We start from the raw sequence: 129,877 nt of genomic DNA on the forward strand, positions 1-129,877 counted from the left end.
AGGGAGGCGGAGGGAGGCGGAGGGAGCGGCCTGGAGGCCTCGCTGCGGGGGCCGGGGCCGGGGCAGCCCTCGTGGGCCGGTGGGCGGGCGGCTCGGCGCAGCGAGGACGGCCTGCAGCACTGTCGCCCGGTGGTGGCGGCGCCGCGAGCTGCGCAGAGCAGGGCGCTGGGAGCCCCGCTCGCCTGCCCCGGGCCTGGGCTGGACGCGGCCGCGGCGCGCGGGGGCACCGCGCATCCTGACCCGGCAGGGCGCCCGCAGCGCGCGGGGAGGACGCCGCGGAGAAGCACGGAGACCCGACCAGCCGGGGCTTAGGGGGTCTGGCCCAGCCGTCGGGCGCCTGTTTCACCATTAGTAAGTCACTTCCAGGCTCCTGCGTCTCCGTGGCCTTGGATACGGGATATAGATCGCAATAGTTGTCCTATGGGGGAGGCTTTGCTGAACAGACTTCTTAAGATCTTCGTTCCCTAAGCAAACTGGACATTTAAAAATACGGATTGAAAATATAACCCCAAAAGAAGGTAGCCTAAGCGATGACTGTGGACCTCACCAGTGGAACGTCTATTTTGCAGAACAGTTCGTTCTAGTGATTTTTACAAATCCTTACCCTAGCGGAGCGTTTTATTAAAAAAAAAAAAAATTGTGTTCATTCACAGTTAAATAGTACATCTGTTGCTTGTGCCATGATCGCAGGAATTCAACATTAAATTGAGCCGTAGGTCCTGCAGTCATTCTTTGTAAAATCTTAATAGAGCGACGCCTCTCTGGAAATTTAGTTCTCACAGATGAGAACCAGGGAAGATAAAAAGGGGCCTCTCGGCTGAAAATCCAGCTCCTGATTCCCAAGGCCTCTCCTAGTAAATCCTCCGGGAATTAGGCCCCTCAATCCGGGGTTTAAAATAATGCCTGGCATGATGTAGGCACTTACAAGTAACTATTTGTTGAGGAGACTTTCACAAACGCCAATCCCTGGCAAGCCTGTGAACGAGAGGTCCTGAGTGTGTACAGAGTGACCTAGTCTAGTTGGGGAGCAAAGAGTCCCCAGAAAGTGACATCGAAGGATATGTTCACTACAAATGGGGATTAACCAAATACAGGAGGGTGAATAGGAGGAGACCACATCCAGAGAATGGAACATTGGAAGGAGGAAGGGAGAAGAGGATGAGGTGGAGCTAAAGAGATAGATTATGGGGCCAGACAAGGAGTCGGCTTTTTCTAAGAGCAGAACGTTTTAGGAAGGGGAGTTAGACGATCATATATGTGTCCAAGCTTTACTTTCTAATATCTCTGCACAGGCCAGATTAGAAATTTCAACCCTGGGGTGGTGGTGATGCCAGTGCTGAATGAGGATGGAATTGGGAATGGTTTGCAAAAATAGCAACGACAGGAGATACAGACACAAGACAAAACGGGGGGAGCTGTAGGCTATTTAGTGGAGGGACAAACTGCTCCTCTGTACCTCAGTATTTCCTGAGGCTATAATTACAACATAATACCATAATTGCTGTCTCTAATCATTCTGTTATCAGTAATAAATTGTGCTCAGTTCACTTGTAGGAAAGCAGGGGACATGATAATAATAACTAGCACCCTTGGCCACATGGGGAGAACAGACATGGATCTGACACCTAATAAGGAAAGAAACTCCAGCAGCATTCGGGTCATGGGATTTGGATAATTTTCATTTTCTGTGTTAATATCTTGGTATTTCGCAATGTTTTCCTGTCCTTTGTTTTACGTCTATGAGAAAAATCTAGAAATAATTACACAGTTTTTCAAATTTCCAAAAACAGCGGTTCAAGTGAGAGTGTTTTCAGACCACTGGTTTTTATTGACAATCAATATAAACTGTGTCCTTACGTTGATGATCTTCACTTTTTCTTTTTGTAGAAATGCAACCAAAGAGATCATTATTGTTCAGTGAGCATTGTTTAAAAGCAGACAACCCCCCCCCAATAAAAAAGCAGACAAACCCAAACACAAGCAAACAAAACCAGACTGATAAACATTTTGTTAATCAAGTGCTATGTTCTTTAACTTCCAGAAAGCTTGGCCCTACTTTTTGTGCTCAAAAGGCACTAATTTCCTTTTGCCTATGTTTTGTTAAGTGTCTTCCGTAGCTGGGATCATGGAAGCTGGGCACAATTCCATTAAATCTGAGGAAGGAAGCTCTGGCAAAGTAGAAGCTAAGCTTGAGATGAAGAGATAAGGGTAGTGCCTGCAACATTTCTATCTCCCTCCTCTCCCCACCCCGCCCCTACCCCCAGACTGACTCCAACACCCTTGGGTCACCACCCCTTACTTACCAGGACCCTCTGCTCTCTTTCCTGCCCATCCTACAACCCACCCTTACAATCCCAAGGCCACAAATAATACCTACCACTGCCCACCACGCTGGCTTTTAGAGAAAGGCATGAGGGTAGCAGATCAGTAGGAAATGCTCTGTGAGGTCATCTGGTAAGAACCAAAGAAACAGACTCCTCAGAAAAGCCCAGTTTGGTCTATGCAACTGACCTTCTCTTTGCATCTTCCTGTAACATCACCATGATACCAGAAGATGAGGAAGAAGCAAAAGGCATAAAAGCTTCCTGTCTAGAGATCTGTTATAAGCGTCCCTAGGATTTCATGAAAAAAGTTTCCAAAATGATACCATTAGAGGTTCTATCTTAGGTAGTGAAGTTCCAGCCAAACCAACCTTCCTGCAAGGAACTATACTTTCTGCACCAATTACTAAAAAAAAAAAAAAAAAAAAAAAAAAAATTCGCTACCTGAAGGTTTGAATAGTGGGAAAGCATTCCTGAAAAATAAAGAAAATGGAATCTTTTCTAGATTATGTGGAGTCCTCCTTTTAGTGAGCTCTGTTGCTTTAAATTCCACGAAGGACAGGAATCATCTTTACTATTTTCTCTCCATAGACTTAGAGTGGCCATGGCTCTTGTGGCAATCATTCTTCTGTTATTTCTTATGGCCTTAGAGGTTTTTGGCATTCAGTATTTCTATGATAGGTTTTATGTAATCATTTTTTTGTAACTTATGAGAATTATTCTCATTTCCAATATTTTTAAATAAGTGAATAGGCAGAGATATTAACTAGTAAACATCAAACTGGTCACCTGGCGGTGGGTTGCATATCTTGAGTGATTACCGCTGTGGGCATACTCAGCCTGGCACCTGCATCGAATACCTCCTCTACCACCTGTGGTCTAACTCATCAAGAGCTTGCTTTTGTATAAATCTTCAGATTCCTCAAATGCCCTTGGTTGCAATTTGAACTGTTCTCTGTTTTCTTCCCCAAAGGAATTGGTGTAGATTTGAAAAATTGGTTTTTCCTGACTGATTAGAAGTTAGTGACCACGGGATCCCTGGGTGGCGCAGCGGTTTGGTGCCTGCCTTTGGCCCAGGGCGCGATCCTGGAGACCGGGATCGAATCCCACGTCGGGCTCCTGGTGCATGGAGCCTGCTTCTTCCTCTGCCTGTGTCTCTGCCTCTCTCTCTCTCTCTCTCTGTGACTATCATAAATAAATAAATAAATAAAAAGAAGTTAGTGACCACTAATTATAATTGATTGTGGTGAGGAATGCACAGCTTTATTGAGATGAAATTCACACACTATACAATTCACCTGTTTAAAAGGTTCAATTCAGTAGCTTGTCGCATATTCACAAAATTGTGAGTTCATCAGCTGAGTCATTTATAGAATATTATTATTACACTGAAAAGAAACGCCATCATCCCCAGCCTCCTCCTCCCTCCCAGCCCAAGGTAACCCACTAATCTAACTTCTGTCACTAGAGACTTGCCTATTTTACGTTTCATATAAGTGGAATCATGTGATTATGCTCTTTCATGACTGGCTTCATTCATTTAGCATAATGCTTTCAAGGCTTATCCATGTTGTAGTATGGGTCAGTGCTTCATTTATTTTTATTGCCCCAAAATATTCCTTTGCATGGATATTACTACATTTTATTTATCCATTCAGCAGTTGAGGGGCATTTGGGTTGTTTCTCCTTTTTGGCTATTGTCAGTAATGCTCCTATGAACATTTGTGTGGACGTATGTCTTTATTGCTCTTAGATGTATACCTAGGAGTGAAATTTCTTGATCATATGGTAACTATAAATGTTTGAGGAACTATTTCCCAAAGTGACTGGACCATTTTGCATTGCTATCAGAATGGTATGAGGGTTCCATTTTCTCCACATCCTCAACAATCCTTATTATTATCTATCTTTTTGATTAGAGCCTGCTTGGTATGACATATTTTCTTGTGGTTTTTTATTTGCCTTTCCATGATGACTAATGATGCTGAGCATCTTTTCATGTGTTTATTGACCATTTCTACACTGTCTTTGGAGAAGTGACTCTTCAGATATTTTGCCCGTTTTTTAATTGAATTCCTTTTTTGTTCTTCTAAAGCATTATTGTAAAATAAATTTCTAATAAGACACATGGCCAGTGATTGTGGCTGTAGGTGTATAGTAGTTATAAAATAAATATTTGTTGAATGAAGCCATGTGAAAACACCTGATACATTTTTTAGTGCTTTCATTGTATCTAGTGGATTGTTGATGTTTCTTTCTCCTCCCTCTTTTCTTAGGAGCCCATCTTGCAGCTCTCAAGTTTCTGTAGAACGCTGTAAACAATTTTCACAGCTGGTTTTCAAGTAATAGAAAGAATTGCACCTTCTTCTTCATAATAGAACTTTGATAGTTGCGTTCAATGCCTAACGTTGCAGAAGCAGAAAGGGCAAATGATTCTGGAAATGGTGAGCACAGATCTGAGAGAAAGTCTCCTGAAGAGAATCTACAAGGTGCTGTCCAGTCTTTCTGTACTCGTGCCTCGGGGACACCTTTGGGTCCCAAAGGAGATGGTCATTATCCGTGGAGCTGTCCAGTGACCCATACTCGGGAGAAAATTTATGCCATCTGTTCAGACTATGCCTTCCTCAACCAGGCAACCTCAATCTATAAAACTCCAAATTCAACCCGCTCTTCTTGCCTCCCTGATAGTACCTCTTTATCTGCTGGAAATAATCCATCAAGATACATTGGTATCCCAACAAGTACATCGGAAATCATCTACAATGAAGAAAATAGCTTGGAAAACTTATCCAATAGCTTGGGCAAGCTACCTCTCGCATGGGAAATTGATAAATCTGAATTTGATGGAGTGACCACAAATTTGAAACACAAATCAGGTGAGGAAGGAGGCTTGAATTTTACATGTGAAAATAATAAAAAAACAATATATCTTGTTTAAGCTTGCCATTAAACATGGTTTCCTTTTATAAGGCTGAACAAGGAACATTGCTATCGTGTTGTCCATCATTTTTTAGTTAAAAAATAACTTTGGGCAGAGGACATTTAGTTCATTAATGGGTTACCACTGGAAACTTTACACATAACCTGAGCATTTTGAGAGCTTTGAAAAACCTAAGAAGGCTGTAAAATACGGGTATTGCAGATAAGTGTACAGAAGCTCAGAAATGGTTAATGGGGTGGCTAGAATAACATAGTACTATTTTGTAGTTTTGCAGAGACACGAATTCATCTTTCCCAATTAAATGCTTACTTTTCTTTTCTACGATATAACATTGTGGCTTTTTCATGTTAAAATTTTTTGAGCACCCAAAAAGGTCTCCGGGTACCACTGAGTAGGTTGTGTACTGCACAATTTAAGAGGGTGCTATTCACCTAGGGTGCAGTACACAGCCTTTGCAATTGTGGTGTGGTGGCCTTCTGGTAGAAACTACTGCTTTTCACTTCTTTCTTTTGAACTCACAGTAATATAGGATTTTTATGTGGTAGGTACTCTTATCCTCATTTTGTAGATAAACTGAGGCTCAGAGGAGGTAAGTTGCTTGTGGAAAGTTGATAGCTAATAAGAGGTAGAACTGGGATTTATATTTTACTTCTAGGCTTCTTTGACCATTTTGTAAAACCTCCACACTTCTTGTTCATTTGCCAAATCAACTTGTTTCACAGAATATTATGTTAATTTGTAATTCTTGGTGTCTTGTGGGTTTCACTTTGTGTCTATTTTTATGGGCGATTGGTCTATAAATTTTTTGTAATATCTTTTTTCAAATGTTGGCATTAGGGCCATGCAGGTCTCCTAAGACAAGTTTAGAAGTGATCTTTCCTGTTTTCTGAGGGGTTTTCAGAGGGGTATTAAAAATCTTGAATAGTGATTATTAACTTGTCTTGTTTCCCATTAATTCTGTTGAATTTTAGCCTGTCCATTTCATCTAAGTTGTCAATTTTATTGGTGTAAAGTTATCTCTGATAGTCCTTTTTTATCCATCTAATACCTACAGGGTCTTTAGTAATAACTCCTCTTTCATTCCTGATACTGATCATGTTATGTTCTCTTTTTTTTTTTCTGGTTAGGGCTTTATCAGTTTTGTTCATTTTCAAATAAAGCTTTTAGCTTTGTTAATTTTCTCAATTGTTTGTTTTTCTATTGATTTCTGTTTTTTTTTATTATTTTTCTTCCTTCTACTCATGTTTAGTTTACTTTGTTTTTCATTTTCCAGCTTTTTGATTCAAGACTTTTCAACTATGAGCATTAGTAGAAGTGCTTTAAATTGTACTATGAGTACTGTTTTAGCCACAGCCCACAACTATTGATACACTTTATTTGTATGATCATTTAAAGTGAAGTATTTTCTAATTTCCCTTGTGATTTTTTTTTTGATATAGGTATTACTATTTAGAACTGTGCTGCTTAATTTTGAAATATTTTGGGGCTTTTGCTAAAAGTTGATTTCTAATTTAATTGCATTGTGTACAAAGGACATATGATCTCGGTCTTTCAGAAGGGGCTGAGACTTTTACGTTTTATGTATGTTTTATGACTCAACATACAGTCCATGTTGGTGAATGTACCATATACATTTGAAAAGAATGCTCATTCTGTAGTTGTTGGGTGTAGTGTTCTATGAATACTTACTGGGTCAATGTGCTTGAGAGTGTTGTTCACATCTTCTGTGTTGCTACTTAATTTTTGTCTTGTTCTATCAGTTGCTGAAAATGGGGTGTTAAGAATTAACTATGATTTTCATCTTTTCTGCATTTAATTCTGTTGATTTTTGCTTGTACGTAATTTGAAACTCTATTATTAGGTGCACACACAATTATGTTTTTTTATTTCTTTTTGTTGCATTGACCTTTTTATCATTTTATCATGAAATGTCCCTCATTATTCTTGGTAATATCTCTTGTTCTGAAAGCAACTTTGATATGATCTAGCTACTCCAGCTTTCTTTTGTTTTTTTTTTGTGTTTTTTTAGATTTATTTATTTATTTATTTATTTATTTATTTATTCATTCATTCATGAGAGACACAGAGAGAAGGCAGAGACATAGGCAGAGGGAGAAGCAGGCTCTGCACAGGGAGCCTGATGTGGGACTCAATCCCAGAACCCCGGGATCACACCCCCGGATCATACCCGGAGCCAAAGGCAGAGGCCCAACTGCTGAGCCACCCGGGTGTCCCTCCAGCTTTCTTTTGAACAGTGTTTGTGTGGTATATCCTTTTTCATCCATTTATTTTCAACTTGTATCTTTTTATATTTAAAGTCTCTCTCTCTCTTCTACTCAGCCATAAAAAAGGATGGGATTTTGGCATTTGGCACAACATGGATGGACCTATCATACTAAGTGAAATAAGACTGGGAAAGACAAATACCATATGATTTCACTTAAACATGGAATCGAAAACACAAAACTAATGAATAAACCAACAAAACGCAGATTCAGACCTTTAAATACAGGGAACAAACTGATGGTTGCCAAAGGTTAGGGGGGTTGGAGGATGGGCAAAGTGGGTGAAGGGGAGTGAGAGATACAGGCTTCCAGTTATGGAATGAATACCTATGGGAATACAAGGTACAGCACAGGGAATATAGCTAGTGATTCTGTAATAGTGTGACAGATGATAGCCACTTCTGAGATGAGCATAACTTCTAAAATCATTGAATCACTATGTTGTACATCTGAAACTAATGTACCATTGTGTGTCAACTCCACTCAAAAAAGAAAAGACTTAAAAGAAAAAGAAAAGACATGATTCGTCTTCCTCTTGATAAAAATCTTATAACTGAAAAAAAGTAAAGCACATCTCTTAAAGATAGCTTTTAAGAGTATTCAGTGAATTATTTGTTTCAGGTATTGTTTCTTTGCGTTCTGGAATTTACATTTTTAAAATAGTTTTTGTTTCCTATCTTGGATTTGGTATCTTTTCATTTGTGACTGGAATATTGTATCTATCTCATAAAGCATAGTTATAATATCCACTTTAAAATTCTTATCTGCTAATTTAAAAATCTGGGCCATCTCAGAGTTGGTCTTATCTTTTTTCATGAAAAGGTGTCACATTTTTCAGTTTCCTAACATATTCAATAATTTTGGATCATATCTAAGGTATTGGAAATGTGGTGATTTTGGATTCTGGTATATTCCTCCAAAGAGTGTTTTAAGTTCATTCATTTGTGTGTCTTTAATTTTCGCAGTAGTGAATTTGGTTTGACTGAAACTGTAAATTTTGTGTCTTGAGGACATTTCAAATCTCCATCCAATTTTTTAAGCCTTAGTTGTGCTGTTTGGGGTCTGCTCGGTGCATGCATGGTTTGGGGATCAGCCTAAGATTTGGTCCAAATTTGTACACAAAATTTGAGTCTCCTCTTTTCTGGTTCTTTTATTTCTGGGGTCCCCACCCAGTTCACTTTCAAGTGACAATAATTGTCCAAAACTCTGTCCCTCAAGTAAAAAAGACAGCAGATATTTGCTATCCTCAGATCTTTCTCTAACAGCCAGTGTGGTGAATAGAGGTAGGAGTGTACATATGTTTCTTTGGTGTTGGGGCTATATGGGTATGTTATGGGTAGGGTGAGGAATGGATGAAGGAATATGACAATGACAAGGGAAGGTAGACAAAGGTTCCTGGAGTTGATGGGATGGAGAGACAAGAGTGTTTAGGTGTTGGTATGTTATGTTCCCCTCTCAGACTTACCTTCCACTTTGCCAGAGCTTCCCTTTCTGGAATTTTTTTTAAATGTTTGTTTGTTTGTTTATTTATTTATTTAATATTTTATTTATTTATTCATGAGAACACACACACAGAGAGAGAGAGAGAGAGAGAGAGAGAGAGAGAGAGAGAGGTAGAGACACAGGCAGAGGGAGAAGCAGGCTCCATGCAGGGAGCCCGACGTGGGATTCCATCCTGGGTCTCCAGGATCATGCCCTGGGCTGAAGGCGGCGGTAAACCACCTGGTTTGCCCCCCTCTCTGGAATTGAATGGAATTTTGTCTGTGAGACCAGCTGTCTTTGTGGCAATGTAGGGATTTCATGAAGGCTGCTTATTTAGAGCACATGCTTATTTAGCCCAGGGAGAACATGGGAGTAAAGCAGAAGGGGACAGAGGACAAGCTCAGGGAAGCCTTAGAGGAAAAGAATGTGGATATTTCATGATAAAATGATAAAAAGTATCCAGACCACTCTGGGGGCTGTTGGGGTCACAGATTACCACACTTCATTAACCTATTAGGATTTTAAGTGGCTAGGAAAGCTACATAGGACATTAAGGTATTATTGGGTGGTGAAGACATGGGAAGAAATGTTGGAAAGTAGTTTTTCCATCTTTTTACTCTCTAAGATTTATTTTATTGGTGAAAGAAACTTATCAGAATAAGATTTAACTCACGTTTGCCAGTGGTTTTTCAGCTCTGTAGAAATTTTGTGTTCTCTGTGAAGACTTAGAATAGCTAGAGGGATTGGGGAAATCTTGTTTCTGGATATTACAGTTTTTGTCATTATGACATCTTATAAAAATCAGAGAAATCCCCTGTGTCACAAGAGTGCTGAGTTCCAGCTGGCTTTGGTTTTATTGTAGAGCATCTGAATGAATGAAACAAGCCCCTTTGCATGTCTGTTTTCTAGGCATACAGCTACACAATCTATGTTTTATAATTCTGAATAGCTCATAAGAATAAAATATTAGCTTTTGTTTCTATAACAGATTTGATTATTTCATTAAAAATGTAGTATGTGTGAACATGATTAAGTATTTGAGCATAACTCTCTGAAATGTTAATGGTATTTTAGTGATATGAAACTGGGATGTTATTTATTAATACATATTTTAAAGTTTTTATTTAGGGCAGCCCAGGTGGCTCAGTGTTTTGACGCCACCCTCAGCTCAGGGTGTGATCCTGGAGATGTGGGATCGAGTCCCACGTTGGGCTCCCTGCATGGAGCCTGCTTCTTCCTCTGCCCGTGTCTCTGCCTCTCTCTCTCTGTGTCTCTCATGAATAAATAAATATTTTTAAAAAAGTTTTTATTTAGATTCCAGTTAATTAACATACAATGTGATATTAGTTTCAGGTGTACAATATAGTAATTTAGTACTTCCATATATTATCCAGTGCTTATCACAAGTGCACTCCTGAATCCTCATCACCTATTTCACCCATCCCCCCCACCTACCTCCCCTCTGGTGATCATTAGTTTGTTCTCTAGAGTTAAGATTTTAATTAAATAACTTTTGCCTGAGTAATCCATTAGCAGCATTCAGAAATAAAAAAGTGTTAAAATTAGACAATGCAAAATCTGATTATTTTTATCGAGCTCCCAATTCCTCTCCCCCTTAGGTAATTACTATTATTTGCCTTATGTGTCTTTCAGAGAGATTGATGTATGTGTGTATGCGTGAATGCACGTTTGTGTGCATTCACCTATAAGCGCAGACTCACCCACAGAAAGGAGACTTTGTTTTCTATTCTAGTTCCTGGTGCTAAAGTTGCATTTTAATAATGTGCATGTGAGAATCATTCTTAATCCATTTTGTGGTCTCTGTAAGGCTTGGAGATATTTTTAAAGATCACATCATTGCATTATTGGATCTAGTGCTTTTACTTTCTTAACAGAGTTAGGTTAATGTGATTTTATTGTTTTATAGAAAGGATTCATTTTCTGGAAAGTGGTCTAGTTAAATATTTTCCTGTTGGTAATTTGATTTTCTACACCAAAGATTCTGTGATTGAGTCTTTTACTATCTAAGCAACTTGATTGGGAATTGGAATATAAGAATCTGATAGGAACTAACACTCGTGGTTGCCTAAAGTTGTTTTTATTCTCTCTCTTCAAGCCAGGGGAGTACTTTTGGAAAAAAAATTTCTTTAATATATTTGCAAGTATTTTGAGAGCTAGTGGTATTGCCTTTTTTGTTTTTAAAAAGACTTTATTTATTTATTCACAAGAGACACAGAGAGGCAGAGACCTAGGCAGAGGGAGAAGCAGGCTCCCCAAGGGGAGCCCAATACCCTCGGATCCTGGATCCCAGGATCAAGACCTGAGCCGAAGGCAGGCACTCTTAACCTTTGAGCCACCCAGGTGTCCCTAGTGGCATGGCTTTTTAATTTTGTTTCATAATTAGTTGTTTTGCCGTGGCAGTTTATTTCATCTTGAGCATTTTGCTTATTTTATATTCTTATATTCTAGGCAATGTAAAGAAACAAATTTCCAAGAAAAAAACTTCAGATAAAAAAGGAAGACATCAGAGGGAGTGGCCTCAGTATTCTCCTCTTGAAGATATTAAGCAGCGGAAAGTATTAGATCTCAGAAGATGGTAATCTCTAAAAGTTGGCTTTTTTCCTTAACCACACAATACCATTGTCATACTTAATAAAATTAGCTATTTCCATAGTATCTGATTCCCAGGCTAAATTTAGATTTCCCGGATTTTTCTGAAGTATCTTCATGCCTGATTGTTCATAGTGGGACCCAACCGTTAACTACACCTTGTGTTTGCTTGTTGTGGCCTATACATCTCTCTTAATCTAGAATGGTCTCTACCTCACTCTCCTCACTGTTTTTGTTTTTAATTCTAGGAGATTGACTTCTTAAAGAGACTTGGCCAGATGTCTTGTAGGATGTTCTACCTTCTGGATTTGTCTAATTTTTTTCCCTTGATAGTTGTCTAAATTATTTTATAACCTCAGCATTTCCTGAAAGCTGGAAATTAGACGTAAAGAATTGGTTTAGATTCTGGTTGAACATTTTAGGCAAGAATACTGCTTGAGTGTTCCTGTGTCCTTCATATTGGATCACATCAGGAGGTACATAGTATCTGGTCATCCAGTTTTAGATTCTAAGAGTGATTACTAGATTTAGATGCTGAAAGCATAGCCCACCTTGTCAAGGTTTTTTTGTTCCATTCTACAGCCATCATGTAATCAGTGGGATGACAGTGGCATCAGGCTAATGTCCTGTCCCCATCAACTTTTCACCTAGTGATCTTAGTCAGACCCATTGACAATTGTCCGAATTTTTATTGCAAAATGGTGATATTTCAAATTTCTATCATTTCTTCTCCTCTAATTAGCTGATATTCTTCTGATAAGAGCTTTCACTCATCAGCTGGGGCTATTTGGTTACCTTAGAATATATTTCCTATTCTAAACAAAAAAATGTTTAATTAATGATTGCTTTTAAATATTACTAGTCTATGATTTGAGGTTTTAAAAATTATTTGTATGAGGTTTAAAAATGTTAGATTTTATCATTTATTTAATAAATATTGACCCTTTACTATGGGCTGAGAATATGAAGATATATAAAACATGGTCCTTTTTTCTCAAGGTTTAAAATCTAGGTGAGAAATGGGAACAAAGCAGAAAAATACAAAATACCTCAGGCAATTTGTCTGATGTCTTAAGAGTCTTAAGAGAGGATTAAGAGAGGATTCATTGAGGAGCTAAGTCTTAAGAGAAGAAATCCGAAGAGATGGATGCTACAAAGGTCTTTGAATGGGTGGTAGGAAAGTATCTTGCTTGTTGGTGATGAAGATTAGCTAAACTTATCTGAGGGAAGCTCAGAGAAGCTAAGAAACTTGTCCAACATCACATGGTGATGTACTGAAACTGAAGAAAGCCAGACTCCCAAGTTCATATTCTTTCTTTGTAACACCTGTCATGATCTATATTAGACACCAGGCTAAGCATTTAGCTTTCTTTTTTTTTCTGCTATAGAGAGAAGACATTGATTATTTCTTAATAAGAGATTATTTTTCAAAGATAAACTGGTAGTAATAAGTACGTAGAGTGTGTTGGAGAAAGATACTGGAATCAAAAACAATGTTTTTTTAATGTTTATTAATAATGGGCTTTGCTCATTTTTGCTTTGAATCTCTTAGATTTAAGATATGTTTTTTTTTTTTAAGATATGTTTTAACAACAAATCTGGATAACTGTATTTTAGTAGTTTAACATGTGATGCGATAAAGGCTTGGATGAGGAAGGGTAGACAGGAGAAATAATCTTAGGGGGAAAATTACCAGGATGACAAGCTCATTTCTCACTGAGAATATTTTTCTTTTTTTTTTTTTTTTAATTTTTTATTTATTTATGACAGTCACACAGAGAGAGAGAGAGAGAGAGAGAGAGAGGCAGAGACACAGGCAGAGGGAGAAGCAGGCTGCATGCACCGGGAGCCCGATGCGGGATTCGATCCCGGGTCTCCAGATCGCGCCCTGGGCCAAAGGCAGGCGCCAAACCGCTGCGCCACCCAGGGATCCCCTCACTGAGAATATATTACAAGATTAGGGTTGGGGTGGAAACACCCATAAAAAATAGTAGAAAGTTGGTTAAACTTGTAGGCCTGTCATGAGTAAGACCAGTAAAACAAGTTTGAACTGATGAAAAAATAGGGAAAATCTTAAGGGTACCTAGGATTGATCCTAAGGCTTTGTGAAGAAGTGTTTAAGATAGAAGGTTGAGAGAGTTAAACATGACCAGAAAAAGGTCTTTTTACTGCAGTCCTGCTCTCTGTTGGTAGGTAGACATTCCTTTGTCCTTCAAGGTTCTTCTAGCTGGACTTAGGATCAAATTGATATGAGACTGATTAACAGGAGAAAATCAAATTTAATAATGTATATAGAGGAAATCCACACAGACATGGAAATTCCAATGACAATGAGGTAACATGAAGCTTATGTGAGCTGAGGAGAGGATAGGAGTCAGATTTAAAGGAGAGGAAGGCCATTAGCCAGAAGGTGAAAGGAAATGTTTTGAAAATCAGAGTTTGCCCTGTTAGGCAGATAAATTTCTTAGTAAAGAGGAGTCTCTGTCAATAGCTCTCTTTCTGGTAAAGCAGGCAGTAGAAGGGGAAGTGAAGAGTTTTTTCTAAATCTGCTGGGTTTGCATTGCTTTTAACTCAAAATAATGTTCATGAGAAAGTGGTCCATCTTGGGGCAGCCTGCCCTTGGCCCTATACCTCAAGCCCATGGAAATAATAACAAGAAAATTAAAAAATAAGGAAAAACTCTATCTTCCCTTAAACAAAGAAATAGCAAGATAGGCTATTGAATAGAAACATAGCTTTAATCCAAGGTTATCAAATCCTGTGCACTCTGGACCAACAGAGAGAGGACACCAAGGGCTGCACAGACTACTGTTGGCCTGGAACAGTGCAGGTTTTCCTGATGTTCGTATGGCAGTCCTGAAACCATCTGGTGACCCTTTGGTTAGATTTAGGGGTGTGAGAAGCTGTATGAGTGGAAAAACATCAGAGTTCATGTTGGAGATCCAGTTCAGCACTACAGGAATGCAGGTAGAGGTTGCAAAAGGAGATATCCTGCTGATCTGATTGCCACTCCATTATCTTATCCTGTAATTTCCAGCCCAGGACAGTGCCTCTAGTGAATTGCTGGGAAAGCAGTGATGGCAAGAGTGGAACATAGGCCACACACTTCCTGATTTCAAAACATTACAGAGCTACATAAGCAAAACAGTTGATACTGGCATAAAGACAAATATGTAGACAAATAGGGCAGAATAGAAAGCCCAGAAATAGACACTCATATAAATGGGCAAATGATCTTCAGTAAGGGTGGCAAGACCACAGAATAGAGGAAGGACTGTCTTCAGCAAATGGTGTTGGGAAAAGTGGATACCATCTGCAAAAAGAATGAACTTAACCCTTTCTTTTCATCATACACAAAAATGAACTCAAAATAGATTAAAGACATAAATGCAAAGACCTAATACTATAAAACTCCTAGAAGAAAATAGTATGGAAGTTTCTCAAAAAATTAAAAATGGATTCTATGTTATAGGCTGAATGTTTGTCTCCCCTCAATTCATATATTGAAATCCTAACCCCCAAGGTGATGGTATAAGAAGAGGGGCCTTCAGAGGTGATTGGGTCATGAGGGTGGAGCCCCAGTAAATGAGATTAGTGCCTTATAAGAAGAGACAGGAAGAGGGAGCTTGCTTCCTCCTCTCTCTGTTCCATGATGTGAGGACACAATGAGAGGATGGTCATATGCTAAACAGGAGGCAGTTTCTCACAAGATATTAGATTTGCTGGCACCTTGACCTTGGACTTTTCAGCCTCTAGAACTATGAGAAATAAATGTTTGTTGTTGAAGCTACCAAGTCTGTTGTAATTTGCTATGCAGCCTGAACTGACTAAGACACCATATGATCCAGGAATTCCACTCTGGTTATCCGGATCCAAAAGAATTGAAAGAAGAATTTTGAAGAGATATTTGCATACTATGTTCATTGAAGCATTATTTACAATAGCTGAGAGGGGGAAGCAACCCAAGTGTCCATCATAGATAAAGGAATAAAGAAAATGTGCTATATACATACAAAGGAATGTTTTCAGCCTTAATACAGAAGGAATTCTGACACATGAGGACACTATGCTAGATGAAATAAGCCAGACACAAAGAGACCAATAATATGTGGTTCCACTTATAAGAGGTGATTAATAGTTGTCAGAATCATAGAGACAGAATGTACAATGGTGGTTGCCAGTGACAAAAAGTTAAGTATTGTATGATTCCATTTATATGAAGTATAAAGTAGTGAAACTCATAAAAATGGAAAGTAGAATGGTAGTTGTCAGAGGCTGGGTTGTCCAGTGGGCGTAAAGTTTCAGTCTTGAAAAATGAAAAATTTCAAGAGATCTCTTTCACCACAATGTGAATATAGCTAACATTACTCAACTGTACCCTTAAAAATGGTTAAGATGGTAAACTTTTTTTTTACCAGAATTATAAAAATCTCACCCAAAATTGAAGGCAGATTTGATGATGGAGTGTCAAAGATAGCAAACAGCTCTATTCAAGGATGAGTAAAAGTCATAGAGGAAGCAACTTGATATATGTGTATAAAAGTGGCAAAAAAAAAAAAAAACAGGGACAACTGTAGAAGACATATACATTTTTGGGAGAGTTAGTTGAGGAAGTAAAGTTAAAATTCAGAATAAGTCCTTTATATTAAAAAAGTTATAATTTATGAAATTTTTCAAAATGAAGTCAAAGAAGAGATTATATGAAAACAGAAGGAAATATTTGACAGGCCCTTGGAAAGAAGTGGAGAACAACAACAAAAAGTCATTGCAGAGGTGAAAACCACATTAGAAGCAAGGAGAAAAAAAACCCAACCCAGTGAAAAGCATAATCAAGTCAGTGGTGAGCCAGTGTGAGGAAATCATACAGAACTTACATGGAAAAGAACAGGCATAAAAATGATTAAAGAATAGATAAATGTTGGGGTGCCTGGCTAGCTCATTTGGTGGAGTGTGTGACTCTTGATCTTGGTGTTGTAAGTTTAAGCCCTACATTAGGTGTAAAGATTACTTAAAAATAAAATCTTAAAAAAAAAAGAACAGATAAATATGGATAAGAGACAGAGGCTCCAAATAGCACTAACTGGTATTCCAGAGAAAGAGATCAGAACAAATAGAAAAAAAAAAAAAGAATTTGAAGACACCCCTGGAAGGAATGTTCCCAAAATAAAGAAAGGCTAGAGTCTGCAGATTTGAAAGGGTAAATTGTGTCCCAGGAAAGGAAACACAATACAGATTGATCAGCACCAAGGCATGTTCTAGTGGAGTTACTGAATTACTGAAGTTCAAGCATAAGGGGGTCCTGGGCACCCAGATGCAAAAACAGTTGTACAAAGGGAAATTATCCCTTTGGTCTCAGTCTTCACCATGGCAGCACTAGCTGCTAGGCTACAGTGGAGTCACGTTTCTCAGGTGAGAACAAGTCACCAAATGTCACATTCACATTGTCATTCGAGTGTGGAAGCAACAGACTCCCAATGATGAAAGAATTCAGTGACTATAACACCCATGAGTGCTTAGCCATTTAGCAAAGAATGTAAACCACCCAAGATATTAGGGGGGGAAAGAAAGGAATGGAAAGCAGTAGGAAACAAGTCATGTTGACTGCTTAGTCCATTTGTAGGAAATTTAGTTGCAGGACAGAATGTTGGTAGGAGCTATGAATACTTGACCACTTGAGGAAGTTAGCTTCTGAGTTTGAAGTGAGAGCTCTATAATGCCAACAATTTCTCAAGCTAGGATCATTTCTGTGGGTAGGAGTTCTTTTTAAAATAGCCTTGCAGATAGATATAAACAAAATCATGTAAAATGTGTTCATTGTTTTTTTTCTTTTGTGGATGTAAACCAATTTTTAGTCTTTCCTGGAGAATGATTAGTGTGTGAGTTTCCTAGAGTTACCATAACAAAGTACCATATATGGAGGGATTAAAGCAACAAAAAATGTCTCATAGTCCTGGAGGTTGGAAGTCTGAAATCAAGCTGTTGGCAAGGCCACATTCCCTCTGAAATCCATGGGGTAGAATTTTTTGCTTCATCCCAGCTCTTGGTGCTTTGTTGGCAGTCCTTGGCATTCCTAGGCTTGCTGCTGTAACAATTCTGCCTCCTTGGCCATGGCCATGTGTTCCCTTGGCCTTGTGTCTGAGTCTTCACCTGGCAGGCATTCTCTCTGTGTGTCCTTCTTCCCTTTTTATAAGGACATTGGTCATCTTGGATTAAGTATCCACCTCTCCCATGTGACCTCATCATAATTGGATTCCATCTGCAAAGACCCTGTTTCCAAATATGGTCATAGGTACCTGTGGTTAGAACATATCTTTTTAGGGAGGTACAGTTCAGTCCATAACAATTCGTGTATTATATGGCCCCATAATAACCATATAGGTAAGTGACTGTAATCGTCTTTTGTATCTTAGTCTTAAAGGTCCCAGTTCAGCTGTAGAGACAAGGATTGTTGATTTGCATATGTGCTGTTATGCATATTATATGTACATATACAAACATACATATATCTAATTTTTCTTTTTGTAATTTTAAGTTAAGATTAAAACCGTGTTTAATGATAGTTCTTGTTTCTCCTTTTCATTTTGGCCACTGTTAGCACCTTCATTAGAAGACACTTGGGAGGTTCGGTCAGTAGATGCTGTGACTCTTTATCTCAGGGTTGTGGGTTCGAGCTCCATGTTTGGTTGTAGAGGTTAAAAATAAAATCTAAAAAAAAAAAAAAAAGGAAAAGAAAGTGATTGGGAGAAGGTAATTTGAAAGCCCATATCATTTCTTTTTTATTGATTGAATAGTCTGCTTCTTTTCTCCTTTGTTCACATTAGCTGCAGTCACTTCTCTTGACACATGACTATTTTTTTTTTTTTTTAAGATTTTATTTATTTATTCATGGGAGACACAGAGAGAGAGAGAGAGGCAGAGACACAGGCAGAGGGAGAAGCAGGCTCCATGCAGGATGCCTGACATGGGACTCCATCCTGGGTCCTCAGGATCACACCGTGGGCTGAAGGTGGCGCTAAACCGCTGAGCCACCTGGGCTGCCCAACACACGACTATTTGGAAAATTGTCTGGATTACTCAGTGCAACAAAATTGTGCCATGGGAGGATTTTGTATTAGACTTTAAAGTTCTCTGTGACAATGCAACCACTGCTTCTCACCTAAGGGTTTTAGTTGGACAAAGTGGGTGATAAATGGATGTTTTTCAGTCTGAGTTGAAGAGTCTGAAAAGTTGATGCATGGGGACAATGCTTTTGTTTCTCCAGTATTTTTGCATTTGTAAGTAATCATGTATGCAGCTCAACTAGGAGCTTACACTGAAATTTTAGTGTTGGTGTCTACATATATATTGTTATTTTTTTTCCATTGGTTTAGATAACATTTATTTTACCTAGTGGTTAGTTAACTTAGCTAACTTTATTAAACTGATGGTTTACTGTTGTTATGCATTTACGATATGTTTAATAAATATAAAAATCTTTTAAGTGAGTAGAGATTTTACATTGGCTTGAATGAGTAGCATTTACATTACGTTAACACATTTCATTGGCATGAGTGTTATATTTCTATATGCTTATTTTGTATTCATTTAAGTGAAGAAAATGGTCTTCTGTTTTCTCAGGTACTGCATAAGTCGACCACAATATAAGACTTCTTGTGGTATCTCCTCATTAATTTCATGTTGGAATTTCTTATATAGCACAATGGGAGCTGGAAAGTAAGTATGTTAATTTATTGGTATCTCTAAATTCTAAATCCAGAAGTTATTTGGTGTTGCTTTTTCTGTAATTAAATATTTTTAAGAAGAAGTTTTTCACAAATTGAGAAAAGATTACTACATTTTGTAATAAGCCTTCAGCTGAAAATAATAAGCATGCATTATTTGTGACAAAATAAAAATTAAAAATATAGTTGACTATTGAACAACACAGGGGTTAGGGCAGTCTAAAACCCACGTGAAGGGATGCCTGGGTGGTTCAGTGGGTGAGTGTCTGCCTTTGCCTTAGGTCATGATCACAGGGTCCTGGGATTGAGTTCCACATTGTGCTTCCCGCAGGGAGCCTGCTTTGCCCTCTGCCTGTGACTCTCATGAATAAATAAATAAAATCTTAAAAAAAAAGTAAAATAAAATCCACATAAAAGTTTTGACTGTTCAAAGACTTAACTACTCATGCCTACTGAAGCCTTACCAATAATATAAACAATAGATGAACACATACATTGTATGTTGTATGTATTATATATTGTATTCTTTTTTTTTAAAAAGATTTTATTTATTTATTCATGAGAGAAACGGAGAGAGAGAGAGAGAGAGAGAGAAAGAGAGAGGCAGAGACACAGGCAAAGGGAGAAGCAGGCTCCATGCAGGGAGCCTGACGTGGGACTCAATCCTGGGTCTCCAGGATCACACCCTGGGCTGAAGGCAGAGCTAAACCGCTGAGCTGCCCAGGCTGCCCTATATACTGTATTCTTATAATAAAGTAAGCAAGGGAAAAAAATGCTTTTAAGAATATTGTAAGGAGGGGTCCCTAGGTGGCTCCTTCAGTTAAATATCCAACTCTTGATTTCAGCTCAGGTCATGATCTGAAAGGGTTATGAGATCAAGCCCTGTGTCAGGCTCTGTGCTGGGTGAGGAGCCTGCTTGAGATCCTTTCTCTCTCCCTATGCCCCGACCCCCCAATCTCTGAAAAACAGAAAAGAAAAAGAATATGGTAAGGAAGAGAAAATGCATTTAAAGTACTGCACTAATAAATAAATAAATAAATAAATAAATAAATAAATAAATAAATAAATAAAAAAAATAAAAAATGAAAAAAAAAGTTCTGCACTGTATTTTTATATAAAAAAAATCTGCGTATAAGTGGATCCCTGCATTCAAACTCATGTTGTTCAAGGATCAACTGTATTAGTAAAATTGTTTGCAAATCAGAATGACATATGAGTATTGAGACAGGTTATATTTGCATATGATTGAAATTGTAAAATGAAAAGCAATGTTTCTTTTGTAGTCTTCCACCTATTACTCAAGAAGAAGCTTTACATATTTTGGGCTTTCAACCCCCATTTGAAGATATTAGGTTCGGCCCTTTCACTGGAAATACAACACTTATGAGGTATGAAGTCCTCACTTAGAGGCAATTACCTTATTTCTAGTTCTGCAAAATAACAATGCAGTAAATGTTTGTTGATAGTAAACCATGTTTCCAGTTGTAGAGTCCCAAACTCTCATAGATATGCCAAACTTGGGTGCTGCCTGAATTTATCTGGAATTGGAACTGTGCCATCTGTGCTATGGAACTGTTGCCATGAACAAATGTTCTTGTTGTTTTCAGATGGTTTAGACAAATTAATGACCACTTTCATGTAAAAGGATGTTCGTATGTTCTATATAAGCCACATGGGAAGAATAAAACAGCTGGAGAAACTGGTAAGTAAATATATAGAAGATATTTTTTCTCTAGTAAAAGAATTTATATCCTACCTTTATATAGGGAAAGGGAGGGTTGAGAGAGCTTTTTCTACATTTGCAGCTGCTTAATTGCCTTTAGCTCAAAATAATTTTTATGTCAAACAGGCATATTTTGGGTGACAGGCATATTTTGGTGTCCTTCCTTCTCTATCCTGAGCACCCCAGGGTTATTTTTTGCATACCTCCTGTAGCCATCAAAGTAGAAACTTACATTTTATGGGGTTTAGCAGAAACCCTCAGATCAAATGCCTTCATAGGACTTCTACTTTAATTTCTTTTTTAATCTCTGGAAATTCTTCAGTTATGTATTTTAGCATATCTTTTTAATATTTTATCCAGTACTTTTGTCATGTCATTGGCAGGGTTATTCAGGGTCTATGTATCCCAAGGAAGAAAAAATGATGTGTCAGTTTAAAAACTTTATGTTTTATAGATTTGTGTTTATATTCACATTTATGTTCTGTTGTGTGAAACAGTCCTAACTTAGAATTCCTTAGACAGCTATATACTATGAATATTACCTTACTTCTGTGATTAAATTACTTCTGTGATTAAATTTCTTTATTATGATCAACATATTGAATGTTTATACAATTTTGGGGTTTTAAGGTCTTTGATCAACATCTACTTCTTTAAACCAGATTTATTTGTAGATAGTCATATAGTAACTAATATTTATTGAATGTTTATACAATTTTGGGGTTTTAAGGTCTTTGGTCGTTTTTTTTTTTTTTTTTTTAAATCAGCATTGACAAGTAAGGATCATCTTTGGTAATAAGTCTGGTGATCCCTAATGTACTTTTTACTAATATTTAATAATTCCTGCCTATTAGCCAGAGGACATATATCCTAAGAAGTGTATATTTTTTATTCTAGGAATGAAACATCTTACACCTTATTTCTTTAAATTAAAGGAAAATAATATTATGTTGGTTCTAGATTATTATCCTTGCTGATCTGTACTGTAGTTTATAGTGATGCTAGCTTATAATATCAGTGTAAAACAAGATGCTCATCATTGCCATGATAAAATTATATAATCACATTGACTGCTGTCATCTTGCTCATATATTACCTTTTCAGGGTAATTTTATTTACTTTTTTATTTTGTTAAAGATTATTTATTTATTTGAGAGAGAGAAAGAGGGAGAGTGAGTGCATGGTTGGAGAGGAGCAGAGGGAGAGGGACAGGCTGGTTCTACACTGAGCATGGAGCTGGACATGGTGCTTGATCTCAGGACCCTGAGATCATGACCTGAGCCAAGATCAAGAGTAGGATGCTTAACTGACTGAGCCACTCAGTCACCCTGAGGGTAATTTCATTTAAATGTAAGGGCATTTTGGTACATTTTACTATACATTTCTAGTTCCCAGTTATTTTTTTTAAAGATTTTATTTATTTATTCATGAGACAGAGAGAGAGAGAGAGAGAGAGAGAGAGAGAGAGGCAGAGACATAGGCAGAGAGAGAAGCAGGCTCCGTGCAGGGAGCCGATGTGGGACTTGACCCGGTGTCTCCAGCATCACGCCCTGGGCCGAAGGCAGTGCTAAACCACTGAGTCACCCAGGCTGGCCTAGTTTTTTTTTTTTTTTTTTTTTTTTTTTTTTTTAAAGATTTTGTTTATTTATTCATAGAGACACACCGGGAGAGAGAGAGAGAGAGAGATAGAGAGAGAGCAGCAGAGACACAGGCAGAGGGAAAAGCAGGCTCCATACAGGAAGCCCGATGGGACTAGATCCCGGGTCTCCAGGATCATGCCCCAGGCTGCAGGCGGTGCTAAACCGCTGCGCCACTGGAGCTGCCCATGGCCTAGTTTTTTATTTATTTATTTATTTATTTATATTTATTTATTTATTTATTTATTTATTTATTTATTTATTTATTTTGGCCTAGTTTTTTAAAGATTAATTTTATAGTAGTAAAATCATCATTTAGTGGGAATTTAGTGTGTGCTAAGTACTGTGTTGACGTACTTGCTTTAATTCTGTAGCAATCCTGTACAGATGTATCATTCCCCCTTTACTGATGAGGAAACATATGGTAAATTCAATAAACTCAACAGGGGTTGCACAGCTAGTTGGGTGGTAGATTTAGGGGTCAAACGTGGTCTGCCTGACTTCAGATCTCAAACCTAACCACTTGTTGTTCTGTGGGTTCTGGTGTTGGCTTCTTTTAACCATCCTACTGCATTTTAGAGCTATTAAATAGTTAATTTTTTTTGTAATTAACATATGTTATTTTCAGCAACAAAATTATATATTGATAGAAACATTACTAAACATTTTCCCCCTAAATGTTCTGTCTCTCCTTAGCTCAGGGATTTTGTTTGATTTTTAGATTGCTGCATATTTTTCTTTTTATTTATTTATTTATTTATTTATTTATTTATTTATTTATTTATTTATTTATTTATTTAAAAGATTTTATGTATTTATTCATGAGAGACACAGAGAGAAGGCAGAGACATAGGCAGAGGGAGAAGCAGGCTCCCCACAGGGAGCCTGATGTGTAGGACTCTATCCCGGAACTCTGGGATCACACCTTGAGCCGAAGGCAGATGCTCAACTGCTGAGCCACCCAGATATCCCATATTTTTCTTTTTAAAAAAAATATCTGCCAGGATGACTGTTAATGGTATCAGAATTACTGGAATGGTATCACCATGTCCATGGGTTTGGGATGCTTTTTGTGAAAGAAAATGGATAATTTGGCTCTATGTTTTATGAGACCTTTATTTTAAGATATTCACATTTACTTTCACAAGATAAGTTGAATCTTTTTTCTGGCCCAAAAGATTTAAACATTCTCCAGTTATGACAAAGTATAATAATGATTTTATTCATTAAAGGTCTTCTAAAATTTACACTGGAGACAGAAGTTTGCTGGAGGCAAGTGAATGAGCAAGGGTGTTGCAGCACAGTAATTAGTGATATGAGCCAGCACCTCCACTCTGGGACTCCATCCCTTCTCTGGGGACTGCACATGTGTGACATGTGACCTTTTGTGACATGCATGCTCAATCCATAGAATAAATATTAGTAAAGCTTAATTTGCTTTAGTATGACAATAAACATCAGTAAATGATCTAATATTTTACTTCTGTGCCCCAAGAGGTCTTGTGTAACCACTTGGATGTGTCCACACTGAGGATCATTAACCGAGAGCAGCAATTGGTAGACCTTTTTTATAAATAATGCAATAATCAATGGAAAGGGGATGCCTGGGTAGCTCAGTGGTTGAGCATCTGCCTTTGGCTCGGGGCATGATCCCGGAGTCCTGGGATTGAGTCCTACATTGGACTTCCTGCATGGACTCTGCTTCTCCCTCTGCCTGTGTCTCTGCCTCTCTGTCTCTCTCTGTGTCTCTCATGAATAAATAAATGAAATCTTAAAAAAAAATGAGTGGAGAGGATATCACATGTATGTGTCAGAGACAGTGGAAAAGTACTGTAACACAGTTCTCAGGATACTGTCTCAAGACTGCATTATGAGTAGGGCCCTGAGAGACACCAACTTAAAACTCATGAGTACTTGCTTATCTCATTGCCTACCAGTCAGAAGAGGATTTCATCAGAGAAGTTCATGGGCTTTTGTTGCATTAATATCAGCAGCATCTAGATAGAGGGGAGGACCTATGTGGAGAAGGTCAGTAAAATGAAAGGAAATCAGAGGAATCATGAAGACTCAGAGAAATTGTAATATGAAAGAAAATATGATATCAGAAAGAATATGGTATCAAAGAAAATCAGTTTAATTGAATTCTCAAAGTAAGAAAATGTAGTTACTTATTAATGGAATGTAAGAAAATACTGATAGGGCCCTGGAGACAGTTGATTTAGGAACCACTGTTCTGGAATTTTAAACAAATTTTGTTCAACATCCTGTCCAACTTCAAGATGTTATGCCCTACTTTTTTTAGAAAACTGTCATTTGCAAATCTTTTGAGGGTTTGTATTTTATTTATTTATTTTTCTTAATAGACTAGTACCTCTTGAGTCCTTTATGACTTTTTTAACTTAATGATTTGATGTGTAAATTCACCAGTGCCCCTAATAATCTGTGGTACGGGGCCCTATGCACTTTTTTTGTCCATATGTTCAAACTTCCTCCAATATACACCAGGTATTTTTTTACTGAGGAATGGAATGAACTACCTATTCACCTATTCCCCTGCACCAACCCTCTTTTCTTGGCAGGGGGGAGCAGGGTTCCTGCCATTTCTCCAAATGAATTTTAATAATATATTTTCGTATTTTCTTTCTGTTTTCATTTTCCCTAGTACAATACTTAACTCCTGACCATGTCTTTTTCTGTGTGTATTTCCTGAAGGATAATTGATCTGCTTGCCGCCTTGGAATTTTCATGTCTTCTTCCTCAATAATGTTGTCATGTGCCAACCCTGCTCTATCACTGAAGCTCTCCTTGCCACATTAGGGGCCAGTTCCTCTTTATTCCTACAGGATGGATTATTTGCATCTGTTGTCTGGCATTTGGCTTTACATTTCATCTTTTTTTTTTTTTAAGATTTTATTTATTTATTTGAGAGAGAGCAAGTATGAGCAGGGCAAAAGCTAGAGAGAAAGAGAAAGGGAGAAGCAGACTCTCTCTGGAGCAGGGAACCTGATGCAGGGCTTGATTCCAAGACTCTGGGATCATGACTCTAGCCGAAGGCAGATGCCTAACTGACTGAGCCACCCAGGTGCCCCACATTTCATCTTTTCAATGTTTATGTCCAGCTCCTTGACCATAGGGACAGCCTTCACTAGCCCTTTGAGTCCATATATGGTGCCCCATGACCTCTCACAGGCTGTCCTAGAACTTCTGGCTGTGTTCAGAGGGAAGGGCGGTACATGCGTCAAGTGAAAGACCTTTCTGTTTTCCCTCTTTGTGGAAGAAAGAGTTGAGAAATAGGCTTTTCTCATTTGTTTCTGGGATATTCAGTAGTGAAAACCATTGTCACTTGTTGCTGTTCACTTGAAAAACACTTTGAAATGTCTATTCTCTTTTTGTTTAAATTATTTTTAAAGAAATATTAGGCCTGTTTTCTTGGGTACTAGGCTTCTTTGACTTGGTAACTCCCCAGTGCTTGCTGACAGGACCATTTCCGGTGGTCCCTCAGTAAATGGAAACCAAGCTCACTCATGGAATAAAAACAAAATTACAGGGATTTTGATGAAAATAACAGATTAACTGTTGATGTAAGTAGAAGTATTTTTTCAGAGATGTAATTACTCATAATAAAAGTTTTTCAGTAAGTTGTCAACAACTAGTTCAAACTATTGGTTCATATATTGTTATTATATTACTATTATTATTCAGGTGAGTTAAAAACCTCAGTTAGCTACCAACATTTGTGCCAGGGAAGTCTAGATTATTATTTTTTTATTTTTTTCAAGAGTTTATGTATTTATTTGGGACAGAGAGAGAGTGCACCAGTGATGGGGGTGGGGTAGGGAGGGGCAATGGGAGAGAGACAAGCAGACTTCTCAGGGAGCCAGATGTGGGGCTCAATCCCAGGGCCCTGGAATCATGACCTGAACCAAAGTTGACATTTACCTGACTGAACCACGCAGGTGCCCCTAGTTTAATTTTATTTATTTATTTTTAAAGATTTCATTCATTTACTTGAGATTGAGAGAGAGAGAGAGAGAGAGAAAGGGAGAACATGAGTGAGTAGAGGAGCAGAGGGAGAGGGAGAAGCAGGCTCCCCACTGAGCAGGGAGCCCAACGTGAGGCTCGATCCCAGGACTCTGAGATCATGACTTGAGCCAAAGGCAGAAGCCTAACCAACTGAGCCACCTAGACACCCAATTAATTTTTTTCTAATCAGCTAGCCTAACAATTATACTAATGTTCATGTCTTTCATTTTATTTTATTTTTTTTTTAAGATTTTATTTATTTATTCATGAGAGACATAGAGAGCGAGAAAGGCAGAGACACAGGCAGAGGGAGAAGCAGGCTCCATGCAGGGAGCCTGACGTGGGACTCGATCCTGGGTCTCCAGGATCCTGCCCTGGGCAGAAGGCAGCGCTAAACCACTGAGCCACTGGGGCTGCCCCATGTCTTTCATTTTAATTCTAGTATATATTTTAACTTATTAGTTTTGCTTAACCAAGATTAGCTACCTCTACCCTATCTCTTTGTGACTCATATACACTCTCACTGTGGCTGCTGCTTTGAGCTTACCACAGTGACTTAGCTCGTCTCGTGGACTATGCGTTAATATTCTGTTTTCCTCACCCACTGGTTTCCCCAATTCTTATTTGACACTATGGCACTTTTCAAAGTGCAGTGGTAATAGATCCTTCTGCTTTAGGAGCTCTCTATTGCTTGCGTAAAGTATAAAATCCTTAGCATCATTCAAAGCTGGTGCAGATTGTCCTTTCACTGCTGTCCTACATGTATCCGTTATATTTAAAAGATGTCAAGGGAGGAAGAGCCTTGCAGGATGATGTTACATTTCTGGATTAAAGAATCAGGTTCTTGTCTTCGAAGATGTAAAATACATTTTGATAACTTCTTCTAGAGTTCTCCTATAGATGATCAGGCTCTATAGAACAAACTCACACTAGGCAAGCTCAAAGAATACCAGAATGTTTATATATTAACTTAGGGTGAGAAACATCTAACCAATGGGACCAGAATTCTCTTGTTGGCCACTCAGGAATCATGCTCCTCCTCACCGTATAGCAGGCCAACTGATTCTAGTAGTTCTCTTCTCCCTGTATGCCATGCAGATCAGGCTCTGCAGTTGGAAATGGTTGCTTTGTCATGTAGGTTTCAGATTTTTTAGAAATACTCTGGTTGAGGCTGAACATCGTGCTGAATTTAGTTTCCATCAGTAACACATTTCTGTATCTTCTCCTGACTGGAAGTACTTCCCTGGATGACTACCTTAATGTATTAAATACTGTATTTACTGTCTTTTATTTCAGAGGGTGATCTTTTTCTGACCTTCCTGCAATTCTGGGGGTGCCCTACGGTAGGACTTGCTATGCTATCATACTGTATATTCTAAACTAGAGCACTTGCTGCTCCCTAATTATATCCCTGCCCTGCTATGATTTTGTTTTCTCCTCATGGCCTTTCCTCTGTTTGGATTTTTGCAATCCTAACACTTCATTAAAGTCTGTCTTGAATGCCACCCTTCTTGATTCTTCAAACCTGATGTGTTCTTCCTCCTTTGAATTATATCCCTTTTCTGTGGCACTGTCTTACTCCATGAAAGTCACTTGTTTTATCTTCTCTGTGAGGGCAGGTTAATGTCTTGTGCATTACTTGCTTCTTGTGAGTTAGTAGGTGCTCACGAATTGCTTACTGTTACTGGATTGAGTTGAATGAAATTTTCCTTTAACTCTAGACCAAGTCTCAAAATGTGATGGTTGGACCAATATCAGCACCACCCGCTAACTTGTTAGACATGCAGATTCTTCATCCCCACTCTAGACATACTGAGTCAAACTTCTGGGGTTGGGTACCAGCAATCAGTTGTTTAACAAGCTCCATGTGTCAAGCTTGAGAACTATTGCTGTAGTCTTTCTAAAGAGATGTTATCCAACCTCTTTCTCAAGAGCTGGGTCTTCAGTTCATAGGAAATTCAGTGATTTGCAAATTGCGCTTAATGGATCCATGGGAATTCTATGGCAATGCCTTTGTGCTGAGAGGGGAGAGGACAGGGCATCTAGATTCTCTACCTCCTTTTTGGCCACAGACACTGTGCATTTAGCTCTCTTATGTACTAGCCTGCCATGTCAGCTTTCCTTGCAGAAGGATTATGTCCAAAAAAAGTTTGAAAATTATTGATCTAAATTAGAGGTCATTAAACTACTGTCCTTTTTATAAAGTTTGGTTGGAACACGGCCATAACCGTTTGCTTACACATTGCCTACGGCTACTTCTATGCTACAATGGCAGAGATGACTAGTATGAGGAGCGCTCATGACCCACAAACCTCCAATATTTACTTTCTGGCCCCTTAAGAAAAAATTTGCTAATCCCTAATCCAAATTAATCAGAATCTTGGAAGTAAGGAGCAGAAACATCCATGCCTAGCACTAAGCCCATAATTATTACTCTATAGAAAAACAACAACACCCAAACATCTCATGTCTTCTAAAAAATGAGGACGTGGTCAGAATGTGGCAGACAAAAAAAGATGTAAAGATTGATGAGAGCAAATTTTCTTACTTTATCTCATTTGCTCCAGGACATTAGAGTCATTACTCTTCACACACAAATGAAGTCAGATGTTTTGTATTATATTTGACTTTAAAGAAGGAAATTGTCAAATACTTAGATATTCATTAAAAAGCTATAACAAGGGCAGCCCAGGTGGGTCAGCCGTTTAGCCCCGCCTTCAGCCCAGGGCATGATCCTGGAGACCCAGGATCGAGTCCCACGTTAGGCTCCCTGCATGGAGCCTGCTTCTCCCTCTGCCTGTGTCTCTGCCTCTCTCTCTCCCTCTCTCTCTCTCTCTCTCTCTCTCTGTCTCCCATGAATAAATAAATAAAATCTTTTTTTTAAAAAAAAGCTATAATAAAAATTCCTTTTATTTTATTTATTAAAAATTTTAGTTGGGAAGTTTTAATTATTTGGAAAAACTTCCTATTTGACATTTTCTCAATTTTAAAAAAAGAGTTTAAGAGTTTTTTCTCAACCAATTATATGTATAACCATCTTTTGTAATTTTTGAATTTGTTAGGAGTCCATATGCATACATTGACATTTGCTATGATCCTGGAATCAACTACGGTAGTGACATAATGACCCTCTTCAGAATTTTAATTCTGATGGGCATTCATTTAGAGCTGCCCTTGGATGTTAGTTTTTAAATTGCCAGGGGAAGCAACCAAAAGCTGCAGAAAGATTTATTTATCATTTGTCATTATGCTATAGAAATGTTAGTGGAAAAGATCACCTCATCATGTAGATATGCCCTGCTGGTAGGCCGTGAAGTAAAAATCTATGGGAAAGACCTAGATGAAGCCTTGGAGAAGAAAATGAAGCCTGAAATGTTATTACCCCCAGGCAGCTCACAAACTGTGTGTGGCTGGAGGGGTGGGGTGGCATGTTGCTGCGTTAGCTTTGCTACAGCCCTTGACCTGCTGTTCTGAGTGGTCTTTAGCTATGTCAGTGGCCAAAAAGTCAATCGGGGAAACCATAAATTGCCAGCTTTCATCTGCTTCCCTATTTTTAGGATTTCCAGTTTGAATGGGCTATTTGTTCATGCATAATTTAGTTTCTTCCCGGAGATGCAAGTTAATAAAACCTCAGTTAATGGCTTTAAGTATTGAGTGTTGGTAAAAAAACATTGCGTAGGGTAATACTTTTGAAATTACTTCACAACTAATATAGCTGTGGGAAATGTAAAAGGAAGAATGGTTATAAGAGGATTCTGTGGTATGGTCAGCCTGTCTGAGAGATGTTCTTGTCTCATCACTTGGCTTATGAAAGCTCTCCCTCTAGCCTGGGTAACTTTTGTAGAAAGAGTAAAGTGTGTGTTAGTGGGGAAATGTTTGCTCTTTGGGGGTTTGTATATTATCTGGAGTTTATATTTACCCATCAATATCAGCGCTCTTCAGATTGGGGACGTACATACTGCTGGAGCTATGCGAGATGAGACCACCATGGAATGGGAAGGACATATTGGAAATTACAAATTAAAAATTTCTACCTTTTGTATATCTCTTATAAAGTCGTATTAGTAGCATGTTAGTAGTATACATAGTCTATAAACAAAAATGCTTCTATTGAGCATGCCTATTCAGAAACTTCCAGTGACAGATGTGCACAACCAGAAAAGTTGAGACCATTGTTTGGGTATTAGATTTTATGTGGTAATCAAATTTTGTAGGTAAGTATGTGCTATTAGAAGGTTTTGATAAGCAAGGATATAGTTCAGGTCTTTAGTTTGCTATTCAGTTTATCTGAATTTCAGTTGAAAGGGTAAAACTGAAAGTAAATTTGTTAATATTTTTTGTATCTATATTTCTGATTTTTCCTCAGCAATTTGAGTGTGTGTATAAAGCATCGACAGTGCTTCAGGGTCCCTCAGTTTGTTTGCTTTTGCTTTTGTTTAGCTTCAGGGGCGTTGTCGAAGTTAACTCATGGATTGAAAGATGAATCACTGGCTTATATCTATCATTGCCAAAATCATTATTTTTGTCCGATTGGATTTGAAGCAACCCCTGTTAAAGCTAATAAAGCATTCAGGTAGGTATTTCCATATTTTATGTGGATAATTCACCAAGAAAATGTGTGGTAGAAGGCATTTAAGAAATATTTAGTTGCTCACAGATTGGAACACTTGGTTATTTGCTCTCTCTACTTCTAGTTAGACTATTCTTTTTCTATTTTTAAAGTTCAACTATTCTTTAAATATTTTAGCTTACTCTTTTGCGGAATTGCATTTGGTTAGTTGTGCTTTTACATTATCCACTTGGGTACTTCAGACTCATGAAGAGAAAGATGTTTGAAAAATCACTTTTATGTATATTATAGAATGGTTGCAAAGGACTTCACATATTATGTCATGGTGTTTTCATCCATTGTCCCACACGGAAAATGAATTATGGAATCTTGTAGCAAAAAATTGTCCCAAATGAATACAGTAAGAAGCATCTTTTCTCATGGTGAAAAATGTGGAATTTACCAGTGTTCCCCTTTGCTCAAGGAGGAGGTAGGAGTAGCATTGCTCTCTTTCCATGAAACCTGAGGGCCAGGCAGGGAGAGCACGGCTTGGTCATCTGGGGGGTAGGATGGGTTCTTTGGGGCTGGAGGCTATGTAGCATGAGTCCCTCTCAAGGCACTGTGGGGCTGGGGCATCCTGGGACAGGATCCTGAGACCTGGGAGAACCAGGAAGCTGGACATTGTGTTTTTGTGAATGGGGAGGAAGAGGGAAACGACTTGATTTCTCCAAACCCTGAAATGTTTTTTTCATCTCTCTGGAGGTGAGGCATGTTGTTTCTCCTATGGTTTCCTCCTGCACCTTCACCTTACTCCAGATATCTATCAAATATGAAATGTGAAAAAATAGGTACTCCTACTTTGTACTCTTTAAGGGAGAGTTCTCCCACCTTTGCCTGTACCTAAGAATCACCTGAGATGCCTTTACAACTGGGCAAATCCCTCCCTGTGCTCTACTCCAGACTTACTTGAATTAGTTTCTGGAGGTGAGATGAGGGCATTGGTATACTTTAAGTTTTTTTTTTTATTATGCTTTTTGAAACTTTTTAAATACACAGTGAAAGGAGAGGAGTAGTTGGGAGAATGCTGGTAGTATACTAGGATTTTTTTTTCTTCTTTTAGATGCTGAGAGGTGGTATATTTCTTTTTCTTTTCTTTTTTTTTTTTGTCCTATATTTTATAATAGAGGTCAAGACCTAAGTTTAATTTATGCTTTCTCTTTAATGGCCTTAAGAAATTTCTTCAAGCCTAAACATAATATCTATTCTAGCATTAATGAATGTCATATTTAAATAAACTTTAGTATATATTTTATTAACATAGTTGAAGCAATATTATCAAAGGAGTGAATGGCCTTTATTAAGCTTGCTATATTTTATATTTAGCAGGGGTCCCCTCTTACCACAAGAAGTAGAATATTGGATCTTAATTGGAGAATCAAGTAGAAAACATCCTGCTATTCACTGTAAAAAGTATGTTAATTTCTCTTTTTCTCTTTAATTTAGGTAAGATTTATATATAATGGAATGCACAGATCTTAATTGCATAATTAGGTGGATTTTGGTAAATGAATACACCTGTGTAACCACCACCCAAATCAAGATATGGAAGATTTTCATTTTTCATTGCATTGAAAGTACCCTCATTTTCTTTTCCTGTCAGTCTCCATAGACAACCTCTGTTCTAACACTGTGGAATTGCTTTGCATGTTCTTGAAATTCATGTATATGGAGTCCTACAATATTCTTTCTTGTCTGGCTTCTATCAGTTAAGTGATCCTGTGAAATTTATCCCCAGTATCATGCATGTCATGCTTCTTTTCTTATTGCTGAGTGATATTAAGTATTATAAGTATACCACAATTTGTTATCCATTTTCCTGTTTGATGACCATTTGGATTGTCTGGAGTTTGGTGTACTCTGGGTAAAGCTGTTAGGAACATTAATGTTCATGTCTTTAAAACTTTTTTAAGTAACAACTTCTTTGAAATAAAATTCACATATCATAAAAGTGCACTCTTTAAAAATGTACAATTCAATGGATTTTAGTGTATTCAGAGTTGAGCATTAGTCACCATTACCTAATTCCAGGACATTTTCATCACTCCCAAGAGAAACCCCATATCCGTTAGCAATCACTTCCCAGTCCCCTCCCCCAGCCCCTGGCAATGCCGATCTACTTTCTATCTCTGTGCATTTGCCTAAAATGGACATTTTATAAAAATGGAATCATAAAATTTGTGGCCTTTGTATCTGTCATTTTTCACTTAGAATAATGTTTTCAATGTTCATCTGTGGTGTAACATGGACTAGAACTTCATCTGCTTATATGGCCAAATACTTTTCTGCTGTATGGATATGCCACATTTTCTTGTACAGGTTTTTTGAGGACATGTTTTTATGTTTTGTTTCTCTTGGATAGATATTTAGGAATGGAATTGCTGATTATAGATGTGTATTTAAGAAACTGGGAGAACGTACTCCAGTGGGGTTGTACCATTTTACACTCCCACCAGCAATTTTTTTAAAAAGATTTTATTTATTTATTCATGAGAGACACAGAGAGAAAGGCAGAGACATACGCAGAGGGAGAAACAGGCTCCCTGCAGGCAGCCTGATGCAAGACTCAATCCCAGGACCCTGAGATCATGACCTGAGCCAAAGGCAGATGCTCAACCACTGAGCCACTCAGCTGCTCCCGAACCAGCAATGTATGGAAAGTCCAGTTGTTCTTCATATCTTCACCAATATTTGATGTTGTTCTTTTTTTTTTTTTTACTTAATTTTATTTCCCCAGGCTTATTGAGGTATAATGTACAAATACAACTGTATATATTTGAAGTATGCAATGTGCTGGTTTGATATATATTTTGTGAAATGATTACTACCATCAGTGTTAATTAACATATCCCTTAGCTCACATAGTTACCTTTTCTGTGTGTGTGGTGAGACCACTTAAGATCTACTCTCTTAGCAAATTTCAAGTATATAATACAGTATTATTAACTATAGTCACCATGCTATACAGATTCCTAAGTGTTTTAATGGTATTACAGATTGATTTTTTTTTAAAAAGTATTTTAAAAAAGTATCTATTTTCTAGTTTTATTGAGAAATAACTAGCACATATCACTATATAAGTTGATGGTATACAGCATGATGGTTTGATTTACATATATTGTAAAATGATGACCACAGTAGATTTAGTTAACAAAAAGTCCTCCTTGTGATGGGAACTCTTAGGATCTACTCTCTCACTGACTTCCTTATATATCATATAGTAGTGTTTCCCACAGTCCCCATATTGTACATTATATCCCTACTTATTTGTCTTATAACTGGAAGTATATACTTCCTTTAAAATGTTTTTAAATATTAAAACATTTCCTTTCCTAATTATTTCCTGGTAGTGTACAAAAATACAATTTATCTATATAGGCCTTGAATACTGCATCTTTATCAAACTCACTTATTAATTCCAGTAATAGTTTTATAATACAGAGTAATTTGTAATTACTTTGTATTTTATATATAATCAATCATGTTGTCTGTGAATAAATGGACATTAACTTTTTTTTTAAAGATTTATTTATTCATTTGAGAGAGAGAGAAAGTGTGCATGAGTGGGAGGGAGGGGTAGAGGGAGATGGGAGATGGGAAGCAGATTTCCCACTGAGCTGAATGTGGAGCTGGAACGGGAGGTGGGGCTCCATCTCCCAACCAGGAGATCATGAGCTGAGCTGAAACCAAGAGTCAACATCCAATGGACCGAGACACTCAGGCACCCTCATATAATGTTTAAATGTTTTGAAAACGACTTTACTTAAAAGGGAAATATGGACTGTTTCTATTCTAGCCTGCAAGATTTCATGTAACAGGTTGATATGTATGTATTTCATTGTGAAAGTAAGCATTTTAAAACTGAGAATCTTGGCAATAGCTGGTTAAACTGACTTGTCATAAAAAAAAGAATTAGGGATGCCTGGGTGGCTCAGCGGTTGGGCGCCTTCCTTCGGCTTGGGTCATGATCCTGGGATTCAGTATCGAGTCCCGCATTGGGCTCCCTGCGAGGAGCCAGCTTCTCACTCTGCCTGGGTCTCTGCCACTCTCTCTGGCTGTGTCTCTCATGAATAAATAAATAAATCTTAAAAAAAAAAGAATTAAAGCTTAGTAGGTGGAACAATCTTGATATAAGAAAATTACTTTCATGGTAATATTGTAGCAAGGTGCTCATGTGAACAGTTCCATTACAAGGGTGTCTGGGGGGGCTACAAGGGTGTCTGAGAGTCCAACTCTTGATTTCAGCTTAGATTGTAGTCTTGGGGTCATGAGATCGAGCCTTGCATTGGGCTCTGCACTCAGCACAGTCCCTCTTCTTCTGCTTCTCCGTTCTCTTATGTGCTCTCTCACATAAATAAATAAAATATTAAAAAAATTCCATGACAATGGTATCTTATACTTAAAGAAAAGTGTTCTTTATCCTTCCTTTTCCACTATAGGTGGGCAGATATTGTTACTGATCTCAACACTCAAAACCCAGAGTATCTAGATATCCGACACTTGGAGAGGGGGCTGCAGTATCGAAAAACAAAGAAGGTAAGAACACAATAGGATTTGAAGATATTTCCCAACCAGCCCAAATGCAGTCTTTGACTCAGCACTCTTTAGGTTGTAAATAATAGAAATCCAGTTCAGAGTATCTTAGATAGAGAAGTGAAAATTACTTTCAGGACATAGGGCTATCTTTAGAATGAAAAGGGAAAGACGATAGCCTGGATTTGTAAGGGATAGGTATCACCTCAAAGAATGTTAGCAGGGGCCAAGTTGCTAATCTGTTTGATTCTTTTGGGAGTTGTATGTTGGTCTTGTCTGCCAGATTGTTTCCTGAAGATCAGGAACTTCAACTTATATCTCCCTTTCAGATGAGACTGGCCTGTGTCTGGCCCAGTTTCAGAGCTTTGGCCCAGCTTGGGTCAGGTGTTCATTCCTGAGGCAAATGAACTGTGGCCATAAAGCAGAGCCATGTTTAAAGAAGGCAGCTGGGAGAGGTTCTCAGGGAATGGTAGATTCTGTGGATTGTGTTGACCTCCCACTGATATGATCCTACTAACACTGAGAATGTATAGGAGATAGGAAGAGGAATGATTTTGGTGTTTGATGATTTTATTTATTTGAGAGAGAGTGAACCAAACAAGTGTGAGAGAGTGGGTGAGGGGCAGAGGGGGAGAGACAGAGAGAGAGAGAGAGAATCCCAAGTAAACTGTACTGAGTGCAGAGCTGGATGGTAGGGCTTGATCTCACAGATCAAGAGTTGGCCACTTGATGATTGACCACCCAGTTGCCACAGACCTTGGGAGTTTGGATTAGGCAAATGGGGAGGTTACAGTATGTGTGACTTGTGGGGAGGCGTACAGTGCCGGGGGTGGGGTAGGGGAGTGTTTTGGTTCCTGTGGGCATTGTTATATTTTTGTAAAGGCAGCTAGTCTAGAAAGATGCAGGATAAGGTGATCTGATGATGTCTGTTTTGAGGCAGGTAAAAGGGGAAAAATAAGGGAATTCATAGGAACCCACATAATTAGCATAATTCCTTTTATTTTCTTAACCCAGCTTCTTTTCTTCTCAGGTTGGGGGAAATTTGCATTGCATCATCGCATTCCAGAGACTTAATTGGCAAAGATTTGGCCTTTGGAACTTTCCATTTGGAACCATTAGACGAGAATCACAACCTCCAACACATGCCCAGGGAATTGCTAAATCTGAGAGTGAAGATAATATATCCAAGAAGCAGCATGGGCGTCTGGGCCGGTCTTTTAGTGCTAGTTTCCATCAGGACTCAGCATGGAAAAAGATGTCCAGTATCCATGAGAGAAGGAACAGTGGCTACCAGGGTTACAGTGATTATGATGGGAATGACTGACCACGTTGGGTACCGAACATCTTGTGTTAAACACACAACTGGTTCTACACAAGACTGCATTAAGACAGTAGAAGATTTTATTAAGCCTACACTAAATAGAACAGATCTTGTGGTACAAAACATAACCTTGTAGTTCTCCAGTAAATAAGCTTGTGTATGATTATGATGGGTGATTTCAGAGAAATAAGCAGATGAGCACAGATTACTGTCCTTTTAAAGTTAAGGTATGAAAACATTATGGATAATTTCACAAAATCCAATAAATTGCATATAAACAAATCAAACACAAATTCACTTAATAACATCATGATTTGTAATACTTAAGCATGAAATTATTTCTTATGACTTAATCACCAGGCATTTTTTGCAGATAGTTTTATTGCTAAACTCAAAATGTAAGGCACCATCTACCTTTTTAAACAAAATTAGGGTTGTTGATTTCTAGTTTTCTCTGATGGTTAAAGCTCATTTAAAATTATTTAGGGACTCTAGAATTCTTTTTCTTGTAAGCAGTATCTTGCCTGCCTCATTTGTTTCCTGGCTTTCTCAGGATCCTCAATAAAGAGGCAAAAGAGAAGACTCAAGAAACTCATCTTTTCTATTGGTGCATTGATTCAGGATATTCTTGACTTTTTTGACTTGGTATCTTACTATCCAATATTGGCAAGATCTTCAGGTCTTGAAAGATTTCTGTGTACAATGAACCTTGTTTTGGGATACAATAAAAGAACGAGTGGGATCCAAAGTTTCTACATCCAAGGTAATCTGTGAAATGAAATCTTCTGATATTTGATTGGTCCCTCAGTGTGGAGTCTATATTGTGAACAGCATTAAAGAGGCATTAGGAATGCTATGTCACTCAGAGGGCAAATATCCATATTCCCAACTCTGAGCTGCTTCTTTTTTAAACCTGTGCAATTAGCTGTTTGAAGTGAGTGTTAAATAGTTCAGAAAGTGTGGATTTCATGTATTTGAGCTCCTCTCTAGTTGATGTCAATTTTTATTCTGCTGCCAACCTGTGACTTGTTCTTTCATTTCAGGGGCTGTTCCATGACTCACATCAGTAACTTGATTATTACAAGGTGCTGAATGTGTTGGTAACCATACTGCAATACACCTCAAGGAAGAGGGTTCAGATTTTTATTTTTAGGATATTTTCATTTTCTTCTCTTTTGAATTTTATATCCATTTATCCACTCAGACATGCCTAGCCTACAGACAGGGATATATATTACGAAAGGGTCATTTTTCTGAAGAGAATATTTTGCGTGAAATGCAAAGGAATGAGGAGATTTGTAGGTTGTTGATTTTGTTACTTCACACTGAAACTTTTAAGAAGTTTTCATCAAATAAAGTTTTGTTTTCTACTTTTAACAGTGTGAATGCTTTGAACCTTTGTTTTAGGTGGGGAGTGCCCTTCGAATTCTGTTGGAAGTTTGTGACAATTGTGCCTAAGTAGTGTGTTAGAAGAAACTTTCTTGTATTAGACTTTTATAATCAGTGGAACGATATAAATTATGACTATAGTTTTAGATTCCTGTAAGACGTCAAAATAGGAAATAGAACATTTAGTAATATGGGCTTGACCTAAACGAAGTTGTCACTTTTGTAGGTCAAACATGGTTGAATATCAGCAGTTTGAGTTCAATGACACATTTCAGAGAAGAGATAGATAGTGAATACCAAGAGGAAAGGAGACCAATGCAACATTAAGAATACAGGGACACCTAAGAAAGAGGATGAGTTTATATGAATTACCTATTGGCCATAAACAATTTTTATAAAAGTCTTGATATATAGGATTACTTAATAACTTGATATATAAGTTCAGCAGTTATTAAGAGCACATTGAGGTTTATAGAGACTAATTCCCCAAAAACTATGCGCAAGTCATTGTGCACTTGTCTTTCAAGATGAGTAACATTCCTGTCACATTTGATTTCTTGGTCAGTGCTTTTTAGGAATCTCCATAGAAGCACTGAAGTTTCAAATACTGGCTCCATGCTCACTAGCTTTGCATCACTACGCGCAAGTTAAGATTAATGTTTCTGTGCTTATTTCTGCATTGGTTGGGGATAATAGCATCTATTTTATAAATTGTTCTGAAGAATAAGTGAATGCATGTACAGTGTTTAGAAGAGTGCTTTGCAGACAGTGCTTGCTATTATTACTCCAAAAGTGTGTATTACTGCTCAGAATCTTGAGAACTCCTTAAGTAAGTCAAATACACACCCCTTAGTGACTGTTCCCTCAAAAGAATATTTTGTATTCAAGCAATGTTGCTCTGGTTTTAAAAGCACATGTAATATTCAGATGCCTATGTTGCTATTTGTTTTTACCCAGCTTGTAGACATAAAAAATGTTTTAGATGAAATTCTGAAATTGTTCCTATCCCCAGTGCTACACCCCATCATTAGGCCAGGCTGGTGCAGTAGCCAAAACACGTCCAAACTTGCCTTGTCCCAGACAACTTGCTCTGGGATTCATCACAGTTTGCATATCGGTTTTACTCATAGCATTTTTCTCCCTCGATCATTCACTCAGTGAACTAATTTGATCACTATTACCCACTAGGTGTTTCATATAAAAATCACCGATCTCAGGACCCTAAGAAATAGGTGGCACCACTATTTCCCCCCCAGACCCTCACTGGTGAAGAAACTTGCTTAGGATCATCGGGTGTCTCCGTTTACTAGTGCTGCCATAACATACCACAGACTGCAGTGCTTAACCAGCAGAAATGTATTTTTTGCAGTTCTGGAGGCTGCAAGTTTGAGATCAAGGGTTGACAGGTTTGGTTTTACCTGAGCCTTTCTCCTTGTCTTGTGTCCTCACAGGCTTTGTCCTCAGTGTGCACATCCTTGGTGTCTGTGTGCCCAAATTCCCTCTCATAAGGGCACCAGTCAGAATGGGTTAGGTTCACCCTCACAGCCTCATTTTAACTTAATCACCCTTCAAAGGCCAATCTCCAAGTACAGTCACGTTCTGAGGTGTTGGGGTTTAGGGGATTGCCATATAAATTTTGGAGGTGAACAGAGAGCTGAGCCCACCAACAGGGTTATGATGTGGCTTGGGCAGGATTTGGACCACGGGCTGACTGACTTGTGAGGACATTCTCTTTCAGGAGGATGCAAGATACACCCCACAGCTTTAGAGGCTGAAATAAGTCCTTCAGGCAATATTTATGGAACACCTGCTAAGTGTATGGAGTGTATGTGGGGTCCTAACAGTCAACAAAACAGCTCTTGGCTTCAGTAAGTCTATAGCCTCCTGTGGAGGGGAGGGGGACGACAAACATTGAACAGGCAATTATATTAACCTCTGTAAAATACAACTAGTAACCATTCCTGGGAATGACTCCACAAATGGGAGTAAAGACCAAAAAAAAAAAAAAAAAAAGAAAAAAAAAAAAAACCACAAAACCCCCCCAAAATTGTGCAATGGTTTTCCTAAAAAGTAATTTTTAAAAAAGATTTTATTTATTCGTGAGAGACACAGAGAGGCAGAGACCTAGAGGGAGAAGCAGGCTCCCTGCGGGCAGCCAGCCCTATGCGGGACTCGATCCCAGGATCTCGGGATCATGACCTGAGTCGGAGGCTGACGCCACCCGGGCTGCCCTAAATCAACCTTTCCATTGAGCTTCAACCTCGTTTCTATACAAGTCAGAACCAATATGTATGATGAGCTATCATTTATTGAATGGTAGTGGTAAGCAGTCTTCATACATCACCTGTATTCCTACCTAACACAGTCCGTAAGATGGATCTTCCGCCCCATCTGCAGAGGAAACGCCAAGCCCTCAACAAGGCCGAACACTAGGACGCGGCGTGGTCGGGATCGGACTCTGGGCCTGCAACCGCCTTTCCAGCAACTCCTCTCGCGATCGAGTCCCTTCTTCTGCTCGTCACTTCTGACCTACGGAACATGGAATCCTACATTTAGACACCGGAGAAAAAGCAAACTATATTTCAAGGGCTAAGGCTTTTAAAAGGTGGTTAAGTTAAAAAAAAAACAAAAACGATGCCCTATTATTATCTAGCTACCACAGGGTGTCGGACAAAACACGTGTTCGTTTAAAAACCTCAGCCAAGCATCCCCCTTTCTGTGGTCGCCTCTCCTGTAAAACAACAGTCGGTATTAAGGGTTTGCACACCTGGCGGCGGGCGGGGAGAAAGTGATCCGCAAAAGCCACGTGGAGAGCTGTCACGTCAGCGAGGAGATGCTCCGCATCGCGGTAACGGTTAGCGGCGACCATGCCCGCGTGGAGGCGGTTCGGGAACAGCAGGACACAAACACAGCGACGGAACCCGCCCCGCTTCCGGGGTTGGAGAGGCGCAGCCAATATACGTGAGCCAGGAGGCGGGACTTCCGTCTGGAGCCCTGCATTAGACGGAAGCGGGCGCTCCCGTTTTGCGTCAGTTTACGCACTGACTCCAGAAGACAGGCTGTGTGGGGGAACCCCTCCTGGCGGTTCGTCTCGCCGACGGCGCCCCCGCCGCTCCTCCGTTTAGAGTGCGTAGGTTTGGGGCAAACCTTGGGCGAGAGGAGGACTTGCTCTTGCCGACGCCGGCCCTTCTCTGGCCCCGCCTTTCTCCCGTGAGGCAGTGTCGCCACCCGGAAGTACCGCTGCGGCCGCGTTACCGTCCGTCTTCCCCCGGTGCGAGGCTTGGAATTGAAGGGCGACTGCGCCCCTGCCGCGCCGCCCGTCGCCGCAGCCTCATGGGGGTCCACGGGCTCTGGAAGCTGCTGGAGTGCTCCGGGCGGCAGGTCAGCCCGGAGACCCTGGAAGGGAAGATCCTCGCCGTGGGTATCCTTGACGTGTTCTCGGGTGCGGGATTCTCGCCAGGAGTTCCTCGCTGTGGGCTCCCCACTGGGCGCGGCGCGGCGCGGGGCGGGGCGGGGCGGGCAGGATGCCAGGCGCACTCGGGGGGTGCAGGAGAACCTCCTTGATGACCTTTTCTCTCCCCGAGGGTCTGCCCTTCCCTGCTTTGGGGTCAGGCCACCCAGGATTGGCCGACCTCGGGTTTTGTCCCGTAGGGTGTGTGTGTGTCGTCTGGGAGGTGGCAGTGATGGTGGTATCCACACACAGGGTCGGTGTGAGTCATAAAGGGGTTGCGTAAGGGACAGGAGCTTAGTGAACATTGTAAGGCTTAGAAGGAGGATCCCTGCTGGGAGATCAGCCTGCAGCGGACTTCCCCGCCGGGAGTCGTACTTGCTGTCCCGACTTCTGCTCCACTTAGGCTTGTTAGAAGAAGGGTGGCGGGGACAGGGGTTGGACCTTTTTTTTTTTTTTTTTTCTTTTCTAAAAAGTAACTTTTACTATTTTTTTTTTTAATTATGGGTTTTGGAATAGGAAAGCGATGTTGTACAACACTGGGAAGACTTCAAAAGAGAAACAGGGGTCGGTTGGTTGTTTTGTTTTCTCCTCCTAGTCTCTATGATGGACTTTAAAGGACTGTCGTTTGTGTATCTGTCTGGTTTGGTGTCTTTGGAATTAAACGTTTTAATTTTTTTTTTTTTAAATTGTGATCCTGTATTCCTTTTCTTTTTTTATTATTTTTAAAAAATTAAATTCAGGGATCCCTGGGTGGCGCAGAGGTTTGGCGCCTGCCTTTGGCCCAGGGCACGATCCTGGAGTCCCGGGATCGAGTCCCACATCGGGCTCCTGGTGCATGGAGCCTGCTTCTCCCTCTGCCTGTGTCTCTGCCTCTCTCTCTCTCTCTCTCTGTGACTATCATAAAAAAAAAAAAATTAAATTCAGTTTGCCAACATATAGTATAATGCCCAGTGCTCATCTCATCATGTGCCCTCCCTAATGCCCAGCACCTAGTTACCCCATCTCCCAACGCCTTCCCAAATGTTTGTCTTCTTTATCAAAATATGAATACTCATGAAAGTTTGGTCTTTTTTATTTGTTAAGCGTTCTCCTCCTTTCCGTCCTCCTTTTTTTTTTGAATGGCTGTTCTGTTCTGGAAGCTGGTGGCACCTTACACCAGTTCTTTACATGGGAACTTATGAGCCTAGGAGTTCATAAGGGAGGTGGAGGAGAGAATCATGTAAATAATTCTTGTCGGTGGTAAATGCAGTTTAAGAATGGGTAAGAATTCTGCGAAAGGAGCCACATAGAGGAACCATTATTTAGCCTGGAGACAACTCATAGTGGAACACTGAAAATTTTCAAATTAAAGTTAAGATGATGATTATATTTTCAGCAGTGTGAATAATCTTGAACTATGTCTGTAACAAGTTGTGGCTTGCTGAAAAGTTTTTATGCAGGATACCATGCGTAGGGGAAAGGGAAAGGTGCTGGTGGTTGTTTTTAAGCACATGTGCTATTGTTGCCCTCTAGTGGTTCTTCAAATCACTGCTTCCTAAAGATTTTCATCATAGACCGGTACCTGGAGGAAAGCGCAGTTTTCAGTGACAGGAACCCTTCAAACTTCAGCAAAGACTTAGGCATTTTATGTTGCAGCCCCTATGAAGAATTAACAATTTATAAAATCTTTAAGATGACACATGAAGTTCAGCATTCTAATTTTTTAGGAAGTTGTCCAAAGTAAGGAAGGTAAATCATTTAATTAATTAATTTTTTAAAAATTTTTTATTTATGATAGTCACACAGAGAGAGAGAGAGAGAGGCAGAGACATAGGCAGAGGGAGAAGCAGGCTCCATGCACCTGGAGCCCGATGTGGGATTCGATCCCGGGTCTCCAGGATCGCGCCCTGGGCCAAAGGCAGGCGCCAAACCGCTGCGCCACCCAGGGATCCCAAATCATTTAATTTAGAATTTAGATTATTTTTAGATGACCCAGGAGCTCTTTTGGGACATGAAATGATTTTCATGAGGTTATTAAGTTTTTCTGAAAGAACAAATCATTTAAAGAGGACTGTCAAAGATCTTTCACTTATAATTACAATCTCATTTATATACGTATGTGTATAAAAATATATGTAGGGATCCCTGGGTGGCGCAGCGGTTTGGCGCCTGCCTTTGGCCCAGGGCGCGATCCTGGAGACCCGGGATCGAATCCCACATCAGGCTCCCGGTGCATGGAGCCTGCTTCTCCCTCTGCCTGTGTCTCTGCCTCTCTCTCTCTCTCTCTCTGTGACTATCATAAATAAATAAATAAAAAAAATTAAAAAAAAATATATGTAAAAGAATATTTGATTGCTGTTTTATAATTGATTTTGCTTTGTTTCATTTTCATGGGAATTTGAATTAAGATATCTGACCTATATTCCATTTTTTGGTCTTTTTTGTTAAGAAATTATCTACGACGTACTAGGTTCATAAGTTACTCGTGGATCCTTAAAATACATTTTTTAAAAATTTTTATTTATTTATGATAGTCACACAGAGAGAGAGAGAGAGAGGCAGAGACATAGGCAGAGGGAGAAGCAGGCTCCATGCACCGGGAGCCCGACGTGGGACTCGATCCCGGGACTCCAGGATCACAGCCTGGGCCAAAGGCAGGCACCAAACCGCTGCGCCACCCAGGGATCCCTAAAATACATTTTTTAAAACCATCTATAAGTGAGTGTCTTGTTTATTTATCCAATCTAAATGTGCCCAATAACAATTAACAGTTTAACTTTAGTTTCTTATGAATATTAGCATACAAAATGCATTTGTAAAATGCATTTACGTCTCTTAGCAAAATATTACACTCTCTTTAAGCTATGCACACTAATTGGTATTAAATTGTAAGTCACCTACCAATAGAACTAAAGTAATTTACCTTTCATTTCAGAATGTTATTGGTCCTTTGGGTCTTATCTATAAAATGTTTCTGGCTTTGCTGTGGATTTAATTTTTTTCCAGCTGTTCCTTTTTTTTTTTTTTATAGACTTACTGAAATTAGACAAGTCTTTTTTTTTTTTAAGATTTTATTTATTTATTCATGGGAGACACACACACAGAGAGCGAGAGACAGAGAGAGAGAGAGAGAGAGAGAGAGAGAGACCAAGACACAGGCAGAGGAAGAAACAGGCTCCATGCAGGGAGCCTGACATGGGACTTGATCTGGGGTCTCCAGGATCAGGCCCTGGGCTGAAGTCTTATTCATATATTTTCAGAATGCCTAATTTTACATATATTTTAAAAAATAATTTTAAGATGGAACTTTCAACTTTGAGACTACGTATGATTAATTAAAAAAAGTCTAGATTTTGAATTTTAAGCATATGAATGCTAGTAATCTCTGTCTTAAAAGCTTTATATCGAGTTTGAAAGGGTAGCAGAGTTGAGAGCCACTGATCTGAAAATAGATTTTCTCATTGATTATAGCATTTAAAGTAATGGTTTAAGTGGAAACTTAATCCTGTACAGCAGTGTAGCAAGCAGAAATACTTATCCAGTACAGTACAAAGTCATCACCAAATCCTACTTCCAAGGTAAATCTTTAACCTGCTACTTCTCATTGTCACTTTACTAGGCCTATTATAACTAGTTTTAAAACTAGTTTCCTTCTAGTTTATTGCCCACTTGTCGCTAGGGTGATCTTTAAGTCATGGCCCAGGGGCTGTACACCCTTATCAACTCTCTTGTTCCTGGGGCTATGTTCTTGCCATATTGTCCTTTGATGGAATCATGCTTCTCTTCTAGGACATTAACGTTCGCTGCTCCTGTTCATTCAGCTCTCTGCTAATTCTTCACATAGGCCTTCCCTAATTAGTCATTGACCCCCGCTCATGTCCTTTTACTCTGCTCTATTTACTTTTTTATATTATATAATATATCTATATGTATTATATCTATAATTTTTCTGTTACTTTATTTTTTTCCTTTTTAATTGTTCATCTTCCCCATTAGAGTACAAGCTTGGATTCAGACACCCTATCTGTTACTTTCAGGGCTCTGTTTTTTTTTTTTTTTTTAAGATTTTATTATTGAAGAGAGAAAGAACATGAGGAAGGGGGAAAAGCAGAGGGAGAGGGAGAAGCAGACTCTCCACTGAGCAGGGAGCCTGACATGGGGCTCGATCCAAGGACCCTGGGATCATGACCTGAGCAGACACCTAACTGATTGAGCCACACAGGCACCCTGTTCAGGGCTATTGTTTGCTATTCTATCCCAAGAATTTGGGCCACTATGCTAGCACATAGTAGCACTCAAATATTGGAATGAGTAGAATAATAGCTTGCTTTCCACTAGTTACTTTGTTACACAGTGTTTATTGAGTTAATTGTTGATGGGTCTAATTTGTTTTATGGTTATAAATTGGGTAATGTACATCTATTTAAATACTATTCAGCTCACTTAATATCAAGTATTTGTTGCCTCCTATATGCTCTCGGAAAGGGAGAGCCTTGCACAGAAGTGTGGTCTAGCTAAACAAGACATGGATCTCACTGGTTTTTCCCTCCATTAGATTGTAAACTCCACGAGGGCAAACCCTTTGTTTCATTCAGGGCTGTATCCCCAATGGGATTTCTGTCATGTAATAAGTAATATATTTTTGAATAGGAGCCTATAAGTGGAGGTCTTTATCTGGGCTGAGGAAGTGACCATTAGACTGAGACCTGTGAATCATAGGTAACTAAGCTAAGAGAGGAAGGAGCATGTGAGAAGACCCCGGAGGCAGGAAAAATCTCTCTTCAAGATAGATTAAAAGATGGAATTGATAGAAGCTGGTAGTGTTTGGATGAGGGGAGCGTTGGGGATGACAGCATTCTGGCTCTGGTGAATGGGGGTGACATTCTCTGCAATGGGGGCATAAGCAGCCTGGTGGAAAAGATGTGGAGAAGGAGGCAAACCATAAGAGAGACACTCGTAACTCTAGGAAGCAAACCAAGGGTCCCTGGAGGGGAGGTGGGCAGGGGGGATGGGATAACTGGGCGATGGGCATTAAGGAGGGCATGTGGTGTAATGAGCACTGGGTATTGTATGCAACTGATGAATCACTAAATTCCACCCCTGAAACTGATAATGCAGTATATGGTAATTACCTTGAATTTAAGTAGGTAAATAAATAGGAATAAAAGAAAAAAATAGATGTGGAGTTTAGTTTTGATTATGTCAAGTTGGGAATGTATGCAAGGCACCAGGTAGAGATGTCAACTAGGCCATCTAGTCTAGGAGTCAGGACAGAGTCCTGGGGCAGCCTACTGGATAGAGAGGGTGTGGTGCGGAGGTGCTAAGGTAGCCTGGGGAGCCAGTGCAGCAGGAGGAAGGGCTGGGGGCTCAGGAGAGCTCTGCTGAAGTCATGCCTGAGCAGCAAGTTAGAGGAGTGGGTAGAGAGATGGAGAGCAGGAAAACCAACATCACCCTGTCCATCTGATGGACAAATAGGAAATAATTTAGTAAGAAGCATTTTTTACAAAAGTTAAATCCAGGAAAACATAAATTACTTAAAATTGCAAAAGAGCTAACTATTGTTCATATTTTGGCATCTGAACTTCTAGTTTTTCATATTTAACATACCATGTATATTATAAAACGTAATTATGCATTCCATAGTCCTGTAAGCTGTTTCATGTCCTTTAATATTTAGTCTTTCTTATCACTATACATGCTGCCATAGCTTCCAGTTTTGAGGGCTGTTTGATATTCCAGCAAATCCGTATATCATAGTTCAGTTTAAGTAAAGACCTGTTGGAAAACTTTTCCATTGTTTTTCATATTTTCATCACTGTAAGCATTCTTAGAAGTAACTTTAATTGTGACTATATGATGATTTTCTGAGAATAAAGTGCCTGGAAATAGAAGTAGTAAAATAGAAATGCCAGTTTTTACATTTTTTGCTAATATTGTCAAATTGTTCCCCAGAAGAGTTGTGCTTAATTTACTAAAATTCTGTAGAGATTATTAGTTTTTTTGAAGAAGCAACTGTTTACAATTAGATTTTTTTTAAATCACACATATATTGATGTACGGTTTTACATACAGTCTGTGAATAGTAGTAATGAGAGTTCAAATAAACTGATTTTAGGTAGATTCTATTAGGGCTCAACATTTTTCAATTTCTCATGAACTGATGGGGCTTAGTTTCAGGGTCTAGATGATATCAGTTACTAGAACTTGAAGTTGTGGGGATGAGGGAAGAAATACCAAAATACTTTCCATTAACAATTTTTCCAGATATTAGCATTTGGTTAAACCAGGCACTAAGAGGGGTCCGGGATTGCCATGGGAACTCAATAGGAAATGCTCATCTTCTCACTTTGTTTCATCGGCTCTGCAAACTCTTATTTTTTCGAATTCGTCCTATTTTTGTATTTGATGGGGATGCTCCACTATTGAAGAAACAGACTTTGGTAAGAATCATTTTTTTTCTTTCTGCATTCTTAGAGAAACATAGAACTTTAGTTTTCTCTGTAGAATTTTGGATGCCAAGACTTATTTTGACATATATCCAACTTAATTTCAACTTTTAAAAAAAATTTATCTTGAACACATCAACATTTTTTTTTAAACGATTATTTGTGAGACTATATCCTGGGTGTAGTGATGAAATTCAGCTTTTAATAGAATGACTAAATCCTTACATTTGAGAGTTTTCCTTTTAGAATATCTTAGGTGTTCTACGTGTGTTTCAGTTGTGCTGCTGAGTATGATAGTCTGTTGGGGAGATGCCTCCATGAATTTGAGAGCGTGGGTCCTCAGTGTTTAAAGACTAATTGGATTTTATGTGGTGCCAGGTGTGACTAATGTGGATTATTGAGGAAGGAAGTTGACCAGGATGTAAAAGAATGACACTGAGTTTCTTCATTCTGAAAGTAGTTTGAAACAATATTGGAACAAAGTTGTGAGCTTTGGAGTAATTGTGTAACCCCCGCCTTGCCCCCCACTGCCCATGACAGCACCCATTTGAACATAGGACTTTTTATGCGTTGAAAATGCCAGTTCATCACTTCATAATCACACCAGACAGACATTGTCTAATTTAGTGAGGATGTAGGATAAGAGTAAGGATCAGTAAATGTTTGGAGACATTTGTTCCCCCAATAAAAGGTCTATCTAGACTTGCATGTTACAGTTTTAAATTATCCAAGGCACATTGTATCAGGAACTCCTTGGAAGGATTAGACAGGAAAAAAGAACTCCAGAATTTATCTACTAGTAAACATCTCCCTAATTCCCCAGCCCCATGATAAAGGTTTTAGCTAACACTACTATAGTAATCATTTTGTAATATATAAGTGTACCAAATCAACACATTGTATATCTTAAACTTTCCACAGTGTTCTATGTCTGTTATATTTTAATTAAAAAAAAGAAAGAAAGGAAAATAATGTTTTGGTATTTCCTTCTTATATTCCATCATAAGCATGGAGAGTATTCCATTTTTTCCTGCATGGACATTTCTTACAAGATTCTTCTGTACATTTTAGGATTTCTTATGATATAATCTTGAATGTTGAGGGACAGAATGGCATGTTAGTAATGTACTTTTTAATTTTGATTTTTATTTTCTTTGAGAGAAAGCGAGAGGAAGAGCAGGGGGAGGGGCAGAGGCAGAGGGAGAGAGAATCTCAAGCATACTCCCTGCTGAGCATGGTTCTGACACAGAGCTCATTCCCATGACCCAGAGATCATGACTGGAGTCATGAAGTTAGGAGTTGGAAGCTTAACTGGCTGAGCCACCGGGAGCCCCAAGTAATGTATTTTTATAAAGATCAGTATCAGATTGGTTTTGGCAATTTTAAAGAATATGTTAATAACCCCTTTTGAGAGACATTTGCTTAATTATATACTAATAAGTTTTAGGCTTCTGGGGGATGTTAAAGGCTATTTAAAAGAAACTGAAAGTAATACTTTCCCAAACACTATATCCTAGCCAGTCCGTTTAGTCGTAGGGAGATGGAGACGTCTGTCTTTTGCGTAGCAGGAACATACCCACTGATGTAACGGTTGGGAGGAAATACTAAAGCAGTCATAATCTGAAAACTCAGACAAACTAAATCCTATGGAGAAAAGTCACAGAAATGTTTTTAATATACTAACTCCCTGAAACAGTCTTGTGTCCTTTGTTTTCACAGGCTAAGAGAAGGCATAGAAAGGATTTGGCAGCCACCGACTCCAGAAAAACGACAGAGAAGCTTTTGAAAACATTTTTGAAAAGACAGGCTATCAAAACTGCCTTAAAAAGCAAAAGGCAAGAAGCAAATTACATTACTTTTGAAGATTAAGAGCTTTTAGTTTTTGTGTTGGATTCCTGTGGTTCCCTTTCCCTGATTTTAACTTGCAGATCACAGAGAGTGAAATCAGAGGAATAAGTGGGCTATCCATTGGACTCAGTAACTGGAAGTTGTGAAAATTCTCTGTTCGGTGAAGATCAGCTCTGATATGAGAATGGAAAGCTGTGGTAGTGGTTGTGGGCACTTTATACTTTGATTAGATGCATCTCTGTGCCTGCAGATGAGGCCCTGGCTGAGGTGCCTGGAGCCAGAGCTCCAGTGAGTTTTCCATTCTCCTGAGGGCATGCTTGCTTTAACAGCAGCAGCCAGGGCTGCAGGGTGAACCTGCTACAGCCCTGTGTTTTCCCCCCTCTCACCCCCTCCTCAGTGCCTATGTCCTCAGTTGGGGCATCTTACTGACTCAACATCCTATTTCCTGTCACCTCTGCTTAAGTCTGTGTGTGCTTTTCAGAGACGAAGCACTCCCCAGTCTTACTCAAGTTCGAAGAGAAGATGACATCTATGTTTTGCCACCTTTACAGAAGGAAGAGAAAAATAGGTAAATGTTTAACTGTTTAAAACTAGTAATTGTCTATATTTATGTTTTTATCTACATGATAAGACATGTAGGAATTAATGCATCTGAAAATGCATTCTCAACACCTTTTAGAATGTTTTTCAAAGACTAAGATTTTTAGTTACTAACTTGTCCTTGTGGTTTGGTAGTTTGTGTTGGTTTGTCTCTTCATTCTGCAGACCCTGTGTTAGCACTGTTCCTGTGTAATTTATGAAGGTGTGGATTTCCATTTTTCCTATCCTTTGCTTACACTTGTCGTCTCTGCCTGTTTCTCAGCTCGAGTCATCTTTCTGTCACCACCACGCTACAAGATGACACACAACATCCTTGCTAAATCTAGTAGGTACTTCGCAGGTGTCAGCTTACTGTACTTTTCAGCTGCACGTGACGTGGCATTTGTGTTGTCCTGCTATCTGGGCACCTCTCTGGCCACTTTCTCAGGCTCCTCTGTGGACTGTCCCTCTGGGTCCCTGTTCACTATCAGTGGCTTCTGTGGCTGAAGTGCAGGAGGGGGGCCAGGAAGTGTGTCTCTGCCCTCACCTGCCTGCATTCCTTTCTCAGGGGCTCTGGAGACACCAGGTAGCTTTCGAATCAGGCCAGTTCTGTTTATCTAGAGTTCTCTAGAGTTCTATAGATGATCAGGCTGTATAGAACAAGCTCACATTAAGCAAACTCAAAGAATATCAGAATGTTTATATATTAACTTAGAGTGAGAAACTAACCAAACAGACCAGAATTCTCTTGTTGGCCGCTCAAGAAGTATGCTCCTCCTCACTTCTTTCTCTGTCTTTGATCTTCCCTTTTTGCTGGAACCCCTACCCACCAAGTTCAATCTCTGCTTTGTGGTGTAGAAGCTCTTAAAACCCAAACCTGATAATTTCATTTCAGAGCTTGAAATGCTTCCCAGCTTCTCATTTCTTTAGGATAAAACTTCATCCTCTTAATCACATGCTTCTCCAACCTCACCAGGTCCTCTCTATCATCTCCAGGCAGGCTTTCTTTCCCTTGTTTCCAGATGTTTATAGGATGTAGTGTTGCTGCATGGAACACTTGTCTCCATGAATGTTCCCCAGACTCTACAACTGTACCTTTCTTATTTGTGGCTAAGTCCAAGCAGTGCAATTGCCAGAGATTCCAGAAAACTTTAGGACCCCCCCACCCCACCCCGCCAATCCACTTTGGAGTGAGATAATTCCCCTTATTGCAACTTTAGCAACCTGCTCCTCCTTTGTGATGGACATCGTTAGATTGTATTGTGGTTGCTCTCTGGCATGTGTCCCCTCCTGACTGGCTGTGGGAACAATGACAGCACGTATCATGCCATCTTAGGTACCATTGTAGCTCCTACAACTAGTGGCCCCTTGCTCAGGAAATATTTTTATAAGTTATCATTAAATCATAGATACGATAAATGTATGCTTGACTTTCAGTTCAGAAGAGGAAGATGAAAGAGAATGGCAAGAAAGAATGAGTCAAAAACAAGCATTACAGGTACTTAATGTAATTTTTGAATTCAGAATATATTCTGTTATTTGAAGTGAATGACACGAAAATGAATAATGAGGTAGTATGAATTTATGGAAGTTCCTGGTAAAAAAAAAAAATAGATGCCTTCTTTATTGTGTGTGTGTATATGTGTATGTGTATATGCATGTGTTTGTCTGTACAAATACACAGGCACCCATACACGTTTTGCCTATTTATATGGCATTTGCCATTATGCATACGTGGATATCCAAAATAAGCCATCTTTCTTTTACAACCAACAACTAAACAAACAATAAGTATACATAGTAATACCTACTTGTGTAAAAATAGAGAAAACGTACTACCCATAAATGACTTCAGGTAACATTTTGGTATGTATCAGCCCATTCTCCCACCCCACTCCTTATGGTTGAGCATCTGTGTGTATTTGGGTGTGTGTACATGTTAGGTATACATGCATGCATATATATGTGAATGTATGTCTGTGCCTATGTTCTAGGTATCCGTTGCTTGGTGGCACGAAAACGGTTGTTTGTCACCCTCCTCTCGCCGTTCCGGGTGCTGTTTAGCTCAGCAAGGCAGTCCTCTCCGCACGTGATCCCGTGTAAATGCAGGCAGTCCGTAGCTGGGGCTGAAGTCCCCTCCAGGGCTTCCTTACTCACGTGTCTGGCAGTTGATGCTGGCTGCCCATCCAAACACCTGCCTGTGGCTTCTCCGTGTGGCCTGGGCTCATTCACAGCATGGCACTTTGTTCCAAAGGCAAGCATCCCAAGAACAAGTGGCTGGCAGAGTGCTGCGGCCTTTCCTAGCCAGCTTCGGATGTAGTGCTGCCTCCCTCCTGTGTGCATTCTGTCTGGGAGAAGTTGGTCAGTGAGGCCAGCCCCTATTTAAGGGGAGAGGAATTAGATGAAAGAGTGTCCGAGAATCTGTGGTCATGTTTTAAAACCATCACCTCAAATATTTTAATGAATGACATTTTTACAAATTAATGTACTGTAATAAGACTTTTGAGGTACAAGCCTCAACTTCTGCATTATTAATACAGCAAATGACAGCAGTCGTGGTGAAGACCATGAACATTGTGATTAAAAAGACGTGCATTTAGGTACGGACTGTTCTGTGCCTAGCTATGTGTTCTTAGACAATTTAACTTCTCCAAGGCTTTATTTCCCTTTTCTTTTTTTCCTTTTCTCTTCTCTTCTCTTCTCTTCTCTTCTCTTCTCTTCTCTTCTCTTCTCTTCTCTTCTTTTCTTTCTTTTTTTTTTTTTTGTAAAACAAAAATACTAACGATGCCTACCTCGGAGGGCTGATGGGAACAGAAAGGTGCTCCCTTAGTGTGGGGAAAGCACGGGGTGTTCTGAGCTTGACTGGCCTAAGTGCCGGCTGACTTGCACGTACACCTATACAACATACCTACATATAAGACAGCAAATTGTATTATTTTATTTTCTTTACGAATGAAGAGTTTTAAATTATTTTTGGTAATTATTTAAAATTTAGAAAAGTTTTTTACTTTTTGATGTCTGAATTTCTCACTTATCATTTCATTTTTGATTATAGGTTAAGAACAAAACAAAGCTAATCTAATTAAGGGAGTTACAGATATTGTTCAAATCCAAAAGGCCTGCCTTTTGAATCCCTGCCTTACTGCCCTTGTACTTGCTATTCCTGCGGCCTGGGATGTCATTGATCAGTCTTGTTGGTGTCTTTCAAGTCCCTGCTCACATGTCATTTTTTAATGAGGTCTTCTTTAACAAATGTTGTCTCTCTTCCTCTTCTCCTAATCTACTCTCGTATCAGATTAACCTGCTTTATTTTCTTGTTCATTTATTTATTTGTTTGGTTATCATATGTCTTTCTCCATGCCTAAGAGTAGGGACCTTATCTGGCATGATCTGCCCAGTACCCTAGCACCTAGAACAGTGCCTGGCACATTAGGAGTGTCGTAAGTATTTTTTTCTTCTTAGTGAATTGAGTGAGTGAATGGATATATTCCCTAATCTACCTATTCTCTGATACTTGTTGCAGGTTATGTACAACTGTGTTTAGTCTGTTGTAGATTTCGTAGAACTATGTCTACAGTAGGTGCAATAAATATCAGGATAAATAGAATTAAGTGAATGAAATGTAAATTTCATAGTTACATTTTACTCTTTACAGGAAGAGTTCTTTCATAATCCTCATGCCATAGATATTGAGTCTGAAGACTTTAGCAGCCTGCCTCTTGAAATAAAGCATGAAATCTTGACTGATATGAAAGAATTTACCAAGCGAAGAAGAACCTTATTTGAAGCAATGCCAGAGGTGAAATACACAACAACATAATGCTTAGAATTAAGAACTTCAGCAAAATTTTTGATTAGGAAAAGCAAATTGATAAGCATTACTTATATAACATCTATGTTCAGTAAACAGCATTTGTGTCTCAGAGATTCACAAAAATATTTGTAATATATATTTGATCCATTATATAATTTGTAAGTTTGGACTTATACATATTTCTTCAAAGAAGTCTTTTGACTCTCTACTTAAGACCACGGACACCTGGGTGACTCAGCTGGTTAAGCTTCTGACTCTTGATTTCAGCTCTAGTTATGATCTCAGGGTCAGGGGGATTGAGCCCTGCATTCGGCTCCACACTTAGCATGGGTCTTCCTGAGATTCTTTGTCTCTCACTCTCCCCTTGCTTGTGCATGCTCTCTCTAAAATGAATAAGTCTATAAAAAAATAAAATAAAAGCAGCAGGTCTTTCTCCTGCTCTGTGTTCTCATAACACCCTGTAATGTCTCTATAGTTTTTAGCATCCAAATGTGCCTGTTTTTCTCACTTCTATATTTTCAGCACCCAGGTCAGTATCTATCACATACTAAGTGCTCAGCATAGGCTTGGTGGTTCAATTCTTAGGTTAGTTCATAACTTATTTTAACCCTAGAATACTAATAGTAATATAGAACTGAATGACAATGGAAAAGTATGTTCTAACTTGAAATTCCAGGTGTCTCTTCTTTGGCTGCAGGCCTAGAAATGCAATTGGACCTTCATCTTCCTTCTTCCTCTTTCTAGACAATGATAATAGGGAATTCAGTAGTAAATTCTTCAACTTGGAGCATCTGCTGATGGCTCCACAGCCACAGAAACCTGGAGCAGGTGGTGTGTGGAGTTGGGGTCAAGCTTATCTCCTGCTCAAGCTACACCATTAATTACTACTGCTTTTAGTGGGTGAATGAGTTTTGTTTTCTTTTCTGCTGCTACCACCTATTATTTCTCACATCATTGTTTAACTCACTGTAGGATAGAATATACATTTGGCAGCAGCATAGTTCCTAATGAATGGATGTAGTGGTTTATTTTCCATAACTTTTTGAACACCTCTTAAATTGATACCAAAAATATGAAAAAGGCAGACAGGTCCTATTTCTTTCCCTATCAGTCCTTTGTTTTTCCATGAATAATGTGAGCACAGGAAAATACTAAGGTGTGGAGAAATGATATGGAAAGGACAGAAGTAAATTTATTTTCATTTCTAGGAGAAAAATCCGGGCTTAGTCTGTTTATCAGCATTTTATTTCTTGAGTGTGAAAGGATCTCTGGCTGGCCTTTGAGAAAATAGAATTTGGGTTATATAAACAACAGTGGTAAGGCATGGGAAGAAGGGAGATGGTCCCTAATGATTTGTTCCCTTTTGTTCTATTGTTATTTTGTTATCCAGAGCCTGGATCAGTAGATGGTAGAGTAGAGGGGTAGTGTTGCTCAGCAGCCCATGACATCTGTAATTCTGATAGGGAAGGGAGGGTCTGAGTCATCCAGGTTGGACCTTTGTATCTGTACATTGGGCAAATGCATTATTGAGAATAGTAATAATAGTAAGTATTAACATAATAGCAATAGAAGCAGTGTAGGGTTGACAACCTGTTTTTGATCTCACATCTACCCCTTAGTATCCTATGACTCTAGGGAGGCTACTTGTTTTGTCTCCGCTTTTTCATTTGTAGATGAGATAATGACACAGGTCTCATGGGGTGGCTGAAAATAAAATGGGATTATATGTATAAAACCTCCTAGAAAATGCCTTCCAGAAAATGCTTTATAATGTTATTTATTATCATAAATTATTTATTAGAGATAGAACCTACACAAGAGGGCATGAATAAAGGGGGGCAGAGGGAGATAATCCTCAAACAGACTCCCCCCCCCGCCCCCAACCCTAAGCACAGAGCCTGTCTAAATGTCATATCTCATGAGATCATGACCTGAGCCAAAACCAAAAGTTAGATGCTCAACTGACTGAGCCACCCAGGGGCCCCAGTTTACTTGCATATTTAGCTGCATTCCAGAAGGTTGTCTATTTATTAAGCCGTAATCAAAATGTCATGGTGCTTGGCATGCATTATGTGCTCAATAAATACTTTTTGAGTAAATGATTAAATCATAAACAGTATCCATGATTTCTTTTCTTTTGCCTGAATCTTTTTGTTTTAAAGATTATTTTTTAATAAGGTAGTTATAATTTTTTCCTAGTATTCAGATTTTACTTTTAAAATATGAAAATGTATGAGACGCCTGGGTGGCTCAGTGGTTAAGCGTCTGCCTTCGGCTCACAGCGTGATCCTGAAGTCCTGGGATCGAGTCCCACATTGGGCTCCCTGCATGGAGCCTGCTTCTCCCTCTGCCTATGTCTCTGCCTCTCTCTCTCTTTCTCTGTGTCTCTCATGAATAAATAAGTAAATAAAATCTTTTAAAAAAATATGAAAATGTCATCAGTGGAAAAAATCAATTACTCTTTGTTTCCTGGTGGGGAAAAGAAAGGAAATGGAATAATATCTGTTTTTAATACAAAAAAATAATTTTATTTATTTTTATTTTAGGAGTCTAATGACTTTTCACAGTATCAGCTCAAAGGCTTGCTTAAAAAAAACTATCTAAATGAACACATAGAAAATGTCCAAAAGGAAATGAATCAGCAACAGTCAGGACAAATCCAAAGGCAATATGAAGATGAAGGGGGCTTTTTGAAGGAGGTGGAGTCAAGGAGAGTGGTCTCTGAAGACACGTCGCATTACATCTTGATAAGAGGTATTGGGTAGCATCATTTACCTGATGGTTAAAAACCAAAAATATGTTGTGTCTCTGAATTCTAGGAACTACCACCATACTTGTGTAATAATAAATATATGTAGCCCTTAATGGATTACCTACTATTGTACTAACCTACTCTTTTTATTATGTATTTAAAATTTATTTATTTATTTACTCCCACTATAATTCACATATAGTGTATATTAGTTTCAGGTGTACAATATCATGATTCAACAATTCTGTACATTACTCAGTGGCCCTGTACAAACCACTTTAAAATTAAAAAGCAAATTAACTATTAGTGCTGTTTTTTAATTTAATTTAATTTAATTTAATTTAATTTAATTTAAATTCAGTTTGCCACCATATAGTATAATACCCAGTGGTCATCACATCACGTGCCCTCCTTAATGCCTGTCACCCAATTACCCTATCTCTTATTGCTATTTATTTATTTTTAATTTATTCATGCAGAGAGGCAGAGACATAGGCAGAGGGAGAAGCAGGTTCCCCGCAGGGTGTCCAATGCAGAACTCGATCCTAGAACCCTGGGATCATGCCCTGAGCTGAAGACAGATGCTCAACTACTGAGCCACCCAGGCGTCCCTCTTTTAGTGCTATTTAAATGAAAATTTATTACTTCATTTATGGGAACCAGTATTCTTTTATTGATCTTACTAGGAGTATATTATCTCACTGTAAAACTACATAATGAAAAGTTTTAATTTTTTTTAAGGTATTCAATCTAAGAAAGTTGCAGAGGATTCAAAGCCTCTGCCTTCTTCCAGTGAAATGCACAGCAGGTCTTTTGACGTGAAGTCATCTCCATGTGAGGAACTGAAGCCAGAGAAAGAACCTGCTGCTACCCCTCCTTCTCCAAGAACTTCCCTGGCAATGCAGGCTGCCATGCTGGGAAGCAACTCAGAAGAGGAGTGGGAGAGTGAGAAGCAAAAGCGATCTGATGCGAAGAATGCACCTGTGTCACCACTTACTGTATTAGCTATTCAGAAAGTTCTTGACGATGATGAAGACATGGAAGCACATGCCGGAAATGATGTGCAGACAGGAGGGTCAGGAGTGAAAAAGTTGCTTGAGAACAGTTGCTGTGAAGAAACTGTTGAAGATCTTAAAGAGGGAGATGGAGAGGGAATGCTCTTGCCAACAGGACCCCATCTACCCCTTATGAATTCTGCACATGAAACCAGCTCTGACACTGGCAAGAGGCTGGCAGACCCAGCTCATTTGTCACATCCTGTCTTCTGTCCAGGAAGTGTTCTAAAAGAAGAAATGTCACTTATGCATTTGGTGAGTGAGGCCTTTCAGAAAAGCGATGAGTTTACTGTTAAGGGTAGAGAAGACCCAGTTCCTTCAGAAAGCACAATGGTGATGCCCAGTGATGCGCCTGGACTCCAGAGTGGGAGAGAACTGAAACCAACTCCTGGGATGAGTTCAAGTTCTGTGTCAAGGAATGAAACATACACCAAAGAGCCTGAGCTACAAGAGCTTTGTCCATCGGGCAGCAAATATGATTCCTCTGTTCTTTCAAGTGATGATGAAACAGAATGTGAAAAAAATTGTGATTCTGAAATAATTGGCACTCTCCATTTGCAAGAAACGAGTAATACACAAAGTGTCCCTTTGGAGGCGATGAGTAACTTAGAAGATGCAGTATCCTTTAATGGTAAAGAGCCTGAGAATTGCCTGAAAACCATCCAAGAACATGAGACAGTGGAATCTGCAGACCAGGACTTAATTTCAGTTCCTAAGTCCATGGAGCCAATGGAAATGGACTCTGAAGAAAGTGAATCTGATGGTAAGTGCATTTGCGCTTCAGAGATACTGAACTGTAGGTTTCACTTCTACAGGAGCCACAGAGAGATTCTGTGGTTTAGTCTGTTACCACTAGTTACCACTTTGTTCAGATAATGAACTAGGAGCTCAGAAAGGTGAAACGGCTTTCCCAAGGACACACAGCTGATTCTTTTTTTTTTTTTTTTTAAAGGAGGGAGTAGCCTAGTTGGAAAAGGTAAAAGTGAGTCTTTTAACTTTATGTTTTGAAATAATGACAAAATTTTCTTTTAAAGATTTTATTTATTTGTATGAGAAAGAGTATAAGCAGGGGGAGGAGCAAAGGGAGAGGGAAAAACCCTGATGTGGGGCTAAGTCTCATGACCCCAGGATCATGACCTGAGCCAAAGACAGATACTTAACCGAGTCACCCGGGTGCCCCTGAAATAATTAAACTTCATACATTTAAAAGAATGTTACAAAACTTTCTGGTTCCTTCATCCAGTACCTGAATGACTAGCACTTTACCATGTTTGCTTTATTCTATCCCTGTCTTTTTATATATATTTATACACATATACATGCTTACTATATATTTATATCTGTACAGACTTCTATATGGTCGATCCTCATTCACAGATTTCTTATTTGCAAAATTGCCTACTTATTAACATTGATTTGTAACCCCAGAATCAATACACAGCAGTAGTATCTTTGTGGTCATTCATGGACCTGAGTAAAGTGTCTAGAAATTTGAATTGCCATACCACTCTCAGCTGCAGTTGCACAAGGTGTCAGTGTTTCAGCTGTCTCACAGAGGTGACCAGAAGGTAAACATGGGAGAGAGCAGTGCAGTGCAGACCGAGGAGCTCTGGCGTGAGCTAGTTGGATGGGGTTTGAATCCCAGTTCTGGCACCTGTTAGTGGGTCAGCCTCAGGCAAGTTTCTACACTCCAAAACCTCATTTTCTCTTTTGTAAGATAAAGAAATTATAGAGTTTACCAAGATTTAGGATTTGTGATTATAAATATATTTACTCTGTGAACAGTGACATATTCTGGATTCATTATTCACAGTGACTATATAGAACATACTGCTGTGAATTACAAGAATTGACTGTACACACACAAGCTAACTTTTTTCCTGGTATCTGCTGAGCTTCCCCATTCTAAAGTTACTGTTTCCTCTTTGTAATTAGTATTTTATGGAAAGGAATTTTTAAAAAAGGTTTTATTTATTTTTCATGAGTGATACAGAGACAGAGGCAGAGACATAGGCAGAGGGAGAAGCAGGCTCCTCGCAGGGAGCCCAGTGTGGGATTTGATCCCAGGACCCTGGGATCATGACCTGAGCTGAAGGCAGATGCTCAACTACTGAGCCACTCAGGTGCCTCTAATGGAAAGGAATTTTTGAGGCTATGTAAATACGCTGTTCCTGAAAAAGGCTTTGCCCACTTATTTTAGCATTTATTGATAACTTTTGCCTAAATAAATGATTACTACGATAGTTGCCAAATGGCAGTTTCCTAGTTCCATCGTTCTGTACGTATTTTTCATTTTACATCCTTTTATAAGGAAGATCTTCCCCTCTTCCTCACTTACTGTGTTTTTATATCAGTGTGGACTCAAGAATTCCTACTTTATTCAGTGATTTATGATGCTATCATACTTTATTGTTGGAATTGTCCTGGCTTTGGCCAGTAGGGGCCCCCTTCAGGCTGGCTTCTGTGAGTTTGGACAATTCCCCCGCATATTTTGAGGGTTTTTTTTTAACTTTCTGATCAAGATATTACAGATTTATCCTATACTCGCCCTGCCCTGTCCCTAGATTCAGCCAATTCACCAGAGAACCATAGTTCCCTATAATAGAGCATGATGTTTAGAAACCAAGATCTGGATCCTGAGTGTATTCACTGTTACTGGGGTGTCATTGCTTCAGGCCCTTTCAGGGCAGAGCAGGGAAGTATATTTAGGTATACATATGCAAACATGCACACACACCCATCTGTATTTCTCTACAAATAAATACATATTTTCATATATAAAAATTTATAAGTTCATAGTGATACCTGCAGTCCAGTCCAACATCTGATTTCATTTTAGCCTCCAGTTTTGTTACAGTTTCTCTTTCTAACAGTGAGAAACCTTACTCTGTTATCCTTAATATATTGACTTATTACTTATTCCCTCTTGATTTGTATCCAACTCCTGGTCCCATTGATGTCTCCTTGGCCCCAGCCCCCATTCTGGGATCTCCAGTCCACTCTGTCCTGTTTGCATCCTGAAATCCAGCCTCCTCCACCTGAAGAAAAAGAAGGGAATCATTTTTCCTTAAGGAGAAGACACAAGAGAAGAGAAGAGGGAAGGAAGGTGGAAGAGAAGGGCTGTTTCTCCTGAGTACTTATTTGGGATTCTTTCCACTAAGTCGCAGCTTTATTCTTTGCTGTGTTCATAGTGAAATAGCATGACAACATATTTAACAACCTACATGATTGTTTACATCCTCTGATACCTCTCCTTTTTGAACTCTGAAACAATATTAGTTAACTTAGCATATTTGTATAAAGCTTATATGCAAATCTTTTCCTCATTTTAAAAGCAGTGTGTTTATCTAATGGAAAAGGCTTATTTTGAAGTTACAGGCATTTGTTATTAAATTTATTTAATAGTAATATGCTACCCTTACATGTTTTCTAGTAAATCCAAGTCTTTTCAGGGTAAAACATTTTTCACTATACATTGGGCATGCTTTTGATGATCTCAGGATAATTTTAAGTTTTACCTGTAAATAAAGGGACCTTTTTGTTTTGGTATAGGAAGTTTCATCGAAGTACAGAGTATAACTAGTAATTATGAAGTTCCAGCAGAGTTACACGAAGCTTCCAAATCTCCTTCTGGACAAAGTGAAGAACTGATAGGAGCTGAGAAGGAAGACGCCATGGACGACTCTGAGGGCCTCCTAAAACAGAACTCTGGAAGTGAGGCTTTGGATAGTGAGCCACATGAAGAAGCTGGAAAAGATGCAGACAATTCACTCAATGAATGGCAAGATATTAATTTGGTAATAATATGACATTGAGTTTTCACTTACTGCTAAGAAAGAGCCAAGTTAAATTGCTTTTGAACTTTAAGAAGTTACTGGATCAACGTTTATTAGCTATTTGCATGCTTTTTTCTTCTTAAGTAACTATTTTTTCATAGTTCTAGGGATTGGGAAATCTAAGATCAAGGCACAGGCTAATTTGGTTCCTAGTGAGAGCTCTCTGGCTTGCAGATGGATGCCTTCTTGCCACATCCTCATGTGGTAGGGGGAGGGGGTTGGGGGAAGGGGAGAGGGTAGGAAGGGAGGGAAGGAGATATCTTTCTTTTATAAGGCTACAGTCCTATCAGATTAGGGCCCCACTCTTATGACTTCTTTGAACCTTAATTATCTCCTAATGAACTATCTCCAGATGCAATCATATTTGGGCTTAGGGCTTTAACATATGAATTTTGAGGGAACACAATTCAGTCCACAGCAAGGACCACATTTTAGAATCAGCTTGTAATACCTAAAAACATAAAATACATATAAAGCTTTCAACATATGTGAGAGATCTGTATTTCAAAACTACACTGATAATAGAAATCAGGGAAAACCTAAATAGATGTGGTTTTGGATGGGAAGACCCAGTATTATTAAGATATTTCTTCTCAAGCTGATCCATAGATTAATGGAATTCTAGTAAAAACCCAGTGATGGATGTTAGATGTTAACAAGCTGATTCTAAAGTTTACATGGAAAAGCAAAGAAACTAGAATAATCAAAACAATTTTGAAAAAAAAAAATTTGGAGGACTTACACACTACCTGATATCAAGATTTACCATAAAGCCACAGTAATCAGGAGAGTATGATATTGGCCAAGGGATAGATACATAGATCAGTAGAACAAAATAGAGTTCTACAACAGAACCAAACAATGGTAATGAACAGTTTGCTCTTGGCAAAGAGACAAATAGATCAATACACCATATTAGAAAGTACAGAACTGGATCCACGCTTATATGGAGAACAAATTTTCAGCAATGCTACAGAGGCAGTTGGATGGAGAAAGGAGAGTGCTAGAAAAAAACCAACTTTGGTGTCTCGTATGATATAACAAAATTAACTCAAAACACATCACAAATTGTCGTTTTACAGTAACTCTGAAATGAGGCAATGCGAATCTGAGTCTTCCAACTTTGTTTTTTTCTAAGTTGTTTGTGCATTTCCAAATGAATTTTAGAATTAGCTTCTCAATATGTGTGAAAAATGCCTACGGTTTGAATGAAATTGCATTGAATATACTGATCAATATGGAGAGAATTAACATCTTAGCAACACTATTTTCTGATCTGTGAACATAGGATATATCTTGATTTATTCAGGTCTTTTAAATTTTTTTCAGCAATGTTTTGCAGTTTTCAGTGTACAGATCTTGCATATCCTTTTTTCAGATTTATCTCCAAGTATTTCATATTTTTGAGGTTATAATAATTGACATTTTATTTCTCATAGTTTGTAGCTTTTAGTATAATTCACAGAATTATACAATCATCACAATTTTAGAACATTTTCACCACCCCAAAAAGAAGCCCTGTACCCATTAGCAGTCCCTTCCTGTCCCTTCTCCATCTGGGACTGCTCATCTACTTTATGGACTTGTCCTTTCTTGACATATAAATGGGATCCTATAGCTTGTGGCCTTTTGTTTCTGGCTCCTTTCACTTAGCAGAATGTTTTCGAGGCCTATCCATGTTATAGCATGTGTGAGTAATTATTTCTTTTTATTGCCAAATGGTATTCCATTGTACGGATGTGTACCACATTTTATTCATCATTTGATGGACATTTGGGCTGTTGATACTTTTTGGCTATTATGAATAATGCTGCTTTTAACGTTCATGTACAAGTTTTTGTGGGGACCTAGGTTTTTATTTCTCTTTGGTGTACACTTAGGAATAGAACTGCTGGGTCACAGGGTAGCTATGTTAACCTTTTTGAGGACCTGTCAAACTGTTTTCCAAAGTCTGCACCATTTCCACTAACCGTGTATGAGGGTTCCATTTTTTCCACATTCTACTTACTAACATCTGTCCTTTTGATTACAGTCGCCCTAGTGGGTGGGAAGTGGTATCTCACTCTGTTTTTCTTTTTTTCTTTTTTGTTTAAGATTTTATTTATTTGAGAGAGAGAGAGAGAGAGAGAGAGATTGAGATTGAGCAAGGGGAGGGGCAGAGGGAGAGGGAGAAGCAGGCCCCTGGCTGAGCAGGGAGCCCCAGATGAGGCTTGATTCCAGGACCCCAGGATCACGACCTGAGCTGAAGGCAGACTTTTAACTGACTGAGCCACCCAGATGCCCCTCACTCTGTGTTTTTTAAATTCAATTTGTTTAAACCCAAAACTTAACAATTTATCCATCATCTCCCCCTCTCCAGCAACCACCAGTTTATGCTTTGTATCGACAAACTTCTTAAAAATTTTTAATTAAAAGGTTTTTTTTAGATTCTACCTATAGGAGTGATCATATGGTATTTGTCTTTCTCTGACTTTTTTTTTATTAGCACAATGCCCTTGAGGTCCATCCATGTTGTCACAAAAGGCTAGATTTCATTTTTTTTAATGGCTGAATAGTATTTTCATTGTATATATGTATACCATAGTTTTCTTCCTTTTTTTTTTTTGAAGATTTATTTTTCAGTAATCTCTACATCCAATGTGGGGCTTAAAGCCACAGCCCTGAGATCAAGAGTTGTGTGCTGTACTGAATAAGCCAGCCTGGCGCCCCCTCCAGTTTCTCTTCATGCAATTTCTGTTTGCATGCATTGTGTTCTTGCTGATGGCTCCTCTTTCGAGTAGGTTGCTGTCTGGAGATGGTCTCCACATCTGTGTGAGTTAGTGAGGAAACTCTAAAGATATCACAGACTTCCTCAGAAATCCAAGTGGGAAAGCTTGCTTGGTAATTTAGTCAGATGAAATGCAGGCTTTTTGTAACAAATGAGCTTAATTGGATCATTAATATAATTATCTACAGATGAAATTATTTTGTAGGAGGAACTGGAGACTCTGGAGAACGACCTGTTAGCACAGCAGCATTCATTGAAAGCGCAACAGCAGCAGCAAGAAAGAACGGCTGCTACTGTGACGGGGCAGATGTTCCTAGAAAGCCAGGTGGGTGTACAATACCTTTAGCAATACCTATTGGGTCTCCTTTAGCAATACCTACTGCTCTTGTCACTTAATTGAATTCCCCGAGGGAATGCCTTAAATAAAATGTGTATGCACTGCTCCCATCTCTGGTCAAGGCCAGGTCCTGCATTTCACAGGGGTCATGGCATGTCTCTGACTCTCTAGGAACTTCTTCGCCTCTTTGGCATTCCCTACATCGAGGCTCCCATGGAAGCAGAGGCTCAGTGTGCCATCCTGGACCTGACTGATCAAACTTCTGGGACAATCACTGATGATAGTGATATTTGGCTGTTTGGAGCACGGCATGTCTATAAAAACTTTTTTAATAAAAACAAGTTTGTAGAATATTACCAGTACGTGGACTTTCACAACCAACTTGGTAAGACTTCAGAGTATGATTATTTTTTGAGATTTATCTTTAGAAATTGTATTATGAATTTTTTCCTTTCCAAGGAACTAATTTGATGTTATTAATTAGAAAAGGTAGGTCTACACAAGTTTCCATATAAGTGATCATTTGCTTCTATAGAGGAATAGGATTTTTAAATTAGAATTAAGAAATTAAAACCCGGGGATCCCTGGGTGGCTCAGCGGTTTAGCATCTGCCTTTGGCCCAGGGCACGATCCTCGAGTCCCGGGATCGAGTCCCACGTTGGGCTCCCAGCATGGAGCCTTCTTCTCCCTCCTCCTGTGTCTCTGCCTCTCTCTCTCTGTATATATATGTCTATCATGAATAAATAAATAAATAAATCTTAAAAAAAAATAAATTAAAACCCTAGTCATGTTTAGGCATTTTCTGCAGTTTCAACTACCTGACCGGTTTAGATTTTGACTGGTTCCCAGAGATCTCTGAAGTAAACCAGACGTGGTAGAGAGGGGAGGCAGGTGGAGTCACTCCTGCTGGAGTCATTAACTTCATGACCCCGTGCTGGTGCTTCTGGCAGTGATTCTTCACTTTCCCATTCATCTAACAAATATATATCAAGTAATTCCTGTATGCCAGCTCTTGTTCATGGCAGTGGGGGAAACAGTGGAGAATACAAGGCTAGGAGGAGAAACAGAAAATAAACATAAGTCATAATTTGACATAATTACCATGTAGAAAAATAAAGCTGTAGAAGACAATAGGGTGACCTACAGTCACAGGAAGTGCATGTGCTATTGTATATAGAGTTGTGGTCAGGAAAGGCTTTATTAATAGGTAACTTTTTGGGCTAGGGCCTAAAAAGAGGTAGTGTTGTACATACCTTAGGGATGAGCATGTTGGAAAAAGGGCCTAGAGACTGCAGAGGCCCAGAGGCAGAATCTTGTTTGGTGTGTTGTAATAAAAATTATAAAGATATTAAATGATTTTTACTTTTATAGGATTAGACCGGAACAAATTAATAAATTTGGCCTATTTGCTTGGAAGTGATTATACAGAAGGAATACCAACTGTTGGTTGTGTTACAGCCATGGAAATTCTGAATGAATTCCCTGGACATGGCCTGGAACCTCTCCTAAAATTCTCGTAAGTTCTTAATTTCTTTAATTCAAATGTTTATGTAAATATCCAATTTAGAGCACCTGAATGGCGCAGTTGGTTAAGTGTCCGACTCTTGGTTTTAGCTTAGTCATGGTTTCCAGATTGTGGGATCAAGCCCACATTGGGCTCCGTGTTCTGTGCTTGGCATGGAGTTTGCTTGAGATTCTTTTCTCCCTTTGCTTCTCCCCTCCCTGCACACACACGTGCATTCTCTTGCACTCTCTCTCGCTTTCTCTCAAATAAATAAATCTCTAAAAAAATATCCAATTTAACAAATAGAACTATTATTTACATCATGAACTGCCACAAATCACTGGAACTGATTGGGTTACCAAATTTGTTTTCCCTTTTCTAGACTTAAGTGAAAGCAGAGATGATTTTTAAAGAGACACAAGGCTTATCTTGGTTTAAGGTTACATAGCCAGGCCTGAGGGATTTCACAGGCAAGTAGAAATCCCTATTTCATTCATTCACATACTTATTGAGTAGCTGCTATGTGTCAGACACTCGCTAGGCTCGGGTAGGAAAGTTGACTAAGCTATAGGCTGCGCTCTCAAGGAGCTCCACACTGTTGGGGAGACAGAAGCAAACACATCCCTGTACCTCCATGTGTCAAGTGTCCTGAAAGAGGGGGCCAGAGGGGGCATGGAAATACAGTAGTACTAAGAACTTTACCCCGAGCCCTGTTGTCCTGTTGCTTGCTCTGTGTACCCCACTGTGTTCAGTGGTGGTGCTGCATTCTACCCAGAACCTACTGTTGTGCCACCCTTGGGCTACACTTTAAAATTATGGAGGTTCTGGGATGGTGGTGTTTAGGAGGATGTCTGTGAAAGAGTTCTTTCTTAAGGTTGGTCCTTGATGGCATTTCCAACATTGGAAAGTAAGCCATATACCTTAAATTTCACAGTTCCGTGGGTTTTAGTCTATTCTAGAAGTTGTAATGGCATTTTCTAACCACCTGCTTGTCATAAGGTACTATTTGGTGATAGCTGATTTAATGATTCTTTGGAGTTCTTCCAATTGTATCTTCTCTGTCTGAAAAATTCTCAGGTGTTCTAAAGAATCAGCGATTGGAATTAAAACTTAAATGCAGAAGTGGTTTTAATGTTTGCTGTCCTCCAGCCATAGCACATGTACCAATGTATGCTTTCTCTCTCTGTCTTGTCATGATTTTCATTTTATTAAGGAGAAAATATACTGGAAGTAAATTATGAGATAGGTCGTAGGTCATGGTACAGAAATAACTTGAAAAACTACAAATAACTCTATTATACAAATAATAGAAAAATTATGAAATATGAATTTAAAAGATGGTTACAGTTAACACTTTGGTTTATATAATTTTAGACTTTTCTATGCATGTATACTCACACATTATATATATACAAACCTATGTATACATGTGTACTCCTACAAGTGTGTATTGTTTCTTTTTATAGGAATGGGATGATACCATATACTTTTATGTTACCTGTAACTCATTTGGTGATAGAACAGGCATACTATCAACAATGTATAGATGAATAAAGTTTTTAATGACTCCATTGTAGTCTTTTGATAGATCATGATTGATTAATCATATGCCTATTGTTCCTATCTTTTTAAAGTCTAAACAAACATGATTTGAGTGTCTTCATAGACATATCTTTCGGTTCTTAATGGATTATTTCAGGATAAGTAAAAATGATGTTTAGCTTTTCAATCTGATGTCCTAAATTTTTTTATTTGTTGAAAATTTGAACTTCTGGTATAGTAAATGCCTGCTTATGCCATATTTCTTTTCTTTCAACAGTTTTTGCTCATTTGTTGTTAGTTGAGTGGTTTACGTTTTTAGAGTCCGCTTTAGCCATTTCTGCTCTGGTTGTCTGGCTGGTCAGTGGCAGAGAGGAGCAGTTGAGCTGGACCTGGCTCAGGAACATTTAAGGTAGATGCAGAGTTAGAGAGCAGGAAGAGGTGGAAGAGCAGAAAGATTGAGAATGTCGCCTTGCTTTCTTTTCTGCTTTTCCTTCTGCTGAGCAGACCCCAGCTTGTCACCCCTTCTGGTGGAGCTATTCGGGGCCTGCCCACTGTATTCAGCCCAGCTGTGTTTGGTTAAGGTCCACATGCTGTGCTCTTCTATGGAGCCTTCATTCTGAATTAGCTACCAACATTTAAATTAGGGGCGCTTTCACGGAACATTTTGGGTTGTCCGGGGGGAAAATGGGATCTGAAAGCACTAGGTACAAATGCCCAGAGATTGCTGGCCAGGGCACAAATCCTTCTCTCTTATCACAGTCACTCCCACCCCCTTTATTTATTTTATTTATTTATTTATTTTTATTTTTTATTTTTTATTTTTTATTTTTTATTTTTTCCACCCCCTGTTTTGTGTCCCCCCACAGCTCTGCTGATTCACAGAGGCTATCTTTCATCTTGATGGTAGTGCTGGGCACTCCTGCTTTAAGGAGGGGATTTCTTCCATGTCATGAGTGCTCCACATGTTGTGCTGACCCACGTAGCGAACAATCGTGATTACTAACTTATCTCAAAGATGAAAATTCTAAAGAGAGTAGGCAAGAACTATAGGTATTCTCTTAGCGCACTTTTGGAAACAGTATTGTAAAGGTGAAGAGGATAGATCTTACTTTTTGCCTTTTGATCCTGCAGTGAAGACTGCAGTTAGACTTTTGTACTGCTAGGTGGCACTCCTGCGTTGAAGTGAGACTGGCTGAGAACAGCTCTGAGTCCGTTTTCTAATACCAGTAAGTATGTGAAGCAGTGGAACATGAGATAGAGGGTTTTGTTTTTTGTAACGTTTCATTGAATGCGTAGATTGGTGAGGGTTTTCTTTGTTTTTAACTTTATGCCATTTATTCTTCCTAATTGTGTACATTTTTCTGGTTATCTCTGTGGCATTATAAAATACTTTAAACCTCAGTGGCTTCAAACAGCAATGGTCATTGATTTTGCCATGAACCTGCAGTTTGGTGAGGCTGCAGGGGCAGGTCTTGCCAGATTCTGTGTGTGTTGGGGGTTGGCTCAGTGGGGCTAGAGGATCCACTGGTGATAGAGCCATGTTTCTGGCCAATGATGCTGACTGTCAGCCAGGAACTCAGCCAAAACAGTGGGCCGGGGCCTCAGACCCCCTCCATCTGGACCTCTTCACCAGCTGGAGCTTCCTCAGACCATGTCAGCTGCTTCTGAGGTAGATATTCCAAGGGTCAGGATATGGACGACAGTCTCGGAAGACCTGGCACAGTGTCACTTCCTCGGTCATAGAGCTCATCTGGCTCAAGGGAAGGGGACATGGATGCCACTTCTGGATTGGGAGGAGAATCAAAGAATGTGTGGCTAGCTGTCTTTAACTTGCCAGAGTAATTTATGCTCACAATGGGAAAACTGAAAAAGGAATAAAATACAAAGAAGAAAACGAACAGCTGTATCCTTGCTTAAAACATTGCCTGATACAGTGAAATAATAGCGATCATTGCTTTTATTATTTTAAATTGCCTTGTTTAATTTTTTTTCTTCACATATATGCATTTTCTCCAAAATTGAGGTTATACCTGATGTAGAGTCGTGTTCTGCCTTTTTAAGATGTAACACGTTCTTGGTATTTTTACATACTGTTAAATATTCTTGGGTCTATTGTAGTTGATTTGAGGTAAATGATACAGATATATTACTTCATTTTCCTGCTGAGGAAGAGCCCCGGAGAAGTTGTGAGATCTGGAGGGTGATTCTCAGGGTCTGACTGCATTAGTCCCAGCCGTGGAATCTTGAGCAGGTAGTGACTTCTGCTTGTGGTCAGTTTCGTCCTTTGTGAGGTAAGGATGGTGGTGGGACTGTGCTCAGGTGATGATCGGGCATGTACAACAGCTGACACAGTGCCAGGGGCAGAGTGAGCTTGTAGTCTGTGTTTGCTCTGGTTACTCTGTGGGTCATAGGATTTGTTCTGGCACTTGAGTTTACATTTACCTTTATCTGTGGTGCATCCACTATACATCATGAAGCCTTCTCTCCTTTCCCTTATAGAGAGTGGTGGCATGAAGCTCAAAAAAATAAGAAGATAAGACCTAACCCTTATGATACCAAAGTGAAAAAAAAATTACGCAAGCTGCAGCTCACACCTGGCTTTCCCAATCCAGCTGTTGCGGATGCTTACCTCAAACCTGTGGTGGATGATTCCAGGGGATCGTTTCTGTGGGGGAAACCAGATCTGGACAAAATTAGAGAGTATCCTTTTACTCCTTAAAACATAAAGGAGTACTGAGCCAAATATGTGTTTTCTTTTGAGTCGTAGGGAACATCAACTTGGATCAGCTTTTTCTTCATACTCTGTTTATCTAAGATGTTCCTTTTTCTTTCCCCATAGGTTGTTTTTTGGGGGTGGTAAAGTAACAGAATTTGTCATCTTAACATTTTAAGCATACCATTCGGTGGCATTAAATACATTCACATTGTTGTGCAACAATCACTAGTCACCAAATCCATCCCCGTTCTTTTCATCTGAAAAGAGTTGAAGCTTGAGATCCATTAACAACTCCCCCTCCCATCCCTTTCCCTCCCCTTGGCCCCTAGCAACCACAAGTCTACCTCCTGTCTCCATGGTTTTGACTAGTGAGTGCCTCCTATGAGTGGAATCATTCAGTATTGGTCCTTTTGTATCTGGCTTATTTCACTGAGCACTAAGTCCTCAAGGCTCGTCCCTGCCAAAGTATAGGTCAGAATGTCCTTCCTCTTTAAGGCTGAATAATATTCCATTGTGTGGATATGCTATATTTTGCTTATCTGTTCATCTGTTGATGGATACTTGGGTTGCTTCCATGTTTTAGCTATTTTTTTTTTTTTTTTTATGATAGTCACACAGAGAGAGAGAGAGAGAGAGGCAGAGACATAGGCAGAGGGAGAAGCAGGCTCCATGCCAGGAGCCTGACGTGGGATTCGATCCTGGGTCTCCAGGATCACACCCTGGTCCAAAGGCAGGCGCTAAACCACTGCGCCACCCAGGGATCCCTGTTTTAGCTATTATAAATAATTCCTTTAAAGAGGATCTTTTTTTTTTTTTAAATTTTTATTTTTATTTATGATAGTCACACACAGAGAGAGAGAGAGGCAGAGACACAGGCAGAGGGAGAAACAGGCTCCATGCACCGGGAGCCCAACGTGGGATTCGATCCCGGGTCTCCAGGATTGCGCCCTGGACCAAAGGCAGGTGCCAAACCGCTGCGCCACCCAGGGATCCCTAAAGAGGATTTTATTTGAAATAGGTAGTGATGAGCATTCATAGATACAACCATATAATTATTCATCCTGAAAGAATAGAAAAGAGTATTAGTTTTGTTCTTTATTCTTATTTATATGTTCCTTTCTGCATATTTAGATAACTATTTGGATAGATAATTAAATGTTTGCTGTAGTATTAGCCTAACTATCAAAGAAATATGTATGATATCTGTAAACCTGTTTTTGTTTTAGGTTAACCTTTTTTCCTAGTAATGAGCCTCTATATCCTAAAATGAGAGTTGGATATGTTTTATCTTAGAGGACACTGAACAGGAGACAGGGCCATGTGATTATGTTGCAGTAATTGTTTTGTCATTCTGTTCTCTTACTACTTTATTCTTTATAAATATGAAAATCTTTAGAGATACAGGGAATGAAATTATGGGTGAGTTCTTTGCAACGTTTTATTTATCACTTGTTTAAATATCTTTAAAAACATGAAGAAGCCTTAACTGCCTGCATATTTTGTCAGCGTTATTTTGGCTGGAACAGGACGAAGACAGATGAGTCTCTGTTTCCAGTATTGAAGCAACTGAACGCCCAGCAGGTAATCATGGCAGCTCTTTCCCCAAGTTCAGGGTAAGGAGTGAATGTAGAAAAGCTGTCAGTGTCAGCTCTTAAAGACCGGTTGGTTACTCTTTTATTTTAGGGCTCATAACATACATTTAAAAATTTTTACACTTTAGATAAGGGAATGGAGGAAAACAGAAAAAGGGGAAACTGCACCTTATCTTCATTTCTCAATTTCACTCTTACGGCTGGACTTTGGGGTCTGTGAGTGTTCGTTTTGACTTTGAAAAAACCAGACTAATAATGGATTGCTCACTGAGGTGTTTACAGTTGACTATTTTACTTTTTCAGAGCTATTTGCATTTCAGAAAAAGTCTAGGAAGTATTTAGTCCAAAGCAATCCTGATCATTAAATTCTATCCAAGTACGAATGTTCTTGTTCTATACATGAATCATCATCATTGTGGCACATTGGCAGGAGAGATTTTTGGGGGAGAGATGAGGCCTTTGTATGGCCCTCAGTTCTGTGGGTGGGTAGGTAATCATGTCTTGCTTTATCTGTATGTTTCTACCCATGCAGAAAAACTGTTCCTGCCCCAGGAACAGCCTCCAAAATATATGTACAGGTTAACCACTTAGTAGAAATGAGACCATATTCTATAGGATACCTATATTTAAACCTATTGTCATTAGGTTTGTTTAATTTTGAAAAAACTGAGCTGGACGGCCTTTTCTTTTTTTTTTTTTTTTAAGATTTTATTTATTTACTCATGAGAGACACACACACACACAAAGAGAGAGAGAGAGAGGCAGAGACATAGGTAGAGGGAGAAGCAGGCTTCATGCAGGGAGCCTGATGTGGGACTCGATCCTGGGTCTCCAGGATCATGCCCTAGACTGAAGGCAGCGCTAAATCTCTGACCACCCAGGCTGCCCTGGACAGCCTTTCTGAAAAAAGACGGCCTTCTGAAGAAAGTCTCTTGTTGCTTAATTGATGACTTTCTATAATGCAGACATTTATGCCAAAGGCAAGGAAAGCTTATTGGCTTTGTGACTAACTACTCCTTAATTTCAGATAAATTTTGTTGGAATATGTTTCTTCCTTTACATTATAGAAGTTAATATATATATAAAAAAAGAAGTTAATATAAATTTATTTCCCCAAAATTAGAAAATGAAAAAAAGTGAATTGAAATGATCCATTATTTATTTTTTCTCACACAAATATTAACATTTAGGTTTATTTTCTTTTATTCCCCACCCCTCGCTTCTCACATATATTTGTTATCATACATAAATACAATTTGATATTTCTAACCCCCCCCATACTTATTAACCAAAGACTTTTTTTCTGTATATTGCATGGTTTTTGTCATTTCAAATGACCAGATGACATTGCCTCAAAGAAATTTCACTTATTGGTTCAGTTCACTTAGTGGACCCTTGATTATCAGGTTTTCATAAATAATGCTGTGATCAACATTAGGCATAAAACTTCTCCCACATGTAACTATTATTTTAATAATGTCTTCCTAAAATTGGATTCCTAAACAAAGGGCATGACCATTTCCCATGGTCCCCAGTATGTACTACTATGTGGTTGCCTCCTCAACATACTGCATGATGACGATGTTTTTAAGAGAAGGGAAGAGTGGAATTTAGAAACAGACTCCTGAGGCTGTGCTATTCCAAAAGAAGATGGCATCTTTGGCTACTGAAAAACACACGACTGTCTTTGAGTACCTGGGAAGGGGCTACTTAGTTAGCTGTGGACAGAGGGCTCAGATAGAGGTAATGCAATATTGCTTCAAGTGTGATCTAGAAAATAAAATTTTGCTGCCGTAAATCCTGTGGGAGAGATTTGGCTTTTGAGAGGTAAGGAATTCACATTCTCTGAAAGAGTCCTCCAAAGCTAGTGACCAGGGTGAAGCTCTTTGGTTTGCTTCAGAAAGTTGACTGACTCGCCTGATTTTTTTTTTTTTATTATTATTTCATTTCATTTTTAGACGCAGCTCCGAATTGATTCTTTCTTTAGATTAGCTCAACAGGAGAGACAAGATGCTAAGGGTATTAGGAGCCAGAGACTTAACAGAGCTGTGACATGTATGCTGAGAAAAGAGCGAGAAGCAGCAGCCAGCGAAATAGAAGCAGTGTCTGTTGCCATGGAGAATGATTTTGAGTTCCCTGATAAGGCAAAAGGAAAAACCCAGAAGAGAAGCATCGTAAATAAATGGAAAGAGTCATCAAGCCCGAAAAAAAAGAGGCTTTCAGATTCCAAGCAAGAGAGAAGATGTGGTGGGTTTTTTGTGGGGGCCTGCCTCTCGCCATCATCTGGGACCTCTTCAGGCGAGGACACGGAGTGTGGGTCTTCAGTGAACATGCACTGCAGGGGAGCAGCCCTGGAGTCACCTGCCAGCCACCCAGGTTTGCAGAGTGCAGTGACGCCTGCTCCTGCCAGGGACCAAGGTGCAACCACCAGCAGCTCCAGTGACGATGATGGTGGGGGGCCAGTGCCAGTGCTGGTGACTGCCAGATCTGTGTTTGGGAAGAGAAAGGGGAAACTGAGAGGTATAAGAGGAAAAAAGAGAAAAAGCTAATTTAAGTCCATGTGTTCCCCATCATCAGGTACAACTAACATTTTGTGATGAATTTGTTGTGAGGAAATAATACAATTAAAAGTATTTGCACACTTTTTGTATTGTGTGGTTTTTAAAAATATGGATGCAAAACTGGACATTTATTTTTCCGACATGTTACATCTTACTAGCATTTACATGTCATTGAATATTTCCTTGTAGTCAGTCTTTGCTCATGTTTCTATTATCCTACAACATCTGATGCTTTCTGACAGCATTAACAAAAAGGAAGTGTTTCTATTAATCAGTAGTCACTGTCAATCTGCATTTCCTCTGGCTTTCTGACCCAGACGAGAAGAAATACACCCTTATTTCTTATTTCATAACAGTGACCATTTCCCACAACTACATGAAGTCCTGCCCCCTGCTGCGTCCCATTTTTCCTGGGGGTCCACTTAAAAGAATAGCAGGAGGGAACCTCACTGCTGCAACACACTTTGAAGAGTATGTTTGCTGTAGTTATAGTGAGATAATTAGGGAACCTAAATGGGGTACATGATACCCCCCTTGAGTATTAACCAAATACAGGAATCTCTGTTCCAGAATATTTGCCTTTTAAAATACTTGGGTTGTGTTGAGCTGACTTCTGCCTGAATGGCTGTGGAGGCTCAGGGCCATGGCTGGACTGGTGTAGGTGGGCCACTGTTAGGAGAGGCTTTCGGAGGATGGTCATTATTGACAGAAATGGTCCTTCTGAGTGGCTTAGCCTAGGTTAGTTTATTATTGCTCTGGCCGCTGCTTACCCCACAGCGACTCCCAAAGTTCTGATTGCCTACAGTTACATCAGTCTGAGGAGAGTATTGCCAATTACCTTGAGCTTCGGTTCTGTGGCCTTCGGAGGTACCATCTCCCCAAGTCTGTCTTTCCTCAAATCTTTGATGTTTTCCATCTTGACTGATTTTCTTCCCTCCACTTTCAAATAATTAAAAGTCTTCACCCCAATAAATACTAAGTACAGATACCTTTCAACAACCTCTTACTGACTGCTGGATGCTTCTTTTTTTTCTTTTTTTAATTTTTTTTTTCTCTTTTTAAAAAGATTTCATTTATTTACTTGACAGAGAGAGCACAAGCAGGGGGCATGGCAGAAGGAGAAGCACACTCCCCACTGAGCAGGGAGTCCTATGCGGGACTTGATCCCAAGACTCTGGGTCATGACCTGAGCCGAAAGCAGACACTTAATCCACTGAGCCACCCAGACCCCTTGGATGCTTTTTTTTAAGACTTTCATTTATATTGAGTTTTTAGCCCAACTTCTCAGATACTTGGTCTATAGCTGTACTTTTCCTTGCTTATCATTGGTTCTTTCCTAATTTGAAATATCTCCTCTGCTTCTGATCAGCCTTCTCTAGCAGCTTTTTCTAGAGTTGACAAGGACATCCATGTAAATAAATTCAGATCTTTTTTTAATGCTTCTTTTCTCTGGAGGTATTTGAAGCAGAACACTTATTTGGGGGGATGAGGTAGGGAGACATTACCTTTTTCATATTATTCTCATTTCTCAAAGCTACTTGAGAAGAGTTTTCTGCATATATGTTTGTAGGTAGTACTTTTGTTTAATTTTGTTGTCTTTAATAGATAATTTACATTTGTTTTGTACTATAGTAGTTGGGGTGAAGGCTAAGCTGCTATAGCAAAGAGGGTTCATATATAGTGGCATACATAAGCTGGACCATTATTTATCTCCTACTCAACAGGCTGGCTAGTCTGAGCTGGTGAGGCAGCTGTCCACCATCAGGTCATTCAGGGTCCCAGGTTCAGTCATCCCTAGGTTGTTGTCTTGTTTGAATGGTCTAGGTGCCTGCTATATCTGCATTTCGACCTGTGGAAGAGGAAAGAACCAAAGCCCTGGCAAGCAGAATGTCCTTTGTCCTCCACTGTTGAGCTGAACTGAGCAAATTCTTCAGAATATACTAGAAATACTCAGAAATGTAATCTCTACCAGGAAGAGGAATAATGGATATACAGCTTATGTTGTAAATATGCTATTTATAGGACATTTTATATTCTTTTTTTTCTCTTAACCTTCTGACCAAGAGATATCCTTTTGCAAGTGAAGAAACAAGCTTGGAGATACTGCCTTTACCAAATTCAACCATCTAGTAGGAAAGTGTAACCTGAACCCAAATCTTTTTTTCGCCCCAAATCTCCTAATTTGAAATTTAGAGTGATAGTTTACCTCTGAAATAGGTTGCCTGTTTAAAACCCTCAGCAGCAAAACAAATTTATTACTATTCAAAGTGAGTTGGTATATACAGGTATGTTGTAGGATAACCATCATATACTTTTTCTATAAAATTATTTTCAGCTTACTACTAATCCTTTCTTCAACTTTCTCTACATTTGCTGTTAAACTCATCTATTGAGTTTTTTTATTTTGTGTATTATATTTTCAGTTCTGTTCTTTTGACATTTTTATAGATTCTTGTTCTTTGGTGTAATTCTTGTCATCTATTCTTTGAATATCATCATCGTGGTTACTTTAAAGTCTGTATTAAACAACTCCAATACCTGGGTTACCTGTAGGTTTCTTTCTGTTGTCTGTTTCTTGGTATGATTAGTAAACTTTGAGTGAATGCTGGACGTTGTGTATAAAAAATTATAGATGATGTGGATCTTTCTCTGCAGAGGATTCCAGAAGGTATTCTGGCTGGCAGCACAGGGAAGATCTGACTATAATCAGGACCGGGTGGATTCAAGGCTGTTTTGCTGTGTTTGTGAGATTCCATCTTCTAGTTTCTCCCCATTACTAAAAAAGTAGTTTTCCAGGGGTTACCAACTGACAGCTGGGGTGTTTCTTATTGTGATCTTTGATCTGTGTTCAGCTACTCTTTGCTTGGAAAATTAGCCTCTTACCCTAACATCTTGTTGAGCAAATGCCTTGAGTGAAGAATTAGTGCTGAGTGTGGGGTTTATTTCTATGTGCTTTCTGGGATCTTGGGCTCCCAGTTCCTGGCTGCTTTGCCAGCTCCAAACACTGTTCTTTGTTTCCCCACTTCTGTGTGATCACCTGAAGTTCTTCTGGCATCCTGCCTTGTCTTCCTTTTGGCTTCTCAGTCTCTTTATTACAAATAATCAGCAAAAACGGAATTCTCAGCTGCCTTGGCAGCTCTCTCCTCACCTGTAGAGTGTGTGTGTGTAATCTGCTTTTCTAGTTCTCAGATGCAGATGTGTGCTATAAGCAACTTAGAGGCGGAGGCAGAGGTCTCTATGTACTTTTCAAACAGTTCAGTGGAACTGAAATAATCATTATCACTATGCCAATTTAAATGTTCGATTTAGGGATTTGGCCTAAGAAATCTAGCACTGAGGTTTCATGATCTTCTAAATAGCTCCTTGAAAAAGGTAATTTTTATTCACTAAGTGGTTCCTTATTCTTGTTTAAAAGAAAGCCAAAAAGAGAATGTCCTCTGCCCAGAATTAAGTATGAATAATAATTTTCATTGTTTAAGATTTTGCAGTTTGCAGAATGTTTTTTTTTTTTACCTACTATATTCCTCCTGCAAATATATATTAAGTACCTTTTACCTCCCTGTGTTATAGGTGAGGAAGCCAAGAAACACATTGAGTAAATGCCTGAAATCACAAGCAAATTATTGACAGTACTCATTAAAATTAGGCTCCCAGACTACTAGTCCTGTCCAGTATATTAATGTGACTTCAAGTCAACTATGTTTTAGAAAGTATTTTTTAGAAGTTGTACCGACGCTCCTCTAAGTTTATTTAACTTCACACTATTGCTTGATTTTGTTACCTGTAAAAATTTCTTATTAAGGATATTTTCAGTGTCCAGGAAAATTTATACATACTCTGAGAGGCAGCCATGCATGTGCAGGTGTACAGGTAACAGACACTCAGCCTTTCTCTTCAGTCCTAGGAGGAAGGAATTGTAATCCGATGCCTGTGCCCAGAGCACTACTGGACACATCCTCTAACATCTTGCTGTGGTTGTCTGATTCTAAAAATGATGTTCACACCCAGACAGGTAACATAAAACGTATGCTGCCTCCGCCTCACTGAACGTCATAGCTGTGGAGTCCTAAATAGCTCTTCACATCAAAGTTAAGAAAATGGATCACTTTGTTCAAACAGTCTTCACTCACTTGTAGGAGTGGTTTATATTCACTTCCTGGCTCTAGCTCTCTTCATAAGACAGTCACGTGGACTATCCCTACTCTTCAGCCCCCTTATTTACAGGCATTCCAGCCTAATCTCTGCCGCAGCTGTCAGGATCCTAATCCTTCCTGCAAACACTCACTGCCAGTGTGTACAGTACTAAACTGAATGCATGCTTTGGGGCTAGCCTTTCCAGCACCCTCAGAGGTCTCTCCAGAAAAACAAAGTTGTGGATGATACTTTTTAAACTTCTAGAAACTTAGCCAACCCATTTAGAATATGTCTGGACCTAACATTTAATAAACATTGATCTTCAGGCAGACATGTGTAATAAAGACCGTGGTGGGTTTTTTCTGGAGGGGGGGGCGGGGGATGGAGGAGGAACTAAGTTGGGAGCAAAACGCGTGACCACTTTTGCTGTTGTTTAGCCGGTGACCTCAGGGACATTATTTAACTGTGTGCTTTCTTCATTTGTAAGCTGCAGGGGAAAATAATTTGTCTTCTAACTTATCGAGACATACTGCAAAGAAAAATGTGGTGGCTGTGAAAAGTGTTCTGGGATCCTTGGAAGAAAGGAGTACTATATAAATTCACGGTAGTATGGTGATTATTTATAATATGAACCGAAACTGAGATGTCAAACATCAAAATGTCTTTTCCCAAAGTTGGAATAACAGCTTGTGTAAGCTTATTCACTTGGTGTGCTCTATTTGAGAGGCACAAAATACTTTAATTTTAAATATATTTGTGAGATGGTATGGTTCTTTAAAGTAAAAGCTACTCAAAGACCGTAAAATGGTTGGGCTTTTAGATGTTGGGTACTTACTAATGATGTACTGATAGAAACAAGTGAACTTTGCATCTATTTATACTGTGGTTTTCACTACACTGAATGACATTTCATTTTCTCCCAGTGTTTAAATCACGTCTTAAATGTGAAGATTGATACCTGACTAGTACATATAAAGATGACGCCTTTCTTTGTGATAGCTGAGGGAGTCTCTAGTGAGGGATGTCTTTTTTTTCTTCCAGGGGCTTCTAAAATTTCTGACTCTGAAGCCTGTGTCCAAATTTTGATTTGTACTGCATAGATTGTGTTTTTCTTGGGGGGGGGGGGTCTATCTTAAATCAAAGTTTATTAGTATACGAAATTTTAATAGAATTTTCTGTGATATATTTGATGTTACTTAAGCTTCATTAGGTAAATATAAAAGCGCTTAACACATTTGAATTATTACTATTTGATATTTTAATGTATTATTTGCCTAGTTTTCAAGAAATGATCAAGAAAACATCAATATACAGCCATCCATTAGTTCATCGCTTAATGGATCCAGGAACTCAAAAAGGTACATTATTTTGTTTCTTTATATAATTTGACTGATTCTAAGAAGAGAAACAACTAACTAGAATACAAGTGCTTACCTCCTCAGTGTTCCCTAATGTCTTAAAGACAGCGAGGACTTTTCAATTGCATATTGTATCTCGGCTTGTGTTTGCTAACCTGAAAATATCTATAATAATGCGTAACGTCTACTGCTATATGTGTGGTCCTGATGATATGTTAGAAATAGTTTTGACAGACAAATTAAATATACAAACTTGCTGAGTACTTAGATGTTTTGTGTGTGTATGTGTGTGAAAAAGAATAAATTTTTTTCCAGTCACATAATTGTGATTTCTAAGGTATTTCTTTTTAGATAGGAAGAGAGATAAAAAATAGTTTTGTGTAAGGCTACAAGTTTTTATGAATGCCTGCCTGAAAGATGATTTTAGACTATAAAAACATTTCTAGCTTGTGTTTATGGTTCCTCTGATATACTAATTGGAGACAAATACATAATATGATTTGACCTTTCAGTATAAGGAGAATTTAAGTTTGAATTCTGCTATAATTGTAGTTATTTGAAATTGATCTCTCATTTTGGCATCATTTTAAGTATCAAGAGTGACTTTGCATGGATTATGTAATGTAACTATCCCCATTGTCTTGAGATTAAAAAGTGCAGACAGACACTCTAGATGTAGACCTGAACAGCAGGTACTATGTTTTGGTAGAACATTTGTTGTATAAATTTAATTATCTTGGCTTCTTTATTCTTCTCTCTCCTTTATCTACACACAGATGTTTTCTAAGAAATGTAGTCCTGGTTTATTTATTTATTTTTTATTTTTTTATTTTTTTATTTTTATTTTTTTCCTTTTTTTAGGCATACCAGGTGGCCTCTACCTAGGTGAGCATATCTTTAGGCCAAGAGAGCTGGGAGTATGCCCAGTCTTGGCAGCCTACATGACTTAAACACAATGGTTTTACTGTAGTGATTTTTGCAAACCTAAATATTTAAAGTCACAATCAATTAGAGAATCCAGTTATTTAGACGATTTGAATGAAGATGCAATTTCTGTGCAGTTTATGAATAAAATTTCATCATCATCATTATCATTAGTAACAATGCTTGGTTTCAACTCTGAATATAATAATTTGGCAAATTACAAAGGAAATGGGAGAACTTCAGGGTAAGGTTGAGACAGAACAAGTATTAAAATATTTTATATCATGAGAAAACACACCCCATAGTCATCTGTATAGCCAATTAAAGCTTTAAAAATATGTTTGCAGGCAGATTAAGTGTGTGCTGTTGGGGCAGAGTCAGATGGCATTTTGTTGGAAAGACTTCTACTAACCAGAGGAACACTCAGTTCTTTAGTGCTGCAGGATAGCGACTTTCCTGTCCCAACTTTTATACTTCGTATCTTGTGCTTGGAAAAGATGGAACAAACCTATAGCCCAGTTCTTCTATTTCAGCGCTGGCCTGAAGGTCCAAGATTATAGGATGTCACTAAGTTTTACACAGATTAAAGTTAGGACTGTGGTATGTACCAATAGTCCTCCTCTCTCTCTGGTTTCTAAAGCTACATGAAGGGTCTCAGCTCTCTAAAACCTTATTCATATTAACTATTCCAAATACCTTGTATTGCCTACCTATTGCCAATAGCTACTCTCTAGCTGCTTAGCCCACATAACAGTGCATTATAAAATAGCTCCACAGGGTCTGTGGCCTTGGAGCAGATTTATCCTAAGCCAAGGCTCAGTAATTTCTGTGCATGACTCCCAAATCTACCCCTCTAACCACTTACTCGATGTCCTTCTTACCACCTTGTGTCAGGTCAGAGCCTTCCAGAAGCAGATGCTAACATGGGATTAAATGTGTAGGAGATTCACTGGGGGAAATGTTTGTGGACAATAAAGAAAGAAGAATGGAAGTGGGTGGGGAGAGCCATCAGACCGGGAGGTGCAGGTCTGACATAGGTGAGAGGTGAGAGGAGAGGGAGCCAGTGGCCCACTAGATGTGTGTTGTCTGTGGAACAGGAGGGAGGTGACTAGCCAGCAGCCCCAGGGGAAGGCATGGCATCTGAGGAGCCAAAGGGGCAGAACTGGAGCTGGCGGGCAGCAGTGCTCCAAGTGGCATCCCTTAATCTGAACAGCACACTCTGTGGCCAGTGTGTCATACCACAGAGTAATACACATTAAGAAAATAGTTTCCCTTTGCAGATTTACATCCCAGCCCAACCTATGTTTTCTATCTCAGTTTATACCAATTTCATTTCTGTGGCTGCTCAGAAATCTAGAATCATCCTAGTTCCTCCTCCTTGTACTGTTCATCATTACATCCCATCAGTTTTACCAAAACATGTTTCCTGACTCCACTAGCCCTCTGGCAGCACCAGTTGCCTTGGTTCAGGTCTTTATCATTTCTTCTTGTGACTCTGGTAAGTGCCTTCTACTTACCTGGCTGCCCCCACTCTAGGCCAGCTCTTTCTTTATCCTATTGTCTTTCTCTAGAGCTGCATGATCTTTTCAAAAATTCATACCCATCACAATTGCTTTCAACCTAAAATTCTTTGGTGCTTCATTATTTCCAATAGGACAAAATTAAGACTTTTTAGCATGGCCTAAGTATTTTGTCGCATGTTACAACCCCCACTCATCCTACATTTTAGTTCTCAGAGTTTCCCAAACTGGAAAATTGGTCAGGAGTCTTTTTGCCCGTGGGCTTTTGTACATGCTGTTTTCTCTGCATGATGTGTCTTGTCCTCTCTCATTTGACTCCCAGACTCATCATTGTCAGGGCGCAGGTCATTCTTTTCTGAGCTCTCCAACATGTGGAGCTTTTTCTTTCTGTTTTTGAGTTAACTAGTTAAATCTCTATTACACTTACATGTTGCTCTATCTTTAAGTTTATAGCGCTCCGTCAGGTACTCGATAAAATGAGTGAGTGAATGAATGAATTAGCAATAACTGAGGCCTGTTGGCTGGACTTGCTGTTTGCTCATTGGTAATGATCTTGTGTTTCTGGTCTCCAGTCAGCTCACTCTACTCAGAACTCAGTATAGTGTGTTATTTAGGGATATCAGGTGAAAACCTTTTATGAACACCTTTATAAATCTTTAGAGTTGGGGCAGCCCGGGTGGCTCAATGGTTTAGCGCCGCCTTCAGCCCAGGGCGTGATCCTGGAAACCCAGGATCGAATCCTGTGTCGGGCTCCCTGCATGGAGCCTGCTTCTCCCTCTGCCTGTGCCTGTGCCTCTCTCTCTCTCTCTCTGTTCTCATAAATAAATAAATAAAATCTTAAAAAAAAAATCTTTAGAGTTGGATTATGAAGAAGAAGGTTTATCTGAGTAATTCTTTTGCTGTTTAAGGGACATTATCAAACTATAGTCTGTCTGAGGCAGTAATTTTAATGTAGTAGTTGGAGTACCACAGCACATATAATTACTAATATGAGAATTGTTCATCAACACACGTTATGTGTTTAAAAAGTGATAGGAGCAACTATCTGCTAACTAAGACTAATACATTCCTTACATATTGAATGAAAATCACTAATAATTGATAAAATCAATTTATCAGTCTGCCTCAAATGTCTTCAGAACACAAGTCTGAGTGTCAAGTTTGCGTGTCAATTGTTGCCCTCCAGGGGAGGTCCACCACCACTTCAAAGGCTCAAGGTTTCCTGCTTAGCTCCTAGAGCCAGTACTCCTGCCTTAGTTTAGTTCTGGCATCTTTTGCCTGGATTATTATAATGGTTTAATGAGCTTCTAATGTAGTCTTCAGCTGCTGCTGCCAGAGGTGAGTGCTTCAATGACAAATTTGCTCATGTCAGTTCCTGCTCCCAGTGCCTCACCTTCGAGAACAAAGGTCAACATTTGTTCTATTTGTTCCTGCGAGTGCAATCCCAACCTGCCTCCTTAGGCTTATTTTCTATAACACCCCAACACGTACTTTGTACACCAGCTCCAGGGGTCTTCTGACTGCCCCCGGCCTGTCTCCTCTTGACCTTGCTTCCCCCTTGTCAGCCTGCTCCCCTTCTTTTTCCCTCCAAATACTCAAATGTCTCCCCCTTGAGAATGCTTCTCCCGATTCACCAACCACTGGTACTTCCCAAAGCACTTTAGAAATACTTCTTTTATTGTGCTTCCTTCATTCACATGTGTTCACAATAGTCCCAGCAGCAGACTTTGAGTACAACTAATTTTGGTTCTTTTTTTCTTTCCCACTTGCATCCTGAGCAGCCCGGTAAAAGGTGCATTGTCTTTCTTCTGTAAATGTAGCATCACTTGATCCACTTGATCCACTTGATCAAAGTGACAGCTTCTGTGTATTCTTGAAACTAAGCAGACCTCCAGACAAAAAATGTTTGTGAACTCATCTCAGGAATTCATTTTAACATCAGGCCCAGGACCTTGACATTGCAGACGCGTTCAGAATTCTTTCAGGTTAGCCTGTGACCATTTACTAATCGGCAAATATTTTTAACATCTTTCTTTTTTTCAAATCTCTAGCTATTTCTAAGAAGCACATGACATTCAGCTTTGAATGGAAGATTCAGCTGAATGACAAGTCTCTTTCATTTAGTAGAGAAGATTTTATTTTAAATTTTGCTGACAGGTTTTCATGACAGCCCTCAAGTGGAAGGTTAAATTCACCTGTCATAGCTATTAAAGACATTTTTTTTTTTGGTGTATTTCTGTGATCTGACCCTTCCATTTATTATTGTTGTTATTGACCTTAAACGTATAAAAGAGAAGAATATAGACAGAGCTTCTGTTTTTGAAGGCTTGCTGCAATCCAACCTCTGAAGTGAATTCACTGTTAGATTTTCCTCTCAAGAAAAGAAACACCATAATGTAGCAGAATCCTGCTAATTTTCACTTCATACTTGAAACTCCTTTAATTCTCAGGAGAACAAGAGCACCTGGTAGATTTTATTCATGATCAGCAAAGATTTAATAGCAGGAAAATGGTGTTAAGTCTTATTTGTATCAAAGAGCATTAAAATAGATAGGCCCAAAATAGCAATATAATTATAATATCGTCTTGATGTTTTATTTACAGTTTGTTTTGATATTTATATTTTAACATTAAACTCATTAATAAAATAATACTTTATAGTAGATAGCTTTTATCTACAGGTACAGGTATTCGGTTTTCTGCTTTTCATATAGGGAAGTCAAGATTCAACATTGTGTGTAACATTACTTGGTTTTAGTTACTTGCCTCAGGGCCTAAATGCTAGATAACAAGGAGAGAATATTTGTGGAAAAAAATATTCTTCAAAAATGTAGATTAGAATTCCATTGTATGATAATGATATTAATTTTTGGAGGAAATTGCTCTTGAAATCTTAACTAAAAGCCAGAGAATATCTACTCATTCATTAATCTTCTCAAGATTTCAATCCCATATTCAACAAATAACTAAGCATGCATTTTAAGGAAAATATTCTTTGACTGTTATATTTGGGGCTAGATTTCTCTTTATTACAAGGCCCATGTGAGGATGTATATGTAGCTCTTTCTACTATATTTTAGTTTAGAGAATTTCATCATGTAGTGATTTGCTAAAACTTAATATTAAACATGTTTTTTGATTTAAATAAATGACTGTTTAAAGTTTTTAAATAACTACTGCTAAAATTAATTGTAGCCCAAAATCTTTAAATCAAAGTTAATGCTGAAAAACAGCAAAGTTTGAAGGTAGAAATAACTGCATGTGTGTATTTGCTTTTAAAATCCTAAATATTACATCTAGACAAATTATTTTAAGCAGCCAACTTTGGTACATTTTGGTTTCCTGTTATAGATTATACTAATTTTTTATGAGACTGATATCTTAAGGACTGTCTGTAGTGTTTATATAGTATTTAAATGCAAGCGAGAATATTAATATAAAACCTTATCAGTTAAATTTTATTCAACGTGATAATATTTTCTGTATGATACAAAGTCATCTTAGTATATGATTAATTTTGAATGACCACATATGGATTGATAGAGTTGTGCTCTTTTAAGTATATATGCAATTAATAGTGATGATTGTTGTTTCATTAAATCTCTTTGAAGATCCTTTTTATCGGGAGGTGTAAGTAATTTTTGATTTTAATAATATATTCATGTGTATGGTTTTCAATCTCACTTCCTTCTAAAGATAAATATGTGGCCATTCTAAAAAATGGCCGGTTTTGTTTATTTGGAAAGACAGTATAAAAAAAAGAAATCATTTGTTATTTCACTGTTGTTGTGAGGACAACAGCACTAATCTGGTCCATTAACCTTTAAAAGAAACTGCAAAGTCAGACTGTAGCAATAAATATTCAGTGGCAAAGTTTTTATATCAAAGATTGGAACTTTAGGAGATGCTCCTGGGATTTAGTGTACTCTAACATCTATTAATCCCTGATACCCTGGGTGACTTGTCAAAAAGTGCTCCACTTACAGAGAGTATGCAAGGAGGCCCAAGAGGACACATTCGCAAAAAGGTCAAGGAAGCAATTACTGTTTCCTGCTTTTCCCTCAAGAACTGCCACAGCAAATGCTGTGCCCCTCCCCCACCTCATCTTAGCAAAGCCTGTGAAGATCATGAAAGTTCAAGTTCCAGTGAAACATAGTACCAATATTATTTGGTTCTTAGAGCTCTTCTTTCACGTCAGTGCATGCCATAGTTGAAGAAGTACGGTGAAATGGATTAGAAGAGGTGACTCTTGCTGAAGAAAATCAGTTTTGTGTTCCTGTATCTCTCTGTCAAGGGTCAATATTTGTGCTGGTGGTAGAGTGGATGTAGACTGGGCCCTTCCTGTGGCATGCAGTTAAGTTGGAGTTTTTTTGGGAATACCGGGTTCTGTGTGGGTCCTTAGAAGGACTCTATTAAAGGATTGCAGAATTTAGGGCAGGAAGTCATGTTGATAGGAAGTCCCTCCTGGGACCGTGGCCTCTGAGGGAAGTTTTCAATGATGTTAAACTTGATCTACCTCTGTCTAGTCATTCTGCTCCCCGAATATTAGGGAATGATGTTATCGGAGCTCATAGGGCAGAGTTGGAAATAACATCTCTTAGGACTTAGGGACTCAACACTGTCACTTCTACTTATTCTTGCCTCAATGCAGTGGAGAAGTTTGAAAGTCTCTTGAGGCTTTTATGTACTCTGTAGTCCAGAATTTTTTAGACTGGCAATGGAGATATATATCTATATATATCTATATCTATATCTCTATATCTATATCTATCTATATATATGTGCATATTTTCCCCCTTCACTAAAATTTTGGAACATGTTTTAAAAATAAAAGTTTGCTTATCTTGGAGCTTACTTTTAGGAGTTAATAGACAACAAAATTGGTGGTGTTAGATTTTGGCTTAGTATTGAGAATAATTTTCAATAATCCTATTTTCTTTTTTTCTCTTAAAGATTTTATTTATTTGAGAGAGACAGCAGTGGGGAGCAGTAGAGGGAGAGGGAGAAGTAGGCTCCCTACTGAGGGGGGGGAGCAGTAGAGGGAGAGGGAGAAGTAGGCTCCCTACTGAGCGGGGAGCCTGCTGCATGGCTTGATCCCAGAACCCTGGGATCATGACCTAGCCAAAGACAGATGTGTAACCTACTGAGCCACCCAAGCACCCCAATAATAATCACATTTTCTAAATGTATCTCATGAAGTAGCACATTTACTCTCATTGGAATATTTAAGGAAGCTGAACAAGCTGGATATGTAGTTTACATCAAACATGAGGTGCAAGATTAAACTGGAAGGTATCTAAAGTGTTTTCCATCATGACATTCTAGAGGATTATATGACATTTTTTTAAAATTTATTATTATTATTTTTTTTAAGATTTTGTTTATTCATGATAGTCACACAGAGAGAGACAGAGAGGCAGAGACACAGGCAGAGGGAGAAGCAGGCTCCATGCAGGGAGCCCGATGCGGGATTCGATCCCGGGTCTCCAGGATCGCGCCCCAGGCCAAAGGCAGGCGCCAAACCGCTGCGCCACCCAGGGATCCCTATATGACATTTTTTAAGTGGTCTATCTGTTTTAAAATTTTGAATAATTGCATTGTTGGAAATTTTGAAAGGTTTTAACTTTTGAGATTTGGGAAATAAATTCTCTAGGAGGAGCTTGTCTTCTATGAAGACTAGGTTGAAAAATTTTTGTACTGCCCCCAAATTTCTTGGAAATACTTGTATTTGTTACATATTTACTTGCTAATTTTTGGATCTCAGGACTGAGGTGTGAATTAATCACCCCCATCAGGTTATGGTGCACTCCCATCAGGCAAGACTCCAATGTTGTATGTAGATCTGTCTGTATGTTCCTCCCTTCTTCCCCCTCTCCCCTCCTCTCTCCCCCCTCCCTTTCTGTCCTCTTCCCTTCTTGACTTCCTCTTTTACAATTAAGAACTAGGTTGAAGAGAACTAGGCCTGCTGAGGTGGGAGAACTAGCCAGTAGGATTCTAGTCAGACTCAGAGAACAGAAACAAGACTTGAAAAGTCAATGGGTTTTAAGGATTGGAATAAGAAATAAATAGCTTCTCTGTTAGTGCAAGTCATAGGTCAAAGGCTAAATTTAAGACACATTTCCTTTGTGAAGCCATCTCTTAGTGACCTTCACCAGTGCATTCTTCCTTCCTTATTTAGTGCTAGAATTTTCTTTTGTTCCCCAGCTTTATTGAGGCATAATCAACAAATAGGAATTATGTATATTTAATATGTGTGAATTATGTTTTGATATATATATATGGATAGATGTATAGAAATGAACATGGCAGTCAAGTTAATTAACATACCCATCACTTCACATAGTTGCTGTTTTCTTTTGTGTGTGATGAGAACATTTAAGATCTACTCTCTTAGCAAATTTCAGATCTACGTTATTATTATTTTTAAAGATTTTATTTATTTATTCATGAGACACACAGAGGCAGAGACATAGGGAGAGGGAGAAGTGGGCTCCCTTTGGGGAGCCTGATACAGGACTTAATCCCAGGATCCCAGGATCCCACCCTGAGCCAAAGGCAGGCGTTCAACCACTGAGCCATCCAGGCATCCTCAGGTCTACATTATTATTAACTGTTGCCACCATGCTATGCATTGGACTTCTAGAACTTATTCATCTTGTGTAAAAGACCACTGTATCTCCCCATTTCCCCCACCCTGTCCCTGGCAACCACCATTCTACTCTCTGCTTCTATGAGTAAGTATGGAATTTTCAATTGTACCTCACAATCCAGTATTTTTATTTCTATGGTGATCTTGTTATATAATTTAGTTTCATGACTAAGATGTAATAACAGTTGTAATAATGATAATAGTAGCCAAGGTGATAAGCACTTTACATATAGCATCTTATTTAATCTCCCAGATGGAGGTTCTTTTATCTTTCACATTTTACAAAGGAGGAAACAGACTTGGAGAAAGATGTGTATCTTGCTCCATAACTAGTTTGTAAATTTTTAGAGACAACTAGTTTTTAAAAATTATATTCTAGCTTTTTAGGAGTAGAGAGGGAGGATTTGGAACAATAAAAAAAAAAAAAAAAAAAAACCAACCCACATTTTGGCTCCTTCATTTACAAGTTGTGTGAGCTTGGGCAAGTTAATAAGGCTCCCTGAATCTTAGTTTTGTTATCTGTAAAATCACAAATAAGAATGACTAAATTATTTGTAAAAATTATCTGAAATAAAAATAAATTACATGAAATATCATATATCATATATATCATATATATATATCATATATCATATATCATATCATGGTCTAGCATGTTAAATATGTGCTCAGTAATTGGTGAATTGCTTATGTATGTTGCAGATGTTAAGATGCCATGAGTTGCCCCAAAGTGATGGCATAAAAATAAGTAATAATAAAATATCACAGGGGTATATTGTTGGATGGTATTAAATATTTTTTGCCTGGGTAAAGGCGGATCATAAAGGATATACTACTATATATTCTTGATGTAGCTAGTTACACTGTGTAGCCTATGTGAATAGTCAAGATCTTATGTTCCATCACCAATCTTTCTCTTGTTCTAGATGAATAGATTGGTAGTCCTTGAAACATACTGCTTTTTAAAAAGTATATCAATTATTATTTGTTTCATGTGACTTTGCAGAAACGAATAATGGTGATTTTCACTTTGGTGGATGTATGAACTGCTGGCTTCTAGCATCAGTTATTTTAAAATAGTTACTTACTATTACACTGCACTTAAAGTAAGTGAATATTCAAAAGTAGCTTAGAATAAGTAGAAATGCTACATTTCCATCAGGTTCTTTTTCTTGGTTTTTACTAACACAATCACAACTGTTGACTTTTTCTTTTCCTTTCAGAGAAGACAGATGATGACAACAAGAAAGTGGTTGCAGAGATCATGGCAAGATGTTTTGTTCCAAGGTTAATAACAACCACCTCCTGGGAGGGATTTCACTTTGTTGGTCAGGAGATTCGGATTACTGAAGGCATGGATTGTTATGGTGCTGTTGTTTGGCCATCGGTATAATTTCACACAAAATTTGCTATATCTCAATGATTTTCTTGCCAGTTTTGTTCCTTATTTTGTATTATTTGGAAGGAAAAAAAAGATTCCCCAGTTCTATTTTGTGACCTCAAACAACACTAAAACATAGAAATCATGAAATTGGGAAAATGCTTCCACCAATTAAATCTATTTTTGACTTATAGGGTTAATAGAGTGCTGTTTACATCTGCAGTGTTTTGTGACCATGGGAGTTTAGCCAACATTTTTATTTCCCATTCAACTGGCTCCATTTGAGTTAAATAATCATAATGAAATCTGTCAGTCTCAACATGCAGAATGTTCTACAAGGTCACCAATCCTTTCCCAGTTTTCCATAAAGGGTGTAGACCACCCCCTTTCCTCCACTGTCTGCCCCAATCCCACACACTTCTTTGAAATGACTATTATTATTAGAAGTTGCTTTCTTTAAAGATAATCAAACGTAAGCAACTGAATTCCATAGTTTCAGTTTTCTTATCTCCCCAGCAATCCCCAAGGACTTTTTGTAGTCTAAATGTTGACATCCTCCAAAAGTGGAGGATATCCACCAATAGTGGCAGATGTACTTCTGTTGATAATTTTCTGTGGTGATCTGTACATTTGCACACATATATTCACGTGTACACGTCATAGCATTAGTATATATTGTATATTTATCTAATAGACTTTAATTTTACTTTCTGTTATTACTTGCCAAGCACTATTTTTTTCTTTTTTAAAACTTTCATAGGCCCTTGTTCTTTGCTATTTTCTGGAAACAAATGTAAAGCACTATAATATGGTTGATAAAAACGTGATTGAAATTGGAGCTGGAACAGGACTAGTCTCCATCGTGGCAAGTTTACTTGGTAAGTAGGTATTTTTGATTGAATGGGATCAAAGAATTTAATGATCAGATGTCATTAGCTGCTTTTAGTATTCATTTTACTCTGACCTAGGCCTAATTGAATGGGCTTCACCGAGAAACACGACCAATTTTAAAGTCACCTTTCTGGTGTGTTTCAGAATTTCCTGTGAAGTTCTATTAATTCAGCTCATGGAGCAGCAAGTCACAAGTGTATTCTAATGGGAGGTGTGCTCAGGCCTCTAGGCTGCCAGAGGAGGCTTGTGGGACACAAGGTCCAGGCAGAGTCTACTGCTGCTGACTCTGCTGGTCTTGATTGAGACGTTTGTTCCCAGGTAGCTGTACATTCCTTGTAGGTTTTAAAGTCCTATGCTTTCATGAATAAGCACCTGTTGGGAGAGAGAAGGAATATTATCAATCTCATCTGCTTCTAATTTTAGGCATTGATGCTTGAATTTCTTTTCTCAGTTCATCTTCATTCTTTGGGGACTCTCTTCTTGTCTCACCAGCATTTTCTTTTCTCATGACATGTGTGACAGTCTCTACAAATGCCTAAGCCTGCTTCGCTTCAGTCTCTTTGTTGTTGTTGTTACCTACTTCATTGCCTTAATTTAGCTGGCTTCTCTGATGTGTGCTCCCCAAATCTGTCTTGATTTCCCTGGTCTTTAGAAGTGCACACCTGCCACTCTAAAATCTTGAGAGGAATTCAAGATTTAGCAATTTACAACTTTCTCAACACTGGGGAAATACAGGACCCTTGAAATCCTCCCCTAATTTTAACACTGGGGAAATACAGGATCCTTGAAATCCTCCCCTATTTTTTTTTTTATATTGTTCCTTCCTGATATGGCTTTCTAAAGTCACCATTCCATTTAATATGGGTAGTCAGTGGCACCACTGGGTTTATACTTAAAGGCTTCCTGATCAAGAACACTTTTGTGTTTTTGGGAAGTCATTTGTTTCATTAAAAAGAATTGATCCTTTAAGGCTGCTTATATAACTTGACACAAATAATCAAAGATGGAAGCTTTGTTTAGTTAACATTCTATGACTAGTGGTATTTACCTCTCCACCCAAAGATCTTAATGGTCAGATAGTTTACATTCACTGTGGATGGAGTGGGCGGGGGATCTTCCATATCTTGGTATTTTAAAAAGATTTGTTGAAAATGAAAGGGAGACAGAACATGAAGACTCCTAACTCTGGGAAACGAACTAGGGGTGGTGGAAGGGGAGTAGGGTGGGGGGTGGGGGTGAATGGGTGACAGGCACTGAGGGGGGCACTTGATGGGATGAGCACTGGGTGTTATTCTGTATGTTGGCAAATTGAACACCAATAAAAAATAAATCTATTATTAAAAAGAAAATGATAGACCCACTTACACTAGAATGTGACAACATATTTCTGTGATTCTACCGATGATACACATATTGCCCTCACTTTAATATCTCCCACAAAATATAGTTGATGGCTAGAGAAACTTGTCATGGTGACTAAGGAGTGGGTTCTTAAGTGGTCTGAGCTGCACTAGACTTCTCTCACAGTTTTGCTTTCCTATTTCTTACCCCAGTCTGTTCTTGTCCAATGATGTGGAGTTGATCAAGCCTAGATTTATTGACACATTTTCAGGCTCTGCTACAGCTCACAGAGCCAAATTTTATTGGCTGTTGGTGTTGGTTTCTACAATTTTGCTTCTTCTAGTTTCTTTTCTTTTTTTTTTTTCACTACTCACTTTTAACTCGGAGATTGTGCACATCTTCATCTGAATATTCTAAGTCCTGCATCTGTGGTCTTTGGTCTTTGGCTGTAGGAATACTATGCACATGTTGTGGCTAGGTTTTAAACATCTTTTGATGGGAAGATTCATACTTGTGAGGGGGTCAAGCTAAAAAACTTGGGCATAAACATGGATGTCATGATACTTCCAACATAATTCCATTGATAAGCCTCTTTCCACACCCGAGCCCCTCTTGTTCAACAGCAGGATCCCTGATGCAGTATACACCCATTTGGCCTCACGTGACTTGGGCTCAGAATTGTTTGGGTGAAGAACCAGTGCATTTTTCAACAGTAACTTCTGATTGTTCCAGTAAAGATTCCAAGTGTTTTAATTTTTCTCTTTCTCTAGCTTATTTGTCTCCTAGCATGTCATAGATAAATAGCAAAGAACCATAGGGACAATAGTAACAAAAAAATCGCAGGAGAACAGAAAATTGTAAGGGAGTGCAAAGGTGACACAGGAATATAAATTTTTTTTAAGGGAGGTGTAAAGCTGCCTTAGCATCTGTTTTGAAGGGATTGCCTTCCTGTGTGTACCGACCGACCAGTCTTTTCCTTGGGGTTAGCTATTATGCAGAATTGCAAATGCATGTTGGTTTGAAACCTGATTGCTTTACCTTATCCCTGGAGTTACTTTTCCTACTGTTCTTTGCTTCATAGGTGCTCATGTGATTGCCACAGATTTACCTGAATTACTTGGAAACCTGCGATATAATATTTCTCGAAACACCAAAATGAAATGTAAGCATTTGCCTCAGGTTAAAGAACTCTCCTGGGGCGTGGCTTTAGATGAGAACTTCCCCAGGTCTTCTAACAATTTTGACTACATCCTGGCAGCTGATGTTGTCTACGCTCACCCTTTCCTGGAAGAACTCCTCATTACCTTTGACCATCTGTGCAAAGAAACTACTGTCATTCTCTGGGTCATGAAATTCAGGTTGGAGAAAGAAAATAATTTTGTAGATAGATTTAAAGAGTTGTTTGACCTGGAGGAGATTTCTAGTTTCCCTAGCCTGAATATTAAGTTGTATAAAGCTATGAAGAAAAGTCGGAGGAGTGCATGATACCTTCAGAGGAGCACTTCGAAAGCAAAGGTAGTTTCTAGCAGAGTGTTCCTTTAAAGAAGACCATGGACTATCTGATGTAACACTGACTTTCCCAAGGGGACCCCCTCCCTACCCCCCCACCCTCATAAACTTGCCTCACACCCAACAGGGAGTTTCCCAGATAGAGTACCTGGGTCGGGAGGGCTGGCCCAGCCATACTCTGTGGTCATTGGTTAGGACAAGGTCTACTTTCCTCATCCCTCTATAGAACTGTTTATTATTATCATTATCATTTTAATAAATGGTACTACTATTTTTAATGTATAACTATAGGATAACTTTTAATAATATGTATAAAATGAACATTCTTACTGTTTTAAACATAAGCTCATCTGAGTCTCCCTTCAGGAATAAATACATGGTGTATATTGGGATCTGCAAGTAAATCTGAAAAGGCAGATGCATAATGTAATGGTAAATGTGAGATTATATTTTGTGGTTTTCATTAGTGCCAGTTTATAGGTGGTCTGTTGTCTCTGCCTGGCAGGCCTCAAGTGCAACCTCTGAAATCAATCACGTTTGTGGATTTGAGGTTATGGGCAAGGACATTTCACTCTAGTAAATGAAAAATGAATGGAAGCAAACAAACACAGCTGAAATTTGGGAGGACTTCTTGTTTTATTTTTAAGCCAAGTACAGTTATGTTTTATCACAGGAACAGAAAGTATAAAAACTTTGGGTTGAAAATACACATGGAAAGATTTAGGTCTCTAATCTCAAATAACCAGACTTAGGACTGGTTTTAAAATTTAAAGCTTTTGTGATACACATGTATAGACCTAGATATTTGAAATCCTATGGGTTTTCCTAACATGGGCCTTAGAGATTAGAACAAAGAGTGAAGTAATTAGAGTCAGGGCAAGGAGGGCAAAAAACAAGGATTGTGTCCCAGTGGTTCACACTCCATTGGTGGGTGGCTACTCTTGCAGTGTTCCTTACGTTGTCACAGTGCCCTCGGCGTGGTGCTTATTCTCCTAAGCCCAGCCCTGTGCTTTGCTGGAACTTCTCAGCCACTCAGGGCCCAGCAGAGCTTGTAAAATGACTTCCTAGGGTCCTGATGTGTAAGGAGGTTGCAGATGTTCTCCTAGTGGGTTTTTGGCTGTGCAGCCCATAGGGCTGTCTCCCACAGACTCCAGCAATTACATGATCTCTTTGGCTTTTCATAGCCGGTTACTACATAAAGTCATGTGATCCTTACAATCTTTCTCAGAAGTCTAGGGAATATCATTATCCCTACTTCACAACCAGCATTGCTTGGGCTGAAAGAGTGGTCACTTGCCCCAGGCACATGGCTGCAGAGGGCTTGTCTGCGATTGGGGCCTGTGTTCTTACCCCTGCACTGCTTTATGTATTTAAAGCAGCAGTTCTCAAGCTCTTTTGTAAATGAGTGAAGTCATCTCTTCAAAGTGGGATCGTTACCCAGAAAGGTAAGCAAATACATTAGAAGAAGTGAGAATTGCCCTTCCTTATATTTTCCCTCTTTTTTTCTGGCCTTATCTGAGTTGTCAAAGCAGGTGCATTTGGAAGGTGACATTGAAGCAGAGCAGGAAGGAGATGAGGGAAGAAGCAATGCATATATCTAGGGAAGTCTGTTCCAAACAAAAGGGGCAGCTATGCCCCAGAGGCATGCCAATCTTCTAGCAGAAACAGCGAAGGCCAGTGTGCTTTGGAGCAGGGCAAGCAGGGGACACTGGTTAGTCAGGGAGGTCACAAGGGGCCAGGTCATGTCTGATCTTCATTGCAGTCTGGCTTCTTCAGAAGCAGACTCTGAGGTGGAGTTTGGTTTGCCAGTCATTTATCAGGGAGTACCATTGGTATTGAGACCTGTGGGAAGGAGAGGGACAGGGACAGAGACAGAGGACGAGCTGCAGTGTGGGTCCAACCACCAGCAGCTCTGAACCCCAAGTGGCCTTTCTGAGTGGTCCTGTGTTGGGGCAAGCCTTCTGGGCCTTGATGACCTCATGTCATGCAGTCACTGGATGCAAGTTACCCTGTGACCTTGCAGGAGGTGACTCTTCACCTGAGGCCATCCCTGAATATGCTCACAGCTGAGGGCCATTTTGCAGCAGCCAGGTAATAAGTTTTTTCTGAGGGGGATCTGGGCAGCACATCACAGAGAGTACCACTGCCTCTAAGGCCATTGGAAGTACTGGCTTTTTCTCTAGTGAAGGGGAGAATCACTGGATGATTTGGAGTAGACTGAAACAGTATCACTTCATGTGAGGACCACTCTGGCTGCTATTTTGAGAATACTATGAAGGGGCAAAAGGACCAGTTAGGAGGTTGTGGCAGCCATCCAGGTGGGCAAGGAGGGCAGCCTGCTGTAGGGAATGAGTGCTAGAGATGATGAGAAGTGGTTGTTTCTAGACATGTTTGGAAGCTAGAGCCAACAGACCTTCCCACCATGTTGAGGAGTCAAGGCTGACTCTAAAGTTTTTGATCCTAGCTACTGGATGTCAAGTTAGAGTCATTAGTTTAGAGATGGTTTGTAAAGCTCATTCAGGGAGCAAGAAGACACAATAAGACAAGAATGGAGCCCTAGGGCTGGCCAGCATTAAGGTCAGACATAGGTATATATGAGATTTCTTTGAGGTTCTGTCCCTTACCAACAAGTTATCTGTTGACTTTGGAAAGATCTGAATTTACTACCACAAAGGGTTTTGAACTGGTCAGTAGAGTTCTAAATTTCCTCACAGCTGACTCAGGGGCTTCTAGCAGTGTTTTAGGTGTGGCAACAGGAATCTAGGGGTAACAAGTAAATACAATGGCTCCTATGCTAAATGTTTGAATATTACTACTAAGCTATTTTTAGGTAGAATACATAAAGTGTCCTTCTTTTCAAAGACTGTGTTGGGACCAAACCAGCCATATGGTTCCTCTTTCTCTAAGTGTCAATCTGTCAAACACAACGTTCTATAACCATTGTTTTATTCTGTTTATAGCATTCACTTGCAAATTTTAACACCCACACCCACACACTGTGTGTTGTCTACTTTTATCTTTTTGCTGTAGGTTCTCCACACTTGTCTAGATTCAATTTCATAATAATTTAATCTCAAAAGATGTAATTTAAGTAGGCTTTTTCTATCCTAAAAGTTTATTTTATAGCTAGTTGATTTGTTAACTTCAGTCCAAGGGAGTTTACTGTGAGTTTTGCCTTTACTTCGCTTTTCTCTGTGTACGTTGTGTCTGCTGTGTTTGTGTGTGTCTGTGTTCTTTTTTTGACAAGTTAAACTGCTACTGAGAACCTGGTTCAATTCTTTCAGTAACTTTCCAGATTTCTAATAGAATAAACACTGATTGTCAAGGCTTTAGTAGAAGTTTTTGCTTCACAGTAGACATACCAGCTTGCTGGTGAGACTCTGCCCCGTAAGTGTACACGTGACACACAAGTAACCATAAAAGTCGTCATGCCCCAGACTGTATCAGTTACCTTTAGGAAACTAAATACTGCATGAAAACTTCTATCTTAGAGTTTACTAATATATCCTATTTCATTTGTGCCAATATTTGTCAACCAAAATTTTTCAAAAATTGGTTTTTATTCCATATTTATATTTCTTTTTTTGGGTAAAGAATTGTGACATTGGGTAGCTTCCTTTTTTTTTTGTATATTTTTTTCCACTGGAGTTCGATTTGCCAACATATAATATAACACTCAATGCTCATGCTGTCAAGTGCCTCCCTCAGTGCCCATCACACAATCATCCTCCATCCTCTCGGCCACCTCCCCTCCCACTACCCTTTGTTCCTTTGCCAGAGTTAGGAGTCTCTCATGCTTTGTTTCCCTCTCTGATTTTTCTCACTCATTTTCTCTCCTTTCCCCTATAATTCCTTTCACTATTTTTTATATTCTCCATGTGAGTGAGACCATTGTCTCACTCTCCAATCGACTTACTTCACTCAGCATAATACCCTTCAGTTCCATCCACTCGAAGAAAATGGTGGGTATTTGTTGTTTCTAATGGCTGAGTAATATTCTATTGTATATATAGACCACATCTTCTTTATCCATTCATCTGTCGATGGACACCAAGGCTCCTTCCAGTTTTGCTATTGTGGACATTGCTGCTATAAACACTGGGGTGCAGGTATCTCGGCTTTTCACTGCATCTGTATCTTTGGGGTAAATCCCCAGCAGTGCAATTGCTGGGTCGTAGGGTAGCTCTATTTTTAACTCTTTGAGGAACCTCCACACAGTTTTCTAGAGTGGCTGTGCCATTTCACATTCCCACCAACAGGGCAAGAGGGTTTCAGGTAACTTCTTAAAGGATTTGGAGCCAATAGTATAAATTCATTGTTGTGAAAGAAAATGTAACAGAATGTTCTTTTATTTTTTGAATCCCTGAGTTCCAGGAGCATGGTGTCCTCTGTAAATGCCTGGTCTCTAGAGACAGAGACTATCTCCCACTTGTTTTACACAGTGCCATTGGTATATGGCAGATAAATCATTTCTGAATATCCTTTGGAAGTATGTCCACTGGGTAGGATTTTCATACATGAAAAGATTTATATGTACTAATTTTGAAAGCAAACTGGGAAACTTGGGTTCTAGAAATAAAAGATTGAAAGTCAGCATTAGGTAGAACAGATAAGGAAGCTTATTGATAAGCTTAGATGAAAATATACTGTGCTTCCTTTTTCGACTCCATTTTAATTCAGTTTTCAATGAGGTCTGCATGTAGAGGAGAAAAAATTGTCAAATATGTGCATTTCTTTCTCCACCAAATTATAAGGCAATAATAAGAAACAAAGTTGGAACAGATAAATAATTTCACAAAATGTGGGGATTGGGCAAAGCAAAATTTAAAAACCGTAGATACTTGTGAGCATGTTTGTGTGTGGATCTAATTCCTGAGGTCTTCTTTATGAAGCCTGGAAATAATTCACAAATGATTTCCACATCCAGGTTTTGGTATATTTGAGTTGTGATGTGAAATTAAGCCTAGAATATTTATGTGCAAGCCTAATTTCAATGTCTGCTCTACTTCTAAGTTCTGTACAGAATCAAAGACAATGTTCTGTATTCTTATGTAGCAGTATTAATGGGGGCACTTGTGTCCTCAGTGGCTTTAGTTAGCATTGCTTAGTTCTGTCGTCCCATTAATTCCTTTGTAAAGTGTGCCAAGGCTGGACACTCAGTGTGTATAGCTGTGTAGTACTTATATTGCTGAGCCTATACCACTGGCTGTCAATTCTACCCAACTAACCTTTGGCCTTTGTTAGGAACAGTGCTTTTATTGGAACAGCTTAGAGGCGGGATTTTTTCCTCTCAATTCTCCCAGTTTCCTTGATTCTAAAGCAGTTGTCTTGCCCTGAAATCCAATCAAATTTTAGAATTGGCACTTGAACACCAAGGAATTTAAAAGCATCATGAAAAATGAAAACAGGTGTCCAGGATCAATTTTGTGATAAATGGCATTAATAGAAAAACAGAGGAATATGGGGTATCTGCTGCCAACCACTAATACTTTACCATACCAAAAAATATTGTTTGGTTTTCCAAACAAAAGCATAGCCAAATAAAATCAAAATAGTCCCTTAAAAATGTTTTAATAGCCAGATGTTACTTCATAATGCCACCATAAATACAGGACATAAGGTTTCTGAAAATCACTTATTTGATAAATGCTAGATTTTGTAGTTTAGGGTTTGAAAATTTTCATGTTTTCATTGTCCACAGTCTATCTATACTCATGTTTATTTTATAAAACTATGAGTCAGCCCCTTACCTTCACTGGATTTATTTTTTATTTTTTATTTTTATTTTTTTTTAGTGTCATGTTTTAATTTGAGTTTTCTTATCTGGTGCCATGATTTAATTTGGGTTTCTTATCTCTTTCTGTGTTTCCTTTGTTGGAAGAGTATAAATCATGATAGCAAAGGTTGTCTCTTTGTCACAAACCATTATAAATAAGCCCAAAGAACAAGCCATAAAAATGTAAGAAATTCTTAGATTAAAAAAACATGAGTAATGCTTTCTACCCACCTGGTATTCAGAGGTAAAAGTACACTTTGCTTCTAGTAAATTATTAACAATTTTCTAACCAATGATTTCCTCCTTCCTTAGGATCTCTGTGATTTATAGTCAATTTAAGAATTAGATGTCAAACATGATAAACACATTTCATAAGCATGTATGAAAAAGGGGAAATGAGGAATAATTATAATATAATTGTAATTAGTCATAATAATTATAAATTATTATTAATTTTTAAAGATTTATTTTAGAGAGAGTGAATGTGCAAATGGGAAGAGCAGAGAGAGAATCTCAAGCAGACTGCCTACTGAATGTGTAGCCCGATGAGGGGCTCGAGCCCAGAACCCATGAGACCATGACCTGAGCTGAAACCAAGAGTCAGATGCTTAACTGATTGAGCCACCCAGTTGCCCCTAATTATACTATTATTATAATAAATATATAGAATAAAATGTACAGCATTCTTAGAGTGGAGAGGTGCTATTGCTGTTGGGAACAGATTCTATATTTTTGAAAGAATACATAGAGGCTTAAAGGCAATTATAAGAAGTCAAAATAGCTAATGCAACTACTTTTACTTTTTTTGGATTTTATTCTTCTCCAGGAAGCTATCTGATGGCTGTCATTCATTCATTTATCAATTCAGTATTTTTTGGAAACCCATAATGTGCCACAAGGGGGCTGTAGACACACGGTGATTAAGGTAGATGGGCCATTCCTCCTGGAGACCTAAGGTTAGGTGTGAATGGGCAGACGGAGAAATCAGTGCATCTCCTGGGGGCCGGAGCCGGGACCCGACCATCCTGATTAGAGGGAACCTAATCCACAACCAGAGAGTCAGTGAGGGCTTCCCAGAGAAGATTGCTGAATGCTGGACAAAGGAGATGGAGAGAAGGAAGAGGGGACACATTGTGGGCAGAAGCAGCATCATGTGGGAAGCTTTAAAGACAGTCAACAATGCCTCTTTGAAATACTCCCTGGAAAAATTGTAGCTTCTCTTGCCCCTCACTGAAATAACTCCATTTATAGAATACTCACAGTTTTTGGCTCTGTTTTAGATATTTTACATATGGCATCTCACTGAATATCTTTAATACTCTAGAGGTATTAGTCCAATTTACATATGAAGAAACTGAGTCTCAGTGTGGGTGAGCAGCTTCTCTGAGGTTGTAGCTGTGTCTCTGTGGCACCAAAGCTTGTGCTCTTTTCAGGGTGCTGCTTCGCACCCCTTTTCCACTCTGAGCACTGCAAGAAAATCATGATTTGAATTTTATTCTAGCTAATTTAGAGCAATCCAATCTGCTGAATATTGTCTTTATTTGCCTCCTGAACACAAATTAGCTTCAGTGGAACAGTAGCGAGATGAACCCCTTTCACAATATATCAAGAAGCGTATGACTTTATAAATGTATGTATATACCCAGCATATGCTTAATTTTTTCTTTGCAAGGAAACTGAACAAATATTACACGAATGAAAGATACATAGTGATCTTCAAACAGCCAGTGTGGGTGTCAAAAAAAGACCCTCTTGTATAAAAGGTGGCGTGAAGGTGGAAGCAAAAGCTGTTCTTCAAAGATGGCATAGGCAGAATGAAGGCAAGTGTAGGATGCCCTCGGGTGACCTCTCAGCAGAAAAGGCCAAGGGGGTGGGGCTGAACTTTAAAACATCATCCGATCTGTCTGTCCATGATGCTGGTGTTTACAGGCCTGTTACTAGGTGGTGACGCTCACTGCATCAGCACAGAGGTAAGCCCTGGGGTGACGTGAGCACACCAGTTACCAGAAACCGCCTCTCAGCAATCTTTCAAGGTGAGGGCAATCTTGACTCAGGCAGTTGTAGCCTTTTGAAGCCAAATAGGGGGCAAAGGGAGTTCTGACAAGGAGACTGGAAGTTCACCAGCATCTCCAAGGCAAAGTGCTTGTCTCAGTGGAAATGGCCCGAGCTTCCTCCGATGACAGGCACCTCATCTCTGGGAGGTTGACATTGCTGACTAAGCCTCAAACCCTGGCTGGGGGCCTCAACAGGTGGCAGGACATAAGCCGATGTGGTTCAGCGTGTGCTTCCATGATGCCAGAGGAGGTTACACTCCCAGAGGCAGTCATGTGAGCGTGAAGCTCAGAGGACGGTGCTGATTGCCACTGAAGAGTGATGTGAGACAATGTAGCTACAGAATGTTCCAGAGTCAGAGGAGGGAAAACGATGTAGCTAAAACTTCTGGTGGGAGATGGCTTCCCTGGGCAGTCATGGCTTCAAAGGCAGGATGGTAGGAATGGAAACTCTAGGGAGCAAACCTCAAGGTTAGTGAGGAAGAGGAGTCACAGCATACTTTTGTCTCTAATAGCCTTCTGTTGGATGTACTCCTGGTTCACGTGTTTGCATTGGCCAGTACTAACTGACACCTACTGACTGACACCTCTACCAAGCAAGTAGCTGAACAAGGAGTCTGAGAGGTGCAAGAAACCGAGTCCAACATCTGAGGACGTTTCAGCTTGGCTGCCAATATAATCTACCTCAGATAAATAGCTTGCGTTGATTCCATTTTATTCTTCTAACAAGTAGGTGAAAAGCTAAGGATTTGGAGACCATTCCTCCAAAGCTTCCACAATAAAAAAATGAGTCTGAAATTACCTAAGATTGCCACTGGGAGGCCCCAGTACTCTGCAAAATGAGCGTTCCTTTCCAAATAAAGAAGTGAAAATAAAAGAAATGATTTAAACAAGTGAATTGAATTATGAAAGATTATATGCAAATGCATCAAGAGCGGCAAGGGGTAAATACACAACAGTGTAATGTGATAAATATGTGGTGCCATCCTCCTTAATTATGGATTGTTTAAATTCCACCCTTTGCCTCAGCACTGTGCAGTTACAAAATAAACTCTGAGAAAAAGAAAGTGAGGGCTGGTTTCCAGGTCTTTGAATGCTGTACAGGTGTTCACCTGGCTGCGTTTGCATGTGCACATTTGTGTACTGGCGTGAGGGGAGAGCGGGGAGAGAGTGGAGAAGAGTAATGGGGATGGGTAGCTGAAAGAGACTGCGCTGTAGTTGGAAGACAGGTTTCGATTCTTGCTACTTGAGGAGAGAAAATCTCTGGCCAGACTTGCCAGATTTTGACTTCTTGTAACATACTGATTCTCAAACTTGAGCATGCATCAGACTCAGCTGGTGAGCTTATCAAACACAACTATCTGGGCTTAGAGTTTCTGATTCAGTGGATCTGGAATGGGGTCTGATGCCTTTCTTTCTTTCTTTCTTTCTTTCTTTCTTTCTTTCTTTCTTTCTTTCTTTCTTTCTTTCTTTCTTTTTCTTTCTTTTCTTTCTGATTTGAGAAAGAGAGAGTGTGGGGGAAGGGGGGTCAAGGGAGAGAATCTCAAGCAGACTCTCCACTGAGTGAGGAGCCTGATGCAGGGCTGGATCTCATGATCCTAGGATCATGATCTAAGCTGAAATCATGAATTGGATACTTAACCGCCTGAGCCACGCAGGCACCCCCTGATGACCTGCATTTCAAACAGGTTTCCAGGTGATGCTGATGCTCCTGGTCCGGGACCCCACTTTAAGAAGCACATTTGTATACATACACTCCAACATTTGGCGTTCATGTGAGACTAAGGTCTTTTGACATATAAAGGAGATGCCTCCATCAGATTGTTCTGTGGATCCTCTATTCAATTCATCTTCTGTATCTGATGATTCATATCTTAGAATGCACCTTCTTCCTGGGATGAGTGCTGTTCTCTTCCCCATGAAACCTTTCTTGAACCCTAGGTAAATCCCTGTAGGCTCCATCCTTTCTAAGTTGTTGGAAGGACACCTCTATTCAACATTGCAACCTACAGACTAAGCTTTTTTGCTTGCACTTAATGTTCTTCTATGCGTATGCACCATTTATGTCCATTTTGAGTAACATTTAAGCATAGTTATAAATAGACTGAAATAAAGAGAACGGGAAAAATAGCACAGAGATTATTTCACAGCCAAAGACTAAAGGGATATTCCTTGAAATTCTAGCTTGGGAACTCTGAATATAAAATGCTTGTAAGCTATTAAAGAACAGATAGTGACACTATTTAATTTTATTGCTACAGCATGTAATAGCTCCGTACTCAGATGGGCTTTTAATTAAACAATGTGTTGATGCTCCCATACCAGAGATTTGACCCCAATCCTTATATTGTCTTTATAGGGAATGTTCCAGTATTCACAAATAGTGATAGCACTTGGGGCAGAATCTGTGGTGGTGCTAAGGAGTTTGTCAGTGGGCAGGGTGCAGGCAGCTCAGCCAAGAAGGGCTCTTGATCTCCTCATTGTAGAAGTGCACCTGGCACCCCTTTGGTCACAAATCTTCTATCACCACCTGCTGGGTAAGGTAGATGTTGGCATTGGTCAGATTTTTTACTGCAAGTGAGTTAATTCTGGCAGTAAGTTACAGTATTTTTTCTTTTATCAAATTAGTGATCAATTAGAGTTCTACTCTTCCACAAAATTGGCATATTAATACTTCCAACTAGATAATGTCCAAGAAGTAACTTGAAAAACAAATTCATCACCTACGTTGTAAAAAAAAATAATTTTAAAGTGAATGCAATCAGAAAATTCTGGAGTTGGAGGTGGAAAGAAGTGTATTTTCTCTTTCCTAATATGAGCACACACTCACCATCTTGAAATATGCCTGCTCAGAATGGTAGTGCTCAACCTTGGCTGCCAGAATCCCTGTGAAGTTTTTAGAGAAATGTTTCCCTGGCCTTGCCTCAGCTCCCTGGATAAGAACCCTCAGGGGTTGGGATGGGTTCATTTTGGTGTAGAAATCTATATATTTTTGAAAGCTTCCCATGAGATTCTGTTGATTGGCCATTTGGGGAACTTTTGGTTTGGTGTATTGCCTAATTATGCCCAGATTGTCCCTCCTTGGCTCTTACTGTACTCTTCATGGCTTTTGAGTTACTAAATCTCTTATGAATTTCAAGTTTTCTCATTGCCTGTAATTGATAAATACAGAATTTTACACATGAAAGCCTCCAACTGTATTGAAAGCAACCCCAGACATATCCTAAGATACATTTCCCCTGGAGCTCAGGCAATATAGATTAATTAATTGTTTTTGGACAAATGAAAACATACTACCTCACCTCAGCACTGGAATATTAATTGATCTAATCAATATAAATTGGAATATTGCCATGTTAAACACAAACTACATCCTTTGCTCAATGAGCCACAACACCACCATTTTCTAAGATCCCAAGTTCAATCTCCCAGAACAGGGGTTCTGCTTTTTACAAAGCTGTGGACAGGTATTACGTAGAAAGGAATCCACAGCAGGGAGTGAAGTGTGTCAAGCTAAAGGGAAAAATCAAGAGTGACTGCACTGGTCCCAAGGGTGGGAGTTCTCCCAGGTTCTCCGTGCTTTCAGCAACATTTATTATTTCTACTCTGCGTCAGTAAGTTGGAAGGAGACAAAACCTGACACAATGCCTAATTTTATAAAACAAAAAGCATTACATAAAAGGGCATGTAATGTGTAAAGAGCACGTGAGATTATTTCTTATTATTTCTGGATTATTTCTTACAGCTGACTGTGAATTCATAGTTATCTCAAAGTAAAAAAAGACATGTATGTTAAGATGTATTTATTTATACATGGCTAATACAAAAGTTTTTGTCCTTTCCCTCCCCCATCCACCTTCTTCTATATGTGGATGTCTAGGATGCATGTAGAAAGTCTTCAAACACTGCAATGCTCAGGCATAGGGGTATGGGGCATTTGAGTTATCTAATAATAACAGCTGCCCTATATTGAGTTTCCTTGAGCCAGGGACTTTGCTAAGCTTTTTATATTCATTATCCCATTTAATCCTTACAACAATCTTGTAGCTAAATAGTATTATCCTATTTTACAGATGAGGAAATTAAAGTTTAGTGAGCTTAAGATACTTGCTTAGGTCACAATAATCTACAAATGGTGAGCAGGGATTGGAACTTAAGTCAAATATTGAAGCCTATGCTTTCATAGTTTTATCTACTACCCCATCGGTAAGGTAATGGGAATCATACCTACTGGCATCAAATCAAGTGTTTCTGGCTTATTGAGCTGCTTTAGAATAAACTATTGGTTCCAGAAATGCTTCAGAATTCTCATGCAAAAAAGTATTTTTGTAAGTATATTATGAACTAACCAAGTTTATAAATGATTAGAAACCTGGAATTTCAAGCTACCTTGGAGGTTAGGAGTCTGACCTCTTATTTAGTGCAAAATAGTCTTCTAAAGTATTGCTAACAGATGGTGAATGGAAATTTTTTCAGGGAGGGAACCCCAATCTCTGACAAGGCAGTATATTTCTAATTATAAGAGAGTACTTCCTTATATGGAGCTGAAATCTGCTTGCCTCTTATATCCAACCAAAAAGATATATATAAGACTTTCCTACACAAAAACAAACCTTTTATTACAAAATTGTAATGACAAGAGTATAAAACAGTCTGTCTTTATCAGGCTAAACATCTCTAGTCCTTTTTCAATCATTTGTCATTGGACATTACTTTGGGAATTTTGATTATATCCCTTGGGCATATTCTAGTCACTCAACACCTCTTTTAAATTGTGGTCCCCAAAACTTGAAGCAGTGCCACAGAGGTGGCCTAGCCAAGACAGAGAGCATTTTTCCAGACATACTTCATATTTTACCAATGGAATACAGGCAGTGGCTGTCATTCACAGATATGGGATGGATCGAGAGCTGTTGCTTCTAGGAATCTGAGGTTGGTCTGTAGGAAATAACAGTCCTGGAATGCACTGGTCCTGGGTCCACCCAGGGGAGTAAGCTACGTGGGATTTCCTGTGGAAATTCCTACCCTCTATAAACTCAAAGAATCACTTGCTCTGCAAGATCAGAGTCCAATGTTTGCCTTTGGGTTACTGATGACATTACCCAAACCTGTGCAGGAGTTGAGTAACAGGTAAGAGGGAGTGGTCACTATCGTGGAGGAGCTGGGAAATTTCAAGTACCTGCCTGAACTTGGCTCCTAATGGAAGGGTCAGGAAGGGATATGATCTTTATATTTGACAGGAGGCATTTATCCTCTCTAGGTAGATACACTTAGGGAGTTTGAAGGCCACATTCAATATTTTCTCAAAACTTAAAACCAAGTCAGTCATAAATCTGCTCTGGAACTTTCCATTTAAAAACAAGTCCTACTTACCATTCTACACAGACCGATCATTTCAAAACAGCATAGAGGCCAGGACAGTTGACCACTAGAGTTGGCATGTTCATGTCAACTTTTTATTTGAGTTGAATTTTCTAGGTCTGTTTCTATTTTACTATTGAACAGATATGAACCATAATATTGTTGTTAAAAAATGTCATGCTTCTCACTTAAAAAAAAACGATTAAGAACAAATTGTTACTTTCCAATCTCCAGGGTTAGTAGAAGAATATCAGCCTTATTATGGCTCTTCTCTCTGGATTACTCAAGAACTCCAGAGGCTTGCTTGATCTTGAAAAACTGGGGGAGGTTTCTGATTCTTTTGATGGGCCACAGAAGTGACCGGCTCTCCCAGGAGTCATGGAGGGCTCCGAGGAGTCTGTGGTCTGTGTCAGTTGCTGCAGATGCGTCTCATAGCTATATTGTTATTGACAATATAGCTTCCAAGCAGAGCATAGGTCCCCATGATGCCATTGGAGAGAAACTTTTATTTTTTAAAGATTTTATTTATTTATTCATGAGAGAGACAGAGAGAGAGGCAGAGACATAGGCAGAAGGAGAAGCAGGCTCCCTGAGGGGAGCCTGATGTGGGACTCAATCCCAGGATCCGGGGATCACAACCTGAGCTAAAGGCAGATGCTCAACCACTGAGCCACCCAGGTGTCCCAAAACTTTTATTTTCTAACCTCAGCTCTTTCTAGAGAAATGATTTGTCTCGATAGATCATCTTACCACATCGTCTTGTTTTAAACTATTTCAAGTCTTTCATGGAAATAGGCACATACAGGTGTGAAGCTTCGAATCTACTTGATTTTCTCACAATGCTCAGGATCAAATGAAAATGGCTGCTTGGGTGAAAAATCTTTAATAGACATAAGTTTCTTCCTTTGTCTTGGTCAGTTTCTGCAAGCATGGCATTTTGTTTTTTTACTAGGAGAGAGGTTGTTGCTCTAATGACCTCCACATTTTTTGTTTTTGCTTCCTTTGATAGCAACTTAAAATGAATTCTCCAGGTTTTTGTGCCTTATTGTTTTGATGGTTTCCAGCTTTGCTATTGACTTAAAGAGACAGTGCTGTTAGGATTCTTGTTTTTGTTCACTGAAGATATATGTAAAGACAGTAATAAGCTGATTTGGAATTTTAATAGACCAGCAGCAATACAACCAGGTAGCCGTGATTAGATGCCAGATAATTTGTTGTCTTGGGAGCTAGATCCTTAAAATGTTTCATACAGGGCTCACAAAGAGTAAATTGTTTGCTACTAACAAATCCTGTCCAGGCAGAACTGAGTTGGGAAGACGGCATGTAGGGTCTTCTGTTAGAGTGGCTCTCTGCAGGCTGCTCAGTTTGGTACCTGTCGTTTCTGTTTTCTTCAAAGTCTCTGTAAGAGAGTTCATCAGAAAAGCTCCTCGTGAAAATGAAGGCAAAATACAAATGCCAGGCACAATTCATATGGGATTAAAATTCGCTCATATTTCAGATCATCTTTGGTATATTTCAGAGAGTAAATTGGAAAGAAAAGAAGAACGTAGCTTTGCGGAGGCCAGAGTATATTATGAATAGTGTATTTGATCAATTGTCCTGATAGGTGTTACCAAGACATACGATCAGAAAGATTATGCTCTTCACTGTGAGTAGAGGTAAAACAATTTAGTAGTTCGGTTTATTTGAATTACAAATTTAAGTCAACAAAAGTAAAACTAAAGATTTCCTTTGCAAACAGGGATTTACCCGCACTTATGCATTCCTCAGTAAGCTATATATTTAGAAAACAGGACAAGGATATATGATTTTGGATGAGAGCAGCATGGATGAATTATAATGACTTTCGGAACCTTATTAAAATGTTTTCTGACTTCCCTGTGTGTACATTTGTAACATGAACATTGTTAACACTCATTTTATCCTTAACTTCCTGGGATTGTGAAGAAAAGAAAGAGTAGGAATAGAACGTAAAAACATGTAGTTTTTTTTTCTTTTAAGATTTTATTTATTTATTCATGAGAGACATAGAGAGAGAGGCAGAGGGAGAAGCAGGTTCCATACAGGAAACCCGATGCGGGATTCAATTCCGGAACTCAGGGATCACGCTCAGAGCCAAAGACAGATGCTCAACCACTGAGCCACCCAGGCATTCCCAAACTGTGTAATTTTGATAAAGATTAAAAACAAAACGAAATAACTTATTGTGCAAAACCTTACTTATGTGGCTAATAACTTAAAAAAAATACTTTTTCCTTTGGGGGTTGAGTAAAACTCCTGCACAGTGGAGTACTTGTTAACTTCAGAGGCAATTGAAAAATTTACCTGGTTTTGAGTATTTAAAATGCCTGAGGGGCAGCTTGGGAAAATGTGATTTTCAGGTACATTTTGCAACGAGGAGGGGACTATTTGCATAGCTGTGTTCATCCATCGGTCCGAGTATTGGGTGCCAAAGGCAAAATGAATAATGGACAAGCTTGGATCCCCGAAGGTGGGGGTGCAGAGGAGTGCACTGTGGGCCCAGACCTGCTGCCTCTGTAGTCTGTCTCCTATGCACATCAAATGTGGTTCACTTCTCCATCCTTGTTCATTGTTTCTGGGCCTTGGGCGGCTGCCTGGGTTTCTGAGCTCCAGCTGTAATAGGAAAACTAATGCACTCTTCTCAGATGAGATAAAATTGAGATTGCATTTAAAATAAGGAGGTTAGGAGTGAACAAACATGGGGTCTTATCACGGAAACACGTTTTTGTCCTTAACTTCAAATGTCGCATTTGCTTTCTTATAAACCGTAGGTACAGAAAGCACAAACTATACCTTTCCTAAACTATATTTCAAGATAATACTTCCCTTGATCTGTATGAGGCTCATCTGGGTTAAAAGTTTTTTTTTTTTTTTGCTGTTTTCTGGCACTGATAGGAAACATGCCATTTGCTCATGCCTTTAAACATGTAGTTCAACATAGTGATGGAAATTTTGTGATTATTTTGAGGGCCAAGTGCCTCTTTTTTGGAGTTAAAAACAGAGGTTCTGGTCTTCTTCTGGTAAGCATTTCTTCAACCACCCCATTATCCTTCTAGAAACCTTAGGGTTCTCTTCTACTCCATTTTCTCTCTTCACTCATGGGGCATTTAATCATCAAGGCTTATCGATTTTACCTCCTAAATATTGCCTTAAAAATAGCCAGTATTCTCTCTGACTTTATTTTGCTTCTATTGCGAATAATTTCCTCCACTGTGTTGTTTTTAAAAAACAGAATCTTACTACAGGGGCGCCTGGCCAGCTCAGTAGATGAGTATCTGACCCTTGATTTTGGCTCAGGTCATGATCTCAGGGTCATGAGATAGAGCCCTGCGTCAGGCTCCATGCTCAGCAGAGAGTTGGCTTTAGGATTATCTCTCTCTCTCCATCTTCCCCCTCACTCCTGCTCAGGCTCATGCACGTGCTCTCTCTCTCTCTCTCTCTCAATAAATAAATCTCTCTGCAGTAGAGAGTATCTCTACAGTATCTCTCTGCAAACATTTATTTATTCAGAGCATCCAGAAGGACACGGAGGAAATGAATGGACACAAAAGGAACACTGATCAAACTGGGTGAATTGTCCCCCAGCTGATACGATCGGGTCTCTTCCCTACCTCGCTCTTTCGCGCACCTGCTGCTTATGGTCAGTGCAGACTTGTTTCTAGGTAGCGCACAGGCCCCGGCCAGACTTTCCAATGCACGCTCTCTTAGCTCTACCATATTCCTTTCCTTCTTCCTCCTCTTCTGCCTCCTTCCTTCTCTGCCTTGTTCCTTTTCCCTCAGGGACCTGACACCCACCCAGCTACTTGCTCTTCTTAGGGTCACCGTGATCTCTCTCAGTCTGTTCCTTGCTCGTCTGCCTGCTCTTGGCCCAGAACACTGTTCTCTTTCCCATCTTGATTTCCTGCTCCCTCTCTAAAGGCCCAGCTCAAATATCCCTCCTGTATCAACTCCTCAGAGCTGGCAGCCCTTTCTCTCTAACTGGTGGTGCAGCCAAGGATAGCTACGCCACCTGCTTTGTCACTATTTCCATCTCTACTCTCTCAACTGGACTGAATGCAAAAGGAAGGCAGAGCTGCTGCTTTTCATCTTTGTGCTCAAGTGCCTAGCTCAGGGTCTGCCACACCATAAGTGCTAACAAATGTTTGTTGATTGAATAAATGAGAGCATGTCACCTCTGTAGCTAGTGTTACACACTTTTCATTTTGCTCCAGGCACTTTAATTCTGGACTTTGGCCAAGAGCATCAGTTTGGCCAAATGGAACGAAGTCAAGGAGTTGCTGTAAAATTTACTCCTCTACTAGATTTTCAAGTGACCATCCAGTTACATACCCACTCTTTCATAGCACAAACAGTATTGGACACTTCTATTGTCTGCTGTTTTGTAAGCCTTTAAGAATAGAAAGATGTCTAGACCAGGTACCTCATTAACTTCATTTTGGATTGTTTCTAGGAAGGGAAAAGAAGGCTAAGTGGAACAAATTTGTCTCCTTGCATGTTTCTTCTGGCAGTTTCATTTTTGGACTACTCTTTCAATTCCAGCAAACTTGACTGAGTTGAGGGTAGGGCTGGTTGACATACTGATCTAGTTATAAATGATCCTGATAGGTTCCTCTTGGGTTTGGCTAACGTATGGGCTCAGGCATCTGTGCAGGGACGAATTATTTCTAGGTCAACCATTGCTTGGTTCTTTTATCCAAGTGAACGCTTAAAAATTCAGATAAGTATTTTCTAGGTAATGTAAAAGTGGAAAGTGCATAGTTTTCATTGAATTTCAGATTCATTCTTAGGAAGACAGAAGGGCACTGACTTATATGCTGATATTCAAGTTTACTTGTTGTGATTTTCTTAATCAAATGCTCACTCCTTTCCTTATATTCCTGTCTGCTCAGCCTTCAGAATAGCACTGGCATCTGAGCTAAGCGAACGGGAGGAGCCAGTTTTACAAGGTGGCAAAATGCCAACATTCCTTTGCCTTCTGTTGTCTTGTAAGTGATGCCAAGTCATATGGTGGCCTCTTGTAGCAGAGGAAAAGATTATTAATTGTTCCCTGACAGTGCTCTCAAGGGTTTCTCAAACTGCTGACTTAACGTAGCTGTGGTAAAGAGACTCGAATGACAAACACAAAGGCACTTAGTAGAATTAATATTCTTTAGACAGAAAGTTTTGCCCTGGCCTTGTTTTACTTATTTTCACCTCATCCCCCTCATCTCTCATGAAGTAGGTAGGATGAATATACTGAAAAGCAAGGCTACGACAAATGACGGCATCTCTTCCCAGCCACCCAGCGACCTGGGTGCACAGTAATGAGCATAAACAGCGTGGCTCTGTGGCGAGGGCGAGGAAAATGCTGACAGAGCACTTGCTTTGATTGGATTTATAATATTATAGGAAGAAACTGAAAGCAAGAGGGAGAGATAGGAAGGGGTGAAGTAATATGGGGTGGAGAGGGGAGACCTATTTATGGCTGTTCAGTGGTCATAACTCAGCAGCTTTATTTTGCCCACTCAGTGAACTGACCTTCCCCAATACTCTGGTTTGACGACCTTGGAGAATAAATTCCTCCTTAATCCACCTCCTAGGCCCGGAAAGGTAGCAGGAACTGAGCAGCTCCACACAGAACCAATAAGTTCAATTCCAGAGGCGAAAGGGTAATTCGTTCTGCTTGCTCACTCCATCACTGACCTTTCCATTCGACTGCTGCTCAGGGTACCAATTAGTGCTAATTGCTGCCGATGGTGGTGAAAGATTCTGCGACAAGTCTCTGCTAAGAAGAGGGCTAAGACCCCTAACTCATTTCGTATAGACTATGCCCAGGAGAGGAGGTACTTTGGGATAATACGGCAATAAGGCCGGGCTGGGGGAAAGAAGATCATTACTGAGAGCACAGAGGTTTTCAACAGGCCTGTCTCATTATAGTACACTAACAGCTACTGAAATCACACTTTAATTAATTTTCCCAGAAAGAGGAATTTTGCAACTTCTTATCCAGAACTGACTTTGATGTGGAAGGACCCGAAAGTATCCCCAAAGTAAGAGTCAATCTAATTATGTCTGGGGTAAAAATTCAAGGCTTCAACTCCACCTAGAAAAGCAGCAGGAGATCTTTCTGCCCAGAGAAATGAATGTTTAACAGACTTGCTATAATGTGTCAAAGTTTCCCGGAATAAAGTTGAGCGAGTAAGCATTGCTTTTAAGATCTTTCAATTTGATGGATAAGAAAATATCAGTGTAGTGAAGTAGGTTTCATATCACTGCAATTAGCTACATTATTGCAAGTGGAAAATCCTCTCAAAGGGGATTGGTGGCCTTCGTGTCATATTTAAATTAATATAAGAAAAGCTGCTTTGTATTAGCCAAGAAAAAGTTGAGAGTTTTCAGATTTGACCATTATACTGCTGAAAAAGGCAGTTTGTTTCATATATATATATATATATATATATATATATATATATATATATATATAAAGCAAGCTTCAACAATTGCCAACTGCCAGTTATAAATAGCTTTCCCATTTGAAACAAAGCCTCATCTTTCAAATTGCTACTTTCTTAAGGAAAGAAAAAAGATGGTGAACTTCTTTCAGCACATACCAGCTGTTCCAGATGTTATGATTACACATCTAGGACCACATTCTGAACTAAAAATATATACGGGAGGCTGACTTCCAATCTCTTGAGTAAGGTAACATCACAAATGATCATATTTACCCCATGATCATGTTCTAGAGGTGTTTGTTAGTTGTTTGTAAGGTGAAGGGTAACTTGATGCTCACATTTTCCGTGAACCCAATTACAATTAATAATAAATTTCACTAATAAGATCATAACCTAATCTCTTAATCTGGTTCAGACTTGCTTTTACTTACAATGAAAAATAATGAGATATTATTGATATTTTATTTGTAAAAACAAAAAAGGACCAAATTGAATAACGGATGCTATTAAAAGTGGGACTGGAAAGAATTTGATTAGAGACTGAGAAGCTAGAAGACTGGGGGGTTTTCTGGGAAGATGAGGGTACCTTCAGAGGCCATAGGCTCAGACAGTCCCTAGGATGGCCACCAGATGGCGGTATGAGACCAGAGCTTTTCACGTAGACACAGGGATGCTACTGTGGTCAGTGCTGCTGGCAGCAACAGCAGTTTTAGGCAGGTTGGGCATCAGGCAGAGAGTATGCAAGTGCATCTCCTTAAACAGTTTCCCATTTCAAACATTGATCAGCCGGTGTGATATTTTAGAAATGGAAATCAGATGAGGACATTTTCTTGCTCAAAACTCTCCCGGGGCTTCCCAGTACCAGTAGTATCAACCCCAGACTCCTTACCCTGGCCACAAGATATGACCCCGACCTTATCCACCCCCTAATCGGACTAAATTCTAGACACACCAGCTTCTGCGCTTTCTGAAGGAACAGATTTGCTCCCTAAAAACCTTTGTATCCATTGCCCTATTTGTCTTATTTATATCTTTGAATAACAGTTTCCTCCTATCCTTCAAACCTCAGCTCAGTGGCAGTGTAGAATATGTCCATTCAATCTAAAGTCTTAACCACTTTCCAAAATGCATCAATTTAGTTTGATTCTCTGACTAAGCCTTAATCATAATCTATTTCCTCTCTTCCTCCCTCTCTCTTCCTTATTTCCTTCTTTGTTTGGTAGATGATCTATGTATTGTCAGTTCCTCCTCACTGGAATGCAAACCGTGTAAGAGCAGGAACTTTGTATCATTCATTGCTATTTGTCTCATCTTTAGAGCGGTGGCTGTTCTTGTATAGAGAATGAATGAATGGATGGATGCTTGAGATATTTATAAGTTAGGCATTTATAGCCCAGAAAGAACTAGCACTTGGAGTAAAATTTACCACAACTGACTTAGTTTTCAGTTTTTCTCATCTACATTTTTGTTTTTAAGTTCTAAAGTTTTTTTAATCTACATTTTTTTTTTTTTACATCAAACATTTACCGAGCAGACCATGTGATAGGTAGTGGGGGAAATCTAGAGCTGGGTGCTAGTAACAAAAGTTGTGTTTTTGGAGCATAGAGCTTTATACATATTATCTCATATGCTCCTTGCAGGACTATTGTGGGACAGGTGTTTTATCTCATTTTACAGATTAGGAAACTGAATTTAGTTAAGGACAAAATTATGGCATGGAACTAGGACTCACACCTGTTAGAAAACAGTATGTCCTGATGAGTGAACAAAAAAGACAAGCAGTGGGCTTAGACTCCATGCCCATCATGGAGTACCCAATGGCAGCTATGCCAAAATTAAAGGCATAAAACACATGATCAGAATGAGAACAATACTATCAAAATGGTCCAGAAATATCTGACAAAGAACCAAATAGAATTTCTTGGAATGAAAGAATATAGTTATCAAAATAAAAATCTCAGCAGGTAAGATAAAGTCCAGTAGAGCTAAAGAAAGGTAGGGATCAGATGAAGAGAGAATTAGTGAACTAGAAGTTTGATCTAAGGAAATGATCAAGTGCACACAGAAAGAGTAAGAGGTGGCATTATGTGAAAAGGAAGTTGAGAAGTGTGGAGGACAGAATTGGAAGGTGCAGTGTATTTCTAGTAGAAGTTCCAGAGTGAAAGAAGAGAAGCATGGGGGAAGGAGATATTTGAAGATTTGAGACTGAAGCTTTGGAAAAATTGACTAAAAGACATGTATCTTCAGATAAGGAAATTCAGTGTGTGCACTGGGCTGAATAAATACATAAAATAAATCCACCCCAAAACACATCCTGATGAAATTTCAAAACACAAATGGCTAACATATCTTAAAAGCAACCAGAAGAAAACTGTAGCTCATCTGCAAAAGAGGAACTGTTAAACTGACAGAACTTACCAGCAACAGAAACAGATACTAGGATATAATGGAACAGTATTGTCAAAGTGCTGAGGGAAAATAGTAGTTAGCAACAACTCTGTACCCAGATAACTATACTCAAGGGGCAGAGAAAAATAAAGACATTCACAGGCAAAGAAAGACTGAGTAGTTCACCACCCATAAAACTCTAGATTAAAAACATTGGCATAGGGCAGCCTGGGTGGCTCAGCGGTTTAGTGCCGCTTTCAGCCCAGGGCGTGATCCTGGAGACCCGGGATCTAATCCCACGACGGGCTCCCGGTGCATGGAGCCTGCTTCTCCCTCTGCTTGTGTCTCTGCCTCTCTGTCTCTGTCTCTGTCTCTCATGAATAAATAAATAAAATCTTGAAAAAAAAAACACATCGGCATAAATTTACTACAGGAAGAAGGAAGTGGAACCGAGAAGGAAGGAGTGAAGAGTGAAAGAGAGAATGGTGAGCAGAGGCACCTGGGTGGTGCAGTCAGATGAGCTTCCAACTCTTGGTTTCAGCTCAGGTCATGATCTCAGGGTTATGAGATCGAGCCCCCACATCAGGCTCAGCTGACTGGGGAGTCTGCTGGATCCTCTCTTTTCTCTCTCTCTCTCTCTCCCCACTGCTCCTCCCCACTCACTCGCTCACTCTCTCTCTAAAATAAACAGATCTTAAAAAAATCCTTTACAGCCAAAAGGCAAAAATAAAACATCGAGCTAGCTGTATATAATTTACAAGGCACATATATCACTATAAGGACACAACAATAGAAATTAAAGGATACAGAGACATGTACTAGCTAAATACTCACCAGAAGAAAGCTAGTTTAACTATATTAATAGCAAGCAACATGGGCTTACGGCAAAAAGCATTGTTAAGGCTAAAGAGGATTATTACATTTTGACGAAAGGAACAATTCAGGAGGAAAATACAAGAATTTAACAACTCTCAAGTTGTAAATCACCTAATAATGCAGCTTATATTTCGACAGCGAAAACTGACATAATTACAAGGCAAGAGTGACAAATCCAGCATCATGGTGGGAGATTTGCAGCACACTCCTCTCCGTAACTGCTGAGTATAAACACTGGTGTGGTCATAGCAGATTTGAGCAGCAAGCTAAAAAGCTGAATCTAATGTGCCTGCTCCCAATATAAAGAACTCGCATCAGGGAAGATGCTGGCATCATTTCTCCAAGAGATGAATGTGGTCGAGACAGAAACAGTGTCGCTGGATTGAGAGGACAGAACCAGGAGTTGAAGTAATAGCATTTGCTACTTGCTGAGCCTGTGCGCTGGAGGAGAGGAAGTAGAGGTGGAAACCAACGAGGTGGACATGACACTGGGAGTGGTGACAACACAAAGAGGCAAGGGGGACATTTGGGCAGAAGGGAGGATGTGAGTTCTGGTGGGATCTCTCGAGTTTACGGTGCATTTCTAGTAGGAAAGCTGAATGTGAGCTTCCATGCTTGTTTCCTTTGAGTGATATTTCTGGCCCATCTGGCATTCCCTATATACCTGTTCGATATGATAATAACAGTGCTGACTCACCTGGGTTTGATGGATCTTTTTTAGTGGAACTGCTACTTGATCAATCAGATGGTATTTAGGGAGCTTATATTGAAGCAGCTGATTTCATTCGGCACAGTTTATTATTAATTGATTAGAGCACTTCAGTAGGTAAGAGCTTTTCCTTTTAAGGAAGTCATAGAAGTTAACTATCAATCCTTAAGGCTGATCTCTATATTGAATCAGACATAATAATAATAATAATAGCCATCATTTATAAGCACTGAGAGCATATGGATTTTTCCACATATGCTATCTATTCTGATTTTCACAGCAATACTAGGATAGGATTTTGATTTTATACCCATTTTGCAGATGAGGAAATTGAAGATCAAGTCACACGACTGTATCCTCTAAACTTGAAGTCTCCTGCTGGTTTTACGATACAGCCTTTGCAGGGTGGCCTGTAAATTGGAAAGATTAAATGAGAAAATAGGCACATTCTGTTTTTTCTTTGGCTTTCAGTGCACAGTACTACCCATCTTCTCTCTTGTGCTTGGCTTGATGTTTTATGGGTTCTATTTCCATGGGGAAGTTTTGAGCCTGGAACCCATGAATACGTTCACATGTGTACTTGCTTCCTATCCACTGATTTTCTGTTCTTTTTCGCCTCCTCCTCTCCTTCTACTACGTCTTCTCATGCTGTGTTGGGTGTAGAGATAACAACTATAATTCCTGAGTGGATTCTGTTCTTTGCTTGGAACTCTGACCTGATAGTACATATGTACAATTTTCTGAGAGACTGTCTACAACTTTTGTTGATTCTCAGAAGAATCTAGAACCTACCAAAATTGAGAACTAATGTAGAGGAAGGGAATAGTAGGAAAAAATGGGACTAAGTTTCTCCATGGTCAACCAAAGGGAAAATACCTCTAATATCCTATTTATTTTTTTTATATCTCTGGAATGAAATACATATTGTACAAATCAAGCTTCCAAAGAATAAAAGTAACTATAATATTCCTTATGTTTGTTCTTTTCTTTAGAGTTTTTGAAAGTCATTTATTTCCATTGAAAAAAACATAGACAGGTGGCTAAGAAAACTTCAACATAGATTTCTGCCTCTTTATGCCTCTAAGGCCTTAATGCTTTCTCTTTCCTCTGAAATTTTCTCCTCTCATATTCCACTTGCCGAGCTCCTTCTCATGCTCAAGAACTGAGACTGAATGTTCCTTCTCTGGGAAGATGGCCCTTTGCTCACTCCTCGTCAGATGTAATCACTTTCCGGTCTTCCGTGCACCCAGGCTGGGTTTTCCCTGAGCACCAGAACCAGATCTTCTCATCTTCAAAAAGCCCTCTGTAGCACCCAGCATGGTCCCTAGCACAAAAGGAAGTTAATGTGTTTTATTTTTTCAAGTTGTGTGTGAGTAAATATCAACAGTAAAGTGTGTAATACTTAAAAGTCTTTTTTATTCCAAGACTTCTGAAAATGCATGCATGAGAAATGAATGAATGGTTGAAAGGAGGAATGGGAGGTAGTTCTCGAGATCTACCAGGGTCATGGATGAGGACCCTGCTATGCACTATTGGTGCTTAGTTTTGGAAAACAACCCCTTAGCCTGCCTAGCCACTCTTACTGTGGTCTTAAATTTTTCTTTCTGGATGAGACCTGAACACAGAAAACTCTTGCTGGCAATTACGAATCCACTTACTATGCATCACATTCATTCAATGAATATTTACTGAGTGCTTATGCGGTGCCAGGCATGGTTCCAGGCACCAGAACCAAACACCAAAACACGGAAGAAAAAGCCCTTTTTTCACTGACTTTATATTCTAGTGTGAGGAGACAAACAATCAGCAAATACAATAAATCAGTAAATGAGTGTTATAAAAAATAGAGCAGTGTCGGGGGCTTTGGGATTTCAGGGCAAGAGTGGTACGTACCACTGTTATAAATAGTGGGCAGGGGAGATTCCACTGAGATGGTGACAGTCATGGGGAGATGTAGGGTGAGCCCTAAGAGTGTCTGCATTCCTGGCAGAGAGAACAGCCAGGGCAAAGGTCCTAGGGAAGCAGTGTCCCAGGAGCTTTGAATGAAGAGCAGTCAGAGAGACCAGAGTGGAGTGAGCAACAGGTCATGTCATAGGGTGTGAAGGTGAAGGAGCTAGGAAGAAATGTCTGTAGGACACTGTAGGCCATTGCAGACTTTGGCTTTTCTCTGGATGAAAGAGGGAGCCATTGGAGAGTTTTGAGCAAAGGATGAGTATAATTCAGCTCAGTGATTTTAGAGGCTCCCCTGGCTGCTGTGTTGATAGTAGATGAGTGAGTGCTGGTGGCTGAGGGGAGATGCTATGGTGAGCCAAGGGAGGTTGCGGTGGAGGGGTGGGGTGCCGCGAGCAGTAGCCATGCGAGACATGGCTTGGTAGACATTACCCCAGGCTTGGAGCAGAGCTCTGCGGGGAATGGTGCTTTTCTAATCCCAGTCAAATGTGACCTGAAACTTAAGATGCAGGAAGGTTCTGGAAATGCTTCTGTGAAAATATTAATATGGGAAATAATTTGGGAAGCTTTGGATAATGACAATGAATAAGCTCCATTTAGACTAAAATCTCACTTTGTTTTACACAAGCTTCCTTCCTATAAAAGAACTACTACCGAGTCACTGTATGTACTAGAAATTTAGTCACATTGGCTGCATTTCAGAGGTTCTGTGGAAGGAATCCTTGGATTTGGTCAGGAAGCATTCTATCTGAATAATTTATTAGAGGACTTTGAGGGAGCTTAGATGCTAGGGAACAATATTTGGACGTTTCAAAAAGCTGTGGATAATGTTTTGTGATAAAAGCTATTAAAAATAGGTATATCTCAATTAGGAAATTGATTATGAAATAGAAGAAGAGTAGGAGAAATTATGTTGTTTTTTTTTCCTGGACTGGGAAATTGAAACATTAAGATTCTCAGTAATTTCCAGAAGTTTATGGGAAGGGCTGCCACCCCACTCTACCCCTCAGTTCCGAAGCCAACATGAGTGGTTCTCAGAGCACGTCCAATAATGTCAGTTCTCTCTAAAATCCCTTCATGGTTTTGCATTGCCTTTCTGATAAAATTCAAATCCTTAACGCAGTGAGCAAAGTCTTCTGTGGCCCAGTTCTTGTCTACTTTGTCCTCTATCCCTCTCTTACTATTTCCTTCCTCGAGCTCTGTGCCCCCATGAGATGGAATATCTCCAGTTCCCCGTGTGTCTCAAGCACCATCACAGCGCTGTGCCTTTGCACCTGTGGCTGCCTTCTCTTGCAGGATCTACTGACCTGCCCTGTCAATTCCCACTCAACCTCAGCATCACATCACACCTCATTCCCACAGTCACAGCAGTGACTTCCTGGGAGTCACTGCTTCCGGGAAGTCTGCCATGACTCTGCTTTTGAATTAAGTGCTATATCTGTGTGTTTCTATAACATTTTGTGTTTATTGCACTTATCACAAGAGATTGTCTTGTTACTAGTGAAGAAAATATTTCTAAAAAATTCCCTCGATATTCTTACACTTTAATAAGTCCCTGGTCTATAGGACATACTTAATACCTTTTTTTAAAAGATTTTATTTATTTATTCATGAGAGACACACAGAGAGAGAGGCGGAGACATAGGCAGAGGGAGAAGCAGGTTCCATGCAGGGAGCCTGATGTGGGACTCTATCCCAGGACCTCAGGATCACGCCCTGAGCTGAAGGCAGGTGCTAAACTGCTGAGCCACCCAGGGATCCCCCAGAAGGCTGTTTATATGTTGTAGTATTTTATATAGGTGGTTGCCCATAGCAAAGTCCCTCCATAACTGTGTTATCTTGTATTGCATTTTGTTAACAATTCCTTTTCTCTTTTTTTTTTTTACCATCTCTCATTTTCATTTAGAATGTAAATATTTTACAAAACAGATGATGACAAAAAAATTTAAGTATGTATTATAGGAAAGAAATGAAATTGACCTGGGTTTTGTCATAAAGAATTCTTGAGAGCCAGTATCCTAAGTTTTTCTTCAGTGACTCCGTTTAAATCACTTCGAAGGAAGAGAAGTAAAGCAGTCTCTTTTTCATTGTATCTCTTTGTAGATAATTACTGAGAGCCAAGGCCTCAGGACTCAGTATCACTGCCATAAAGAGACTGAGATTTGAGATTTAATTTCATTGACATGTTTCTGAGCATTACAAATGTATGGAAATGATCTGTACATTGTGGAGTCAATTGGCCTACAGCCCTCTCTCTATGACTTGATAGGAGAAATCAGGCGTGCTTTATCTGATGGCTTTCTATTTTCTTGCCCTGTTCTTGATGTGTTTCAGACCCTCACCACCTTATGACTGGCTGGCTGCAACCCCTCTCTGGCTTCTTTAGGTGACAGCATCCCTATGGGAAGGTGGGTCAGGGTCATGATGGCAGCTAGACACCAGCAGTGCTGGAGACACTAAGGTCAAGCAAGCTGAAGTCAGCATAGGTGTCGGTGGAGAGAGGGTTAGGTCAGCCATGCAGGGAATGAAATTGGCAGGTCTGATCTGGCATTAGGCAGCATTATGGACCTAGCCCTGCATCGGCAGGTGTCAGAAAACAGGACTGGAATCAAATGAAGAATACACAGGAAGATCAGTAGCTTCAATAAGGAGCCCCTATAGACTGAGGCCTTTCACCCAGGGCAATTCAGATCTATTCAGTTGGCCCTGTCCCAGGTGGAGACTTACTGATCTTAAAGCTCCCTTATCTGCCAAGGAGAATCCATTTCCCTTCAAAGGAAAGGCCTCTCCTTATCTAGCCCGTGTGTCTTTAGTAAGTGAATAAGAGGGGAGGAGTGTAGAGCTCGACTTGGGATTCTCCCAGGGGTGTTGTTCTAGCAGATGTCGCTGCATCGGCCCTGGGGACTGCAGAGATAGCGAGATTCGATGAGGGAAGCAATTATTTTTCCTCTGTTGGGCTTCTCCTTTTGAGATCAAATCACCTATATGGAGCTAAACGGAGAGTTTGGCCTACAACATATTGATACTTCCCATTTTCTAGTTTTCTACAACTCATCCTGTATTGCCAAATCTCTCCTGCAAGTCATCAGATAAACCTTCCCGAAATGTGGTTTTCATGATCTCAATGAAACTTTCATGACTTCATTGCTGTGTGAAAGATTCCAACCCACTTAGGCTAATATTTAAGAACCTTTCCTATCTGACCCAACCGAGCTCATTATCCCCAACATAGATCTGGGACCCAGTGAAACTGTTCCTTGAGTACTCCACAGCAATTCCTGTCTTTATGAATTGTTCATTTTGCTATTACCCACTAAGAATGCCTTCCTTCACCCCTCTTCCACCTACATGAAATTCTAAAATAAATGCTTCTATGGAACCCTACCTGTTCCATACAGTCTCCTCTGATCACTCTTCAACTCTCTCAGACCAGTCTGGTTCTTGGATTTCTTTCCATAATATCTAACTGGATTTGGTGATTTCTGATGAGTGAGAGTGAGTGAAAAGAAAGCAAAATATAAAAGAACAATGTGGAAGAACTGTAGTTCCCTGAAGTAAGTGATTGGATCTTCCTCCAAGGAATGAGTACTTTTGAACATTATGCTTTGCTTTGGCCTATAGAGTATCAAATGGCTCTGTTTCTCAACATGGAAGTTGTTCAAGATTCACTGGGGATATTTTTGCACCATTGACTTTGAACAGATTTCAGGGGCTCATGTGGTAGAGCATTCTCAGGGCATGCTCATGGTCTTGAGTCCAGGACATTCTCAGTACTTGTGGCTATCAGTTTTCTTTCTATGTATGCAGACACAACTTACATAATTCTGGTCTCAAAGGTGTTTCCAGGACACTTGACCATCAGTGGGATGGCACATATTAGGAGCAGGATAACTAGAGAAAAATTTGGACAGTCCATACTTTAAACTCTGAAATTACTATCTTGAGAAAGACACAAGATAGAAGGCCTTGGGGGTGTGGTCTAGGACAGTGAGTTGGCTCTGTGGTATAAAGTCCTCATGAAAACACTAAGATAAAATTTAGATCTCTAGACATGTTTGCAATGCATACTCTATAAACGCAGATCTCATATAGGAATAATGGGAATTGACTAACTTTCCACAATCTTGAGAAAGATGGACTTTATCTGGAGGAGTCAGAAGCATCCAAATATAAAAGGCATTATATAAATGGTTTCCTTAATGCAGCAAATGTTCCACGAGTAACATCTTCCTGCAGAGTTACATCAAATGGGAATCGAGCTGCATACTTTCTTAGCATCTTAGGCCACGATACCCTGTGTATTTAACTCAGAACTATTTAAGCTATAATAGAGCATCCTTAATGGATCATTTGGCATATGCGGTGATGCTTACATGAAACAAACTTCTAAAAAATTTAGACTAAACCTTTTAGAAGTCCCCACTAGGGAGCATAGTTGTATTGAAAGGTAATAAAATTTGTGACATCAGAAGCCTTTTGTTAGTCTCTTTTAGAAAGCAATCTTTTTTTTTAATTTCCCTGACTTCATTTTCTTTTTATTTTTTTAAAGAAAATTTATTATTTAATTAAACATTTTCAGATGCATTTATTTTTCCAGAAATCCCATAGAAAGCTCTAACAGACTCTCATGGTTCTCATCCAGCTCAAGTTACATACAAACGATATTTTATCTAGATTTCCTCACCCCTTATTTTTATACATAAAGATATTTGTAATGGTGGGGTGGGGGTGACATATGCTGCACATTAAAATTAATTTGCATTTTAAAGAAATGTTCCGTGGCTGAGTTGTAACAATTGGAAATAGATTTCTATTCCAACACCATTAGTTATAATAATTAGTTTTTAATAAACTCTGGTCTTGACATATCATTAATTAGTATAACTGAATTTAAAAGTCAGCATTTCATGTTACATATGTGTATATATGCATTTATTTTATTATGATGAAACTGGAATATTCTCTTTTTCATTATTTTGAGTAGAGGCCAATAGTATGCAATACAAATCTAAAAGAATTTAGCAAGCAAATTATTCCACATAACTCTGTATTTCTATTTGTATGAAGAAAGTTTGATGACCCTTATGCCACACAGGCTTAAGTTGAAGACAAAGTGCAACCAGAGTGTTCCTATAAAAATTTTAATGACCCATTTAGGTGATTGTAGCTGCAATTATAAGGAATATTGTCCTTCATATTTCATTTGCTCATATATATACAGCAATTTATTTTGTATACAATCTGGACACATAACTCAATAATTATGACATAGTTACCCAAAAATATCTGGACTATGTGAATTAAAAAATGTTCTTAATAACCTTGTATTTCTTTATGAAAAACCTATAAAAAGGAATGATTGCTTTTCAGAGAGGCAAAGGATAATCAGAGAGCCCTGAGGGGGACAAATCTCTTCTCTTGGCTTTGCTTGGGACTCATTCATCTGTTGCCTTCTTCTTGCCCCGCTAAAGTGACCCAAGAGGCTCATACTTCATTTCTGTTGGGGAGCCCAACACTTACACCCTTTAAGATGAACCCTGCAACTTCTTACATAAGGCTTAGTTCAATTAACACCAGGGTCAAGATTGGAATTCTTCCTCAGAGCAAGTTACTAGGTTAAGATTCTAGAGTCAGAGAGCTCAGTGATCCTTTGAATATCTTTCTGTAAATGAATATGGCTCCCTTTAAGTCTGGAGCCCAGAGAAGATTTTCTGGGTAAAGAGTTGATACTTTAATGGCTGCCTTCATTGATCTATTTACCTAGCACTTAAGTACTTAAGTAATGCTTACTCTTTGCCAGGTGCATGCAAAATGCCTTACACATAACTAACTCATTTCATCCTCACAAGGACATAAAGGTACTGTCACTATTCCCATTTTACAGATAAGTAAGTCACATGCCAAAGGTCACAAAGCTGCATGAGGGCAAAGCCAGGATGTGAACCCTCCAGTATCTGAGCTACAATCTCTGCTGACATTATACCATTCTGAGCACTTCAGTCACCCTTCTGAAACCTAAATGGTTGCATATCCTAGCTGGTGTCTCCTGAAGGATGCTCCTCCAGAATCATCGTGCTCTTCCAGGAGAAGTCCCACAAACTCATAGGCACCACTACCTTCCCCACCTTGCACCTTATAATCCAGTGCCAGTGAACATCTCACTGTCCCTTAACTCCCTGGACTTTCTTAGACCTCTGTGCCTTTATACCTCTCCTTTCTTCCCTCTTATAGGATGCTTTCCTCCTCTTATGAATTAATAAGACATTCTCCTAGTCACCTTTCAAGGTGTTGCTCACTTGTTACCTCTTCTGATCTTCCCCATCTTCACCAGACTTAGGCACAAATGCTGTGTACACACATACATGTACATGCACCCCTCCCTCCAACACTTCCCATTTGATTATGGCCCTCTTGTGTCCCCTTGCAGCCTGGTTTGAATCATTTTAGACTGAATCTAGGTATGGAGTTTGGCTCAATAAGCTCTGGAGCCCAATAATTCTGGGTCATAAGTGTGGGGCCCAGTGAAACCCTAGAGAATTCCTAAAATCTGACCACCCTTGAACAATGGCTTGTTACCATTCTATGGCTGGCAAATGCCTTCTTAGATGGGTCAGCCGATTAGTTGAAACAGCTCTCACAACTGTAATAAATTGTTCTGGGACATAATTTTCCAAATACATGTGTATCATGAGAAAGACCTTACTGTGCTAACTTTGAAAGGCATTGGAATTTATGGGAATCTGACCAAAATACTAAAAGCAAAAGCAAAAACAAAAAAATACCAAAAACACTCCACTGAGAGAATATTAATTTATACTAAGCATGCCTATCATATCCTCATGGACACATAATATTAGTATTTCCATATGGTCTGGAAATACTAAATAGTTAATAGCTTCCTTAGCAATTTGTTTCTTGTTATGACTTCTCCAGGAACCTTCAATAGTTTTGGCAAAGCAAAATAACAATGTATTTCTATAATCATAACAGTCTACAATGGTTCTTTAGTTAGCCTGGTTTTGATACTGGAAAAGCAGAGATATTAATTTCACATGCAAACAGAGAATAAGAAAATGTCAAAAGAAACTACCCCAGTTTATAAGTCAAATATGTGTCATAACAAGGTTGTTAATGTTTTAAAAGATTCTTTCAGTAAGTACTCTTAAGTATACTTAGAGTTACTAATTCCTCTTTTTTTATTGAGATATAATTGACATACATTATATTAGTTTCAGGTGTGCAACATAATGATTCAATATTTGTATATATTGCAAAATGATCACTACAAGGAGTCTAGTTAACATCCATCACCACATATAGTTATAATTTTTTCTTATTATGAGAGCTATTAAGATTTACTTTCTCAGCAACTTTCAAATATGCAGTACAGTATTATGAACTACAGGCACCAAGTTGCACATTACATCCCCAAGACTTATTTATTTTATAATTGGAAATTTGTACCTTTTGACCACTTTCACCTTTTCTGTCCAACCCCTTCTTCCCAACTCTGGCCACCACCAATTTGTTCTCTGTATCTATGAGTTTGCTTTTAGTTGTTTGTTTTTTTAATATTCCACAAATAAGTAAAATCATATGGTATTTGTCTTTCTCTGTCTTATTCCACTTAGCATAATGCCATCTTGGTCCATCCATATTTTTGCGAATGCCAAGATTTCATTCTTTGTTATGGCTGACCAGTTGTGTATCTATATCACATTTTCTTTATCGATGAATCCACTGATGGACTTTTAGGATTGCTTCCATGTCTTGCCTTCTGGAAATAGTGCTACAGTAAGCACAGGGGGTGCTCCTGACTCTTTAGTATGCTGTAGTTATCTTTTACTTCACTGGGAAGTAAGAAATAAATAACTTAATAATTATAATAGTAAGGAACTTGATAATTACAAGAAAAGGAAAGAAAGAAAATATTTTGGGTCAAATAAGCTACCAGTCTGAAAAATCTTACTTTAAGTCGAACCTGATCATGTTCATCAAGGATTTTTCAGGTTAAGCAGAAAGGAAAGGTACTGAGAAATGGGGGAGAAATTTGGGTGTCGCCATTAGCAGTAATATACTGTGTGGTGTGTGTTTTTATGGTCTCATTGGATGATTTCCTAATAACTAAAACTACGTGCAAGTTTCTCCTCTGCTTCACCCACAGATAGCATGGAGCTATAGTTTGAGAGAAACCAAAGACAATAAGCTAGTGACCAACTATAAAGTTTCCAAGGAATGTTTGGATTTCATGTCAAAAAAGTTATCTTTAGCTGGAGAGATTTAGATTTTATTCTTCATCACTTGCTAAGTGCTGTTGAGCACAATTGCTTTGTCTCTTTGTCTTTTTTGGTTGTTGTGTTAAGTGTTTACTTGTAAGTTCTGGCGGTTTTGATGAGGTGAGGTTTGTAAAGTAATTTGAAAAATGGAATGAATACATTACTTTAAAATGAAGTGCTCAGTTACCAAGGATGGTTGACTTCTAACTTTTACCTTGAATCGCTTCCCTATTGAACATAAACTTTTGTCAACAGATGAAATGAAGCAAAAAGTCACCTATATACCACATGCTTCTTCCTCTGGAGGAAGAAAGAAGAAACGCTTCCAGTGATAATTGATGTAATAGTCACAAAGAGGTTCATGCCTTATGCGTTATTTACTAAAGTTCTTGAAAATGAAATTTGTTTAAAAGCCTTTGTAAATATTTCTCTTGCACATGATAAAGACTTTCTGTGCAATAGAAGGGAGGTCTAAATCTATTTGCTGGCACTTGTAAATTAGAAATTTTGCACATATAATAACTGCAACCATGCAAGAAACCACCGCTAGTCTCAACCTGAGTCATTTTATCCAGTCCTACCTGGAAGGCTTTTTTTTCTCTTCTCCAGTGCAATTAATTAAGCAAATGGGACCAACTTGGTACTTTTGACAGATTATAAGAACAAAGGCTCTTGCGTTGGGGCTTTCATGGGTCTCATAAGTAGACAGTCCTCATAAATCCTGCATAACAGATCTTTTGATTCTCCCTCAAAAGCTTTATCCTATTCCAGTTGGTACTCATCACCACAGGAGGCTTGCTACTTGCAAATTTTTCTATTGCTGTTTTCATTTCCTCTCCAGTAATAGAGGCAATCAGTTTCTCATTATCCAGAAGATCCAGTTTTGGCATTTTAATTTTAGCCAGAATTTTCATAATCTCTCTGTTATCAGCTGCTAACTCTGATGCAAATATCAGT

The 129,877-nt window shown here is 39.2% G+C and overlaps 3 protein-coding genes and 2 long non-coding RNA genes across 22 annotated transcripts; 4 read left to right on the top strand and 1 right to left on the bottom strand.

Moving 5' to 3' along the window:
- Positions 1-13,177: 13,177 nt before the first annotated feature.
- On the bottom strand, positions 13,178-42,264 carry LOC111091702. 2 transcript variants are annotated; one of them, XR_005376551.1, is made up of 3 exons: positions 41,360-42,264; positions 40,937-41,121; positions 13,178-18,344 (listed from the first exon to the last, which is right to left on the bottom strand). It is a non-coding gene; the product is annotated as an uncharacterized LOC111091702 (long non-coding RNA). The 2 variants fall into 2 exon arrangements; XR_005376550.1 differs by having other exon boundaries at positions 40,949-41,121; positions 41,360-42,263.
- Positions 19,339-37,541, top strand: BIVM (basic, immunoglobulin-like variable motif containing). Its single transcript, NM_001252348.1, is given in 7 exon segments — positions 19,339-19,352; positions 20,644-20,748; positions 20,968-21,062; positions 31,184-31,316; positions 32,676-32,762; positions 35,789-35,885; positions 36,913-37,541. Coding segments are annotated over 7 exon segments (825 nt in total). The 3' UTR covers positions 37,207-37,541.
- Positions 41,610-75,456, top strand: ERCC5 (ERCC excision repair 5, endonuclease). Of its 15 annotated transcripts, none has more exons than XR_005376546.1 (15): positions 41,610-42,013; positions 48,287-48,462; positions 50,188-50,303; positions 50,798-50,884; positions 52,333-52,393; positions 54,551-54,694; positions 57,256-57,463; positions 58,203-59,279; positions 62,069-62,313; positions 65,325-65,444; positions 65,628-65,841; positions 66,828-66,972; positions 69,666-69,728; positions 70,621-70,753; positions 71,002-71,144. XR_005376546.1 is itself a non-coding variant. In XM_038570006.1 (15 exons), exons 4-15 carry the CDS (start codon positions 52,357-52,359, stop codon positions 75,357-75,359), a joined length of 3,327 nt encoding a protein of 1,108 aa, XP_038425934.1. In that variant the 5' UTR covers positions 41,610-42,034; positions 50,188-50,303; positions 50,798-50,884; positions 52,333-52,356; the 3' UTR covers positions 75,360-75,456. The 15 variants fall into 15 exon arrangements, 11 of the variants coding, with proteins under 11 accessions (XP_038425934.1, XP_038425929.1, XP_038425931.1 ...); XR_005376547.1 differs by having other exon boundaries at positions 70,670-70,753; XR_005376548.1 differs by having other exon boundaries at positions 70,674-70,753.
- On the top strand, positions 42,048-43,873 carry LOC119865227. Its single transcript, XR_005376552.1, has 3 exons — positions 42,048-42,450; positions 42,560-42,607; positions 43,821-43,873. It is a non-coding gene; the product is annotated as an uncharacterized LOC119865227 (long non-coding RNA).
- Positions 75,457-76,551: 1,095 nt separating the features above from the next.
- On the top strand, positions 76,552-99,074 carry LOC100855548. 3 transcript variants are annotated; one of them, XM_038570016.1, is made up of 6 exons: positions 76,552-79,383; positions 79,993-80,109; positions 80,784-80,863; positions 91,180-91,343; positions 92,098-92,215; positions 94,651-99,074. In XM_038570016.1, the coding sequence occupies exons 3-6, from the start codon at positions 80,794-80,796 to the stop codon at positions 95,052-95,054; spliced, it is 756 nt and encodes a 251-aa protein (XP_038425944.1). In that variant the 5' UTR covers positions 76,552-79,383; positions 79,993-80,109; positions 80,784-80,793; the 3' UTR covers positions 95,055-99,074. The 3 variants fall into 3 exon arrangements, with proteins under 3 accessions (XP_038425944.1, XP_038425945.1, XP_038425943.1); XM_038570017.1 differs by having other exon boundaries at positions 79,999-80,109; XM_038570015.1 differs by having other exon boundaries at positions 76,552-80,109.
- Positions 99,075-129,877: the final 30,803 nt, after the last annotated feature.

This window comes from Canis lupus, chromosome 22, assembly GCF_011100685.1.
Source record: "Canis lupus familiaris isolate Mischka breed German Shepherd chromosome 22, alternate assembly UU_Cfam_GSD_1.0, whole genome shotgun sequence".
NCBI lineage: Eukaryota > Metazoa > Chordata > Mammalia > Carnivora > Canidae > Canis > Canis lupus.

Bases quoted from the DNA above. Each gene is read 5' to 3' on its own strand.
- ERCC5 (XM_038570001.1), top strand. From the start codon at position 41,926: ATGGGGGTCCACGGGCTCTGGAAGCTGCTGGAGTGCTCCGGGCGGCAG. The intron at 57,464-58,202 runs GTATTGGGTAGC...ATTTTTTTTAAG, and splicing joins GCATTACATCTTGATAAGAG to GTATTCAATCTAAGAAAGTT. The intron at 62,314-65,324 runs GTAATAATATGA...ATTATTTTGTAG, and splicing joins AATGGCAAGATATTAATTTG to GAGGAACTGGAGACTCTGGA.
- LOC100855548 (XM_038570015.1), top strand. From the start codon at position 80,794: ATGATCAAGAAAACATCAATATACAGCCATCCATTAGTTCATCGCTTA. The intron at 80,864-91,179 runs GTACATTATTTT...TTTTCCTTTCAG, and splicing joins GGATCCAGGAACTCAAAAAG to AGAAGACAGATGATGACAAC. The intron at 92,216-94,650 runs GTAAGTAGGTAT...TTTGCTTCATAG, and splicing joins CATCGTGGCAAGTTTACTTG to GTGCTCATGTGATTGCCACA.